General features: G+C 33.2%; 8 protein-coding genes, 1 long non-coding RNA gene and 1 pseudogene across 10 annotated transcripts; 5 read left to right on the top strand and 5 right to left on the bottom strand.

The window, feature by feature from the left end:
* The first annotated feature begins 8945 nt into the window (after positions 1 to 8945).
* Positions 8946 to 11502, top strand: LOC124915107 (glycine-rich RNA-binding protein 2, mitochondrial-like). Its single transcript, XM_047455768.1, has 5 exons — positions 8946 to 9096; positions 9502 to 9647; positions 9736 to 9804; positions 10187 to 10293; positions 10859 to 11502. The coding sequence occupies exons 2-5, from the start codon at positions 9509 to 9511 to the stop codon at positions 11291 to 11293; spliced, it is 750 nt and encodes a 249-aa protein (XP_047311724.1). The 5' UTR covers positions 8946 to 9096; positions 9502 to 9508; the 3' UTR covers positions 11294 to 11502.
* A 2262-nt stretch (positions 11503 to 13764) lies between these two features.
* LOC124921027 (probable GTP-binding protein OBGM, mitochondrial) lies at positions 13765 to 19012 on the top strand. The gene is made up of 6 exons (XM_047461626.1): positions 13765 to 13998; positions 15431 to 15578; positions 15682 to 15790; positions 17215 to 17297; positions 17402 to 17464; positions 17738 to 19012. The coding sequence occupies exons 2-6, from the start codon at positions 15444 to 15446 to the stop codon at positions 18860 to 18862; spliced, it is 1515 nt and encodes a 504-aa protein (XP_047317582.1). The 5' UTR covers positions 13765 to 13998; positions 15431 to 15443; the 3' UTR covers positions 18863 to 19012.
* An 18803-nt stretch (positions 19013 to 37815) lies between these two features.
* LOC124915092 (pre-mRNA-splicing factor ATP-dependent RNA helicase DEAH1-like) lies at positions 37816 to 53059 on the top strand. Of its 2 annotated transcripts, XM_047455748.1 has the most exons (28): positions 37816 to 37958; positions 38060 to 38161; positions 38267 to 38397; positions 38534 to 38728; positions 38842 to 38913; positions 39167 to 39253; positions 40051 to 40084; positions 40175 to 40229; positions 41320 to 41379; positions 41558 to 41629; positions 42063 to 42126; positions 43380 to 43459; positions 43581 to 43648; positions 43731 to 43788; positions 43892 to 43949; positions 44027 to 44095; positions 45025 to 45093; positions 45245 to 45334; positions 46841 to 46927; positions 47642 to 47757; positions 47840 to 47906; positions 48327 to 49373; positions 49665 to 49727; positions 50422 to 50545; positions 50647 to 50747; positions 51552 to 51614; positions 51816 to 51888; positions 52712 to 53059. In XM_047455748.1, exons 2-28 carry the CDS (start codon positions 38068 to 38070, stop codon positions 52759 to 52761), a joined length of 3147 nt encoding a protein of 1048 aa, XP_047311704.1. In that variant the 5' UTR covers positions 37816 to 37958; positions 38060 to 38067; the 3' UTR covers positions 52762 to 53059. The 2 variants fall into 2 exon arrangements, with proteins under 2 accessions (XP_047311704.1, XP_047311712.1); XM_047455756.1 differs by lacking the exons at positions 37816 to 37958; positions 38060 to 38161; positions 38267 to 38397 and having other exon boundaries at positions 38634 to 38775.
* Positions 53060 to 71323: 18264 nt separating this feature from the next.
* LOC124915072 lies at positions 71324 to 75632 on the top strand (annotated as a pseudogene).
* LOC124915062 (flavin-containing monooxygenase FMO GS-OX-like 9) lies at positions 75485 to 78970 on the bottom strand. The gene is made up of 7 exons (XM_047455714.1): positions 78137 to 78970; positions 77752 to 77822; positions 77511 to 77672; positions 77329 to 77411; positions 76640 to 76775; positions 76165 to 76338; positions 75485 to 76081 (listed from the first exon to the last, which is right to left on the bottom strand). Exons 1-7 carry the CDS (start codon positions 78711 to 78713, stop codon positions 75881 to 75883), a joined length of 1404 nt encoding a protein of 467 aa, XP_047311670.1. The 5' UTR covers positions 78714 to 78970; the 3' UTR covers positions 75485 to 75880.
* A 9545-nt stretch (positions 78971 to 88515) lies between these two features.
* Positions 88516 to 89336, top strand: LOC124929158 (non-specific lipid transfer protein GPI-anchored 5-like). The gene is made up of 3 exons (XM_047469452.1): positions 88516 to 88732; positions 88829 to 88918; positions 89224 to 89336. The coding sequence occupies exons 1-3, from the start codon at positions 88516 to 88518 to the stop codon at positions 89334 to 89336; spliced, it is 420 nt and encodes a 139-aa protein (XP_047325408.1).
* Positions 89337 to 90083: 747 nt separating this feature from the next.
* LOC124915045 (pentatricopeptide repeat-containing protein At1g74630-like) lies at positions 90084 to 92155 on the bottom strand. Its single transcript, XM_047455696.1, has one exon. It carries the CDS (start codon positions 92112 to 92114, stop codon positions 90138 to 90140), a length of 1977 nt encoding a protein of 658 aa, XP_047311652.1. The 5' UTR covers positions 92115 to 92155; the 3' UTR covers positions 90084 to 90137.
* A 20326-nt stretch (positions 92156 to 112481) lies between these two features.
* On the bottom strand, positions 112482 to 114527 carry LOC124915034 (pentatricopeptide repeat-containing protein At1g74630-like). The gene has a single exon (XM_047455685.1). It carries the CDS (start codon positions 114464 to 114466, stop codon positions 112484 to 112486), a length of 1983 nt encoding a protein of 660 aa, XP_047311641.1. The 5' UTR covers positions 114467 to 114527; the 3' UTR covers positions 112482 to 112483.
* Positions 114528 to 131109: 16582 nt separating this feature from the next.
* On the bottom strand, positions 131110 to 133137 carry LOC124922290. Its single transcript, XR_007097791.1, has 3 exons — positions 132958 to 133137; positions 131842 to 131976; positions 131110 to 131750 (listed from the first exon to the last, which is right to left on the bottom strand). It is a non-coding gene; the product is annotated as an uncharacterized LOC124922290 (long non-coding RNA).
* A 9285-nt stretch (positions 133138 to 142422) lies between these two features.
* Positions 142423 to 142982, bottom strand: LOC124929149 (chlorophyll a-b binding protein P4, chloroplastic-like). Its single transcript, XM_047469440.1, has 3 exons — positions 142790 to 142982; positions 142638 to 142732; positions 142423 to 142542 (listed from the first exon to the last, which is right to left on the bottom strand). The coding sequence occupies exons 1-3, from the start codon at positions 142980 to 142982 to the stop codon at positions 142423 to 142425; spliced, it is 408 nt and encodes a 135-aa protein (XP_047325396.1).
* Positions 142983 to 144179: the final 1197 nt, after the last annotated feature.

Genomic DNA, 144179 nt, shown 5'->3' with positions numbered 1-144179 from the left:
ATTGTGGACTTTTCACAATACACCCAGTTGCGTCACGCAACTGGAGGTTGCGTGACGTAATAGGGGCATTTTCGTCAGGAAAAAAAGGGTCAACAGCGCTATTTAAATTATGGGCTGACACTTTACTCATTTAAGGTCATTATTATGGTCATTTCGTCAAATTCCCCTGCTAAAGAACTCTATTTTTTTGTTCATTATCCCTTTTCAATTTTTATTGGATGCAAAGGAATGTAAGCCAAGAGTTCTTCATATATTGTCTTAATCCACGAAAAAATGTTTTCTTTTAAAAAACAGTGCACGGGTCGAACATACCATAAAAATTTATCGTCTCCTACCGCGAGAGCACGTGAGGAAGGTAAGACATTGAGTCAATAATTTCGAATCGCATGAACCGCCCTTAAAGACAGGATAATTTTTAAGGAAAACATAAAGAGACGAGAAAAAAAACGTGTACAAAGTCATTCAAAGTTGTATACATTGATATCATAAAAAAAATATTAAGTGCTAATTTGATACATTTAAAATTTGTGGTATCTTTATCATTTATACAATATGAAATTGAAAATATATATATATATATATATATATATATATATATATATATATATTAGAATATAAAAATTAATTTTAAATTAATAATATATATATATATATTTGTTTTTCATATGATATATTTATTGCATAAAATTATTTGTATGGTTTAGAAATACGATTTGTGTATAGTTTATTTTTTTTATAGGATTGCGTGTTATTTTGTATTTTATAATTTATTTTAATAATTAAATTATTACAATTAAAAATTGTAATATAAAGAAGAGATTGACCATAAAGTTTAAGGATGAAGATCTACCTTTTAAAAGTGGAGACCAATGAAGATGAGATCTTTGATTAATTTTGTGTTCATAATAATAGGTCCACAAATTTATCATATTATAAATGTTTTATTTTAAACTTTTGTATTTTTTATTTATTGTATTTATTCAATTATAAATAAAATAATTAAAACTCAAAGTTCCTACAGAAAATTAGAACATTGCATTTATGTGTCATAACCCATAAGTTTAACGAGTTTCGCAAAATTGAGGGTATCCTTACCCTAGGCTCATGAGATGAATCTATACGGTGATTCATAAATCTTAATACATTTGTACCCAACAAGAGACCAAAAGACAATGTTTTGAATATTGAGACATTAGACAACATACAACGAACTTTCTCCACCAATCTAAGAGAATATGTGGAAGTACACTATGATGATCTAGAGAAACGTGTAGTTTATGAACCCATTGAGATGACCCAAGAATTTCGCTCCATTCTGTTGTGGTGTTTTTTTTACTGTGAAGTGTCAAACTATGCCACATTCTTGGCATAACTTCTGGAATGGATCATTCTTGTATTCTCCACCGTTATTAGCTTAGAGAATTTTGATCTTTTTTCTTGTCTCGTTTTCAACTTGAGTTTTTCATTTAAGAAAAATCTCAAACACTTCATATTTGTTCTTCATAGTAAACATCCATACTATTATAGAAAAATTATCAACAAAAGTAACAAAATAATATTTAACTCCAAGAGATGGGGTCTTGATAGGTCCTTAGACATCTGAGTGCATATAATCCAAAATACCCTTGGTGTTATGGATAGTAGTGTCAAATTTTACTCGCCTTTATTTTTCTAAAACACAATGTTTAAAAAAATCTAATTTACAAACTTTTGTACATTTCAACAATCTTTACTTAACAAGAGTTTTCATAGATTTCTCGCTATCATGTCCCAATCGCATATGCCATAAATTTGTTGACTCTGATTCCTTACTACTGTCGAAAATTGATATAGTTGCTGCTATCTCATTAACTGTACTACCTTGATAGTAATACAAATGATTACTTTTCATGATATTTTTTAACATCACTAACGGTCCAGAGATTACCTTAAGAATTCCATTTTCCATTCTCACATATAGGCATTTTGACTCCAAAGCCCCTAAAGAAATAAGATTTTTTTTCATATTCGGTATGTACCGAACATCTCTGATAAATTTGGTGGATCCATCATCATTTCTCATTTTGAACATATCCATTTTATTTTACATGTATTAGAATCTCTCATGTAAACAATTCCACCATCTCTAGTTCTTTAAAGTCAAAGAACCACTCTCGAACTAGTACCATATGATAAGTACAGGTTGAGTCCAATATTCACGCGTCAGGATGTGATATTGTGTTTGGTACCATATGATAAGTGCAGGCTAGTACCATATGATAAGTGCAGACAAAGAAAATTCGGAATCTACATCACATTTGTTTTATGCAATATTTGCATTTTCAGAACCTTTCTCTTTCTTTTTCAACTTTGGGCAGTTATTCTTTCAATGTCATTTCTCATGACAAAAAACACATTCATCTTTGACAACTCTACTTTTGGATCTTCCTCTTCTCCCTTTTGATTTTCTTTGTTGACGACCGTTGACCACCAATGTTTCATTTGTTGTGGCTATTTTGTTTTTTCTTTTGTCCTGATTTCTCAATTCGTGACTATATAAAATAGAACTTATAGCATAAAGAGATACATTTTTCCCATAAAGTAACATTGTTTTTAAATGTTCAAATTCATCAGGAAGGGACGATAACAACATCAATGTCAAATCTTCATCTTCAAATTTCACATAAATATTTAAAAGATTTGTTACTATTTGATTAATCTTAGTGATGTGTTCATTCATGGTGGTACCTGACTGGTAATCAAATCAGAACAAACGTTTTTTTATTAGGAGCTTATTCTGACCACTCTTCTTCAAAAAATTGTCATTCAATGCTTGTCATAGTTTATGTGTAGAAGTTTCGTCCTTCACGACATATTTCTGCTCTTTAAAAAGACACTGTCGAATTATTCCACACGCCAATCGATTCATGATACTACATTCTTTTTTCTTGTATACCATTTAACTTTCTGACCTTAATAACAACATCTAGACTCTGCTGGAAAAGACAATATAGAACATCACATTGCCACATGCCGAAATGCACAGTTACATCAAATATTTGTACCGCAAACTTTAAATTTAACATTAGAGTCCTCGTCCAAGATGACAAAGTAGTTGATGTTCATTTTAAAGACTCGACTACCATGCCAAGGATGAACCTTCGGCTCTGATATCACTTGTAGTTCGGAGTTTGGCCAAATAAAAGAAGAGAAAAACAAAAGAACACACTAAGAATTTGATAGACTAAGAAATTTTCCAACTCCCATCACCTTCCGATGTGGGATTCTAATTGTGAGGAGAGTTTCTTTTATATATTAAGAGACTATTTAATCATACACATTCTAGCTCTAACGGATATAATTATTTAAATTAGATCCTAATTTAAATTATGAAAAATTAAATCTTAATGCGAAAATGTACCTTAATACATAATTCTTTTATTTCTTTATAATAGAAATGATATTTAATCTTTTATTTCTTTAAAACTTCTTTACATTGAATTGTTCTTTAATTTTCTTGTCCTTAAACTTTCCTTACATGGGTCTCTCTGATGATAGGAACACAAAGAGAAAATGATCGTACCTCAAATAGAGGTCATTAGGTCCATTACTATTACAAAATAACTAACATTATGTCAGTTATTATGATTTGGTCATTTCTAATTTAGTTTTTCATAAAATTAGAAATGTCATTTATATATCCTCACTTTATATTCATGATAAATACACTTATAAATCATAAACTTAATTTCAAATTAAGTCACATTAGTTTGTTTTATATAAAATATGACATTTACACGAGTATTTATTATACTTAGTGACCCATAAATTCTAACACTAGCTCCTTATAATAGAGATAGAAATCGGTTCAAGCATTCATAAGGAAGAAATATTTTTATTTTATTTTAAGAAATTTCATCAACTCTCATCCTTTTCTGATATGGGATTCTAATTGTGAGAATAGTTTCTTTCGATGTGAGTAATTGTGCCAAAAAAACATATCTCCCTTGGTGCAAAAAGGCACTGCCCTCTTTGTTTGTTTTTTATTATCTAAAATGTTAAATGGTGGTGATTTTGAGGATATGAGTATTTTTTAATAAAATAATTTAAAATGTATTAAAATGTGATAATAAAATAAATTTTATTTTTTAAAATATAAAATATTTTAATATTTTTTTTATTAATGAATTAAGTAATACAATTAATTAGAGATGAAATAAATTTTTAAAAATTTCAACCAAATTTACATCAATATATATATATATAGATATATTATTTAAGAGAAGTGAACTTGAGTTTTCTGACGTGTTTGTTCAACATGTAGTTTTTTTTAATAATTTATATTTAAAAAAAATGATTAGTAGTATTTTTTGGGAAAATATAGTTTTTTTATAAAAATATTTAAAGAATTAATATATAATGATAAAATATTTTATTTTAAAAATAAATAAATAATATTTTAATATCTTGATTAATGAATTGAGTGGTGTGATGGATAAAAATGAAAATTAAATAATATTTGATTAAATTAAAATTATTTAAAAAATTCAACCAAACAATGAAATATTTTATTTTATTTATAACATATAATATTTATTTATTTATTATTATTAATTAATTTATATATATTCAATAATATTTATTAATAAAGTAAAAATTTTACGATATAATCACTAGTAGAAAAAAAGCCTTCTGTAACGACTTTTAGTAACGGCTCTATAGTGCCCTTACTGACATTTTTTATTAGTAACGGTTATATAACACCATTACTAATGTCTAAGTATCAGTAACGGTCTTATAAAATCGTTACTGATATCTAATATTAGTAACGGCTAAATGGTAGAGTCGTTACTGATAACAGACTTTTCTAATTAAATTTTGAAATAAAAGTATTAGTAACGGTTATCCATAATGCCCTTACTGATACTCCATTAAAACTTATATTTTCTTACAAAGAGTATCAGTAATGGTTATCCCTAATACCCTTACTGATACTCGTATCAGTAACGGTTATCCTTAATGCCCTTACTTATACTCCATTAAAACTTATATTTTCTTACAAAAAGTATCAATAACGGTTATGCCTAATGCCCTTACTGATACTCCATTAAAACTTATATTTTCTTACAAAGAGTATATGTAACGGTTATCCCTAATACCCTTACTGATACTCGTATCAGTAACAGTTATCCATAATGCCCTTACTGATACTCCATTAAAACTTATATTTTCTTACATAGAGTATCAGTAACGGTTATCCCTAATGCCCTTACTGATACTCCATTAAAACTTTTATTTTCTTACAAAGAGTATCAGTAGCGGTTTTTAGTATAACCGTTACTGATACTCTACTAAAACCCAAAAATCTGCAGTCTTCTTTCTTTTTTTCTTCATCTTTCTTCTCTCTTCTCCATGCTCCGTCTTCTTTCTTTTTTTCATTTCTTTCTTTCACAGGGCTTTCTTCCTCGCCGTCTTTTCAAGAGCTTCCTCTTTCAGTTAGAGTTTCGTCTTTCACCGATTTATTCCGATCTGATCTTCATCACCGAGAGTATAAGCTTACAACTGCAGGCCAATGCTAGGAAATTACGGATTTCAAAGTTGCAAAGAGATTCTCGGGCAAAGAACAGAAATTACATTCATCTTTAGACGTCAAGTATTGATTTCTTCCATTCCAGTATTTTAGATATTGACTATGTTAGTCGTGTTCATTTTTGGTCCGCGAAAGATACAAAAAATCAACCTTTCAACCTTCTAATCATCATTAGTATCAGAATTGGCTTTGTACTTCCAGATCTGTAGCAGACATGGTCTTGAAGCCGGTCAACAGATGATATTCATTTTTTACCTATCACAAATCTTGTTACATTGCAGTTGAACGGAATTAAGCCTTAAGTTTTCCTACAAAGTCAATATATATAATCCTTGTTCATCCTCATTGGTAATCTCTCTTTCCATATCTCTCTTTGTAACTGTGTCTCTATTGCATTGAATATTACTTTTTATGATTTCTGATTTATCCATTCTAGCAGTATTAAGAACTTAAGCAACATAACTTTTATATATACTTACATCTTGAACAACCTTTACGCCTTCTGCTTGGGATTGATGTACGAATTGGGCTGTAGGAATTGATAATCTTCCACTTCCATTTTCTGCACATAAAGTGTTTGATGTATTGCCTTAAAGAAAATAAAAACAGACTTCCATATTCTTACTATTATTCGGGTACACTTGCACTATTTAACCTTTGAATAACAATAAATATTTTATTAAGATTTTGTACTGTGAGAATATCTAATAAAATCAAATCAAACATAATCTTAAAATATTTTATTCAGCCATCAGATTCAATTGCACTTGTTATTCATCATCAATCATCTATAGTAATATTCTTCTTTCATTCCCTTATGCAGAAATTTTATTAGATTATTAATTTGTAGGTTATGTTAGATTATTGAATTATTGAATACTACGTTAGATTATTTAAATTGTTAGATTAAGTTAGATTATTTGAATGTTAGATTATTAATGTAATTTGTGTTTGTAGACTGCCTTGCGAACTGATATAGAAGAAGACCCGACTAAGAATGACCTGCAGTTGGCTGAGTACGCGTTCGGGTCTTAGGGACACGGGCGAGTCGTGGGTATGGGCTCAGGTGTCACACCTACATCTTTTAGAGCAGATGCTCGTGGGGGTTCTAGCACACCGCGTAGTAACACATAATAGACCCGTGAGAAAAACCGAGTTTTACTTGAGAAAATGTAGAAAATGCGAGAGGAGCGTGAATTGTGGATTTATGATTGTAGTTGGTGGATGATTGTTGTTTTGGATTGATGATTGTGGTTTTAGTTATTAATGGTTTTGCAAAATGGATAATTATTATTATTGTTTATATATGTACAAATATGAAATATTAAAAAAAATAAAAAAAAAAAAAAACGATTATTTTTTAATAACGTTTTTATGTATAAGAAAATCGTTACTAATATAACTTTATCTGTAACGGTTTAACAAATAAGAAAATCGTTACTGAAACTTCTCAAACAATAATAACGGCTTCGAAAACCGTTACTGAAACTCTCCCAAAATAGTAACGATTTTATACATAAGAAAACAGTTACTAATGTAACTTTATCTGTAACGGTTTAACCTCGGCTAAAACCGTTACTGTTGTTGAGGGAGTTTCAGTAACGGTTTTCAAAAGCCGTTACTGATACCAGAGAAGTATCAGTAACGCTTGTTTTTGTAACGAATGGTAACGGTTTTATTCGCCGTTACAGAAAGTTATCAGTAACGACTTTTGAGGCTTTCAGTAACGGTTTTCGCCCTTACTGATACCCTTTTTTCTACTAGTGAATATTTTTATTTCATGTGATCAATTAGGCTTTCACAATTTTTAACCAGTCAATGATACATTTTAACAAAATCCTTTGTAACTATTTAAACATGTACACTAATATTTATTTATATTAGGAGTGATAGAACCACATACTTTGGAGGAAAGAAATCAAGAGTAAAAAAGAGATAAGAGGGAGAATTTGTAATGGCTAATCTCGTCAAATCATATATTCATCATTTACTTGAATATAATTATTGATTGTGACCTAAATAATTAACACAATCCAAACTTTTTTTTCCATTTTGAAATTTATTACTATCATAAATTTGATAGGAGATATTATTAGTGATTTAAATGATATAGTTATGATTTTTATTATATCGTTTTATAATTGGAGCATAGAATATAATAGACATAATCTTTGTAACTCAATATAATATTTAATACGATTTTATTTTATTATAATATAGAATCGGAGTCTTGTTTTTGTTTTTAAAATATAGTCAGAGGATGGCTTTAATTATTTATTATTAATATTTTTTTTTAAATGTTTTTGTTGATGTCTTATTTTCTTCAGTTATACATTGAGTTTATTTTCTCGGTTGTTGTTTTACCCCAACAGTGAATACACATATCTTCACTGATTTTCTTCTTAGGCAACACAATGTCATCCTTTTGTTATGATTTTTTTTTCAGGGTGTTGTTTAACCCTAACATTTTATGCACATGAGATTTTGTCTTCTTCGATAATTTTCTTATTTAGGAAACACACTGTCATTTGATAGATCTCGAGACTCATAAATAATTTCAGAGTTTTTTTTTATTTCACCCCAACATTCAATGCTCATTAAATTCTATATTATTCGCTAGTTTATCAGTCAACACTGTCATCACGTCATTTGATGGATTTCAACACTCACGATTTATCAAGCTTAAAAAACATAATATCAGTCAACATTCTCATACAATCTCAAACTGTTCGAATCATTATCATCTTAAGTTTGAAAAAAAATATTTTTATATATAATAATATATCTATTAATAATGTGATAATATCAGTATTATTATATTAGTTTTCTTATAAAAATATCGTAATGTTTATACAATATGATTTTCTTTTATTTTGATAATTTTTATATAATTTTTTCAGTAATATTGATAATTTTTATATAATTTTTTCATTAATGTTCATATTATTTTATCTTTAGACAGTTGATGTAGGTTCTCTAGATTTATAGTCATCTCGTTTGTTTGAGATTTAACAATATTATTTGTTTAGTATCATAGACATTTTATATACTTCTATGTGTGTGTTTTTTTCGATCCATGACTTAATAAAAAAAAACATTTGCCTTGTATTTTGAGGGTGTATTTATTTAAAAAAATCAATTTATAAAAAATATTATTTGAATTCAATTAAATTTATAATGATGGAATTAATTATTAGAATACTAGTTATTTAGAAAGATTGTTTTATTAAAAAATCACTCCTTCAAAACCCTAAACGAAACGAGGTCCCCAAAATATCCATTAAAAAAATATCTTCATTTCCTGCGGCGAAAACGCATCTTAATCCAACGGTCTGAACCATTCCTATTCAATCTAACGGCAAGGATTGACCAAGGATCTCATATATGTTTAATGAGTCGCCTGGCTTCCTCCCATAAACCCTTCTCTGATCGAAGGCTCTAGGGTTTTAAGTAATCGATAAACTGGTCAAAAACCAAAGCGAGAAGAGAAGGAAAGCGACGTAGTAGAATCCACAGTCGTCGAAAAGGTCAGTTGAATCGATCTTCACATCCCTTCTTGTTTCAGATTCACCGTCTACATCATTCATTTCATTTCACGAAGTATGCATATCTGTTCGTTCTTTTTCCTCCGTTGATTACATTAGGAGTCTATTTCGGTTGATCTAAATCTGTTAATTATATGCTATTTTTCCAGATACCCTCTTACCATCATTTTGATTCCTACGTGTTTTCTTAATAGTTTGGGATTCTGAGAAATGAACGAATATAGATCTAATTAGCTTCTTGACAATTATTAGTAACCTTCTGTTTTCAGAGAAAGTAGTTGAGTGCTACGATCTCATCATTTGTTATATAATTATTCATACGAAAATAGAAATTTGTTGGAACTCACAAGTATGGTTATTATTGTTGGCTTTCTGAGCTTTTTCCAGGTTCAAAATGGCTTTCCTAAGCAAGGTTGGAAGTATATTGAGGCAGTCCATTTCGAAGAATATCAATGCCCAGAACATTTCTGCGTCCAACCCATCTATCCTTCAAACGATAAGATGCATGTCATCATCCAAAGTGTTTGTTGGAGGTATGGTTTGTTTACTCCTCAGATTCTTGTTTTAATACCCTTTTGTTTTGTTAATTGATAATGATAATATCTTTTGTTCCATCTGCAGGTTTGTCTTTTTCCACCGATGAAACAAGCTTGAAGGAGGCATTCACCAGATACGGAGAAGTTGTTGAGGGTATATTTGTTAGTTTTAACCTATAATGATTTTAACATGTAGTAGCCTTGAATTTTAAATAGATACATCGAAGTTAATAAACCTATTTTTTTTTAACTTATTGTTTCAGCTAGAATTCTGTGATATGTATTTTTCTCTTTGTTTTCATGACCCTTGTTATATAGTATGTTTGAAATTGTGCTACCTAAATGACAACAAATATTTGAATATTTTTGCATTAAACCCTTCCATTACCTGTATGGGGTTTGCACAATTTTATCTTTGTAATGTTTCAAATGCTTATTGATATGGAAAATGATGTGAAATCTTTAATCATTGTTGTGTTGCTTAAATTATTAGTGTCAGATAATGATGATTCTAAAGCCTTTATGTTTTCTTGCAGCAAGGGTGATTAGTGACCGTGAAACTGGAAGATCCAGAGGCTTTGGCTTTGTTACGTTTTGCTCAGCTGAGGAAGCTTCTGCTTCTATCCAGGCCTTAGATGGGCAGGTGAACACAAACTCCATTTTCTGCTAATATAATTTTTCTTTCCCTGAGTTGAAAGTCCAACAGTTTATCAATCTACATTTGTTGTTGACATGATTTCAGTAATGTCACTCATTTTCATAAGTAATGCATTGTGGACAATATATTGAAATTTGTGAGGCATTAATGTTAACTTGTTTATGTTTCCTCTTGTTGATTATGAATGGAAGACTATAATTTCTACATTAAAGTTGTAATTATCTAAGAGTTAATGATAGAGTGGAAACAGTTACTGTATCTGTTTTTGTTTCCGTTCCTATATACAAAAAAATGTTGAAGGTGTCTGATTAATTTTAGTTACCAAACATTTATCTATCTGAAAATATATGTAGAGTCCAACTGGAAACACTTTACTGTTTCTGGATTTAAATTCTGATCCAGTTGTGATTTCAAATGAGGATAATTTCGATCTGTCCAAATTCAGCTTATATTAGATAGGCTCACTTTATCCCTATCCATGTAGTATTTGTCTATGCTCAAATGAGTACTGGAAGATTCATGTCTATGCTGATTTTTTATGTCTACACAGGAACTACATGGGAGAACAGTGAGGGTCAATTATGCAAATGACCGACCAAGGACCTTTGGAGGTGGTGGTGGATATGGAGGTGGTGGTGGTGGATATGGAGGAGGAGGGTATGGAGGTGGTGGTGGTGGATACGGAGGTGGTGGTGGTGGATATGGAGGCGGAGGGTATGGTGGTGGCGGATACGGAGGTGGGAATGATGGCGGTGGTGGCTATGGTGGAGGCAACAATCAAAACCAAGCTGGTGGTTACTATGGTGGTGGGAACCAAGGTGGTTTTGGAGGTGGTTCTGAGTTGGGACTGGGTGGTTTAGAACAACAATCGTCTGGTGGTTTTGAGAATGCTGCTGCATCTTCTGGTGGTTTTGGTCACCATGATACTCTGGACAAAGATGATGGTGATGATAAGCCTGATGACTATGCAAGCAGAAGGGCTTGAAGATTTCTACATGGTAATAACGTGTCTTTGGAACAAACTATGATAGATTTTCCTTGAAAGTATGTTATCGACTAGACTTGTTATGTCTTTTAAACACTCACTTGTATCTGGTGGTTGTGGTCTATCTGGTTTCTTTTTGAGAAAAGAGGTCAGATAAACAAACTTTGATTCCTGCTGGATTTTTCAATTGATGAAACTTTTTAAAATCACTTGTATTTGCTGCTGGTGATCTCTCACTTGATTTCTGATTTCCTGTACTTAAAAAAATATAGACAAATATAAGAAGTCAATATCATTGGTGCTGCCATGTTTTAAAAGGAAGGCAATGTTTCCATAAGAAATCAAGTATGCTCAAGGGTGGTCCGAATGTTTAGGCCTACTGAAGTTGCAAAAACATTTCCCCACATGCCACTTATAAGCATTGACTAAATCCCACATGTAAGGACCATATTTAAGATTTAAGACAAGAAATGATATTCTGAATGAAAAGTTCAGCGAAAGTAAGGTCACGAATCCTACGTGTGGTTAGGAGAGAGAAAAAAAAAATAATAATAAACGTTTCAGTTTTTCCCCCTCTTTCTTCTTTTCATTTCTCATTTTTGGTGCGGCAATCTTCTTTTGTTTCTTCTCTGGCGATTTGGCTCTTCAGCATCCTCGACTTATTTTCCTTTCTTCATTGTCTTCCGATTGAAAATGGTAAGTCTCCTTCGTGTATCTTTCACTTCATTTAAGTTTACGGTGGTTCAAGGTTCATACTACTCTTCTTTTCAGGCTGATGGTCTAGGTACATCGCCATGCAGGATTCCAAGGTAAATAAGACATCGTATCTTTTAAAAACGTAGATGATTTTGATATAGCGTAGAAACCCTAATCAGGGAAACCCTAATCGTTATATCAAAATCATCTACGTTTCTAAAAGATACGATGTCTTATTTACCTTGGAGATGTTGGAGTCTTGCATGACAATGTACCTGGACCACCAAACTGAAAAGAAGAGTAGTATGAACCCTGGACCACCATAAACCTAAATGAAGTGAAAGATACACGAAGGAGACCTACCATTTTTTATCGGAAAACGATGAAGAAAGGAGAAGTCGGGGATGCCGGAGAGCCAAATCGTCAGAGAAAAAAGAAAAGAAGATCGTCGCGCCGAAAATGAGAAATGAAAAGAAGAAAATTGAAACGTTTTTTTTTTTCTCTCTCTTAGTCACGTGGTCGTGGCAAGGCCACGTAGGATTTGTGGTCTTGCTTTCGCTGAACCTTCATCGAGAATATATTTCTCAAGTTGGACTTACAAATACCATTTTTATTGGCACTAGCTATGTGGTTTATGGTGATATGGAGAACAATTAGACGGCCACATGGATGAATATTGTTAATGAAGTTGTGAGTTTTCATGTCCTCAAGGGTGTGGAATACTGAATTAGATCATGAAATGTTGGTACATTCTTTAGAAGATGTTATAGTCGATGAATCATAAAAGAACGAAGATTACATATAAAGACGACATAAAAAATTGAGTTTATATTGTCGAGATGATGTACCTATTGCATGGAAAGCGGAAATCAAGGTACACGGGACACATCTAAATGAACAGAACAACTTTGATGGCCATGCTTCTACTTGTGATTCATACAAACTTATCTATTGACAAGAAAAAAAGAAGTTGAAGCACTTATAGCAAAATTGAAAGTTTTTGGAGCATTTCATTTTTTTTTACTAAAATTAATTTTGTATACTAAAATTAATTTTGTATTTTAACCATATATATATATATATATATTTGCTTTTTAAATTGAAAATATATTATTATGAAATAAAATAAAAAATTTAAATTTATTACTTTTGTTACCTAATCAGTTTTAAAAAAATAGAAGTACTTTTATTTTTGTTTAATACATAATTATTAAATTAAATGATTTTTTTAGATCAAAATTAAATATATATATATATATATATGTTTTATTAAATTGAATATATATTATTATGAAATAAAATAAAATAAAAAATTTAAATTTATTACTTTTGTTACCTAATCAGTTTAAAAAAAAATAGAAGTACTTTTATTTTTGTATAATAAATACATAACTATTAAATTAAATGATATTTTTAGATCAAAATTAAATAAAAAAAGTATGATTTTTAATCACTTATTAAATTAGTGGACCCATTATGAGATTATTCTCAAAATATGTGGACCCATTTTGAGATTATCCATAATTAATTAGTTACCTATATCATATCAATCAAATATTGAGTTAATTATTAAAAATAATATATTAAATAAATAAAATTAATAATTGACTCTAAAAATATAATTTTTAATGAAATAAATAAATTACACTCAAACAAACATTTGTGCTTGATTAAAATAAATAAAACCAATTTTTTAATTTTATTTTTTATTTTAAGAAAGTGTGGGGTTTAAATAAATATAATTATAAAAAGAAGAAGAATTTCTTAGGGCTCATTGGCTCTGTGGGGATGAAGAAGGGAGGCTTGTGCTATTCAAGAAAAAGAAACAAGGAAGAAGAACCGGTCGGTCGGCAATTTTATGATTTGAGGAAGACGGGATTTTCCCTGAATCTTGGATCCCATTGATACGATATAGATAGATAGAGAGTGAGAGAGCCGCCATTGATACATTGCTTGCTTCTTCTGCTTCCAACTCCAGCTCCAGCTCCATCTTTCTCAACTAATCCAAGGTCTATTTATAGCTTTAATTAACTAGAATATGATGAGCTTCATGATCAATGTAATGGGTAGTTTGCTCATATTTCTAATTTCATGATTTAGTTGTAATCGATGTTCATTTCCAGTGCACTGGGATGGGTTTTGATTAAAGAATGGATTTTGATAAAGTTCTCAGCTTCTTCTCTAGTGTCAGAACACATTTTAGAAAATGTTTTCTGAAGATTAGAACTTGTGATTGAATGTTCTGAAAATTTACTAAATCAGGTTTAGGAAGAAGAATGTCTTTTATTGTTTAAAATTGATTGAAGTTAATCTAGATGAATTGAGAATCGTTTTAAAATGGACTTAAGTGTGATATATGTCCACTTTTCTTCTAACAGTTGCCAAGTTATAGTTCAACATGATGGTTTGAATTTAATTGCACAAAACCTAGTCAAATTGAGCTTCAATTTTATTAAAGTGATAGTTCAGGATTTCAGATTCCTGAACTTACTGTAATTTGAGTTTTTCTCTCAAATAAGATAAAAAGATGAAGTTTCCTATAACTAGTTTTCAAGAAAAATCTGTTCTGAACATCTTATATGTTTTGAAGTTTTGCATTTGAGATCATCTAGAAGCTCAAATCACATGTTATCCGAAATGCTGCAAACTAAAAGTTGAATCTGGAATCAATTAGTCTTACTATTTTGATCTCTAAAATTGACATTGATGTTTAACTTGGTGGTAGACATTTTATTTATGATAAACTGAAGCCTAAATTCAAATGGTGAAGACCTTGTTTGCATTTGAAACGAAAATCATATTTTAGAGCATGAAAACAGTAGGCTGCCTTGTCCTCTGTTTTCTGGGCAGCATACTGCTTTATTTTGCAAAAATTGAAAACCAGTCTAGCCTTTGTCATTTGAAGCTAAAAAACTACCATATGATAGTTAAGGAATCAATGAAGGTTACGTAATTTTCTTAGGGTCACTTGTTAAGGCCAAATGAAATAAAATGAATTTCGAAATTGGACAAATAATCTGAAATTACAGAAATTTGCATCTTGTTTCTTTTTGAATTTAAATGAAGCCTTAACAAGATGATTGTCTAAAAATCAAAACAAGATGAATATGATTGAGTCATTTGACTAAGCTTGATTTCCTCAACTTTCATTCTCTTGAAATGAATCTGATTTGAGCTTTGAAATGTTTTTTTACAATAGCAATGATATGAATGAAGAGAATGTATGTTTCAAATGATGATTTGAATTGATATAGATAACTTGAATTGGTGATTTACTTTTAATGATGCTCATGCTTAAATTAACTCAAACGATGAAATGTTTTCATGCCTTGATTGATAGTTAAACATGATATCGTGAAAGCATGAACATGAGCATTTTCATATCTGTTTAGAGAAGGGATTTGGTTAGTCAATCGTCTGAAATGAAGTATTTTTGTTAAGGAAATAAGGGCTAATGTGGTCACGCTATGCAAAACATCAATTCCAATCCTTAAATGGTGCAAGCAAATTCTCCAGATTACAATGGTTCGCCCCATTTTGTTCTTTGTCAGACAGTCCACAAAAGAAGTCAAAGCTTGCTCCCTTACAGGTTTCCTTCACACTCCTATATATGTTGCATATACAAAAACTTAATACAGGTTGTTTAATTTGACTATTGAATTGATATATATATACATATATGTCTGGTTTAGGAACGGAGAATGATAGACCGATTTAGGCTATTGGCTAAAGGTGGTGATGGTGGCAATGGCTGTTGCAGCTCTCGCCGTGGTAGAAATGATCGTCATGGTAAACCTGATGGTGAGTACTCTTTTTCTCATCAAATACTCAAAATTCTCTTTCAGTTCTAAATGACTAAGTGTTTATATTGAATTAAGTTCATTTCATAACCGTTACTAAAGTTATTTAATTATTTAGATTCAACTAAATTAAGTTACAAATATTAAGCTGAAAGTTTAGTTTAATTTAGTAAGCTATGAATCACAGGGCAATGCAAAAAAACCTGGAAAATCGATAACTGAATTGAACCAATAGCTTACCGGTTTCATTTCACCGGTTTATCGGTTAAACGGTTAACCGACTTCTTACCGGTTACGGTTTGGTTTTCGGTTGGACTATTTTTCTACTGGCTTAACCGTAAACCGGTAATAATTTAATTATATATTTATATTTTATAATTTATATTAGTTGTTTTTGTAAATATTAGATATATTATAATATTTGATAATATATATTAGTTATTTTTAAATTTTAAATTACAATCGGTATAAAATTGTTTTTAAAAAATAAAAATAAAAAACAACTGATATAGTTTCATTGAAATATGTAAAAAAAAATTATAATATTATAATAATGTGAAATTATAAATTATAATTTAAAAAATTATAAATATGATAAAATTCCTTAAAAATTGAATTATCGGGTTTTGGTTAAACCGACCGGAACCGGTAGAACCAGAACTGGTAAAACCGATACCAATACCGGTCGTTTAACCGGTTTGTAAAATAAAGGGCAAAATCGAACATAACCGAACCCGGTAGAACACCCCCTAGCTATGAATGAGTAAACTTGGTAAACTAGTAAGAACATCAAAAAAACACCTTTGACCCTTCAAAATTAATGAAATTACATAATTATAAGGGTAAGCCGAAACCGGTTAACCGGTTGAACACCTCTAGCTATGAATGAGTAAACTTGGTAAACTAGTAAGAACATCCAAAGACACCTTTAACCCTTCAAAATTAATCAAATTACATAATTATAAGGGTAAAGTAGTATTTAAGTTAATACCAAGTACTTAAAATTTATATACTTTCATTTGGTTTATTCAACATTTATCTTTCATAGACTTAACTCATGAGTTAATACTAAGTACTTAAATTTATATACTTTCATTTGGTTTATTAAACATTTATCTTTCATAGATTTAACTCATGAATTATACATATAATTAAGTATTTAGCATTCAAGACCTATACAGTATTATCAAATGCACCCTTAGTGTTGCTTGTGCTAACTGTTATTTGTTTCATTCGTCAAGTCTCTTCGATGCTGGGTTTCTTAAGAACATAATTGACAATTATTAGAGAGAATGCTAGACTGATTTCTTATTTACAAGTTTGGAACCGTGATGTATCTTAGAACTCCATGCTGAAATCTTATATGATGCTTTGGTTGATAATGAGAAAGTAATTTCAGTTAATGTTGGTGGTATATTAATATAGGAGGCGATGGAGGAAAAGGTGGTGATGTAATACTAGAATGCTCTACTCGAGTTTGGGATTTCAGCGGCCTGACACATCATATTGTAAGTAAACTTCTTTTTTTCCTTTTGTCCCGTTTTGTTGCATTCTGTTTCTATGAATTTGATGACTGATGGAGATTGATTTCATTAATGGTCATGACATGTAGAATGCAAAAAGAGGAGGTCATGGAGCTTCAAAGAAAATGATAGGAAGCCGAGGGACAGATAAGGTTAGGATTCATTTTATCAATTTCCCTTTTAGAACCATACAAGGGTTATCTTGTTATGATATTTGCCAATATAAAAAATAAAATAAAAAAGTTCACATTTTTATCTCAATGAAGTTTCATCATATGCAGCCATACTTTTCAATTTCACACCAAATGCAAAAGAAATTACTTTACTTTGGCAATTTTTTAATGTGATTATGATATAGGTGTCTCCAAATAGGCTCAATATTAGAATATGAGAATTCTATTCATAGAGTGACTCTTTTGCATTAGGTGGTACAAGTTCCTATAGGCACTGCAATTCATCTTATTGAAGGCAAACTTCCTTCTGTAGCAAAACCGAGTTCGGTGACACCTATTGACCCCTGGGATATGCCTGGCTCACTAGACAATGTTTCCTCTGAACTAAACGCAGAATGTTTCACCTCTAGCAAAATGAGTCCAAGAAATGGAAACCTACAAACAACACAAAATTCATATGCTATTCCACTTACTCAGACATCTAGTTCTTACAAGAGTTCCAAAAGCCCCTCGTCAAATTTTGCCTCTTGTAATACACAAGACGGTAGTGATATCTCCCAAGAAGAATGGGATGAAGAGGAAGAAGAAGAAAAGGAATACATACAGTACAATGTTGCAGAATTAATAGAAGCTGGACAAAGGCTAATTATTGCTTGTGGGGGAGAAGGTGGATCTGGCAATGTTTCATCTTCAAAATTTAATAAGAATGAAACGGATCTTGAAGGATCTGAGGAAGATGAATCTCCATCTTCCATACACGCTGGGACCCCGGGATCTGAGGTTCTACTCTTGTTGGAGCTGAAGAGCATTGCCGATGTGGGTTTTGTAGGAATGCCAAATGCAGGTAAAAGTACTCTACTAGGAGCAATATCAAGGGCTAAACCGAAAGATGGGCACTATGCGTTCACAACCTTGAGGCCAAATCTCGGGAATCTAAACTACGATGATTTGAAAATCACAGTGGCTGACCTACCGGGTCTTATAAAGGGAGCTCATGAGAATCGTGGGTTGGGACATGCTTTTCTACGTCATATTGAGCGTACCAAGGTTCTTGCTTATGTTCTTGATTTGGCAGCATCGTTGGATGGACGTAAAGGAACTCCGCCATGGGAACAGTTAAGAGATCTGATTATGGAGCTTGAGCTTTATCAAGAAGGTTTGTCGGAAAGGCCTTGTTTGATAGTTGCAAATAAAATAGATGAAGAAGGGGCTGAGGAAATGTTTGAAGAACTCAAAAGAAGGGTGGTTGGTGTCCCTATTTTTCCAGTATGTGCTGTTCTGGAGGAAGGAGTGTCTGCGTTAAAAAATGGTCTTAGGATGCTTGTTAATGGTGAACAGTCGGAAAAATTATATTTAGATTCTATTGAGGTTGATTAGTTTGTTTGTTATCTTTATTGCCTGCTTGAAAATTTGAGAGCCGGTTAGCTCTTGTTTTATTAATTGGTTAAATTGTTTGTTCTTTTATAAGAAAATAAGTCTGAAATATGTTTTTGTTTTCTTTGGCCATTGATGTTTCTATTCCTACTATAGAATTGTGTACTCAGGATTTTCTATTGCTAAATATCTCCTGTTTCCTCTCACACGAGGAGGGGCAAAGCAGTCTTTTCAAAAAAAAAAAAAAATTCTAGTTTAAATTTGTGGTACTATTAAATTTTTATAGAATAATATATTTTTTTAAATATTTAAAATAGATTTTAAGATCAAAATCTTTACATTTATTAAACATATCGTCAAGAAAATAAATATAATAATCATCGTTACAACTCCATATAATGAATTCTTTTTTCAATTATTTTTTATTTTCCATAACTATTTAAAAAAAAAATCAATTTAGTTCAAATGTAGTGTTCATTTTAGTAATGCACGATTGTTTATCTATAAATTATTTTCTTGGTAACAACTAAAAGAGTGATTTTGGACCACTTTCAATTCCACTAATAACTCCAATTTCTACCACATACAAATGTATAAACCATTGAGTAGATCATTCTAGGAGTTATGCATAAGCCATTAAAATAATAATTTTCTTGTAAGATTTTCAGTAGAAAATAAATAATCCAGATACTTTCATGGGTTGAAAACAATATTATATTTGTTATTGAGTATTTAAAAAGTTGTTACATTAATAATTAGACAAATAATATAATTCTTAATATTTTTAAATTTTTTTAATATATTAAAACTTGATAGATAATAAATTAATTATTTTTAACTAGGTTTGGGTATAGCCTAGATGTAAATCGTGTGTAATTAAAATTCAAACTTAAATATTAATAAAAAATAAATTAAAAGTTTAAAACATACCAGCACATAATAAAGAGCCATATGAAATACAACATTTTAGTACAACTCAAAATGAATAACTTATTTAATGTTCATCTAATTTTAAACTAACTAATATATTTAATACAATTTTTGTTTTTGTATTATAAAAATGAATAACCGTTGATTTAGTTACTTGAAAAAGTTAGCACAATTTTTGTTCTTGTATTATAAAAATGAATGACAGTTGATTTAGTTACTTGAAAAAGTTAGCATTGAAAAATAAAAAAATAAAATGATTATTTATTAATATTTTAAAATTATTAATTTTTCATATATATTTTATATATTAGTATTTATTATATTTTATATATTTATTCATATATATATATATTTTATATATTAGTATTTATTATATTTTATATATTTATTCATATATATATATATATTAAATAAAAAATATCCCAAATAATTAATAAATATTTATTATATTGATTTATAATATTATTATAATTATACATCTTTCTAAATAAATTATTATGTTATGAGTGTTAATAAAATAATAATTAATATTATTGTTTATAAAAAATTATTATTAAATAAAAAAAATGAAATAAAAAAAATTCAATAAAAGTACTCTAATTAATTTTAAAAAGTTATAAAAAATAATACAAATTTTACCGTATATTTTCTTTATGATTAGAAGGTATGTTATAGTAATTAAAATTAATAATTGATTTAGTATAATATCTATTATTAAAAATAGAGAAATAATAGAGAACGGTAAAAAAGAATGTACATGAAATGACACATCATTGTGGATTAAAATTTTGAAAATTCTCTTTCCAATTCAATTTATAATACACGTGACATATCATTCTTTACATTTTTTTTTGTGAAAATATTAAAAATTTGAAAATTTTCTTTCCAATTAAATTTATAATACAAGTGATACATTATTTCTTACACTTTCTGTGAAACTATTATAGGTGTAGTAGTTTGAAAGTTAAAAATAAAAGTATTATTTAAAAATAATTTGTGTGAAACTAATCTTAATTTAATAATTATAAATAAAATATATATAAATTCAAATTATTAATTTTATTTAAAAATTTAAAAATATATTTATTTTATAATTAAGTTAAGTATTTATAAATACAATATATATATATAGAAATGAAAATTATGAATTTTATTCAAAAATTAAAAAATATATGTATTTTATAATAAAATAATTAAGTTAAATATTTATAAATAGAGTATATATATAGAAATGAAAATTATGAAATTTATTTAAAAATTAAAAAAATTAAAATTTGTATTTTATAATAAAATAATTAAGTTAAAAGTGTAAATATTTATTATTAAAAAATATATTCATTAAAAATTTATTTGATTTTGAAAGTTTAATGAGTTGTCATTAAAAAGTTGTCATTTGTTCACATTAGAATTTATTAAAAAATTAAAAATGATTATTATTTAAAAATAATGTATATGAAATTATCCTTAATTTTATCATTATAAATAATATACATATAGAATTTAAAATTATTAATTTTATTTAAAAAATGTAATTGATAAGTTAAAGTGTTTGAAGATTGAATTGATAAGTTAAAGTGTTTGAAGAATGAATTGATGATTCAGTTAGCGATTCATTTCCATCTACAAAAAATTTATTTAACATTTAAATATAAAATTATTATTTAAAAATAATTAGTCTAGTTGTTGGTTTGGAAAAATATCAGAATTTTATTAAAAATTTAATTTTAAAATTTATGTGAAACTATTTTCAATAATAATTAAATATAATATATATAAAAATGAAAATTATTACTTTTATTTAAAAAAATATTTATTTTATAATAAAATAATTAAGTTAAAATTATAACTATTTACTATTAAAAATATATCCATTAAAAATACAATTCACTGGCAACTCATTAATTATTTCCCGTGCTTGTAATTTTATTAAACATTAAAAAAATAAAATTATTATTTAAAAATAATTTATATGAAACTATCATGAATTTTAATAATTATAAATAGAATATATATATATATATATAAATTAAAATTATTGAAGAAATTGTTTTTTTAAGAAATCATATTCTTTTACATTGCACATATTATAATTTTATAAAAAAAAATTAAAATAAAACTTTTATTTAAAAATAGTTTATGTGAAACTATTCTTAATTTAATAATTATAAATATAATATATATAGATAAATGAAAATTATTATTTTTATTTAAAAGTAAAAAAATTTAAAAAAAATGAATTTTATAATAAAATAATTAAATTAAAAGTTTGATTTTTAAAAACCAAATGTAATTGGTCCAATGGTTTAACTATGTGGTATATATATATATATTTTTATATTTTTTTATAGTGACCCAATTTATTCTACTCACACAGTTGGGTACACGTTAGAGTTGACTCAAGCTAGTTTTTGAGTTACATTCGAAAATTTGTTATCAACAACATTTAGGCAAATTAACCTGACCCTTAATTGTATATAATTTCATATATTGAGGGCACAATACTCATGCATTGGACTGTTCTCTCTACAGTAGCATAAAACCTTGGCTGACCATGACGACGGCGTAGCCACAGAGAAGTCGCACATACACAGACAATATACGGCGAAGACACTCTGGTTTAAGTGTGAGTTATTGTTCTGTCATCAGTCTCTATAGACTTAAAAGTCCAGAAAAATAATTTATTTGCTTATTTGTTATATTCAGTTTTATAGAATTCTAAATATACTTTGGCCTTTTATGTTCCTATTTCTATTATAAAATTGTGATACTATTAGAGACATTTTTATAGAATAATACTTTTATTTAGATATTCAAAATAGATTTTAAGATCAAAATCTTACATTATCTAAACACAATGCAAGAAATTAAATACAATAATCATCATTACAACTCCATATAACCAAACTCATTTTTTTAGACAGTCGCCAAGGAATAACCGGAAGCCATCCGGTTAACACAAATAACCGACCAGCATAAGAAGATACTTCGGGTATCTGTTGAGAATGATACCAAAGGAACAGACTGAACATTGCCATATCCATACAAGTCTGAGGACAGTCTACAGGCTGCAGAAGACAGTCCTACAAGATCTTTCTACTTCGGGATAAATCAGAAAGACAATCTCCCAAGTACAGACAACTGTCTAACCGACGGTTACCACATTGAGTAAAAGATAAACCTAGCCGGTTTGACCTACATACTGGAAGAACAGACCGCCAGGTCTGAAAAGTTGACCGCCAGGTCTGAATCACTGAACCTCTGCTCAACCAATCAAATTCAAGGAAATGAAATGTGACCGTTGGCACATTTCACCTATAAAAGGAGGAGCTGAAGAGGAGTAAATGTGGGACACAGTGGACAATTAATTTACAAGTGATAAGATTGTGTTCTATCTCTAGAAAGCTTAAGTGCTAAGTTGAAGTGTGTATTTACAATTTCGGTTAAAATTGTACGGGTGTTATCGAGCAGGAAATAAGTCTCGATCGGATTGTGTTTGTATTCCTTAGTGAATATCCTTCTCGCGGTTTCGAGAGGAAGGGGTGACGTAGGAGTTTTATCTCCGAACATCCATAAAAACCTGTCTTGTTATTTACTTTCTGCCGGTTCTACATTCTAACCGATCTGTACTAACCTACTTACACCGCTTTGACCGACTCTACATTACCTAAACCGAATCACTAAGATCCAAAAACCGACCCAGCAACCCCCAAACCTGTCTTATCCAAAACCGGTTCTGCCTATCTTGTGAGTGTGCTGCTTCAACCTGAAACAAACCTCTTCCGCGCTTGAACCTGGTTCAAGGGTTTGTGACAGTTTGTGTAGTATTGAAACCCCGGTGTTAATCTCTAACCGGATTAATCACCACCTTTGAGTGAGACGCGCTAACCGGCCCAGACCCCGGTCCCTCAGCCGCGACCTAGATCATAATAATTGGTATCAGAGCAGTTAGTTTCAATACTCAAGCAAGCATGTCTTTCAATAGACCACCAATGCTAGATGGTGATGACTTCGCCAACTGGAAGGCACGCATGTACCTGCACTTAATCACCATGGATGATGAGATGCAGTTCATAATAGCCGAAGGACCGATAATCATTGACAAGGACAGGAAGGACTGGACAACTGAAGACAGGAGAAGAAACAATTTGGATAACCATGCCAGAAACCGGATCTCCAACAGTGTGGACAGAAATACGTACTGCAAGATCAGAGACTGCAAAACCGTAAAGGAAACATGAGAAACGGTTATACAGATTCATGAGGGAAATGAAAGAACCAAGGAAAACAAGGTAATGGTAGCTACTTAGAAGTTTGAAAGCATCAAGATGAAACCGGGAGAAACAATGAGAGAATACAGTGACCAGTTCACAGGTGTGTTAGACGAGCTAGCAACTCTTGGCAAGAGGTATGATAACAAGGAGGTCATCATGAAAGCGTTAAGATCTCTTCCAAGTGCATGAGACATAAAAACAATGGTAATGAGGGAATCAAACTGCCTAAGTAAGATGAAACTACACGATGTATTCGAAGACCTTAAGGCATATGAGTTCGAGATGAGATCTAGGACTGAAGAAGAAGTTTCAGCCTCAACCTCAACTAGAGCATTGATCACATCCACAGAACCGGTTGCACCTGCACCGATCAGAATCGCCGAACAGTTCACCGAGGATGCCACGGCAATGCTTGCACAAAAAATTGGGAGGTTCATGAAAAAGAGCCAACCGACAAACAACTACAACTATGGTGATAAATCTAATGTAAAATGCTATAATTGTAACTGTTTGGGACATTTCAAGTGGGAATGCAGAAAACCGAGGAGGGATGACCGGAAACTGGACAATCAAAATAACCGAAATAACTATCAACAAACCGGTGAAGGAAGTGAGGTTCAGAAAGCACTGATAGCCGATGATGGAGGAAGCCTATGGGCTCACAGTGACAATGATGATGAACTCACATGCCTTATGGCAAATGAGGAACATGTATTTGACTCTCCCTGTGAAGAATTTACTAAAGATGAGTTATGTAATGCATTGAATGATATGGTAGCAGAGTATAAGAACCTACTAACTCTATTACCTAAGCAACCCAATTTTAGAGCTAACCTCATAGCACCCATTCTGACCGAACCAAAGATCATACAACCTGATGAAACCCCTACCTTAGAAACCGAATTAGCACCTGAACTATCCTCTGAAACCGAACAGCTCAATGAGCCAGTTCAAGGATTGACCGAGGAAGAAAGTGCCCGACTCCAGTATAGAATGGCCGCATGGAAGAGATCTAGTGAAATGGTAAGAAAAATGTGTAGTTATAAAAGACACCCTACTTGCATGTTTGGTCTAGGTTACAAAAACAATAGATCCCAAAGCCAAAAACACTTAGACAAAGTAAGGCTCACAAAGGATGATCTTCCCTTTGTAAGTTTTATAAGAAGTTCCTTAACCGCTGAAGAGGAATTAACTGCCTATTATACGGAAGACAAATTAACCTATGTAGGTCCGACTGATTCTGAGAAATGGCTCCACCCTGAGAAAAGGAAAGCCAACATGTTCAATAATAGGAAAGCCAACCCACAACCGCATAGGACAAACCAAAGATTATCCCCACACAGGGCCTTCTTAGGAAAACAGAAAGATTCAAAACCTAGTGCAAGAAAAGTAGTTAAGACATTGACCAGGAAAGCTGTCCGGTTTGTCAAGGTCTGGATACCCAAGGGACTAATCGCATGTGGACCCAAGTAAATGTGGGTACCAAATAGTTGTAAATATGTACATTTTGCAGGATTTAAAGAAACGGCTAGGAAACTTTGAATGGTACTTGGATAGTGGTTGCTCCAGGCATATGACCGGGAACAACAATCTTCTAACCGACATCAGAATAGAAACCAGTGCATTAATCACCTTCGGTGACAACTCAAAAGGTAGAATTGTGGGCAAGGGTAAGATTGTCCATGGTAACTTAACAATTGATAATGTACTCTTAGTTGAAAACCTACGTTTTAACCTACTAAGCATTAGTCAAATGTGTGATGCTAGATACACTGTAGAATTTCTTAAACATGCATGCCTAGTTAAGAATTCTCAAGGTACCATACTACTAACCGGAAATAGGCTAGGAAATATCTACAAGGTAGACTGGAAAACTAAAGTAGAATATCCTGTTTGCATGATAGCCAAGACTGATCAAACCTGGATGTGGCATAAGAGACTAAACCATCTGAACATGAAAACCTTAAATTATATTCGCGGTAAAAAGTTAGTCGACGGAATTCCTGACATAGTATTTAATAAGGATAAGGTTTGTTCAGCATGTCAAATGGGTAAACAAACTAGGTCAACCTTTAAGAGTAAATGACACATTCAATCTAACCGATGATTAGATCTTCTTCACATGGATTTATTTGGACCGATTCAGGTCATCAGCATAGGAGGTATGCTTTACACTATGATAGTTGTTGATGATTACTCTAGATATACATGGGTAATATTTCTACCATCCAAACGTGAAACCGCATCAAATTTGATCACACTGCTTAAACGTTTGCAAAATGAAAAATCAACACGCATAAATAGCATTAGAAGTGATAGAGATACCGAATTTACAAACAGTACTTTAACCGCATTTCTTGATGAATCCGGTATTAGACACGAGTTGTCTAGTGCTAGGACTCCTCAACAGAACGGTCTGGCCGAGAGAAGAAACCGAACTCTCAAGGAAGCCGCACGGTCCATGATAGCCGATTCGGGTATTGCTCAAAAATTCTGGGCTGAGGCTATCAATACTGCATGTTACACACAAAACAGGTCTTTGATTAATAAGTTTCACAACAAAACACCTTATGAGGTATATTTTGATAGAGTTCCTAACCTCAAGTATCTTAAGATTTCGGTTGTAAATGTTACATTCACATAAATGGTAAAACCTATCTATCTGCTTTTAATGCAAAAACCGATACTAGGATCATGTTAGGTTACTCAGCAGTGAGTAAAGCATATAGAGTGTATAACAATAGAACCTTAACCGTGGATGAATCACTTCATATTGTTTTCGATGAATCGGTTGAAAGCAACACTACATCATGCTTTGATCTACACAACAGATTGGAAAATAACAATATCCATTCTAATATTGAAGATGAGATTTCGGTTTTCAGACGGTTTGTCCATGACCAAATGGGTAATGATGAAACCCAGCCGGATCAAGCTGTCCCACGACAGGAAGCTGACACTTCGGTCCAAACCGAGGAAATTGGTCGGTCTGACATCCCTGCTCAGCCTACCGATATGTCTAGCCTTGATCAAGTAAACGGTAATTCGGTAGACATCCCTGAACCGAACCTCAAAGGAACACTAAACATCCTCCTGAGCTAATCATAGGTGACCCTTCAAAACCTGTTCGAACTAGGCGACAAATCCTGGAGGAATACTTTAATTCCGCTTTTATATCCCAAATTAAGCCGAAACGAGTGGATGAAGCATTGTTAGATCCGGATTGGATCTTGGGAATGCAAGAAGAGTTAAACCAGTTCGAGAGTAATAAAGTCTGGTACCTAGTCCCTAGACCGAAAGATCAACCGGTCATAGGAACAAGATGGGTATTTAGAAATAAACTCAATGAAGACGGTTTGGTCACGAGGAACAAAGCCAGATTAGTGGCACAAGGATACAAACAGGAAGAAGGCATTGATTTTGAAGAATCATTTGCCCCTGTAGCTAGGATTGAGGCTATTAGGATTTTTCTAGCTTTTGCTGCCTTAAAAAATTTTAAGGTTTTCCAAATGGATGTTAAAAGTGCATTTTTGAATGGTGACCTACGTGAAGAGGTATATGTTGAACAACCACCCGGTTTCAAAAATGTCGAACTACCCAACCATGTATACCGGTTAAACAAAGCTTTATACGGTCTAAAGTAAGCTCCTAGAGCCTGGTATGACACACTAACCACATTCTTGTTAAAACATGACTTCACCATCGGTTCGGTGGATAAAACGTTATTTAAGTTTGAGAAAAAGGAACATATCCTACTTGTTCAAATCGATGTAGATGATATCATCTTCGGTTCAACCGATCCTAAGCTATGTGATAAATTCTCAACCCTGATGACTAACAAATTTGAAATGAGTATGATGGGTGAATTAAGTTTCTTCCTAGGTCTTCAGGTTAAGCAACTCAAAGAAGGAACTTTCATTAGCCAACCCAAGTACACTAAAGAACTGTTAAAGAAATTTGGGATGGATACATGCTCCTCAGCCGCTACTCCAATGAGTTCATCGGTCAAACTGGACAAAGATGATGAGGGTCAAGCAGTAGACCTGACCGCTTACCGAGGCATCATCGACTCTCTTCTATACCTGACAGCAAGTAGACCGGATATTCTATTTGCAGTTGGTATGTGTGGAAGATTCCAGGCCAACCCAAAACAGTCCCACTACACAGCCGCAAAACGAATCTTGAAATACCTAAAGGGGACTCCCGACGTCGATTTGTGGTATCCAAAGGATTCATCCTTTAACCTAACAAGTTATTCAGATGCAGACTATGCATGTTGCAAGGTTGATAGAAAAAGCACCAGCGGAACATGCCAATTTCTAGGTGATCGGCTTGTTTCATGGCATAGCAAGAAACAAACATCAATTGCCACATCAACCGCAGAAGCTGAATACCTGGCAGCCGGAAGCTGCTATTCACAACTTCTTTGGATCCAACAACAACTGAAGAATTTCGGTGTCATAGCCGAAGAATCTCCAATCTTCTGTGATAACACAAGTGCAATATCAATCACCTACAACCCGGTTCTACACTCTAGAACCAAGCACATTGACATAAGGCACCACTTCATTCAGGAACATGTCATGTTGAAGCATATCCGGCTGGAATACGTACCAACAGATCAATAAGTAGCCGATATCTTCACAAAGCCTCTGCAGGAAGCTAAGTTTTCTCAATTCAGACTCACACTCGGTTTAACCGACATTAGTCAGATCATCCATAAGGATGCTTAAAAAGGGAAATCGGTTCTGACAGACAAAACCGGTAGTTCCTCCTAAATTGTCGGATTTTAAATTTCCCAAGGTATCTATGGAAGAACCGCCTGGTTCATCAGTCAGAGTAAACTGACCTGTTATTTAGTGCATGCACCAAATAACCGCATCGGGACGAACAACTGATAACTGACCGGTTCGGAAATAGTTTATCTCAGATTATTTGGCCTTCGAACAAAAGTGGAATAATTACATGCGTTTAAACTTATTTGTCCTGAAAAATTACCTTTTCAAAGTAAAATGGTCACACCTCAAAAGACGTAAAGATTTGATATCTTTCATGATCCAGGTCTATGACCAACATGCTAGGCTGTAGATATGCTTATTTAATGCAAAATACTTTATCCTATGGTTAATAGACATTATCACCCGTGACACATTGGATAATAAGATCCTCTCTCCACTAGTATATAAGTTAAGCAAACCTTAAATAAAACAATCACAAGATATAACTTATTCTCTCACTAAGACAAAATGTCTCAGTTTCCAAACATCCTTCAAGTGGACTTCAAATCTGCTCTAAGTACTGAACACTACGATGTCTTCAAGATGATCAAGTCACTTGAAGACACTGGTCTTCAACACTTTCTAGATGACAAACATGTCATCTATTCTGAATCTGTCCTGGAGTTCTTCTACAATGCTAGGGTTTTTCGTGGAACTCCTCACTTTGACACACATATTTAGTCAAAAGTGGGAGGAATTGTATTTGACTTTACCGAAAATGACTTTGCAAGATGCTTTGACCTACCAAAGCAAGGGTTGACCGACCTTAATGTACTGGCTGAACTAAAAGCCGAGATCTCCTTAGCCTTTGCCCGGTCTAATCAACTAGTTGATGACCACGGTGCCAAGTCACTGTTGAAAGCTGAATACAAGCTCCTCAACGACGTGATCGGTCGAGGCATCTTGGGAAGGGATGTGACCAACACATATTGTACCGCTGCTTTCAACATCATGGCCGCGATAACCACTGGCACACCGGTCAACTAGTCAAGGGTACTGTTCGACGTCCTAATCTGGATGATTGACGTTCGAACAGTCGGTCTCGTTCCTCAACTAAGTTGTCTGCTTCTGGAGCTTGGGGTTCCAACATGTCCGGGCGAAGGGTTGAACCAAGCCCAGGTACTCATCAAGGAAGTCACCAACTCATTTTATGAGCGGTTTGAAAAGGCTTGGAAGAGGAGGAAGCGCCACATCAACTCCAACGGTCACGCCAACTCTAGCGGATATTAAGTCACTCTCTCTTACAACCGGTCATTTTGCTGTACGCACCGATTGTATCTTTGTTCGACTTCCTTTATGGTCATTTCAGCCCGGTTTATTTTATCTTCGGTTTCAATCGGTTACTTTTCTTATAACATCCGTCATTAATGAAAAGTAACGTTCAATTAATGAAGTAACTCCCAACTACATGAGTAATTACTATCCAACTAACTTGGTTACTTCTCAACTAGATTCTTACCTCGAGCTCCGTAGCCGGTCAAAAGTAACTTCTTCCCAATACGTTTTGAAAACATAAATATTCTCTTCACTAATAAGACAAAACTGATCTTTAACATTAAATGATGATATTTTCCCTCCAAAACCGGATCTATATAAGGAGCCACCCCTACTCAACTTAACACATCTCAAAACAAAGTTTCTTGAACTCTCTCTCTTAGCAAAGTTAGAATCATGCCGAGTCGAACTTTAGGAAACTTCTTGAGCATCGATTTCGAATCTTGTATGGAACATTGGGATCTGGAAACCAGGGAAATCATGCTTGACTCTCTCATCGACACCGGTCTTCGTACTTTTCTCGAAGAATTCGGTCCCATACTCCTTGAGGATGTCAAGACCTTCTTCAGAAGTGCTTGCATAAGAGGAAACTACATTGTTTCCACGGTGAGAGATCACACTTTCTGGCTGGATGAAGCCGAATTTGCTCAAACATTCAATTTGCCCACAGAAGGGTTTTCTAACTTTCCAACACGGATGGGAAGCGACGCAACCGACTACTCGGAAATGTTCTCTGGAACCAATGTACCGGTGGAGAACTACGGGTTAAAAACCCGCCTTGCTCACCACATCCAACTCCTCAATGAGATTGTTAACCGATCTATCATATGTCAATCTCCGAACCAGCGCTACTCTAAGAAAATATTTGACATGATGACCTACATCGTTAGCAATACGCCTATCAACTGGTCATCGGTCATTTTCCAGAACTTGAAAACCATGGTGTTGACCAAGAAAGGTCTCGGTTATGCTCCTCACATCAGTCAGCTCATTCTCAAGTACCGCTCAGAATTTGGACCGGGCACACCTGCATCTCCTTCAAACATCTTTGACGTGGATGGGGTGGAAGAAAAGCTTTCTAGGGTAGTTATTACATAAGTTGTATCTTTCTATCTTATGTATGTCTATTTTTACACCAATCTATTTTTCGGTTTCTATTTTGTACTGTTCCTTCAATAAAAATCTATTTCAGTTTAATAACCGGGTCAAAAGTTGCAAAATCTGAACACCCATCCACCAAAACGGTCAATATCAATAAATCACCTTGTCTTCATTGAAAAATCCAGTTAAAGTCATAAACCGCATCTTCGCGGTTAATAGATCACATCTCTTCATAAACGGCTTTGAAAAGGAACCGCTTCATTAAAACTGAAATCAAAAGTCCACTCGAAATTTTTGGAGGGAAATTTCCCGCCCAAAAACTCCCGCTCAAATATCCCGCCTTTGGTTTCCCGCTTTGATTTGCCGCCTTTTTGTTTGCCGCCCACGGTTTGCCGCCCTTGGTTTGCCGCCCAATTCACTTGGAGGGAAAATTCCCGCCTAAAGGTGATGAAACGGTTTGCGACGGTTGGGTTTCCAAACCGCAACTATAAAAAGGGTCCTTAGCCATTTTATTTCATTTTTACGCGAAACGACTTTCTCTCTCTAGCTCTCTCAAACTCTCTCCACACAGCTCTCTTGCTCTCTCAATTCAATCATCACCAATGGGTCGTGATTCCGCATTGTTCAAACATATCGTCCAGGTAGACTTTGAAGAAATCAGAGAAAACGGTTCGGCTCCGGCAAAGCGAGTTTTATCCCGGATTTCCGAGGCCGGCCTCGAACACTTCCTAGGTGGTCCGTTTGTTCTATACAAAGAAGCGGTTGAAGAATTCTTTAAAACCGCATCTCTCTCCGGCAGAACAATAACCGCAACAGTCGGCGGTCAGTAGTTCGACATAACCGAAGAGTCGGTTGCTGAAATCTTATACCTACCAACAGATGGACGCAACACTTCGACGGATCTAGATCGAGAAACCTTCGAGGCGGCTTGCCAGGTTCTCTCGGCAACCGCGGTTCCTGTAGAAGTCTCCGGAAAGAAATCATCACTTCGACCGGAATATATACCGCTATGTGACATCTTCACCAAGTCGGTCTAGGCGAGAGGGGGAAATTTCGACAACCTCTCCAAGGCAAAAATCGAGATGCTTGCCGATTTACTAAACGGCATAAACATTAACTGGGCGAAGGAAATTTTCAACAACCTAAAGGAAATGGTGAGACCGGATTCCACCCGATCATGGGGATACGCCATCCCACTCGGGAAGATCATGCTCCACCACAACATCAACACCGATCCTGGTGTTCTTCTTTCGTCAAGCAAAATAATAAGATCTCGCCAATTCTTAGAAAAGAAGAGGACGGCCTCCGGTTCTACAGGTGGCCGAAGGAAGAAGTCTGCCGCTAAGAAACCAGCTCCGGTAAAGGGCAGATCCGGAAGCAAGAAGGACAAACAACCGATAGAATTCGCGGATCCGCCCTCTGAAACGCAAAATGAGGACGATTCGGCCTCCAGCTCCGAACGAACAGCTTCACATAATACCAAAGAAAATCTGTCCGGTAAAGAAAAAGGACCGATAGAAGAGGAACAATCGGCCAGTCTTGAACATGAAAATGCCGGTGCAGACGGCCCTGGGGAGGAAGACGTTCACGATAACAACGACCAGGAGGTGGCCGAGAATATAGTGCGCAGAATTATGGAGGAAATCGATCTGCAGGCTCACGAAGCATCCGAAGTATACTGTGAGTGGTTCCGGTACCGGTGTGACAAATTCTACAAACAAATGCTACCGGGACTAACTGCTGGACAAAGATTCGAAAGGTTGATGGAGATAAAGGAGAACGTCATCAACCTAACAAAAGCCAAGGATCCCAGCGAAGCCTTGGACCGACACGCAATAGTGGAACCGCGTGCTCGGCTACAAAAGCTAGCCGAACATATTCGAAAACTTACAGAAAGATATATTCTGGGAACACCGAAGTCTCAACTACAACTCTTAGTGTTGGAGTTACTTGCGGTCAAGAAAGGGGAGTTCATCGACGAAGTGGCGCGGCTTGAAGCGGTGCCCGAATAACAAAATACAACGCACTCTCCGCGTCATGAGAATGTTGACGGTCAAAATCAGGGCGATATTGAGACAGCTTCTCCTCCAGCAGATCAGGCTATCAACGTAACCGACGAAAGGATAGAGACTCCTCTCACCGCCCTCGCGCATCTGTTCAAACCGGGGATTCAGAACCGGCCGTCACAGAAGAAAGAGTCAAGTCTCTCATTGAAGAGTTTGTCAACGACGCGGTTAAGCCCTGGAAGAAGAAAACTAAGAGAGTCGCGGTTCAAGCATTCAGGATGGCCGAGACAACAAGGGATGATCTTGGCAAGGCAAACGAGCGGATCACGTCGGTCGAAACCAACTACCGTGACGCCGATGTTCTGTACGGCGCTCATCTTAAGCGAACCATAGCCTTGGAGGAAACGACTTCGAAGTTGGTGGATGACTTCGAGTCGGTTAACTGAAGGATAGCAGAGATGGAACGGTCTCAAGAAAAGACCGAGCAACGACTGACAAAGGTCGATGAGGACCTGGGCGGTCAAGTACCCAAGCCGGTTCGACACTCGACAGGGTCACAAATCTTGAAGAGAAGAATGCAAGTCTTGAGGAAAGGAACAACAAGTTTGAAGCAGACCTCAAGGCGGTCACCGAACAGGTGACTGAGTTAATAAAGAACAAACTGGTTGCTGATAAAACGATTGAGGAGGCAAACGCTCAGGCGGCTAAGAAACTTCAGGATGCGCTGGATGAGCAGAACCGGACACAGAAGGGGGAAGCATGGTTTGAGGCGAACTTCGCCAAACATATACAACGTTTAACGGCCAAAAATCCGGAACTCGCAAAAACCATGGCGACCAAACAAGCCGAAGAGGCCAACCGGTTAAAGGCTCAGCAAGACACATACCACAATTTCGAAAAAGCTCACAAAAAGACCCAGGCGACTCCCTCCTCTTCGGTTCCGGCGACATGAAAAAGGAAAGTTCCCTCAAGGAAGGCTCAAGTCACCGAGATGCTTGGTAGAATCACCGAGACGGTTGTTGACCCTCCACTGAACCTGGCTTTGCAAACCGAGGATGACTTCGAAGAGGATCTCGAGCCGCGACCTACAAGACAACGAGTTTTCGAAGCAGTTCCAGTCAGAACGGTCGGTCAACAGTTCTCTCCTCACCCGGACACCACGGGAGCTAGAGGTTCCTCTTCAAGGCCGGCTCAACCAGCTAAAGGACAACCAACAGATGAACTGATGGAAGACTTCCTGCCATCCAAATTGAACAAATAGGGGCTCTCTTTTCCACCTTTACTTATGTTTACTTCGGTCTTTTACATATATAATATTTTGCTCTTTTGCGGTTATCTTTACTTATATATATAGTTATTTTTGGAAACCGGCCTACATTTATATTTCGACTTAATTTTGAATATTTTAATTAAAATAATCAAAAAGGGAGAAATTGATAAGATAAAAGATAGTTTCCAAGTCAGTTTCCAAAAATCCGGCCAAATAAAACTCACAAGACCGGCCTACATTTGCAATCTTACAGAATTTTGAATATTTTAAATAAAATAATCAAAAAGGGAGAAATTGTTAGATAAAATTAGACCGATTAATAGAACTTAACACAAACAAATCTCCTATGCAGGAACAAACAAAGAACCGGACCGGTCAAAATACTCAACCGGATTAAGAAGCTCAACCGGTCAAACACCTAAACTGACCAGAAACATGACCGCACAAAGAAGGCAAGATCGGTCAAAACAAGAAGGCCGGAAACACTAGACAGTCGCCAAGGAATAACCGGAAGCCATCCGGTTAACACAAATAACCGACCAGCATAAGAAGATACTTCGGGTATCTGTTGAGAATGATACCAAAGGAACAGACTGAACATTGCCATATCCATACAAGTCTGAAGACAGTCTGCAGGCTGCAGAAGACAGTCCTACAAGATCTTTCTACTTCAGGATAAATCAGAAAGACAATCTCCCAAGTACAGACAACTGTCTAACCGACAGTTACCACATTGAGTAAAAGACAAACCTAGCCGGTTTGACCTACATACTAGAAGAACAGACCGCCAGGTCTGAAAAGTTGACCGCCAGGTCTGAATCACTGAACCTCTGCTCAACCAATCAAATTCAAGGAAATGAAATGTGACCGTTGGCACATTTCACCTATAAAAGGAGGAGCTGAAGAGGAGTAAATGTGGGACACAGTGGACAATTAATTTACAAGTGATAAGATTGTGTTCTATCTCTAGAAAGCTTAAGTGCTAAGTTGAAGTGTGTATTTACAATTTCGGTTAAAATTGTACGGGTGTTATCGAGCAGGAAATAAGTCTCGATCGGATTGTGTTTGTATTCCTTAGTGAATATCCTTCTCGCGGTTTCGAGAGGAAGGGGTGACGTAGGAGTTTTATCTCCGAACATCCATAAAAACCTGTCTTGTTATTTACTTTCTGCCGGTTCTACATTCTAACTGATCTGTACTAACCTATTTACACCGCTTTGACCGACTCTACATTACCTAAACCGAATCACTAAGATCCAAAAACCGACCCAGCAACCCCCAAACCTGTCTTATCCAAAACCGGTTCTGCCTATCTCGTGAGTGTGCTGCTTCAACCTGAAACAAACCTCTTCCGCGCTTGAACCTGGTTCAAGGGTTTGTGACAGTTTGTGTAGTATTGAAACCCCGGTGTTAATCTCTAACCGGATTAATCACCACCTTTGAGTGAGACGCGCTAACCGGCCTAGACCCCGGTCCCTCAGCCGCGACCTAAATCCTAACCGTATATATTAATAAATTTAATAATATTTGTTCATTTAACTTGATGTCTGATAAAATTTTGAGTAGAAAAGAAGTAATTTAATATTTTTTCTTAGGTTAAAAACGATCCTATAGTTCAATGTATTGTTACATAGTATTTAAGAGTTAGTTAATGAGTATTTAAATTTTTTTTTTGTTAAAGTATTAATAGTTAAATAATTATTTTTTTAAACATTAGATACATTGAAACTTGATTGATAATAAATTAATTATATTTTAACTAGATCTCGATATAACCTATATGTAGATCCATGTAATTAAAACCAATCTTAAATATTAAAAATAATAATAATTAAAAGTTTAAAACACTAGCCCAACAAATAAAATCAAGAACAATATGAGGTACAAAATTTTAGAGTAACTTAAAATGGGTAATTTATTTAATGTTCATCTATTTTTAAACTAACTAATATATTTATTATATTTTTTTTCCTGTATTATAAATTAAATTACAGTTGATTTAGTTACATTAAAAAGTTAACATTATTAAATTAAAATTATTATTTATTATATTTATGTATAAATATTTTAATATTTTAAAATTTTCATATATATATATATAAATAAATCTTTAAAATATAATAAATACTAATATATATATATATATATATAAATAATAAATATATATATAAATAATAAATAAAAATAATTATTCCCAAATAATTAATAAATATTTATTATTTTAATTTATAAAATTATTTTAATTATACATGTTTCTATATAAATGATTGTGTTAAATAAAATAATAATTAATATTATTGTTTATAAAAAAATTATATTACTTTAAAAGAATTATTATTAAGTAAAAAAGTTAAATGAAATAAAAAAAATTAAAATTAATTTAAAAAGTTAGAAAACAAAATAATAATATTTTAAAAATAAAATATATATAGAAATTAAAAATATTAATTTTATTTAAAAATTAAAATAAATAAATTAGTTTATAATAAAATAATTAAGTTAAAGTATAAATATTTAATATTAAAAATATATTCAATAAAAATACAATTGTTTGTTACAGAAAGTTAAAAATACAATTGTTTGTTACAAAAAAGTCTAATGAATTGGTGATTTTATTAAAAATTTAAAAATAAAATTATTATTTAAAAATAATTTATATGAAATTATTCTTAATTTTGATAATTATAAATAATATATATAAAATTTAAAATTATTAATACTATTTAAAAAATTAATATTTATTTTATAATAAAATAATTAAGTTAAATGTTTAAATATTTATTATTAAAAATATTTTCCTTAAAGATATAATTAATCAAGTTAATGAGTTCGTTTACACATTAAAACTGTATTAAAAATTTAAAAATAAAAAATAATTTATGCAAAATTATTCTTAATTTTAATAATTATAAATAATATATATATAGAAATTAAAATTATTAATTTTATTCAAAAACTAAAAAATTAATTTTGAAATATTTATTTTATAATGAAATAATTAAGCTAAAAGTTTAAATATTTATTATTAAAATTTATTTATATAAAATGTAATTGGGCCAATGGTTTGAAAGTTTAATGAGGATGTGCACGTATTATTTTTATTGTGACCTAGTTTCTTTTACTCACACAATTGAGTTCATCAGAGTTGACTCGAGCGAGTTCACGAGTTTCCCTCGAAATTTTGTTTTCAACAACATTAGGCAAATCAGCTGAACCCTTAAATTGAATAAATTTCATATATTGAGGGCGCACAAACACGGTTGACGGTCGGACTGCGAATGCGCTCTCTGGCGAAGGTGAAAGCGAAGAGACAAGGTAAACCATCACTTCATCTACCTTTGCAGGCTGTTGTTGTAGCTTTGCAAGTCAATTGAAGGACAACTTTGTATTATTCCGCCATCATTATCCCATTCAGCAGTAGGTTCATTGCATAAGAGGGGAATCGTTATTGGGAAACAAAACGAACAGGTTTAGTTTAAATCCATACCTATGCAGTATCATATTATTATTCTTGCTCAGTTACTGCATTCCGTGTGTTCAATTTGTTTGATTCTTTGAATAATTTGCAGTTACTAAGATGGGGAGTGATTTGAAGGCATGGGTCTCTGACAAGTTAATGTCACTACTGGGATATTCACAGCCTACGCTTGTTCAATATGTTATTGGGCTATGTTAGTGAATTTTCTCTCTTCACTGAATATATATTATAGTTGGAAGTAATTCTGATTGGTTGGCTTGGCAGATGAGACTGACATTATCATTATTTTCTTGCACAGCCAAGTCGGCAGCTTCGCCTTCTGATTTTGTCAGTAAGCTTGTGGATATTGGATTGTCCTCAACAAGTCAAACCCATGCCTTTGCCAAAGAGATTTTTGCCAAAGTTCCAAGGAAGGCCTCTGGTTTAAGTGTGAGTTATTGTTCTATCATCAGTCTCTATATAGACTTAAAAGTCCAGAAAATGGTTTATTCGCTTATTTGTTATATTCAGTTTTATGGAATTCTAAAATAACTGTACACTTACTTGTGTTCGGTCATGGTGACAGTCTTACCAGAAGCAAGAACGCGAGTCTGCAATGTTGGCCAGGAAACAACAGACTTACACAATTCTTGAGGATGATGGGGACGAGGATGCCGTAAATGCTTCACTCACTCCTGCAGCTTCACAGTCAATAAAAGTGGACACACGGAAGAAACGGTTCAGGAAAAAAGCCGACAACATTGAGGATGAAGATGATGAGGCATAATGCTTACACTATTATATATAGGTCTTGGTTTTGTATTTGTGGTAAGCTTGTTATCAACTGTCCTCTAACCCGTTCATACTTTGTTTTGACTGCACAAAATGGTGCAGGTAGATGCGAAAGTTGAACATGAGAGACAAGTAAAAAGACGAACTTCCAAAGAAGAAAGTGATGATTCTGAGGTATTCTGCTAAAATATTTCTTTTCTTGAACATTATCCTTCAGTAGGAGTTAGAGGATGAAAAGCAACCAACTTCAATTAATTAAAAACTAGACTGGTAGAGTAACTTTTCTCTCTTTGCTAACATAAGTTGCTGTGATGAAAAGTGATCTATACGCTTCTTTTTACTGCTTTTATTATGGTATAATTCACAGACATGTCATACATGGCTAGTTAAAGGCCTTATGCTCGTACTGGATTTCCAATTGTTGTAGTCAGAGGATGAAAGGAAAAAGGACCAAAGAGAAAGAGAGGAGTTAGAGCGCCACCTTAAAGAACGAGATGCTGCATCAACAAAAAAGGCAAGCAAGTTCATTTAGATTGGATTTTGCTGCCATGGATTCTATATTATTCATTTTTAATGCTATTGATCTAATGGAGATAATTTTAACTTTATGGGCCTGACGATTGTTGATTTTGAAATATGTTATGCCAATATGCCTTCTGCTAAAAATCATCCTGAAGGTTTTTATGTTCTTCCATATTCTTAGTGAGTTATCAGGGTAGAACTTGGTTCAACATTACCTATTAATGAGCGATTTATGACACATCTTCTTACCAGAGTCTTCTTTTTCATCTTCAAATTGTACTTAGTAAGTTTGTATATATATCTGTCATAAGTCATAGGGGATCAATATTGATGGGTTGAATCTGCCACATTAGGATATAATTTTCTTGTGTCATGTTTTGACTCAAAAATAATTCTAGTCATGGAAATGCAATTATACAGTGATATATGTTCCTTTAATTAATTTATTTCTCTTAGATGTGATATTCATTGTAGAAACACTAACTCTGTTTCTGTACATACTCAAGAATCTAGATGCTGTAGTGTTCCCTTTGAGGATCATCTGTCAATGTTGTAACTTCACACAAAATGAATATGCAGTTACTTTTTGTTGCTTGGATTGTACCGAAAATTTGTTAACTTGCTTTATATTTCGTTGTTCTTATGACTTTATACTGTTTTAATGATCATGTTCTGTTTCCTTCGCATTTCAGGTAGTTTGAAATCAAATTCACATTTATACTCAACTTCTTATGTTTGTTTTCTGGTAGTATATTTTTCTTAATTTTTTTAATGTTTTCTGGTTGACAGCTAACTGAGTCAAAGTTATCACGGATGGAAGAAGGTATGCAACTCTCCCTGCTTTCCATTGCCTTCAGTTTTTCACTACAAAATCTTCATTTTTAATTCTGTTGTCTTGTGGATTTTAAAATAGCGGAAGCACTTCGTAGATCTAGTGCAAAGGAAGAAGATGGGATTGGTACTTTGAGGTTGGTTGGATGTATATCATATTCATGTCATTCACTTCTTTTGCATCTATTTTGGTACATATATGATTGATGTCAAAGTCTCCCAATATATAAATTTTTGAAAAATTTGTCCAAATTTTCCAATAATTGGTGAATTGGTGATTTTATATAGATAACCTTAAAATATCCTCAAGCAAGCGTGATATTGTTAAATTGGATGATCATGGAGACTAGAATGTTCAATTTTCCTAGGTATTTTCCTTTATTTTTTTAGAAAAATCCTAGGTATTTTCTTGAACTGTATATGGTGGTAAAAAGAGAAAGTTTCTTGTTTGTTAATTGTATTATCTAGTTAAAATCAAAACACACTATAGCATGTCCTAACAAAAGAAATTAAAGGCTATCATCAATATATTATAGAGTGTTTTAATAAGAACCTCAGCGTGGACTATTTTTATTTTATTGATAATGTTATTTGGAATAGGAAGTGACCCCCTTTTCTGTTTTGGTTGTATGACACAGACATCCTCTAATCTCTCCTCAATGCATCTTTACGATGTTTCTCCTATCAATCTTTATCCTTTTAAAAAAAATGATCTGGCATAGTAACAATACCTAGCATTAGTTATCCATTGGATGTTGATCAATAATGGCACCTTCACAGATTTCCTTTAGTTTCTCACCGAAGTCACCTTGATGATGTTTCTCCTTTTGAACAATCTTCTCAAAAAAAAAGAATCTGACATTGTAACAACAAGACCCTACCATTGGGTGTGTCATTGGTCAATTATGACACCACTAGGTAGCACATTTGGATAAAATTATGCATATTCTCAAATATCTTGTATACTAATTATGTAAATTAACAGTGACTAATCATATTGTATTGAGTATTGTCTCGAATACAAATCACACTTAACATATGTTAAAACGAGTCTTTTATTGGTGAATGAGTATGCGGGAGCATGTGGTTAATAATATTATTGAAGGTCTTAGAATGTCATCAATGTAATGAAGCCTAATATTTTGTCATTTCATCAGTATAATGACACTTATTGATTTCTCTCATATTATCTGTATAATGATGCTTGATAGTCTCACACCATTTCAGAAAAGTTTCAAGGCAGGAATACCTGAAAAAAAGGGAGCAGAAGAAACTGGAAGAGCTTCGGTATGTTGGAGTTGTCTTCCACCTCTTTTACTATTTTATAATTACATTTTGTTTCCTTTAACTATTTATTTTCCACTGGGCAAGTGATTGGTTTTGTACCTATAATCATAACTCAAGAGCTCCCAGAAAAATAGTTTACTTTTTGTTCATTCAACATTCTTACTTTTGGAAATTCCAGAGATGAAATAGAGGACGAGCAATATTTATTCGAGGGAGTTAAATTGACTGAAGCAGAAAATCGAGAGATGAGGTAATTATTAATCTTATAATTCTCTTCATTAGTTGTCTCTTTGGTAACTATTGTGTTCTTCGATGTTTTGGGTTCCTTAGGTGCCTTTTGATGTTTTGGGATTCCTTATGTGCTTTTTGATGTTATTGGTTCATTTTATATTTTCACCCCTGCAGACAAGATCCTAGCTTCTTATGCAAATAAGTATTGTTTGATGTTTAGAAAAGATAAAATAATGTTCAGTTTCAAACTCCCTTTTACATGAAACAAAATGGGTAACTCTGAGATTTCAAAACCCTTCTCAGTGCTCTAACAAATAAAAGAGAATGGAAAGTAGGCCTGGTAACATTGGATGGTGCCTTTGGCCCATGTGTGTTTATTCTCCAGTGCCAAGATTTATCTACTTGTTAAATTTTCTTATGTAACAACTTATTCTACCTATGTATTCTGACAGATACAAAAAGGAGATATATGAACTTGTCAAAAAGCAAACTGAGGAAGCTGATGAAATAAATGAGGTAGGTATCTTCAGCATCATTTTACATCAGATCATCTTGCATCTAATATATGGCATCAGATGCTTTTATGCAATGTTTTATGTGGCATCTATTTAACATAATGTACATCGTGGTATTTTTATGTCTTTCTCTATTCCCACCCTCCACCCCGGTGATTGTTTTCATCATTTCTTCACTTGATATGGACCTTGCTTTGTTTTTTTCTGTTCTTTTTTGCTTTTGGGGGAGGGATGCAAAACTTCTGCCTTGGGAAATACATGAGTTAAATGAAAGTGAGTAGAGAATACAAATAAGTGTAGGCAGTACTACAGGGACAACCTTTGCTTTGTTTTTATGGTCATTTTTGCTTTTTGGGGAGTGATGTGAGAACTTCTGCCTTGGGAAAATAGAATAGTTAAATGAAAGTCAGCAGAGAATAAAACATGTGTAGGCACTACATGAGCAAACGAACTAGGCGTGTCTAATCTTCACATGCAGTTGGTGCTTGACAATAATGAGTTAGAAACTACGAATTCCCAAACATGCTTAGAGAAAAAGGGCACCAAAAATAAAGATGCAATAAACTATCTTCATGATGATGGCAAAGTCAATATCTACTAGCCAAATGAACATCATTCCTTTTAAGCATCTCTTCCACATTAATTGCCTCAAACCATAATGAGCGCTTTGGTACAAAATATTTTGCATATCTAATGTATTTGTAGAGAGGTCCCTGGATTGTTAATAGTTATTATCAGAATGTTAGGATTATGAACACAGCAGTTACCATGCCACTTCAGATCCATTTGGGTTAATAATAATTTTTTGAAGAGGTTTCTATAAATGTTTTAAGAAATTTATTGACTAATGGGAGTGGGAGGTACTCTGGATATACAGAAGATACCATCGTTTTTGTTACACCAATATGGGTTTTCTAATGAGCTAAGTAATACTTATATTTGTTTCAATTTATGTAAATCATTTTCAATTTTCAAGAGTTCAATTTGATGCTAGCTCTATGAGTCAATCATCACCATGAAGAAACATTAGGCGTTACCTACATTATGCTTATTCATTTTTGTTAAACTCGAGTAAATGGAGTACATTATCTTACATTAGATTTGGTGAAATTTATATAATTAAACAGGAGAGTAGTAGAATAGATAATTTGTATGGATACTGGCTGCACATGAACTATTATCATTGAAGAGTTCAATTTTTATGATAATGTTTGTCTATGACATGCAAATTGAAGAAAACACTTATGCATGCAGTATAGGATGCCTGATGCTTATGATGAAGAAGGAGTTGTAGATCAAGAAAAGAGATTTGCTGTTGCCATTAAGCGTTACAGGTCAATTGACCCACCATATTGCCGGAATATATATTTTGGATCGAATGCCCTTTTTATGAAAAATCTATTGATTATATGCTCTATTTGAGGTTCTTAGTTGTGATTTTTTTTCGAATGTTAGAGATTCAAGTGCTGGAGAGAAGATGAATCCTTTTGCGGAACAGGAAGCATGGGAGGCGCATCAAATCGGTGGATACTTTTTTAATGACCTTGTTTTACTTTTGTACCTTAATAAATATGTTTTTTCTTATCTTCGTAACTGTATCTGCAGGAAAAGCAACTCTTAAGTTTGGCTCCAAAGATAGAAAGCAAACATCTGAAAACTTTCAGTAAGTTCTTGCTTTAAACTTGTAAGTTGTGTTTTTGTATGTTATGATCTAATGAATTCTACTTGAGGAGCATCATATTTGATACATGTTACTTCTGCAACAGGTTTGTTTTTGAGGATCAGATTGATTTTATAAAAGCATCAGTCATGGATGGTGAAAATGTATGTTGACTTGATCTTCTTTTACTCATATCTGCTCACACCTAGCTAATTTACCTCTTTCTATATGACAATTGTAGGTGGGAGATGAATTGTCGGCAGAACAACTAGAGGAATCAATAACAAAGTCAGCATTTGAGAAGCTTCAGGTGTGTATTTTTTTGTTGATATGCAGGTTTTAGGGAGTTTTTATTTGATTTTTGTCTTGAAAATTATTTACTGAAAAAGATGCTTGATGAATAGTTGAATACGGTTAGTTATACATTTAGCATATTTAGACTCACAACATCATATATATAATAAACTGGTTTTTTATAATAAAAAAACAACTCTTAACATATGTCAACATCAAAACTCAACAACTGCAACAAAAGCTGTTAAAACTGCTTCCAAATGAGCTAATGAATTATTGTGAACTATTTAAAATAACTACCACTTAACCATAGAAACGGGCTGTGTATGGGAACGGCGACACCATTCCCAACCCAATATGAGCTAATGAATTATTGTGAACTATTTAAAATAACTACCACTTAACCATAGAAATGGGCTGTGTATGGGAACGGAGAAACCATTCCCAACCCAATATGCCCCAAGGCCACTCATTTTCAAATGAGCATTATGAAGTAGAGATAGAAAGGAGGATAACCACACATGCTAACACCATATTGGTATGGCAAGAGAGCCTTTGTGACTCTAGACATGACATTCAATATTTTTCCGTTTCCAAGAGAGAAGAGAGGATGCTGTTCTCTCAATTATGGGTTTCTCAAAAAAAGAAGAATTTAGGGTTTCTCAAAAAAATAAGAATTTAGGATTGAAGAGAAGAGAATAATAATAGCCGAAGCTTGGGACATTAAGCTGGAGAAACCACTTGGAGAGGGAGACAAACTGTATTTCCCTTTCAACTAGCATTATAGTCACATTATTTACAGTTATGCAATTATTACTACTTACATGTATCATATACACATATTTTCCCAAGTAATTGTTTGTTTGTTTGTTTGTTTATGTCTTAGTATTTGGACGATGCAACAAATATGTAGCATTTCTAACCTGTTTCTACTCTTCTATGTAGGCAGATAGAAAAACCTTGCCCGTTTTTCCTTACAGGGAAGAGTTACTTAAAGCTGTTAATGAACATCAGGTTTTTGGCATTTTCCAAATTCACTTTTTAACATATTCTACCTTAAGTTATTAGGTGTTGACACTGTATTTCTCATATTTACTCTTATATAATTTTGCAAATTTAGGTTCAAGATAGCTTGCATTATGGTTTTTTACTTGTTGCTATGTAGGTACTTGTCATTGTAGGAGAGACAGGGTCAGGAAAAACTACTCAAATACCGCAATACCTTCATGAAGCTGGGTATACAAAGCGTGGAATGGTTAGTAATCTTTCTTTTCAATGCTGTTTTTAAAGACTCCACTCATCCACAAGGTGTTTGTTGACCGTAATGACATAATATTACTTACAAAATACTAGACTATTCACAAAATATAACTTTTGTCGATTTGTGAAAAAAAATATTATCCTTCAAATATATATATGCACATAAAATAATTGGAATATTAATCTCATATGTCCCATTTATTCTTTTTGGGATAGAGTGAGGAGGGAGGATTTTTATTTAAAAATGTCAACTTTTCAATGAAAGTAAAACGCAAGATGCGTTTAATGAATTACATATGGGAGGGAGAAGAGAAACAAAAACAAAAGAACAAAAAGAGAAGAAGAAGACTAAATGACAATAAGATCAAAAAATTCCCAACCTGTACAAAATCCCTTTTTTCGAATAGAAGCAAACGCGTGGAGCATAAAGCCTTTGATGATTTCAACTCCAAAACTTTTCTCTTGGAATGTTCTTTTATTCCTTTCTTTCCAAATTGTCCATCACATTATGAGGGGTATAGGGTTCCAATCACTGATGTTATTGTTTGCTCCCTCACTTATTCATTTTTCCCAGAAGTCGGCACCTCCCACTGAAAGTTGAGAATGTTTTGCACAAGGACCCACACGTCTCTTGCAAGGTCGCAAATGAGAAGAATGTGATCAATAGTTTCCTCTTTCTTTTTACAGAGACAACACCTACTGGCCAAATGTATTCCCTTTCTTTTAAGTTTGACGGTAGTTAAAACTCCCCCATGAATCGCTTCCCATGCAAAAAAATAAATCTTAGAAGGGATTTTGGATTTCCACACTTCTTTCCAAGGGAACCGAGTTGGTGCCCCTTTGATGGTCGCATGGTAGATAGCACTAGTCTTAAAATCTGGGGAGCCAAACAGAATAAAATTATCGTCAGACTCCGGTTGAATTGTAACTTGCATAAGGATTAAGGGTCTCCACTAAGTTGGCAAGTCTGTCCTCTTTAGCAAGCGAAAGGCGGCGATGCAATGTGATTCTCGATTCAGTGAAGCCAGAAGTTAGTCTATAGAGTCAGCCACTCTTGCTTTCTTTTTATTAGAGATCTCATATAAGTCCCGGGAGGATTCAACCAATTCCCCCTTAGGATGCCACGTGTCATTCCAGAAATCAATTTTCTTTCCGTGATGTGGATAAGGGATGGATGAAAAGAGAGAGACTGAAGTGACATGGATGGCAATGTGGGTTTAGAGTTAACGTTTGGTTTGACTATTTGTAGCTTATGTCAGTGAGGGTCACATTGAGTTGACTTTAAAAGTTCTAGGAAAATTAATTGAAGTTAATTCATATGAGGAGAATTAAAATTATGAAAATGTTCAATGGAAGAATACTGATTTCCTAACATTAATGCAAGAGCTTCAAAAGATCAAAAGAATGATATGTACTATTGTGAATAACTATAATTAGACATGGTGTTCTGGATATTCGCTTACCATTACGTGGCTTACATAATCTTGTTTTTTCTGCACAGATTGGTTGTACTCAGCCACGTCGTGTTGCTGCGATGAGTGTTGCTGCCAGAGTTGCTCAAGAAATGGGTGTTAAACTTGGGCATGAGGTCTGTAGTTTGAAGCTCATTAGCTAGCTTTTCTTCTTGCTAATTCATTGTGGCTTTATTGATTTTATGAGCACTACAAAGTTGTACAGATGCAGATACTAAAATGATTAAATAAATTGATGGGACATAGGTCAAGTCAATTGACTAAATATCTTACAAAACGAACATAGGTTTTTTACTTTGGTTTTAAATAGAGAGGTTCTTAAATTCATACATTGAAGTTTCTATTTGTATTGCATGATGGAGTTCTCTTGTGCTGTAGGATGGATGGAAAGAAAAGGAAGAAAATAATTGAAGGAAATGAAAATTCTAACTATTATTTTAATGATTACATCTGTTCACCTACATTTTCCTCCAAATTAGAGTTGTTGAGATCTAATGAAACCTCTAATTTGTCGCTAGTAAAATTAGGACGTTGATTCAAGAACTGATTACAATCACTTGATACCTGTATTTGGAGGGTATATTATGAAATTCACTTACTATGCATGGTTTTCCAGATTTCACCTGGCACGTGGATCTTTGGACAGAAAGATTATCCTTTGTAGGACTTTGATAACCTTGTGTTGAATGTCAGTTCTTAATTCTAACTTCCATGGTAGCTTGACTGGATATTTTTTTGTTTCTTTGAAAGACAATTTTGGTTTCTTTCTGTTACTTCAATTGTTACCTTGTGCTTAGACTTCCTTAATTGATTATTACCACCATTTTCAGGTTGGTTATTCTATTCGATTTGAAGATTGTACATCTGAAAAAACAATACTGAAATATATGACTGATGGGATGCTACTGCGGGAATTTCTTGGTGAACCTGATCTTGCAAGTTATAGGTGAGTCATGTTTTTGACATGTGATGGCTGACTTGTTATGTGAATATCTAATTATCTAATTATCTATTGTTTAATGTTTTAGTGTGGTGATGGTGGATGAGGCTCATGAGAGGACCCTCTCGACTGACATTTTGTTTGGTTTAGTAAAGGTAAGTTTACTAGCTACCAATGTGCTGAAATATCAAAAATGTTTTCGTAAACCTTTCTTGATTCTTTCTTTTGTTTACTTAGATATTATAAGTAGCTTTCCTATAGTCATTTATTGTATGGAAAAGCAGCAATTCCGTATGGCGTCTTCTAGAAAAACTGTCTTGGTGGTTCTTTTACTGGGTTCACTTTTTTTTGTGAGACCTCATGTTAATATTCTAACATCAGCAGCGAGCTATTGTTGCATGCATTCAAGACTTGTTTGTTACCTTTGTGGGATTTTCCTGTAGAATTTAAGCTGATAAGAGTCCTTGTTTTATTGCACACATTCAAATTGTTTAATGTGAGATCACTCTTGATCGATTTAAGTTATTAGGGTACTAATTTTGTTGATTGTATTAATATAAGTTGGTTATTGGCAGGATGTTACTCGATTCCGTCCTGATCTGAAGCTGCTTATATCAAGTGCAACTCTTGATGCTGAGAAGTTCAGTGATTACTTTGATTCTGCCCCTATTTTTAAAATTCCTGGGAGACGGTATCCCGTTGAGATACACTATACAAAAGCCCCTGAAGCTGACTACTTAGATGCAGCAATTGTCACAGCTCTCCAGATACATGTTACTCAGCCAGCTGGTGATGGTGATATATTGGTCTTTCTCACTGGTCAAGAGGAAATTGAAACAGCTGAGGAGATACTTAAATTTCGAACAAGGGGTTTGGGAACTAAGATACCCGAACTTATCATATGTCCCATATACGCAAATCTTCCGACAGAGTTGCAGGCTAAAATATTTGAACCGACTCCAGATGGTGCTCGTAAGGTTGTGCTGGCCACAAACATTGCTGAAACATCTCTAACTATTGATGGAATCAAGTATGTTATTGACCCAGGATTTGTGAAGATGAAGTCTTACAACCCTAGGACTGGAATGGAGTCATTGCTAGTGACTCCCATTTCAAAAGCCTCAGCAAATCAACGGGCTGGTCGATCTGGACGAACTGGTCCTGGAAAATGTTTCCGACTGTATACAGCTTACAACTATTATCATGATTTGGAAGATAATACAGTTCCAGAAATACAGCGAACAAATCTTGCAAATGTTGTGCTTAGTCTTAAAAGTTTAGGCATCCATGATCTTTTGAATTTTGATTTCATGGACCCACCACCATCTGAAGCATTACTGAAAGCCTTGGAGCTGCTCTTTGCCTTAGGTGCACTAAATAAGTTGGGTGAGCTAACTAAAGTGGGTAGGAGAATGGCTGAATTCCCCCTTGATCCAATGCTATCTAAGATGATTGTAGCATCAGAAAAACATAAATGCTCAGATGAGATTATTTCCATCGGTGCTATGCTTTCTGTTGGAAATTCAATCTTTTATCGGCCCAAGGACAAGCAGGTCCATGCTGACAATGCACGGATAAACTTCCACATTGGAAATGTTGGCGATCATATAGCATTGCTTAAGGTATGTTGTATAATCATATCAAGACTTGTGCAATATCTGGTATTATTTCTTTTGTTCAAATCCTATACTTGTATCTGGCTATGAATTTTCTTGTTGTCTTTCTGTTGGATTTTTTGTGAATGCCTCATTTTGATTGAGATTACAAGTTCATTGAAGGGTTCTTTGACATCTTGACCTGTTGAATGAAAATCAAAATCTAAAACCACCAGTAGCTATATTCTTGAATGCAACTCTGATCAACTGTTCATGGTTAAAGAACTCATTAAGCTTCTGATATTTCTAAATTTTCAGGTTTATAGTTCTTGGAAAGAAACCAATTATTCAACACAATGGTGCTATGAAAACTACATCCAGGTTTGTGTCTCCTGGTCTATGATTGCTTGTCCCGATTCTTAATTTTAATGGAGTTTCTTAGTTTTTTTCAAGTTCTCTTGTTCTATATACGATATATTTTCTAGATGCTAAGGACCATATGCAATATAAACTATAAACTATGTCCTACAACTCATGTTAGCCCAAGTGGTAAGAGTCTTGAACTAAGAGTTTGAGATTTCAGGTTCAATGAGGTTGAGGTCATGGTGGTGAGATGAGGTCCTAGCCTCTTCCAGGGAAAACAACTTGGTCTGAAAATAAATAAATAAAGTTTTGTTCTTAAAATGGCTTTCTAATTTTGCTGGTTGTTCCAGTCTTTAACCATGGGCAAATACAACTTATGGTCTATTATCTTCTGAGGAAAAAACTGTCTAAAAAATAAATAAAAACTATGTTCTTAAAATGCCTTTCTAAGTTTTCTGATTCTTCCAGTCTTTAACCACTGGCTAATACAACTTATGGTCTATTATCTTCTGAGGAAAAAACTTGTTCTAAAAAATAAATAAAAACAATTTTCTTAAAATGGCTTTCCAAGTTTTCTGATTATTCCAGTCTTTAACTGGTGCTAATGCAACTTATGGTCTATTTTCTTCATTCTTGTCCCTAGTATATTGTTGTCAATTTTGTTTATTGCAAGTTCTTTAGGTTCAAACCAGTGGGTATGACTTTTACACAGGTTAGAAGCATGAAGCGTGCAAGAGATATAAGAGACCAGTTGGAGGGACTTTTAGAGCGGGTTGAAATTGAACTAACATCTAATGATGGTGATTTTGAAGCAATAAAGAAGTGCATAACCGCAGGTAAATACATGGCCCTCCTGGATTCATTCTAATTGTCACCATAACTTCCCTAAATTTGTCTCTTAGCATTTATTCTTTTGGTATTGCTATTTTATTGGCAGGTTTCTTCCCCCATTCTGCAAGACTGCAAAAGAGTGGAGCTTACAAGACCGTCAAACATCCCCAGACAGTTTATATCCACCCAAGCTCTGGTATAGCCCAGGTACGAAGTGTTCTTTTGTTACTGCCCACTTGTCTCAATTATGAACTCTATGGCCAATGGTGCAATGATTAAACAAAAATTAGCATGATCTTGAATATCTTTTATATCCACCTTTTCTTTTTTCTGTAATGAAATACTTTACTTATTCTAGTGTGATCTGTATAAAAGGGAATTTTCTGTTGACATGATTGTGGTTATTTAGAACACTGTCCTTTCCGTTGATACAAAATGATTTAAGAATTATTTGCATGAGTAACCCAATACTGGTTGCAGATTCTTAGCATGAAACATTTACTGTTTGTAATAAGTAAGAATTTAGAGATGAAGATGAGCAGCTTAGGTTGAAGATGACACAGAAAACAAATGAGAGACTTAGATCGAATATGCGTAGAGAGGATATAGACTATACCATTTCCAATCATGCCTATTAAATGGGAATCCTATCCCCCCTCTTATATAAGACTTTACTTTTTTGAGTAGTCAATAGACCAAGTTTCTTGTTCAAGAGTTGGACGAGGATACTTAAAAAGAATTATTTTGTAGACTTACTTTTATAAATGATATTATCTTAACCTGTAATTTGTTTTTACAAGTGTAATTGGACTTACTATATACAAAAAAAATCAAATAAATTCAGTAATTTATAATAAAAATAACATCACAAAATCAAAACCAGAATCAAAATGAAGCAAGCCCCAATTCTTTGATTTATGTAATTCTGCTTCCTAATATGCTCATTTACTGTCTTGATGATTATTGTTGGCTTCATAAGAAAGTACCAATGACTTGCTCTATTATTTTCAGTTGCTTCCAAGATGGGTGGTCTACCATGAACTAGTGATGACAACAAAAGAGTACATGCGACAGGTAAAGTATAAATTTCTCTTCCACTTGAGGTCTCTTGAATTCAATTTTGTAACCTTCCTTAAAACTCTGCAGCGTATGCAACCTTCCCTATTAGGCTTCCTTTTTCTGCATTGCCACTCTATTTTGCGGATACTGCTGTCAAGTATGAGTAGAAATGTGCAATGATCATTACCTTAATCTCACAAGAAAATGGAATTGCAGGTTACAGAGCTTAAACCTGAATGGCTGGTTGAAATAGCGCCTCACTATTATCAGATGAAGGATGTGGAAGACAGTATGTCTCTTTCTCTCTCTCTCACTCATTGCTTTGCACACACAAAAATAATAAATAAATAAAACCTAGTATACTACTATTAGTACTTGTCATTACCTTCTCATTTTCTTGGGCTGAGTTAATATATATGTTTTTGCTTATGCACATATTCTTTAGTTGAAGACTAGCCAACATACAACAAGAGAAGTTGTAGATAGTCAGCATAAACCTTATTTTAAGATATCTGAGCTGGATAGTAGAAGTAAAACGTATCTTTGTGCCCTACTTTAGGATATAGAGATTCTGGAACCAATGCAAATTGAACCGGTTCATCATCTATTTATGAGGTTATTAATGTAAGAATAAATGAAGTTTAGGTGGGGAGATGCAAGAACATGAAAAGATGCATAAAATATTGGAGATTGAGAAGATTATTTAGAAATTCGCTCAAATAATTGCTCCATCACTGTTTCTTTATAAAGCTGCAGATAGGTGGTTTGAAGATATCATTTTTACTTCGTAAAATATTAAAGTTTGTATTAATAGAGTTGTAAATAGGATTTCTAATACAAAAAATGCATATACCAAGTTTGCACACCTGTGGTTGGAAGATTTGTTTTTAAATATTACGATTTCTATAATACAAACAATATTAGTGGTTTGAAGTTTTGTTATTTGAATATTTCACTGTGCCTGACATGTCACTCGATCCATGTATGAATTCTGTTATTCATGTGCATGTCAAGCTTTCAACAGTTTGAGCTTATACCAATAGTGGTTTCTCTACTCTTCCTTCTCCTTCTCCTTCTTCTGGTCTTAAATAATACGGTCTTATTATGTGCAGCTGCATTGAAGAAAATGCCCCGTGCAGAAGGACGTGCCTCTGAAAAATAGCTTCTTTCGGGAGGGAAAAAACTAATCAGGCCAACAGTAATGTATCCTACTAATACATTTCGAGCATGTTCCCAAATCAAAATGGACACCAGAAGCTGCCAGGAAAAGAAGAGTGTTAGAATGTAAAAATCTTTTTATAATCGCAAAATTTATTTAGTAAATGTTGGATTTTTTCATGTCCTAAAATTTAGTTTTATCCTCCTGAAAGATATTCAGCCTTCCTTATGTATCTATCAGATTGTCCTTGTCTGATTCTATTTGCATAACTAATTGAGGAAAGACTGCATATTGGTTGAGATTTTTTGGGATAATATTGTGCCAGATCAATTCACTGTTAATCTTTCAGGCCAGTCAATAATCTCTTGTTAAGTCTTCAGTTTTATTATTCACAGGGAACAATATTAATATTATCTTGCAAGCCTGTTTGGAAGTTATTAGGTTTGATTGTTCCTAGAATTTGGCCTATATTTGGGGATTTCACTTGACATCAAATTAGATAATTCAAAAAAAACAAAAACTTTAAAATCTTAATATAAAATTATTAAAACTTAAACATTATAAGTGAATAACTAACTAGCATAGATAAAATTTAATAAAAAGTAATTGTAATATTAGTAAATGGTAACATAATTTTTAGTAAAAATAATTTGTTAATATAAATGCATTTTATAGTGTGGCTTTGGGAGTTTCCTATATTCTCAATGTTTTTATTATAAAGAGTTAAATCTCATTCATTCAAAGAATAATACTTATATATAAAAATTAATTTGTAAATAATACAAATTAATATCTATAAAATCAAAATTACAAGATGAGAATCTAATATTAAATATTATAATAAATTTGTAAAAAAAAATTGATGGTGAAGATTCAACAATCTTGCAATTTGTTGAAAGTTGACTCTAAAAAAACAAAAAACGATCTCGTTTGAGTTTCATAAGGAAAAATGATGAATTAGTGCAAACCGAACAACTCAATCAAACGGTGTCGATTTTTTTATCAAATATTTTGTGCGGTAGTTAAAATTGTCTTTATTCGTGGGTCAGTAAACAACGCCAAAAAAATAAAAATTTTGCAAATTTGATAAGTAACCATTTACCTATCTGATCAAAATAATAAAAAATAATCATAAAAATCAAGTGACAAGTAGGAGGGCGCTCCAAATGAAAAATAGCTTAAATTATTAATTATTGAACAAATGAGAAATAATTTTAGAATAAATACATACTTGAAAAAAGATTAGGAGAGTAATCGGTAGATATGAGCAACAAACTAGCCAGGAAAGATTGAGAGTATTATTCGGATTATAAAAATCAAAGTCGATAAATTTAGTGCCAAATCGAAGAAAATACAATAGAAACTCAAACTGAGTGGTAGATAGTGAAATGAGACACCTTTCGAATGTTAAAAAAGTCAATAAAGGGGATAAACCGTCTTTCCATTTTTCTAAAGTTTTTGTTTTCTAGAGGGAAAGAAAATTTTCTTATTTTTTCACATTTAATTCAATTGTGAGTTACATTTAAAAATAATTAGAAAATAATACAAAATAAAATCGACAAAATTAATACAAATAATTGATAATTTAGATATCAAATTTTATGAATAATTTCTAATTGAGAATATCTAACAATCAAGCAATTTGTTAATGAATACTTCAATAACAAACTTATTTGAGTTTCTAAACGATGAGAAATTAAAATTGAGCAAACCGAACAAACTAATTAAAAGATGTCAGAAGAATCTCTGCCAAATATTATAAGTTAGATATAAAAAAATTAATTAGTAAACAAAATTAATCCAAACAATTGATAATCTAGATATTAAATTGTATGAATAATTTATAAAACTAAATATTCAATTAAGAATATCTAACAATCAAGTAATTTGTTGATGTACACTCCAATGACGAACTCATTTGAGTTTCTAAACAATGAATGTTGAAATAGAGTTAGTCGAACGAATCAATTAAACGATGTTAAAAGAATCTCTACCAAATATTATGAGCGGAAATTGAAATTATCCTTAGTCAATGGTTGATAAACAACGATAGAAATTGATTTTCTACATATAGGGTCGATCCCAACTTTTGGACCGCCCTAGTTCTAGTTATAAAATTGTAAAAAATTTGTTTTTTATAAAATTTTGAATCCATGACCAAATAAAAATTCTCAAGTGATGAACCACTATATTAAACATTTTTATGTTTAAAAAGCTAGTGAATTTAACTAAATATTTTATTTATTTTATTAAACGAGCTAGCATAGCACGTGGACTTATTGGGCGTATTATAGGGTCGTCTCTATAGGACTGAAATAGTGAGGAACCTATACAAATTATGGAAGAATACTCTCTATATGAAATATCAGATCAAATAACTTATTATTAAAAATATAAAAAAAAAACTCTAAATCTCATGATTTTGTCTCATTTACTACATAAGAATGACAAATAGAAACCGCCCTGCAGTAATCGAACCGAATTGTCCTGTTTAGAGTGGGGTTTGACCGGTTTGACCGGTAGTTAACCGAGGATGTAGCGGGGATGATATTTGTGTCTCCCGCCTCGATCCGCCTCGATCTCACCCCGATTTTGCCACAAACATTATAATAAACACAATTAAATATATAAAATCACAAATATATTTATTTATTTATTATATTTTATAAGAGTTTTAAATTTATTTCTTTATAATAATATAAAATTTCAATATATTAAAATATATATTATATTAAAAAAATTATATAATTTTTTCTAGAGAATATGGTATAAATGGTGCCCCGTAAGGACTCTCCGTAACCGAATAAGGCGGGGATGGTAATGTATTCCCCTTCTTGAGTCGCCCCATTATCATCCATACTAAGAAGGGGACGAACAAAGGCTCAAGAAAGGATCACCAACACAATCGGATGGTAAAATAATAAACGACCCAGCCAACGGTTGAGAGTATTATTCAGATTATAAAAATTCAAGATGAAAAATCCGATCCGACTAAATAAGAATTCACACCAAATAAAACATAACACAAACTCAAATTTAAGTGGTAGAAAGAAAAACGAGACACACTCGTCTCTTAAGGGGTAAAGAAAACTGTTTTCAAATACTTTAGATTTTTTTTTTTTCAGGAGAAAAAAGAAAAATACATACCTAATAAAAAAAATTCAAACCTTTGTTTCAAATCACTTCATGATTTTACCCTTTAACTACAATTAGTAACTTAAAAAATAAAAAATTATATTAATATTTTTTCTACTAATTTATTTTTTAATACATAATATTATAAAATATAATTTATATACAAATATTTATCACTCATTATAATAATTTATAGATTTCATCCTTCTTATTTATATATATATATATAATTATAAAGTTTTTATAAATTATTATAAATTTACTTAAATGATAGGAGGAGAGAATTTAGAGAATGAATGAGGAAGTGAATTACTATTCGTAATTTAATTCACTGAAAAATTAAAAAGATTTATCTCTTCTTTTTCACCTAATTTATTTTATTCAATTGATTATTTAGTTATATATATATATATTAATATATTTTTTTTTTAATTTATGGCACTCTTATTACAATTCACCAGTTATAAGATTTTCTTTTCATTTATTTATAAATATATAATATTTATATTATTAGATAGGAGAGAAATATTTTTAAATATATATAAATAATAATAATGAAAAAAGTTATTATTATATTTAAATAATATAATATAATATTTTTGATTTTTTTAGAAAAATTGAAAAATAATTTCTTTTTTATCTCTTATAATGACTTTCTAGTATTCGAGGATATCTTATTTCTTTTTCTAACACTAAGATTTTAATTGTAATTATGTTTTGTTCGATTCCAAATTCTATTTAGTCTGATCTAATTTTCCGTCTTGTATTTTTTAATTCGATTATTACATCCACCATTGTTAGATTGTTGTTACTCATATCTTCTAAATGTGTTGGTGATATTTTCTTGAATCCGTGTTTGTTTCATTTTTAACAATAAATAAAATAGTACAAAAGGAGTAGAAATATAGACCAGATTCAAAATACTTGAAATTGAAATTGAAATTAAAATTAAAATTAAAATTAAAATTAAAGCTATGTTTGAACAATAAATTGTTTAGAAATGAATGAATATAGGTGTATTTATGTTATCATTTAAAAAATTATATAATGTATATTTTAATAATGTAAAGTAAAATTTCGATACTAGTTAAACCATTATGATTTTTAAAATCATGATTTTAAATTTTACTAGTTTATATATTATTTTAATCTTACAATTTTATATAAATAAAATAAATTTATACTTGTATATTTTAAAAATAATATTACTTATACAAATAAACAATTAATATAATTATAATTTGTGTAATGTCATTTGTTTATTATTTTTTTAAAATTAATTTTATATTTAATTATATATATATATATAATACTAATATATAACTAATATTGTTGTAAATAAATTCTTAAGATTTTCATGTAACTTCTGCATCCAACTAATTTATAAATGTCAATTTATTGTAAACTTTTAATTTAATTAATAAGAGAAATTTTTTAGATTTTAAGCTAGAAAAAAAACACATTCACATTTTGCACCATATTTATATTTAAAATTTGGACTTTATTTTAATAAAATAAAAATATCATCATAAAAACGAATATTTTATCTTTTAATTTTTTTTATCAAGATTAAAAAAAATGGAGAAATTGTCTAAACCCCTTAACCAAATAGGCCCAAGCGCAACAAGACACTAGACCCCAACATCAGGAAATCAAATAGGCACATGCTGAGATGCCCATGCCCCCAAAAGAACTTAAACAAACATAAATTATCCAAATTCATCCAAATTTGTTCCACAGTCCACACAGACAATCTTAAAAGGAACTGCAGCCATGTCAGCAACGATTTTCTCATAAACCGTTACTGATACCTCTTGGGAAGTTAAAACAACTTAATTTATATCAGTAACGGTTTTCTCATAAACAGTTACTAATACTCTATCAGTAACGGTTTTGGTGGAAAACCGTTACTGATAGAGTATTAGTAACGGTTTATGAGAAAACCGTTACTGATACCCTTAATTCGAAAAAAAAATTAATATATCTGTTACTAAAGACGCTGGTATTTGTAACGGGTTTTCTTGTGTCTGTTACTAAAGATTTTTATCAGTAACGGCTATATATAGCCGTTACTGATATATTTATAACAGTAACGGTTTATCTTAACCGTTACTGATAAATAATCAGTAAGAGCGTTCGAGCACCGTTACTAATCTTCGTTACGGAAGCCTATTTTTCCACTAGTGTAAAGAAATAGAGAATCCATTTGTTGAGCCCGAGGACGACAAAACTATAGTTGTATACGACAAGTCTCGGCACGATGTTATTGGACTTGTTTGGGTATTTGAGGCAGTGAATCCTTTGACGACATATTTGGATGTATTTGGTGTTCCTCACACAAGCTTGCTTGAATCCATTGCCGCTTGTGATTTGCAGCCTTTGTTTACATAGACATGTGTTGGTTGAATTTGTTACTGAATATTTGAATATTTGGCATTCTTAATTTGTTAATGTTATTTTTGATTTCATATTTCGCTTTTTTGTTCTTAGAATTGTATTTTTTTTTAAAAAGCAACATTATCATAAACGAAATCTTTAAACATGAAATAATGTATAACTTAAAGTATAAATTTGTATTAATTTATTAATACATAACAATCTATGTAATAAGCGCCCCTAATGTGATAAATTTATATATGTTTTTCAATTGTCAAAATAATATTGTGATGCAATCTTCGCTTTCTGATGAAGCGCTTGATTGATTAATATTAATTCATAATAATGTTATTCATTTAATTATTAAAATCAAATTTTTTTTTTATCAAGTCACCTCACCGCCACCTAACACCACCTTTTCATTAAATGCTGTCATGCAGCCATGCTGCTAGATTTGTACTATTTTCTCTCTCACCTGTCTGAGAAGCAGTCGACCATTTCTTCGCCGGAATGATACTCCATTGTCTACCATCGGCATTTCCTTCGCCGGAGAGTTCATTATAATATCAATCCATTTTCCTAAATTAAAATGGTACGTTTTTGAATGTCATCTTCCTTCTCTACTTTTCTTCACAACGTTTTTTATGTTTTTCTAATACTCGACATGAAATGTTCTGTTCTTGTTGATTATCAGGAAGGAATACACATGAACGAGAATGATATGAACGAGAATGATATTAATGATTTAAGGTATTTTGTTTAACTTCTCTAATTGTTTTCGTTCATATTTAAGCGAAGAGCTCTTCACTTATAGGATTGTTGATAATAGCTTGTAAAGCGAAGCTCTCTTCGCTTATTGGATAAATGTGAATAATAGTGAAGTGAAGCGCTCTTCGCTTATATTTCCTTCATTTTACAATCATCTATAAGTCTTGGTGAGATGAAGATTTATTTTCTACGTGTTCTAAAATTTAACAGCGAATCTGCTAGTTGTCGTCGTCAATTGAATTTCGATGAAAACGGCCAACCTTTGGAGGACATCGAAGCCAACTTAATTCCACATTTAGGTACGGAATTTGAGAGTGAAGAAGAAGGCTACGAATTCTATTTAGCATACGCTAAACTAATAGGATTTGGTATTAGGCGCAGTTCAAAACATGTTGACAACGATGGTAAAATACTGGATAGAGTTTTTTGTTGTAGTGCACAGGGTGAATGGGTAAAAGACAAACGTGATGTCTATGTAAGACGTAGCCGTTCTTTGACGAGGTTCGGTTGTGAAGCGAAATTGAAGATAAAGAGGGCAAAGAATGGAAAGTTCCAAGTGGTAAATTTAATTAGTGAGCATTGTCATCCTCTTGCAAGTCCAAAGAAAACTATAGATGCCATAGGAAAATTTCTGCAGTTGCAGGCTTACATATCGAGATTGCCACTAACGTTGGAATTCCTCCTAAGGCATCCCATGCTCTAATGTCTAAACAAATCGGTGGAAGGGAGAATCTTGGTTTTCTTCCTGAGGATTACAAAAATTACTTGCGAACGAAAAGAACTAGAGACTGTAATTTTGGGGATACAGGGGGTATTAGAGTTTTTGCAGAAAAAACAATAAAATGATCCAGGTTTTTATAATGCTTTTCAACTTAATGCGGACGATTTGATAACGATTTCGAATGCAATATTAGGTTCATGATTGACAGGCAAAATCATGAGTGCAAGACTCCCACACCTAAGGATTGAAGCGAAGTCCTCAATCGTCAGGCATATGTGCATTTCCCTAATAACAAAAGAACGAGTCTGCGTATTCCATCTGCTTTGCATGTGGGCCATCATTCCGTCGTGAACTCTTATTCGTAAAAGAGGTAGAATCTCATCTACATGATAGACACTAAAAGGGATAAGGTCATCGTTGATCAGACTTAAGTATTGCTCCAGCTGTTGCTGCTATAAAACCAGCATGTCTGGGTCCATCTCTACCTCCATCTTATGAGTATTACACTAAATGAATGAAGAGAATGAATCAAGTGTAGACACCGGTAAAGAGAGATTTGGGAAGGAGAGAGTCAAAACAGAAAGAGAGGTGAGAGTGAGAGTGGAGGGTGAGAGTGAGAGTGAGGGTGTGAGAGTGATGATGTTTATCAGCAGTAGTTGAAGTAATAAATGATTTTTCATTCATGAATTCACATCCTTACATAACTCCGGTAGGGGCATTACATGTTGTGAAGATATCTTCGTTTAGAATTTGAAAACATATAGTTAAGAAGATATCTTCGTTTATAAATTTGATAACATATAGTTACGAAGATATCTTCGTTTCTGATTTTAAAAATATGGTTTGTACCCAAGAAGACATAAGAAGATATCTTTGTTTAGGAATTTGAAAATATATAGTTAAGAAGATATCTTCGTTTATGAATTTGAAAATATATAGTTACGAAGATATCTTCGTTTATGAATTTAAAAATATGGGTACAAGAAGACATAAGAAGATATCTTCGTTTATGAATTTAAAAATATGGGTACAAGAAGACATAAGAAGATATATTCGTTTATGAATTTGAAAACATGTAGTTAAGAAGATATATTCATTTATGAATTTGAAACCATATAGTTACGAAGATAACTTCGTTTCTGAATTTAAAAATATGGGTACAAGAAGACATAAGAAGATATCTTCGTTTTTGAATTTGAAAATATATAGTTAAGAACATATCTTCGTTTATGAATTTGAAAACATATAGTTACGAAGATAACTTCGTTTCTGATTTTAAAAATATGGGTACAAGAAGACATATCAAACATCAATAAATTATAAGTTATAATTCCATAAAGTACATTAGTACACTAATGTCAATTGACCAGTTACACATAAGAATTATTGTACAAGTATAATTCCTTATAACACAAACAAATCTCTAAAATCTTGATCTAATTGCCTTCTTTAACTTAAACCTATTGACATTGTGCTCAGACATAAGAATTCTGTATAAATATTTGATCCTCAATGTACTCAAAGCTTCTTCGACCTTCAAAAGAACAAGAGAAAGTATAAGAACATATATAATTTTTAAATGTCATAGACTAACATATGGTATAACACTTACATTTTCTTCGTTGATGTCAATATCCCAATCCTTCACCGCTCCTCTATATGTTTCCATATGTCTCATTAAATATACACCACAATCTTTCTTGTTTGTATTGTCTTGCCATTTCAGCTTTGGAGCCGTTATCCTGTATTTTTTAACCTTTTCAGCAATTTTTTCTAGGCCTTGCCTTTCCAAGAAAGTCCCAAAACTATCGATGTGTTTCTTCAAAGTGGTATACTTGTCCAGAATTTTCATTTTATGCGGACGACGGGAGTTGTCTAGTATATCGATTCGGGAGGCTTTAGTATTCACACACACAAGATAGAAATGATCGGAATGGACGACAGGTAGGAATATCTGTAAAAAGAACACAAACATTTATTATTTGATTGCATACTCGTTACTTGGAATTGAGGGATATGTACATACCAGGTCAGCGAAAATTAGGTCTTGTTTTGAGACTTTGAAGTTTATCATGTCTTCTTCAAGGGCTTGACAAAATTCGAAGCAAGTAAACTGCATATTAACCTGCAAAATAAGTCTAGAGTATCAAAGTCAAGTACATTGAAGGATACATAGCACAAAAACAAGAGAAGCACTTACATGTGATATTGTTGAAAAACAAATTATCCGTTGTTCATGCCTTGGAAATCTACTGTATTTGTAGTGCACAAGTATGGCCCAAGCGTCCACCACTTTGCTCGCAATTTCTTCCTGCAGTTTCATTGTTTGAAAAAGTTGACGGGTAATATTACCCGGTGCAACTTCGTACAGAACGTCACTGCAAAATAGATTCATTTAGAAGAACATAACTACTTTCATATTTCAAATTTCTAAAAGCATGCTAAGTAACTTACCTTTCAGCCAGGTCTTCAGAAAACACAAAATCGGCCAATCTCTGTTCCTTGTTGGTTATTTTGTGGTCCAACTTATCCACAACCTCTTTCATGTAAGGGGATCGAAGGTGTACATGAATTATTGTGATCTTCCTCTTAGGATAGTCTCTAATGTTGACGCGTCCCCCCCCATCATCTTCATCTTCATCTTCAGAAGATTCAACAGCTTTAGAAGCCTCACCCCGTTCCTTCCCTTCACCCTAATCATTTGGTTCAACAATGGGTGACTGAGCTTTGTTTTCCTCAACCTCTTCCTTCCGTTCACCCTTATCATTTGGTTCAACAAGGGGTGACTGAGCTTTGTTGGGCAGAACTGCATCCTCAAAATCTTCCTGTTGAACAGGGATTGATTGATCTTCATTGTGCAGAACTGCATCCTCAAGATCTTCCTGTCGAACAGGGAGTGATTGATCTTCATTGTGCAGAACTGCATCCTCAAGATCTTTCTGTTGAACAGGGAGTGATTGATCTTCATTGTGTAGAACTGCATCCTCAAGATCTTTCGGTTGAAGAGGGAGTGACTGATTATCTTGATTGTGCTCAACTGAATCCTCAAAATCATTCGGTGTTCCACAGGGTGATGGATTATCTTCATTGTGCTCAACTGAATCCTCAAACTCATTCAGTGTTGCACGGGGTGATAGATTATGTTGATTCTCCTCAGCTGCATTCTCACAGGTGTATTCAACCAGGGGACTACTGATTTTCAAGCCCGCACTCTCTAAAGTCTCCAAGTGCCTCACTTGGAGGATCTTCCCCACTTACACGAACCTCAACATCATTCACCACCTTCAAGTGTTTCATGAACCCTTCAGACTCTCTTAGGTTCAGGAAACCAGCCTCAAAAAAAGGCTTCGGGTCAATGTTGCGTTTCTCCAACTCCCCTGATAGGTAATTAAGCTGTTGGGCTGTATCTTTAAAAATTTGCAGGATTTTGGATGTCAACATCTGTAGATTATGAAAAACATATTTTATTAGTCTCGAAAACAATAAACTATAGACAAATGTGAGTCAATTTCTTGTTTCCACATACCTCATCATCGTCTTCATTTACTTCCACCAAATCAACTGGATTCTCAGGTTGTTTATCTACTAGGCGCGCCCTTGCCCTGCCCAGCCCAAAACCCCCGGCACGAGCTTCTAAGGTGGTAAACTCTAACAATGTGACGTCATCCCAACAAGAGATGAATGGAAATTTCCTTTCATAAGGCTGACGTACATCTTCCACAAAAACACCATATAAGTAGCAAATCTGGAGTAAGGGAATGGGAAACATGTTAGTAAATATTTGATACCTATAATTATAAATCGTATACAAGAGAGGAATTATTTACCAATAAAAGGGTTAGAGGTCCATCAAAATATGGATTTTTATCTTTACTTTCTTTTTCTTTCCAACTTCTTACACTTTTCAACCAATCGTTGTAGTGTGAAGTGGCACCAGTTCAGCTCCTTTATGTTATCAATATCCATTAAGGATTTGAGAATTTTGAACCTGAAATGAATAAAATACATGTGTGAGTAATCACAAATACAATTAGATATATAATAGGTTTGAATACATGTTTACCTGGCTCGTGAATTTTGAACTGGACATAAAAAACTTGGGACAACAAAGACAATAAAGTCGATTTTGAAATCGTTGTCTGCACTTGTGTTACTTAATATCTTGGGTATCATAAAAAGTGTTTCAGGAGCTTTTGAGTCTTCCCCGGTACATCTGGTCTTCCAATCCCTCAAGAAATTAAAAAAATCGGGGTCCTTAGTCTTGTCCCCCCCAGCGGACTCAACTACGTTCATTGGCCCTCTCGGAAGGTTCATCACGAGTTGGACGAGATCTTCATCGATAAGGATCTCCTCACCGTTGGCCAATACCAGAGAACTCTTATCCGGGTCAAAAGATTTGATTACGTGTCTCGAAAAATGCCCCGGGCAAGTGGAGACACCCAATGTAAGAAGAGAACCAAACCCGATTTGCTTCACAACTTCCCTCTGTTCTACGCTCAATTTAGGAATCATTTGATAAAGGCCATGAGGGGATGATCTTGTTAGAAATGACACTTTCCTTTTTTTGATGGTTTTGGTTTTTTGGGAGATGGTGGTAAATCTTCATCGACTGGTGTAGTACATGGAGCAATATTAGTGGTTTCTGGGGGTGGTGCTGGTAACTCTTCATCGAATAGTGGAGTGGATGTAGGAATAACATTGGTTTTTTTGGGGGGGAAAAGTGGTGGTAAAATCTCATCAACATGTGTAGTACCTGCATCAATATCAGTAGCTTTGACAACAACTGTGGAAACTGATTCAGCAGTCGATGACTTCGTATTTGTCTTCGTGTTCGTCTTCGTATTTCTCTTCCTCTTCCTTTCATATGTAACCAAGTTAAACCTCGAAGTCATTATTTTCGGTGAGATAACATAAATTAGTATTCAACTAAATAAATGAAATCAACGGGTGTAAAATTAGTAGAAAATATATAAACACAATAAGATTAACCTACCTCTCTGGTTTATTGCGGGGATTGACGTTGGATACACGATGGGGGCAGTTTCGTTTTCGTTGATGCTGTTACAAACTGACAAAACGACCTCTCAGGAGTCGAAGGTATCCACTTCCATGTTGTTGCCATGGTTTTCTGACATTTTCAGAAGAAATCCTTGTAGAATAGAAGAAATCTCTAGGGTTTCAACGTTGAATATTTGATGATCGTCGGGAGATAGAGAGAGAAGAATATGAACAATTGCTTATGAAAATGAAGAGTGGGATTGTAGCGGGAAATTAAAATTATAACAATAAGTAATTGAAGCGAAGAAATATTCGTCCTATATCGTATCCTCGTAAAAAAATTCATAAATTATTTTAAATATAAAAATAAGTAATTGAAGCGAAGATTTATTCGCTGCATGTAAATTCCCTCATTAAGTGTATTTACATGAGAGGTAATCGGTCTTCTCATGGGAGGGAATAGGGTTTTACATGAACGTCAGGTTAAAAATAATTGAAGCGAAGATTTATTCGTTTTAAACAGTCTCCTCGTAAATTTAAAATTGAATTTTTTTTAAATATTAAATTATGTAATTTAAGCGAATATTTCTTCGCTACAAATCATCTTCTCTTAAATAAAAATTACAAAAAAAAATTTAAAACTAAAATGAATTAATCGAAGCGAATATTTAATCGTTGCATATTATTTTTAATAAATTTAATTAATATTTAATAATGCAAATCGTATGCTCGTAACATTTCATAAAGAAATTAAAATATAAAAATAAGTAATTGAAGCGAAGATTTCTTCGCTGCATGTCATTTTTAATAAATTGAATTAATATTTAATAAACCGAAATATAAAATTCAATGTAATTTTGGTCTTTACATACATGAGTAAGTGTATTTCCATGACAAGCAAGCGGTCTTCTCATGGGTGAGTTGGGGGTTTCACATGCAGGTTAGGTTAAAAATAATTGAAGCGAAGATTTCTTCGCTCCTGAGCGTCTCCCGTAAATAAAAATTTAATAAAAAAAATAAAAATAAGATTGAAGTAATTGAAGCGAAGATTTCTTCGCTGAATGTCATTTTTAATAAATTGAATTAATATTTAATAAATTAAAATATTAAATTCATGTTAATTTTAGTCTTTACATACAAGGGTAAGTGTATTTCCTTGACAGACAAACGGTCTTCTCATGGGTGAGTTGGGGGGTTTACATGAAGGTCAAGGCTCCTGGGCGAGGAAATCTTCGCTCCCTTCGCTTCTCACCCTTCCCTCTCACATGGCGCCCAGAGAGAAGTGATCCTCGCTGGAGCATATGAATAATATATTAATTCCGTACGTTAACTGGCCCTTCCGTTAACGGCGTATAGGGTGAACCCGGAATGAAACCCGGATTCCGGATTCTCCCTCCTCCCTCACCTACCCAGATTGATTTATTAATATAATAATAATGCTGCAATTTGATTGGTCCGCAACAGGGGAACACGAGAATCGGTAGCAGAAGATCCGGTTTGATGAAATGTAGGCCAAATAGTAAGTGAATAATGAACAAATTTTGTATTTGTGTTTTTCATGATATTGTAGTTATGACAAGTTACGAATTTTATAAATAGTTATGTGCAATCATATTTCTTTACAACTGTGTAAGGTAGTTTTTTATATTATTTTTAAATAAGGGAGAAGATTTTTAAAATACAAAATGATTACAATATTTTATGTGTGTCATATTATTTCTTGACTCATTCAAAATATTATGATCTACGGGTTCTTTTGTGTCGTGTTATTTGTGTCCACGATTTTATTCGTTTTGTGCTAACTCATGTTTAAATTCGCGTTTCTTGTTATTTCGATTAGAGTTTTGTCTCAATCGTATCGTGCAAATTTCCATTTTCATGTGTGTCATTTCGTGTCTTGACACACTCATATTATATATATATATTTAATTATATTGTTAGTAAAAATTATAAAATATGATTATTAATTTTAATTTTGAAAACTTTAATTAATTTAATAAGTTTTCAGAGAGACAAGTCACCTTGAGATTGTCGAGGCCAATGTTAAGAAAAATGAGTGCAAATATCAAAAACAACTACTGCAATAATGTTGCGGCTATACAAGGTGTCTCCTGATCTCCTCCAGTGTATGGTGGAGAGTTAAGTCCATGAGGCTATGTTATTACAAGTAGTGATATCAATCCTGTAGTCAATTAATAAAAAAATATGTATTAATAAATAATTTTACTTTTCGAATGATGAAATGTAGGCTAAATAGTAAGTGAATATTGAACCAATTTTGTATTTGTGTTTTTCATGATATTATAGTTATGACAAGTTACGAAATTTATAAATAGATATGTGCAATCATATTTCTTTTCAACTGTGTAAGGTACTTTTTTATATTATTTTTAAATAAGGGAGAATATTTTTAAAATACAAAATGATTACAATATTTTATGTGTGTCATATTATTTCTTGACTCATTCAAAATATTGTGATCTACGGGTTCTTTCGTGTCGTGTTATTTGTGTCCACGATTTTATTCGTTTCGTGCTAACTAATGTTTAAATTTGTGTTTCTTGTTATTTCAACTAGAGTTTCGTCTCAATCGTATCGTGCAAATTTCCATTTTCATGTGTGTCATTTCATGTCTTGACACACTCATATTATATATATATATTTAATTATATTGTTAGTAAAAATTATAAAATATAATTATTAATTAATTTATTAATTTTAATTTTAAAAACTTTAATTAATTTAATAAGTTTTCAGAGAGACAAGTCACCTGAGATTGTCGAGAAATAACTACTACAATAATGTTGCGGCTATACAAGGTGTCTCATGATCTCCAGTGTACGGTGGAGAGTGAAGTCCATGAGGCATACAAGGTGTCTCATGATCTCCAGTGTACGGTGGAGAGTGAAGTCCATGAGGCGATATTATTACAAGTAGTGATATCAATCCCTGCAGTCAATTAATAAAAAAATATGTATTAATAAATAATTTTACTTTTCGAATGATGAAATACAAGCTAAATAGTGAGTGAATAATGGACCAATTTTGTATTTGTGTTTTACATAATATTGTAGTTAAGACAAGTTACGAATTTTATAAATAGTTATGTGCAATCATATTTCTTTTCAATCGTGTAAGGTAGTTTTTTTTTATATCTTTTTTAAATAAGGTAGAAGATTTTTAAAATTCAAACTGATTACAATATTTTATACGTGTCGTATCGTGTTTTGACTCACTAAAAAAATATTATGATCCACAGGCTCTTTCGTGTCTTGTTATTATTTTTGTCCACGAGTTTATTCGTTTTGTTCTAAATCATGTTAATGTGTAGATGTTCATTTTCATGTGTGTCATTTCGTGTCTTAACACATTCATATTAATTAATTATTTATATATATATATTTAATTATATTGATGGTAAAAATTATAAATATGATTATTAATTAATTTATTTTAATTTAGAAAACTTAAATTAATTTAATAAATTATTTTGACACTGTCGAAGCCAGTGTCAAGAAACATGAGTGCAGATATATGCAATAATATGGCAGTTATACAAGGAAGTGTGTCCTGATCTCTAGTGCATGAAGGAGGATGAAGTCCATGAGTCGATGTTATTACAAGTAGTGATATCAATTCATACAGTCAATTAATAAAAAATAAGTATTAATGAATAATTTTACTTTTCGAATGATGAAATACAGTCTAAATAATAAGTGAAATAACATACCAATTTTGTATTTGTGCTTTACATGATATTGTAGTTTAGTGAATTTTATAAATAATTATGTACAATCATATTTCTTTTCAATCGTGTAAGTTAGTTTTTTTTATATCTTCTTTAAATAAAGGAGAATATTTTTAAAATACAAACTGATTACAATATTTTATGCGTGTCATAGTGTCTTGACCACTCAAAATATTATGATCCACGAGCTCTTTTGTGTCGTGTTATTCGTGTCCACGAGTTTATTCGTTTCGTGCTAACTTATGTTTAAATTTGTGTTTCGTGTTATTCCTACTAGAGTTTCGTCTCAATCGTAATGTGCAGATGTCCATTTTCACATGTGTCATTTCGTATTTTGACACATTCTTATTAGTTATATATATATATTTAATTATATTATTAGTAAAAAAATTATAAAATATAATTATTAATTTTAATTTTGTAAATTTTAAATTAATTTAATAAGTTACCAGAGAGACAAGTCGTCATGTGACTATCGAGACCTATGTCAAGAAAAATGAGCGCAGATATAAAAAAACAACCGTTGTAATAATGCGGCGACTATACAAGGTGTGTCATGATCTCTAGTGCATGGAGGATGGTGAAGTCCATAAGTGGATGTTATTACAAATAGTAATATCAATCCACACAGTCAATTAAGAAATAATATGTATTAATAAATAATTTTACTTTATGAATGATGAATGTAGGCTAAATAGTAAATGAATAATGAACCAATTTTGTATTTGTATATTGTAGTTTAGACAAGTTATAAATTTTATAAATAGTTATGTGCAATCATATTTCTTTTCTATTGTGTAAGGTAGTTTTTTTTTATATTTTTGTGTAAGGTAGTTTTTTTTTTATATATATATTTTTTTTAAATAAGAGAGAAGATTTTTAAAATACAAACTAATTAAAATATTTGGTTTTATTAATTTTATAAATGTAGAGCTAATTCTAATTACATTTTATTTTAGTTTTGTTAAAAAAAATTTAATAGTTTAAGGCTAACAAAGAGCTGGGCAATGGGTTCTATCCACACATACAATATTATTTTATTCGGAATTAATCACGATGTAATTATTCAAAATTCCAATATAATCTTAATGTCTCATAACCATTTTTTTAAAATAGTAAATTTGGTTATAATTTGAATGTCATAGACTTGGAAGAAGAGCGGAATTTGATGGGATTCTCACTTTGGTTCTTTCTCTACTCCAGTCAAGGCTGATCACCATTCAAGATTCTCATGCGCTAGATGCTTCGTTTATACGTCGCGCTGTTGAGCTCGTCGACCGGTCTGCCGGATTCACTTCTCCTCATCCCTACTTCGGATGATGCGTCATTGCCACCGCCGCAGGAAAACTCGTCGCCGTGGGTACCTCTACGCCCAGGGTACCAAGCCTGCCGAGCTACATGCTGCTGCAGAAATTCCACTGCTTATCTCAACATGGAGTCCGGTGACTGCACTGCAATCTCTTCCCTCCTCCAGGTTGCTATCTCTTTTTTTATTTTATGAATTGCTTAGATTGTGAAATATATATACTTGTTTTCTTTCCTTTCCTTTCTAAAGATTGGGTTGGAATTGAAATTGGAATTGAGATTCTAATTATTATCAAACAAAACAAACATACTCTTTTTTAATGAAATATGAATCTCCTACATGGATGACAAGCTAAAAACGCCTAATACATTAACAGAATCTAAGGCCTTAATTTACTGATTGTATCCTCACTTAATATTCCATAAAGTTTTGACTGGGGATTCTGGTTAGTTCATTACCTTTGAGCTCCCACATCCTTATCTATCATAGAGTTCTTCAATTTTTCAGCATCTTCCCAGACAAACTCACTGGTCAACCTATATTATCCTCTAGCTTCCTTATGGCCCATTTGGAAACACTTTCTGGAGTTGGATCTGAGTTTGATTTGTCTCACTTTACAGGAGACTGTCCCTTAGGAATGTTTTATGTTCAATTTGTAAGTGTATACAATGTGAATCACATTTTGATAAATCAACAACCATGAAAAAAATAGTTATGTTGTATGAATTCACTAGATAAAATTAACCCTTTTCAGCCTCATCTCTAATTCTATTGAATTGTCAGGTCTGGTCCAAGTTCCTAATAATTGGGGTCAATTCAATAACTTTATAACCATACAGTCTCTAAATACCCTTATCTATTTTTTTTATTTATTTTTATCTTTTCCGAATAGACAAATATTTTCTTTCATCAACGTCAATGCCAATCAACACCATTAAGATATTTTTCTTTCTAAATTTTGTCCATACCTACTCTTCCTTTTGTCACACATTTAGTGCAAGCACTATCGAGAGAGTAATTTAACATGAAACCTTCAAACTGATCAATGCACTATTTAGTCCTTTGAGAAGAGATTCAGACCATATACTAAATATAATTCTGGAAGTTTTTAGTGAGCTTTTTCATAAATTATGCTCTGTTTACATTATCACTGCTTAACATAGATAATGGTATCTGATGTCAAACGTTAGGCAGGAATCACCAGAGTTGTTATTGGCATCAGACATCCTTTGCAACATCTACGAGGCAGTGCCATTCGTGCATTAAGAGCTGAAGGAGTCCAGGTTGATGTAATTGGTGAAGATCTAAAACGCAAAGCAAATGAGGCATGTAAGCAGCTTTATCAGTATCATTCAATATGTACAATTTTCTTTTTTGAAAATAACATGACTATTTCTATCTTGCATAAGTTTGTTTTTGTGCTCCCTCATTATTTTGTGTGTATAATATTTTGACCTCATACGTTGGCTGAAACTGGTTTCCCTGAATATTTGGTATGCTTTTTGTTGGATGCTCTGAAATCCTGTCTTGTAGTAAATGCTCCTCTTCTATATAGAGCTGCCTGTCGAGTTCCATTCTCTGTTCTCAAGTATGCAATGACCCTTGATGGTGAGCATTTTGCAATCTGGCACTGCTCATTACAGATATTGATGTTATACTTTAACAGTTAACACAGATGAATTGAAGTGAACTTAATAAACAAGGTCATGTTTGTCAAGGCCCCTTTTTTGGCGCCATCAAATGAAATCCCATATCAACCTTTCTATAGAAGAAATCTCGAAAATATTATATATATATATATATATATATATATATATATATATTTTTTTTTTTTCTTTAAAATTAATACATGCATATAAAAGAGTAATAAAATATTAATTGATAAAAAGAATGTTAGCCCAACGTGTGGCCTGGTGTTATGAGACTTATACGGGCTGTACCGACTTAAAATAATGGCCAAGAGTTGCTTTCTTTATCTCTGAAATTTTCTTATGATGTATAGTGTGAGCTTTGACAGGAAAAATTGCTGCAACTAGTGGTCATGCATCATGGATAAGCAGTAAAATGTCCAGAAGTAGAGTTTTTGAATTGCGTGGTAGAAGTGACGCTGTTATTGTTGGAGGGAACACTGTACGCAAAGATAGTAATATAGTATGTATCTTGTTCAATTATTTTAGTTCACAGGAATGTGGAAATCTTTTGTTAACATGCTGTTCTAAGATTCTGAAATAGAATCTTAAAGATCCACAATTAACTGAAAGACATGGAGGTGTTCATTTGTCAATAAGGATTGTAATGTCACAAACCCTAGACCTTCCTGAGGTGGCATATCTTTGGGATGTTAGTGATGTACCAACCATAGTTGCCACCCAATGAGGCGCTCGAAAGAGCTTCCAAAAATTCCTTGCCTCCAAAGGTGTGGAAGTGGTGGAATTTGACATCTTAAATGCTAAAGATCTCATGCAATACTTGTATGATCGAGGTTACCTTTCAGTACTATGGGAGTGTGGAGGTAAATTAGCTGCTTCTGCTATTTCAGATGGAGTTATACACAAGGTGTGTTGAGAGCTTTGATTCTAACTTCTGCATACTGTTAACTTATCAACTCACTCACTTAAGTTGTTAGGGAAAGGTGAACAAATTGTAGTCTCAAGCTAATACACTTCTTACACGCAACCCTCACAGGCATATTGATAGAATACTAGATAAATATTATGCTATGTTTGGACATGTTGAATTTGAATGCCAATTCTACAAGAATTGAAATTGAATCAGAATTTCAGTTCACATGGTTGGAAAAACCAGAAAATTATATTTTTTAAGAACTTGGTTTAATCTTCTTCTTTTATTTTATTGAATCCAATTCCATTTCCTTAGTTTAAATGTTCAAACAATCAACTAAATTGGTGTTAGACCCTCAATTTCAATCCTAATTGCAATCAACACCAACCAAGCATAACTTAAGAGAGACTGGGGTAAGGATCCATTCTCAGGACCCAAGCTATGATACCATGTAATCTACCAACTCGCTTAAGGGCTTAAGTTAATAGAGAAATGTATCAACAATAATATAATGTTTGCACATACCTTGGTTGAAAATAAAATTGGTTTTGTTTGTTCGAATTGACCTTATATTTTGGGGATTTGGGCTTAACGGGAAGATGGTAGGATTGTAAGGGTTATTTTCTTAATTTGTATATGCTTTTGTCGTAAGCAGGTTATGCCAGACTAATAATTCTGGAATAACTGTTTCTTTATAATATATTGACCTTATATTACTGTCAACATAATCATATTGAGCGTTCAAAGTCCTCTATTATTTGGTGAAACTACTCCCAGTGCTCACAATCCAATGCTCAGCTCTCAATCATTTATCACAAAATCTTGATAATTATTAATTTTTAATGGTCAGTATTTGGAAACATTCAATTTGAAAGGCTCTATGCTTCACTTGGATAAGGCTAAGTTATTCAATTTTTTATTTATATTTATAGGATCATTGGCTCAATGATGATTCAGTGGTATGTAATCTTATAGTTTGTGGTCTCTTTAGTTGTCAACACTTAATGAATTCTTTATCTAGCCAAGTCCATTACATAATTCATGAAACCCAATTTGGTTATAAAATGGTGTTATTCTTTTTAGGAAAGCTTGAAATTGTAGTAATATATTTATATAAAGATTTTAGCGTTCTATCTACATTTCAGAAAATCTAGTGCTAAGTATATTAAATAAATTTGGAAATTGGTCGTAAGTTCAGTCCACAAGGTCTAATGCATGTTCCAACAGATGATGATTTTGACGTAGTCAAGTAAAGTTTGTATATTTTAGCTATCGAACATTAATGTTATTTTCTTATGCAGGTGTGTGCATTTATTGCCCCTAAAATTAGTGGTGGAAAGAATGGCTCATCTCCTGTTGGTGAACTAGGGATGGTTGGGATGTCACAAGCTTTGGAATTAATTGATGTTTGTTATGAGCAGGTTAGTATAATACATCCACCTATCAATGTTTTTTTTCCTTATCTATATCTTTTTTTAAAAAAGGTAAACTTTTATTAAAAAGAGTGCAAAATTCGTTCAAACGTTTTTTCCTTGTCCATATCATTATAGTAACAACTCAATTAATGCAGAGGCCATTGTCAATGTGGTAGTTTAATGCATAGACCAGTTTAGACAATTCTTCTAGTGGTCTAACCATTTTTGGTTATATGCTTCTAAGTAAGCCCATTCTATGTATATAACTAGGGATGACAATGAGGCGGTTCGGGGCGGGGAATGCATTTACCATCCCCGCCCCATTCGGTTTTGTTCGATTTCGGGGAATCCCCGCGAGGCACTGTTAATAAAATATTTTTTAAAAATATAAAAAAATGATAAAATAATATTATATAAACGGATTTTTTAATATAATATATATTGTAATATATTGAAATTTTATATTATTATAAAGAAATAAATTTACAACTCTTATAAAATATAGTGAATAAATAAATATATTGGTGATTTAATATATATAATTATGTTTTATAGTGTTTGGGGTGAGATCGGGGCGGGAAACACAAATACCATCCCCGCCCCATCCTCGTTCGGTTTCGGGGAAAAACCGTCCCAAACGGGGCAATTCGGTTCGGTTTTCGCGGGACGGTTTCAAATTGTCATCCTTATATATAACAACATATCTTACCATCTATTAACACTAGTCACTAGATGATTGGTTACTTTTGGGAGACAAACTGTAGGTTGGCCCAGACATGCTTATAAGTGGATTTCTTCAACCAATCCCAGATTTGACAACTATTATTCCATCAGTGGAGGAGACATTTGTGATAGATCCAACAGTTACCCCTTATGAACCAAGCATGGGATCTCTTTGGAGCTTTTTCGAACTTCTCTCCTCATCCAATTCAAATGCTTGGTGAAATTGGAAATTATATCTCTCGGTCAAGTGTGGAACATTATTATCAGGTTCTTAGCTAATCCTAGGATTTCTATTGGCCTAATTCAAATAGTAGACATATTTCATAAAAGGTTTTTGTTTCGTTTTGGAGATGCAGGCTCACAAGTTTGTCGGTGTAAATAATCCCGTGGCAAGAAATTGTGTTGATGAGATAAAGTCTTCCACTAGTCCTGAGGAAGCAGCAAGGTTGGGAAGGAAAACCCAAAGGCTGCATCCGTCTTTGGTATGTTATAACAAAATTTCACTATTTTTTATTCTATATTTGTAGTCTTATTCTTACAAGTTGCTTCCTTCTCCTTAGTATATTTGGGAACAAATATTGTAGAAAATCCATAAATGGCTTTTGATCCGACTACATATTCAAATAAATAGAAAAGTGTTATATTTTTAGTAACCATTATGGAAAAAGTGTATTTATTCATCTTTTTCATTTATTTAGTAGGCTGATGTTAGGAATTAATTGCTTTCATGTTTAAAATGCAGTTAAGACCAGACTGGGAGTCTATTAAGGTTGAATTCATGTACAAAGCGTTGAGATGTAAGTTCTCCATATACCCCACATTTAAATTCTATGTTGCTATCCACAGAAGGGTCGATTCTTGTGGAAGCATCGCCCCATGATGCCTTCTGGGGCGGTGGTCGCGATGGCGAAGGATTAAACTATCTGGGCATGTTGTTGATGCAATTGAGGTCAGAATTCATTGGTGGTAATTGCTCAATACCAACAGAGAAAATTATATAACATAATAAGAAAGTAAAGATTGACACATACTTTGAACATGTAATACAAATAAACAATCCAATAATAATTCAAGTTATAAATTTTGAATACAAAATGAGATACATGGAGGAGATAAACACCACCCATCTGCTCTAAAATAAATAAACGGATCTAAAAGAATCCCTTGCAAATTCTGATCGACCTGTCAATTTACTTTAAGACAGAGGATCGAGCAAGTACTTTATTTCCATATTAATATATATATTATTTCCATTTACATGGACAATTTGACCATCAAATCTGAGTTTTTGTTTTTGACAGCAAATTGTTCATATAATTGGAATATATGGAGTAGAGTAGAATTAAAACAACTTAAAATTCCCAAAAAGATTATGCAAAATGATCTTCATCCTCAAGTTGAGTAAAGTGAAGGCTTTGATGAGCAACTTGAAGCAAGTCATGATCATGCTCATATGAATCTCTATACGTCTCCAAGTTGACTTCTGAGTTCTTCAAGACAGATAGGCACAGATCTTTCCTCCATTCTTCAAGATGTGGGAACCCAACATTGTCTCCATATTTATCACAATACTTCAAATGACAAAAAACTACAATTATTGCTTGAAATGGTTATATTCACAAGAATCACAAGTTCAAAATTTATTGAGTTATACCTCAAAATCAGCAATGTCATGGGTATTATGCTTGGGAATGCCTGAGATATCTTTTGAGTGATAGAAGTCCTTGATTGATTTCATCATGTCCTCTTGTGAAGGGAGAGTTCTCTTCCCCGACAACAATTGTGCTATCCATTTTGCTTGAGACTCGAAGAAAGGGAACCCAATGATCTACACAACAGATTGTCGGAGTTCATTTTAGATTTTATTAGTTAATTTAGAATAATAATTTATTTATTTTAAAATGATACAAATAATTTCGTTTATCCGTTTTGTACAAATAGCAAAAAAAAGATGGCGAAAATTTGTCAAAAAACAATTTAGTTTAAAGTTATGACAAAATTTGTCATAAGTTATCGATTTACCATCAAACATACAAATTATAAGAATTTTAACAATTCCCAAACTAATATTTTCACCGCAGAACATAAAAAATAGTGATGCCAACAAATTATTAAGCAAAGAATAGTACCTTTCTAGGGATGCCAACAAAGGAGAGGGATGGAGCAAGTGATGGGGGGAAGGTGTGCTCATATAATGGTCCCACTCTATCATCATCTACCATTACTATTCCTTTGGTGTCAAGAAATGGGAATGAATAAGAATACCTGAAAAAGGACTTACTTAAATGACTTGCATATATATATATATATATATATATATATATATATATATATATATATATATATATATATATATATATATATATTAGATTCATTTCAAAACAGTTGATGTATACTTAAAGAATAAGGGTAATTGATAGAGACAGACAACATGAATCATGGTGGCCCATCCCATAGGATCAAAAATCAACTTTGTCAGCTGCAATCCAATGATCATCCAATTGTTTTAATACTTTTACTAGATAGATGTGTTGTAGTAAGTGCCTTTTGATGACTTGTTTGTTGTTGGTGGCTTATAAAGACACTCATATTGTCTATATATTTCTTGTTAGTGTTTCTAAGTAGACATAATACAAGTTTTTTTGGACTTTAAGTTTCTTTTCTAGTGCTCGTAAATGCGTAAAAATACAAAAAAAAAATATCCTTCTGATTATAAGATGTCTTAGTTTTATTTGCGGTTTTCGCAAGAACCAGGAGTTATAGACATTTTACTATAAGAATCATATGTTAGATTTAGAATAATTTGAAAACATGTTACCCTGTGCAATATATGATGGTATCTGCAATAACCCATGATCCATCCATGAAGAATACTCTTCCATCTTCTTCAAGGGCTTCTATCTGCAATATTTATGATCATAATATCATATAAAGACTGATTATAATAAATTATTAGTCTTCCCATCCTATTTGTTATATTTGAAATTCTTTTATACTAACCTGAGGATACAGATGCAAGTTAGGATGCTTGGATATGACTTTAGACAAGCCCTGGGAAATTTGATGAAGAGACTTAACACTTAGATAAACCTCCTTTGCCACATCTACAAGCTCCATTGATATGTCTTGCCCACTTAGTGAGTTCCCAACCACCACCACCACCTTCAAAACCAAAAAAAAAAAACACTTTAAATTACAATAAACACAAAGTTAGAGTATATTTTATTAATGTAATAATCACCTCATTCTGGAATGGTTTAGGAACTCTGTAAACATGACTGTGTATTTGCCTTCTTTTCCATACATCCATACCTTAAACATCCATAGTTAGTAAATCAAAAAGTCAAAAGGCCAAGAAGTCTTTAAGATTCATTGTGGAGTCAACTATATATGATAAGAAGAGAAAAGCCAAATAAAAATTCACATTACCTCGATTCATGATTTTATAATTTCAAGTTTTTCACGTGTTCTTGTTTATGTTTAGGTCTTTTTTGAGTTGATTATAAATTATAACTACTGATATCATAACATGATCTGAACTGTTATTTTGCAGTTTTTATAAATATGGACTAATGATGTTATTTTATCCTTTCAAATAATATCATAATAGATAGATGGAGAGAAACCTTTGATGAGAGGCAACCTAGGTTGAGAATAATGGCCTGTGGCCACCACAACAGCATCAAAAACTTCTTCCACCTTGTGATCATGAGACATGTTTTGATCCTTAGTCCTCACAATCCATCTCAAATCCTTCCCAAACTTTCCATAATCCAACATACCCACATACTCAACTCTAGTGTTAAACCTAATCAACTCTCTAATCTCAAACCGCTCACTGAAATCCTTTAGATACAACAAAAGCTCCCTATGCCCAGGAAACCTCCTCACATCTCTTCCTTTCTTAATCAAAAATGGGAAATCACTATAACCCATTATTTCTCTTGGGGAGGTGAGTCTCAATGACGAGTAAATGCTGCTATGCACTTTTACACCGTCATTTCCCACTCCCAATTGATCTTGATCATGGTCATGATCATGATCATCGTCATTATAAAGCCATTGTCCTCCCACCTCGTTGTTTTGCTCAATAACAACCACATCATGGGTCTCCTTCCTTAGCTCTCTGGCTGCCACTAAGCCTGATGGGCCAGCACCAATAATGCAAACGCGTTTTGAGACTCGGATGTTCTCGGAGACCATGGTTTTGGTGGGTGACCGGTTATATGGTTTTTGTGTTGTGTTGTGTTGTGTTGAGAATGTGAGGGGTTATATATTGTAAGGGGGTTGGTTGGGTTTGAGGGTTATATATATATAGTTTTGAGTTTGATCAATTTGAAGCAAAACAAGGGAAAAAATGAAAGGAGAAAGAGGACGCAATGATTTTGTTGTGTGATGATGACATGTTTGCTAGGAGAGACACACATGATATATTTAAATAATGATTTTTAATGATCTTCACAGGAGCCTCATGCGTTACGTTTAGGTTTAAAAAAGATGTCATATTGTCCTTAATATAAATATATTCAAAGTTTTGTTTTTTTTTTTTATTATTTAAAATTTACTAATATATTAACTAGAAGGGAATGCAAGGTCCTAAGAGTTTGCAAGAATTTGAAAAATATTCTTACACTAAACAATGAATGGTTAAAATAGTTACTTATGGTTTGAATTTGAACTATTTCAATGAATTGATAAAATAGCTATTTTTTAAACTTGAAATTTGAGCTATTTGTGTGATTTGGAGTTCCAATTTTCATAATATATACAAATAAATAAATAATGCAATGTCATTTACATTATTCTTTATGATTCACATGGGCAATTTTGAAGAGACTTTCAGAAAAACGCTATCATCTTGAAGTTACCCAAGTCGGAATTTATCATGGTTAGGTCAATTAGAAGGTATCTTTCTTACATAATAATTAAAATTTCAAGACATTTGGACATGTTGATCATGGTAGATTTAACTTTTAGTTTCCAGCCAAATTCTTGTTCAAAATATTGATGCCCGCGGTTTTTCTGTTGTTGTGGCACTGTCTTGTGTTGGAGTAGATCGGGTGAGGTTCTTTTAGTCAGCCTAGTTTTGGTTAAAGCTCTAGTCGTTTTTGTGCAAATTTGAAATGAAAACCCCTAGAGTTTCAAATGTAGACCGACTTTCCGAATTTGGATTCTGCCTACCATAATTTTTAAAATGCAAGTTTCTCATTCAGGAAATATTTTTAATAACAAGAGTACACATTTTTGTTTTATAAGTTCACACAAGTTAATTAAAATAAAGAAAACACAATCAAAGCTCCAAATCAAGGTTCTAAAGAAAAATGTGATTAACTAGAAGCTCAACTTTATTAGCTGAATATATTAAAATAATACATTGTTCATCTACCATCATAGTTGATAGTCTTTCTTTATTATTGTCAAAGTTTTTATTTAACAATCTTAAATTTGACCAAAGGTAATTTTAATTTCATCGAGCTCATAAACTAATGATGGTATACGCCTAATTATGATAGTTTGAATAATAAGAACTTTTTCAATTCTTTTTTTAAGTTGTATAACCATTTTTTTTTGAAGGTTGTGTTTTAAGAATAATTATATTTTATTCGAATTCACTATTCAATGTAAATTTAGTGTGATTTTATATTTTCGATAAATGCAATTTACTAGGGGAGATTTATATATGCTTATTTGTAAATATAAAATCTAAATTTAGTCAAATAGTGTTTGGCATTATTGGTTTTTCCGGTTCCTTTAATTGGCGTCACAAAAAAGAATTAAAAAAAATTCATGGATCCAGTTGGCATGATCATTAATTGCCTTAGAATATTTCTCTAATCTTTTCGTATCCAGGGAATACATATATAAATTATTTGGAATTTCTTGCAAACAAAGTACTAATTATTATTATACTAATATTTTTTTAAATTATGAAAGTAACACGATAACTTCGATATAATATGTTTTTAATAAGAATCGAATTTGAAACTTTTGATCTTTTAAGTACGACTCTTATCATTCGAACTATTATTGAAAACCATTTTTTTTTTAAATTTTAACAACTTTAAATTAAATCTTTGAATTTTTTATTTTGCTACGTCTTTTATCATTTTAATGAATAAATCTGTATATTTAATTCTTTTATATTAACAGTCAAAATTTAGTCACTAACATAATTTAAATGACAAGTTAAATCTAAGAAAATAAATGTCACGAGTTTAATTATGCTAAAAGAAACTAAATTATAACTGTATAACTAATTTATTTATAATTATTGTCACTTAAATCAAGACTTTATGAGTAAGAAACAAACCCTAATTCTTTTGTAAGATTAATAATAACTTAAATAACATTAATTATAATGACACAAATCAAGTTGAAAATTTAATATTTTACACTTCCATGTCTACGAGATCTTACTTTCGTTGGAAACATTAAATTACATAAAAATAAATAAAGGATGGATACAAATTAAGAGATATTTGACTTCCATCTTCTTATTATCTCTATTATTTATTGTTTAGAAAATTATTTAAAATAATTGTTAAACCAAAATATATATAAAAAATCAATATTTGAGATAACCAACTCAATTTAGTTTAAGTTTTTTTGATGATTAATAAAAAAAAAAAATCACCATTAGTAATAAGTAATAACTATCTACATCCATTGTCTTAATTACTAATTTACTATGCATTAAATGTTTCATTTGCTTTTTCTTTACAACTTCTTTTAATTGCATTATTTAATATTGTAAAAAATAAAAATAAAAAGATCATGATATGTATCACTAAGATAGTTAAAGTGACAATTATAATTTTTAAGTAAGTGCGGAGCTATAATTTAAAATTTACCCGAGTTAAAATATTTTATCTCTATATCAGATTCGATAAACAAACAATTCAAGGAAAAAATTGAATTTGTCACATTGAGATACTGAATCACAAACCCTCACATGTAAATAAATCAAAAATCAACTATCCAGGCATCAGATTTCCTAAATATTCATCAAACTCTTCCAATAAACACATAAACAACATATGCCATCCTTATTCTCTTATAAATCGTAAAATCCTATCCCCTCTTCTAGCCTAGTGGCAACAAGAGGTGGATATCCCCAGGCCTTCATGAGTTTCTGGGTTCGAGCCCGTCAGGCGGCAAGTTTTGCGTCTGGTTAATTGGTTAAGTATGTTTGCGGGCTATATACTTAACCCGCGGGGATTAGTCGCACTCCATAGGAGCAGCGGAACCCAGCGTTCTCAAAAAAAAATCGCAAAATCCCTGAAACTAATAAACGATATGACATAAGGCCACTAAATATATACAATATACAGTTCTATAATAGAAACAAAACCTATAATAAGAGAAATATTGTTGTTTATTCACATATCCGAACAAGTTTTATGAAACATGAAAATTCACCTAGAATCGATTTCCAAATACGCTTAAACGAGAAAGAGAACTTGACGAGAGAATCAAAAGCTTTAGATGATTTGAGTGATGTTGAAGATGACGAGGGGTGCTGGGTACTTCACCAGATCTACAATTCGACGGGGACGAGGAAGAGATCCTAGGAGGCTAGGACTGTTACTGTTAGAGGTTTATCACATTTTAGGCCAGTGGGCTATCCGGGCTACAATCCAAGTGGTCTAATACTTACATCTGTCCTTATTCTTAATATTAAGAGATCAAAAGTCACAAATTTAATTCACTTTAAAACACATTTTAATTAAAAGAGGCTAACATTTATAATAAGAATAAAAATACCAACTCATCTAATACATTTTATATTATTTTTTTCTTTTAAACAAATTATCTAAATTTTATACCCAAGCTGTCTATATAAAATAAAACAATCATACTTTTTTTTTGGAAAATAAAAAACAATATTCACCAAAAAAAAAGTTTGGTGAGTATATATATACATATAGTCATTATAGCATACACCTTTTTAAAGATTCTTTAGATGTATACATTGCCTCTTCTTCAAGCCAAGAGAACATAAAAAGATAACCATCATAATTCACTATGTTTTCATAATCTATTTACACTCTCAATTTTTTGTATTTTTTTATTAGATTTTTTTTTTTATTAATGTACAATCAAAGTGAAAATCACATTCACACTGAAAAAATAAAATCAAAACCATATAAGTTGAACATGAGTCAATGCACCTCAATTTCTTAATATTTAATATTTTTAAATATTATAATAAATAATAAATTTTTAATTAATGATTTGAATAATTTAATAAAAAAATTTTATTATGTGATGTTAGTTGATCTAATAAAATCCAAATTAAGCAATATTTTAATTACATAAGAGAATTTATCAATGATAACCTAAATAATATAAATGATTTTAATTGTCCCATATTTATTTTAAAATCTTGTAACTAAGTTACTTCTAATAATTATTCAATACAGTGTCGGCGCAGAGTTGAAGGTGCATAAGCGAAATGTTATTTATTTTACTAGGTTATATTTATATTATGTTGATTATATTAATAGAATTATCTTTGTATCTTCCTTGAAGCGAAATATAAAAAGTCAAACAATTCCGACAATGAAATGTTATCCGTAGCAAATTTATGGGATTAATTGATTTGTTAATTGATTGAAGATTTGTTACTGGTTGTCAAATCAATTATAATTCATATGATTTTATTTAATCTATTGTTTAAATTATTTTCTTTCCTGCAAATGTAATTTTTATTATTTAACACAAGACCTCTTATGTAAATAATGCAAGTAATAAATTTCTTTATATTTTCTCTCACTCAAATTTTTACATGGTATCAGAGCGAATTTTTTCATTTTGAAGAAACTGATTCACAATTTTCACTGCCTTCTCCAATGGTGTAAATAGTCATGGGAGGAGAACTCAAATGATTCTATAATCTCATATTTTTTTCTAAAATTATTTATCACAAATTCCAGTGCATTTTTTCTTCTTCTATTTTTTGCAGTTTCGTCGTTTCGAAACTGCACTTTAGTCAAATCTGTATCGAGCATCGTCTTCGTGTCTCGACAGAAACAATTTTCACTTTAAGAACAAAGTGTCAAAAGCCAAGAGCCAAGAGTCAAGAGTCAAGAGCCAAGAGCCAAGAGTCAAGAGTCAAGAATCAAGTGCCAAGTGCCAAGTGCCAAGTGCCAAGTGCCAAGTGCCAAGTGCCAAGTGCCAAGTGCCAAGTGCCAAGTGCCAAGTGCCAAGTGCCAAGTGCCAAGTGCCAAGTGCCAAGTGCCAAGTGCCAAGTGCCAAGTGCCAAGTGCCAAGTGCCAAGTGCCAAGTGCCAAGTGCCAAGATGGCACCAAGTGCCATGTGCCATTTGCCATGTGCCATGTGCCAAGTGCCAAGTGCCATGTGCCATGTGCCAAGTGCCGAGTGCCGAGAGACGAGAGCCGAGTGCCGAGAGACGAGAGCCGAGAGCCGAGAGTCGAGAGTCGAGAGCCGAGAGCCGAGAGCCGAGAGTCGAGAGTCGAGAGCCGAGAGCCGAGAGCCGAGAGTCGAGAGCCGAGAGCCGAGAGCCGAGAGCCGAGAGTCGAGAGCCGAGAGCCGAGAGTTGAGAGCCGAGAGTTGAGAGCCGAGAGTTGAGAGCCGAGAGCCGAGAGTTGAGAGCCGAGAGTTGAGAGCCGAGAGCCGAGTGCCGAGTGCCGAGTGCCGAGTGCCGAGTGCCGAGTGCCGAGTGTCGAGAGCTGAGAGCCGAGAGCCGAGAGCCGAGAGCCGAGAGCTGAGAGCCGAGAGCCGAGAGCCGAGAGCCGAGAGCCGAGAGCCGAGAGCCGAGAGCCGAGAGCCGAGAGCCGAGAGCCGAGAGCCGAGAGCCGAGAGCCGAGAGCCGAGAGCCGAGAGCCGAGAGCCGAGAGTCGAGAGCCGAGAGATGAGAGCCGAGAGTCGAGAGCCAAGAGACGAGAACCGATAGTTGAGAGCCGAGAGCCGAGAGCCGAGAGCCGAGAGTTGAGAGCTGAGAGTTGAGAGCCGAGAGTTGAGAGCCGAGAGCCGAGAGCCGAGAGTTGAGAGCCGAGAGCCAAGAGCTGAGAGCCGAGAGCCGAGAGCCGAGAGTTGAGAGCCGAGAGTTGAGAGCCGAGAGCCGAGAGCCGAGAGCCACTCCTCTAACTAAGTGAATCATGGATTAGAATCAGTCAAATTGAAATAATGTCATCAACATTTCCATCTCCTCGACAACATCCACTCCACTCTCACAGCTGCCCAAGGCCTTTCCTATTAGGTGGTTAACATTCTCATCAAAGCCCTTCCCAAGTCGATTTTAAAAAGTATGTGACAAGTTGGACAATCTCAATATCTACTACCCAACTTGAGGGGAAGTGTATAATTATTTCTCTATCTTCCTCGGAAAGAAATATGGAAATTCAAACAATTCCAAGAATGAAATGTTATCAGTAGCAAATCTATGGGACTAACAAATCATTTATAATTCATATGATTTTATTTAATTCACTATTTAAATCAATTCTTTTTCTATAAATTTAATTTTTATTATTTAACACTAGACTTTCTTAGGTAAAGAATACAAATCTCTACATTTTTTTCTCTATCAAATTTCTACAATATATAATAATTTTGTATTATTAATAAAAAATAACATAGTCTAGTCGGTAAAATCTTATATTACAAAAACAAATTCTATTTTTCAAAAAAAAATAAGAAAAATAACCGATGTAAGTCTTTATATATACTCTAGGTTACCACCATCTGCATTCTTTAAAAAAAAGTGTAACAACTTTACTACACAATTACATTTGCATTTCTTAGGAAAAAATTTAGGTACATTTGCATTCTTTTTTTCTTTTAACGTTAATGTTTAATCTTTACTTAGAAAGCAGACAATGAACTCCACTTTATTTATTTGGCTAATGGAGCCACACGTCTTTTATTTAAGTACAAGAGATAAAAAATTATTATTAAAAGTAAAAGGTGGAACAAAGGAAAGACGCTTGAAGGCGGAAGCCATCATTGGTAAAAAAAAAAATAAAAAAAAAAATCATCTACAAAAGTTATTATCATGTCTGTAAAATTCAATGCCATGGTATGGTAGAGAGCCCTTTAATTGGCATAGGTAAAAGAGAGCAAGGTCACCGTCAGATCATCACGAGTAGGGACTTAAATGAACTAGTGACTAGCTATTTAAATTTCGGTTAGATAAAAAGTTCATTCAAACGAGTTCGTTAATCCCAACGAACCAAACTCGGACTCGTTTAAAAACTTAAAAGTTTAAACGAGTTAAGCTCGTATTTTAGATATTCATCTCGTTAGCTTACGAACATGTTTGTTTAGAGCCTTGTTTATGTGTTCATAAACATGTTCGTTTAGAGGCTCGTTTAATGTAAATGAACTGCTTGTGAGTCGCTCGATCAAATCTCGATTTGAGTTTAATTTTGACCAAATTCGAGCATACAATACTTGTCCGATGACTTGTCAAGTTTTTTCGAGCTCAATAATATATAATATATTTTCATTTATTTTAATATTAAAACATAAAATTTAAATCAATTATGTTTTATTCGCTCTCACTTTTCAAAGTCCATATAACATGCCCACATTATTATATCATATTATTCTAAAAATCAAAAATAAAAACCTTAATTTTCTAATCCATTATCATGATTATAACATAATATATTTCGCAAATACATAATATAGAAGCACTTTTTCATCTTTACAATTATAACGCTTCATTTCATCATATTTTTTTAGAATAAGTAAACTTAAGTTTCTCAATCATCTTTTTTTGTCGAAAATAGAGTTTATCTTTGATAATTGTTGTTATGAAACTTATTTAAACTCGAGTTCAAGTTTGAAAATTTAATTTTAGTTCAAACTTTTCGAGTTGGTATATTAATTTAGATGAAATAATGATTTAAATACACTCTATCTAATTATGTATATATTATCAAATTTAACAATATTTATCCGTTTAAGTTGATCAGTTTCACACACAAAGTCTAGATATTTCTAAATAGGCTCATTATGTATTAATTGTTTATTAGTGATGCCAAATTGAACGGTTCGGGACGGAAATGTATTTACCATCCATCTCATTTTTACTTATGGATTTTTTTTACTACCATTCCTGTCCCGATCGATTTTGGAGAATCCCGCGAACTAAGCACCGTTTATACCATATTCTTTAAAAAAAAAATATATATATAATAAAATTTTATAAATAGATTTTTTAATATAATATATATTGTAATATAAATTTTTATAAAATATAATAAATAAATATATTTATAATTTTATATATTTAATTGTGTTTATAGTGGTCGGGAAGAATTAGGACAGGACAGAGGACACAAATACCATCTCCGGTCAATTACTGGTCAAACCGAAGAAAAATCGTCTCATATAGAATAATTTGGTTCGATTACTACAAGTCGGTTTCAAATTATCATCCTTAATTAATATCAAATCTAAATTTTCTCCTTAATAAAAACTATTTTTAAGAAAAAATAAGTTAAATTAAATTACCTAAAACTTCTGGAAACAAATCATAGTAAAAACAATATATCGATTCGTAGTTAGGTGATCTACCAATTGTTCATAGATTAATATCAATTAATATAGAGTACTCCCGGTCCCACCGTCAAAACCAATATTATACTTTTATTTTACTGTTTTCTTTTAATAAAATCTTTCTGTCTAAAAATATTATGTTATAAAATATAAACATCCTAAGAAGGTTAGAAAAATAAGAGAAAATTTATAAAACAAAACTCGAACCGAACTGGTAAAAGAATGTGTGAAAAAAATGATAACAATGCCTTCCCTTCCCTATTATTACTTGAATATTAAAAAAAATAAACATCACTCAAAAAAAAAAAAATCTCTTATAAAAGAACTTTATAAACATTTAATTTTAGAAAACTATCACAATTATCACTTCAACTAAATATGTTCTTAATAAAGTTTGAATTTAAAACATTTGATTTTAGACATTATTTTGCAATTAAGCTACTCTAATTTGTTAACTTATTAAGCATGTTAGAATTTAAATTCAGCCATATAACATCAAGTCATCACTAATAAGTAAACTCGATAAAATTCATCATATAATCAACTTGCTAAAAACATTCTTAGAATAGTTTTTTAATTATATAATGGATTAATTGAAAACAATTATGAATGTCATAATCTAAATAAAAAAAAGTTATTAAAAATGACAAAATAAAAAGCCTTCCTTATCTATAATTCCATGAAGTCTAAACAAAATATTATTCCTAAAAATAACCAAAATCACTTCAACAAGTTAGAATCTCAATTCAACCATGTAAAGTAAAGTCAATTGATCTAATTAATTATCAACAAATAAGTTAAGATTCTTGAATCCATACATGAGTTGGTATAACAAAAAACTTATAAATTAGAACTATTTTATTTATGCATGATGATAATAAATGTTTTTCCTAATAGATAAAAAAACTTATTTAAAATGACCTGAGTCTACAAGGATTTTTTTCATTGTGTAATTAGGATTAATTATGAAAGAAAGTAAAAGAGAAAAAGCCTTAGGAATATTGAACAAATATGGTGTTACATTTTTGTTTTTTTTTTTCATGAATGTAAATATAAAACTAATGACTAATCCTAACAGATGAACCTTGTTGGTGAATGTTATCATGTTTAATTCAAATTAGCACACAAAAAAACATCATCATAAGATTAATATATGAAATCAATGTTGAACCTAAAACATTACTATATATTATCACATATTAATTAATTGAAATTTATTATAGTCCTATGATCTGTAGCATGCATGCTGTGTAGTTAACCAATATTACCTCACAAAGTCAGGCTGAGGCTTATCCTTTTTTTTTTTTTATAAATTGCCATCTAATCCAAGTAAATTTCAAATTGGATCATCAAAATGGGTACATTTCTTAATCCAATGACACCTCTTTTCCTCATTTCCTTCATAACTATAATAATGTTTATATCCATCGGCCACACCAATGCTCAATCGAGCTCATGCACTAGCGTACTCATAAGCATGTCTCCGTGTCTAAATTACATAACCGGTAAATCCTCGACTCCTTCTACTTCGTGTTGCTCTTCACTCGACAATGTGCTCAAAACGAAGCCCGTTTGCCTCTGTGAGGTTATTAATGGGGGCGACTCTGGACTCGGAATCAGTATCAACCAGACTCTTGCCCTCGCACTTCCAGACGCGTGCAAGATTCAGACTCCACCTCTTAGCAAATGTCATGGTATAATTTTATTTTGTTTTACTTAATAGATTTAATTATTACTAGTAATTCATCCAATCTAGATGACAATTTATTTATTTTATTTTTGTGCAACAGACCATAGCCCAGCCGCATCGCCAGGAATTTCTCCAGCAGGTATGCCACCAGAGTCTTCACTTGGTTCTCCAGTTAGTTCATCTGTTCAAGGTATAACAACAGACTTCGTTATAAAATGCGAGTAAACTCAATCATCTAAAATAACATCGATCAATCTACAAACAAAATTTGTACCAAATTAAATGATTACAAAAGAATAGAACATTAGAATCATATGATTTTCATAGAATGATTTGGATCATTATATAGAACAAACTTATCAAAAAAAAATAAATCACTTTCTAATAGAGCCGGTTATGACCATGTACAAAATTATGATAAAAAATATTAATTTAAATAGCCAATTTGTTTCATTTTTTTGTAACATATTTTGTAATTAATATTAAGTTTTATAGATGGAACAAGATCTAAGAGTGCGACGTCTACAAATGGTTGCTCGATGAAGATGTCACTTACAGGTCATCTTGCGGTGATTGTCGGTCTTATCATTGCTGCTTGTTTTGCCTGAACTCCAAGCAACCGGTTTGAACTTATTGAAAACTTTATTGTTCGTGTTATCGTGTGTTTTACATGTTTATGTCTCTTGTTAAATTAAAAGTTGAGTTTTATTATATAAGTGAAATGTGATTTGTATTGTTTATCTTGTGTAATGTATTTTGTTTATGGAATAATTTGAATCTCAAGTACAATCTATATGGCTAGTATGTACTTTTGTTTAAATCAAAAGTTTATATGTCCATCCATAGATACACAAAAGTCTGAAGCCCTAGTTGGTTATGCCGGTTGTATTTCGAATTTTAATGTAACTATTTAAAAACATATATATTTGATATGAATTTGAATAATTTAAAATGAAATGTAAATCAATAGATAAAAACAATAGTAAAGTCAAGTATGGTTGAATACAAGACTATTTTAACTTGAATAGGAGGAGCTCATAAATTTGAGAACATGATTCAATTAGTTTCAAACTCATAAATTTGAGAACACAGAGTTTTTGCGATCGGAGTGATTCTTAAAATCAAAAGTCACGGATTCAATTCTCACCTACAAAAACTTTAAGTTTAAGTACATGTCATTAATTTTCCTAATGTCTCCTTAAAAATATTGAGCCATTTGAAGTCTCCCAAATACTTTCAAAAAGAAAAATTAATGCGTAGAAGATGACAAATAGTTTGACTTGATTTCAAAAAGAAAGTGTAATAAATAGGAATAAATCTCAAGATAAAGAGAAACAAACAAAATGTGCCGACAATAAACATTCCACTATATTGGTTATTCTCAAAGAACTATCTTATATTCGAATCAATCACCAATAATCTCGACACGAGCAAGATCCGTTTTTAAAACAATGAAATCTACTCCTATCTCTCAACACTATCTCCAATCCATAAACCTTAGATATAAGCTTCATCATAGTATGACAATCAATACAAACTCTCAAATTCTTTATTATCCTAATAATCATACTCTCCCCAGCATCTCCTTCTTTACAACATAATAATTTTGTCATTCCAAAAGCTACAGCAAGCTTTTCACTGTGCATTGACAAAACATCCTCTTTCTCTTCGTCTTCTATATCATATAATACTTTACCAACTTCAGGAACATAACCTGCTTCCACTCTCAGTCTCATCATAACCTCCCCAAGCTTCTCATATGCTTCTTTTCTTATATCAGCATCGTCGTCATCCTTCCCACCACCTGCAACAAATTTATAAACAATCTTCCCAACTTCAATCATACTCCAACCGGGATTCTTTTTCAGTCTTTGGGTTATCATAGATCTTCTCACTTCCGCAACATCATTCCATTTACCTGCAACTGCGTAAACATTCGACAGCGATACATGGTCATCTGGATTATTTGGATCGAGCTCCGAAAGCTTTTCCTTAACTTGTTCGGCTAATTCAAGATTGTTGTGAATGCTGCAGGCACCTAGAAGAGTCCTCCAAATGATGGCATTTGGTGGGATTGGCATTTTGATGATAAATTCGTAAGCTTTCTGTAATTGACCAGCTCTACCGTAAAGATCAACTATACAACCGTAATGTTCAACACTCGGGTCTATGTCGTATTCTCGCATCTTATAGAAATACCCATTTGCTTCTTTTATTAATCCAGAATGACTACAAGCATACAAGAGTGATATAAAGGTTATTCCGTCTGGTTTGATTCCAGATAGCAACATCTCATTGAAGAGTTTCATTGCTTCTTCGCCATAGCCATGCATCGCAAGTCCTGCCATCATGCAAGTCCAAGAAACAAGGCTCTTTTCGCCAATCGGCATTAATTCAAAGACCAAACGAGCAGATTGTAAATTACCACATTTTGAGTATGTATCCAAAAGTGCATTATTCACAGAACAAATCCAAAGTAAACCAGCTTTCTCAATATAACCATGAAGAACTTTAGCAACCTCAATAGCCCCAGCTTGTGCACATGAAGAAAGAACTCCTGTCAAACTAACCTGATTAGGTCTTATCATCCCTTGTTCTCGATGTAACTCTCTAAAAAACAAAATAGACTCATGAAAATGATAATTATGAGCTAGCCCTAGAATGATGGTGCTCCATGATACGTCATCTTTCATAGGCATCTCCATGAACAGTTTCTTTGCAAGCTCAAGCTCACCAGCCTTTGTGTATCCTGATAGCATGACATTCCGTGAGGTCAAGTCTTTAAGAGGCATTGTTTCGAACACTTGAACTGCACCATTTAAATCATTACATCTAACATAAGCAGTCAACATTGCATTCCATGCCACAACATTCAGTTCAGGCATTTGGTCGAACACCTTCCTTGCAGAGGTAACGAATCCACATTCAGCGTACATACTAACCAGAGTAGTCCCCACAAAGATATGGGTATCGAGCCCTTGGCGGAGAGCATGAGTATGGAGTTGAGTACCCCAGATCAAAGACCTCGAGTTCGCAGCAGCCTTGAGAGAAAAGGCGAAGGAGAAGCTATCCGGAGGCGGAATCGTCGAGTTGCGATGCAAGTCAGAGAAAGTGATGAAAGACATGTGAGGGTAGGCGGATTCAGAAAAGGCACGGATGAGGGTATTGTACATGAAGACATCTGGGTTGAGGAAGAAGAGGAAGAAGCGGCGGGCATAAGGAAGGGCGTCGGAGATGAGGATGGCGCTATGGTATAGGAACTTTCCGGCGATGAAAGGGTCGGCGGTGAGGCCGGTTTTACATGCGTGAGCATGAATTTGCTTGACATTGTAGAGAGTGCGGCACTCCCTCAACAGAGAAAGACAAACCTGCTCCGCTCTGTTCATTCACATCATCATTGTTTTCTTTTCTTCTTTTATGTTGTACTAATAATAATTTATGTCTACATAGGGATGTCAATGGTAATGGTATACTTATTATTCGTGGTTATTCGATTCTCAATTTCGGGTATTTTAAATCGAGATTGGGCATGGAAAGGGGAAGTAGGTACCCGATAGGATACGATGTCGGGAATGGGGAGTGTGCGAAACTCAAACCGATACCCGACTATATTAATATTAAAAATAATTTTTTTATTAGTTTAATGTCTGACTTTTTAAATTCATCATCATTACAAATATAATTTAATTTACATCCATTAATTTGGTATTATTCAAACTTTATTCCAAACATCATCATAAATACACTATACTTCAACTTTAAATTTTTTATATTTTTCAAATATATATTTTTGTATATAAATCTTAAACTTCAACTTTTATTTTAATAACAAAATATTAGTTATTTCTCACCATTCTTCATATTCATTCTCTAATTTTATTTTTCATTTTTATTCTATTTTTTCTCTAATCTAATATTTTTTTTCAAGACTTACAAAATAAGTATGTAGTTAAGTAATAGTTTTATTTATATTTTTAACATTTATATATTAATGATTTTAAAATTATTAATATTATGTTTTTTTCTTCAATTTTCATAATTTTATAAGTATTTTAATCGGGTAATGGGTACTCGTCGGAGATCGGGTACCTAATGAATCGGGGATGGGGATAGAAGTATGATACCCATTGGGTTTGGGGTCGGGTAATATAATGAAAATCGGGTTCGGAAATAGATACTTCACTACTCGGCGGGTAGGATACTCATTACCATCCCTATCTACAAATATGTCTAAATTCACTTTCTACGCTCATTGACCATTGTCCTAAAATCGTTTGTCTTTCTCTCAATTCTTTCTGCATAAGTTTCTTAAAATCCTAGAATTATTCATTTAATTTATACAAAATAAAAAAAATACGTAAAATTTTTTTGACGAAATGGTATTTTTTTATCTTTAGTTATACAAAACATTTTATTTTATTTTTATTTTATATAGATAACCAAGCTCTTCAGTTCAAGTTTAACGAACCCTAAACCATTTTTGTGTTTAGAAACCTAGTAAAGACAAAATCGCAGAAAGAACTTAGAAGATGAAACAATGAACAAATCGTCTGTTGAACCCTAAATATATTATTACTTATGTTGTTCTGCATTCCACATGAAGAATTCTATATACATAACCATGTTCGGGACATTTTGGTAGTTCAATTAATACATTTATAATGTCTGCATTTAAAAATAACTTTTATAATGACATTTTCAAACTAATTTTCGCAGACAAATTCTTAATGTTGTAATGACATTTTCTTCTGAAGAAGAAGTTCGTGAATTTATAAATCACATGCTTAATCAACTTGATTTAACATTTGTAAAGTAGGGACAAAAAATAGTGTAGATAGTAAGCATAAATACTTCACCATTGCTTGTTCCAAAAGTGTTTTGAACGCATCGAGGTTCAAAATTCCTTTTAAACATAGACCTACAACTAAGACAAACTATAAAGCTAAGATTAACATAGTTATTCGAAATAAAGGGGCATTTGTGATAACAAGTATATGTCTTGAGCACAACCATACATTAAACCTGTGAAGATACGGCATATTATGTCCTATAAAGTAATATACAGAAATGCAAAAAGTAGATTGGAATTAAACAGTGAAGTCAGAATAACTTTTGCCAAAAAATTTCAATCATTTACCGTGAAAGTTGGAGAGTATAATAATATGTCTTTTGATGTGAGATCATGTAGAAATTACATTACAAAAGCTTGAAGGTTGAGGTTAGGGAGTGGGAATGCTGAAACACTTACTAATTATTTATTAAGAATACAAAGCATGAACTCTAACTGATGCGGTGCGAGTCGAAGAGGCGTTTATGCGAAAGTTGCAGCATCCGAAAATATCTCGCAAGTGTCAGATTTCGACGATTGCCTAGTGTTTTTCGGGCGGAAACGTTTAGGGGCTCAAAATCGCATTTTTATTAGTTTCGGGTGTTTTTTTGCAATTTATTAAAAGTTGTTTACTTCTTTTGCAAGCTAGGGTTTGAGTATTTAAAAGAATCTTAAAACACTTTGTGAGGAGAAGATTATTAATTAGAAAACGAGGTTTCCTCAATATCTATCAACTTTCGGTATTCGTAAGAACCAACGAATCTTGATAAAGGTTCATCCTAGCCACGCACGCTGCATCAGTTGGTATCAGTTTCCAGTCGACCCTGAGGTATGCCGCCCCGAAGACAGCCGCGCAACCCTACCCCTGGTGCTGATGATGGTGACCTTGCTGAGTTGCGACGTGAAAACGCTGAGTTTCGCCGTGATAACGACGATTTGAGGCGGCAGGTTGAATGGTTGACGCAACGGATGGATGCATCTATGCACATGCACCACCCTGAAGATGATGTTACGATGACAGATGAAAACCCTCTCGGTGGTCTTCGGAATCGATCCCCTGAACGCCCCAATCATCGCTGGGAGCAGGCTTTCAGGGTGGACATCCCTAAGTTCGATGGTAGTCTACCACCGGAAGAGTTTATTGATTGGCTTTCTCAGGTTGAAGAGATTCTGGATTTCAAGGAAGTTCCTGCAGATCGTCGTGTACCCCTTGTTACGATCCGCTTACATGGTCGTGCACAAGCATGGTGGCAGCAGTTGAAACAGACACGTGTTCGTCATGGTAAGGCAAAGCTCACGAATTGGGACAAATTCAGGAAGCATATTAGGGCTGCGTTTCTACCATATAATTACGAACGTAACCTGTACCAGCGGTTCCAGAATCTTCGTCAGGGTTCTCGTTCCGTGGATGACTATTCCACTGAGTTTTACACCTTTGTGGCTCGTGTTGACCTGTCTGAGTCCCCTCTCCAGTTGGTTTCTCGCTATATTGGTGGCCTTCGCCTCCAGTTGCAGGATATTTTGAATATGTTTGATCCCTTGACTGTTTCTGAGGCACATTAGCGTGCTTCACAGGCTGAGAAACAGCTAGCCAGGCGCGGTTCGGGTAGCTTTGGAAAACAGGTTGTCCCCACTAGTGGCATTGGTTCTTCTTCCCAGCCGGCCCATCCCATCCCAGCCCCCCCTCGCAGCACTACAGCCCCCCCGCAGGGACGTCCCGGTGGCTTGCGTTGTTTCAAGTGCACATTTCTTACTAATTCTACCCAGTTCCTCGGTTATGTGGTGTCTCGGGAGGGCCTGAAAGTGGACCCGAGTAAGGTACTGGCTGTCAATCAGTGGCCCCGCCCCTCTTCGATCACTGAAGTTCGCAGTTTTCATGGTTTGGCTTCCTTCTATCGGCGTTTTATTCCTCACTTCAGTAGTGTTACGGCTCCTATCACTGATTGTATGAAGGGGGTTAAGTTCTTCTAGACGGATGATGCCGAGGCTGCCTTTGTTGAGATCAAGCACCGACTCACTTCAGCCCCTATTTTGGTTCTTCCTGATTTTTCCCAGCCATTTGAACTACATTGTGATGCTTCGAAAATGGGTATTGGGGCTGTACTTAGCCAATCTGGGCGTCCTGTTGCTTATTTTAGTGAGAAACTGTCTAGCGCTAAACTTCGTTTCAGTACCTATGATATTGAGTTCTATGCTATTGTCCAGGCAGTCAAACACTGGCGTCATTATTTATTTCAGCGGGAGTTTGTCTTATATACGGATCATGATTCCCTCAAGCATCTTGGTGGTCAGGACAAGATTTCTCATCGTCATGCTTCGTGGGTCTCTTATTTACAGCTAAAACTTTTGTGATTAAACACAAGGCTGGTGTGTCTAATCGCGTGGCTGATGCTTTGAGTCGTCGTCATGAGCTGTTGGCGGAGATGCGTGTCCATGTACCCGGCTTTGATTCGTTTGTGGACCTCTATCGTGATGATCCTTTCTTTTCTCAGGTCCTCATTCGCATCCAACAGGGGGATTCGAGGGACTTTGTCTTGGAGGATGGGTTCCTTTTCCGCGGTGTGCAGCTGTGCATTCCAGATTGCAGCCTGCGTTTGAGGATGATTCAGGAACTCCACAAAGAAGGGCATGTTGGGCGTGATCGTACCTTCCAGCTTCTTGCAGCTTCTTATTTCTGGCCTTCGATGCGCAAAGAGGTGGGGCGTTTTGTTGCTCGCTGTCGTGTTTGTCAGTTGGCTAAGGGCGCTTCGACTAATGCCGGGTTATACTTGCCTCTGCCTATTCCCACTCAACCATGGTCTGATGTCAGTATGGATTTTGTCCTTGGGCTGCCACGTACCCAGCGTGGTTCTGATTCGATTTTTGTGGTGGTTGACCGATTCTCGAAGATGGTTCATTTCATTCCCTGCAAGAAAACCTCTGATGTTGTGGCTGTTGCACAGCTTTATTTCAGGGATGTGTATCGCCTTCATGGACTTCCTGCCTCCATAGTTTCTGATCGGGACACTCGCTTTGTGAGTCACTTTTGGAGGAGTCTTTGGCGTTTGGTTAATACTCAGTTGAATTTTAGCAGTGCCTATCACCCGCAAACTGATGGCCAAACTGAAGTTGTTAATAGGTCTTTGGGGAACCTTCTGCGCAGTTTAATTGGGGATCATCCTAAGGCTTGGGATCTGAAGCTGCCTCAGGCCGAGTTTGCTCACAATCATGCTGTTAATCGCTCCACTGGTTTCAGTCCTTTCCATGTGATTTACGGGCTGTCTCCGCGTGCTCCTCTTGATTTGTTAGCGCTGCCCAGCAAGGTGCGTCCTCATTCCACTGCTGCGGATTTTGTTGGTCAGTTGGCTCAGGTTCATCAGACCACTCATGACCGCTTGGTTGCTGCTACTGCCAAGTACAAGGAGAAGGCTGATTCGAGAAGGCGTGCTGTTGATTTTGAAGTTTGTGACTTTGTGTGGGCTATTCTGACTAAGGATCGTTTTCCAGCTCATGAATATAGCAAGCTTGCTGCTAAGAAGATTGGTCCTGTTGAGATTGTGGAGAAGATCAACCCCAATGCTTATCGTTTACGCCTTCCCAGCCATGTGCGTACCTCTGATGTGTTCAATGTGAAGCATCTTGTTCCTTTTGTGGGTGAGTCTTCTTCTGATGAGGATGATGCGGTTCCAGATTCGAGGACGAATCTTTTCTACCCTGGGGGGAATGATGCGGTGCGAGTCGAAGAGGCGTTTATGCGAAAGTTGCAGCATCCGAAAATATCTCGCAAGTGTCAGATTTCGACGATTGCCTAGTGTTTTTCGGGCGGAAACGTTTAGGGGTTCAAAATCGCATTTTTATTAGTTTCGGGTGTTTTTTTGCAATTTATTAAAAGTTGTTTACTTCTTTTGCAAGCTAGGGTTTGAGTATTTAAAAGAATCTTAAAACACTTTGTGAGGGGAAGATTATTAATTAGAAAACGAGGTTTCCTCAATATCTATCAACTTTCGGTATTCGTAAGAATCAACGAATCTTGATAAAGGTTCATCCTAGCCACGCACGCTGCATCACTAACTTTTTTTTTACTTTGTTGATTTGGATGAGAAATTCCGAATTAGAAATTTGTTTTGGGCAGATAGAATGTGCATGACTGCATGTGAGTATTTATATGATGTTATCACTTTTGATACAATTTATTTGACTAATAGTTATGGCATGCCCCTTTGCTCTATTTTTTGGGGTCAATCATCATGATCAATCCATTTATTTGGATGTGGCTTATTTGTTGATAAAAGAACTTAATGACTTTTAGTTTTAGTGCCATGTTTATAAGCTATCAAATTTCATTCAATCAAGCAGACAATGAAAAGAAAGAGACACGAGTTTTAACGTGGAAAACTCTTTAACAAGAATAAAAACGCACGGGACCCTTAGGCCGCTTAAACCATCCACTATAATATCGTTTATAATGGGTAATACAAAGTTCTTACAAAATAAGGCTTACAATCTGAAAGATTACATAAACCTTTAAGAACTATCTAAAAAGAGAAGTTAAAGTAGTTGAAGAAAAACTCATTTTTCTTCTTAACGTCTGTCTTCGTATTGCTCTCTCTGTCTTGTTTCCCTCGAACTTGTGTGTTGTGACTAGAAACCCTTGAGGTCTATTATATAGTATAGAATACTATAGAATATAATAATGTAGAATATATTATTATAATATAATACAATATAGTATAATATATAATATATAATATATCGTTATAATATATAATGATATAATATATATTATTAGTCCAAGCCCAATGGGCCAGACACCCCAACAAATTCCCCCTCCAGCTCATATGGTGGGCTACAACATGCCCTCTCTTCGCCGACAAGCTTCAAACTTTTCACCCGACAAAGTCTTCATTAGCATGTCCGATCCATTCTTACTGGTGTGCACTTTTACCAAGTGCAATTGCTTTATTTCAAGTATGTCTCGAATTCAATGGTATCTCACATCAATATGATTTGATCTGAAATGAAACGACGAGTTCTTGGAGATGTGTATAGCTCTTTGGCTATCGCTAAACACAACAAATTTCTCTTGGTTACAACCCAACTCTTCAAGAAATTTCTTCATCCACAAAGCTTCTTTTCAACTCTTAATGATTAAAATGTACTCAACTTCTATGTGGACAACGCGACACATTTTTTCATATTTGATTTCCATGAAACAACTCCCCCTACAAAAATCATTAGAAATCCTGAAATAGACTTACTGAAATCAACATCACCTGCCATATCTGAATCTGTATACCCAACTAGCATATGATCTATGATGCACTAGTTGGGTATGATGCACTACATATCTGAATATGTAACATCATTTGACACATCTCCCCCATGATTATGATGCACTACATGTGTAGGAACTGGATCTATGTCAATAGAATCATCGATATTCTTCTCAACTGTTTCTATTTTATCAATATTTATTATGTTTTGGTTTTCGATAAACATAACATCTCAACAAAACTTTTGAGTTACCACAGGTTGGATCTTCCAATCCAATTCTATAGACCGTCTCTCTTGTTTCTCTTTAACGATGGAGGTTATGAGAAATGAAACTGACGTCTATGAATCGGGAACCACAACCCTATTTATATTGTCATTTATTTATTATTTAATCCATCAAAACTAATAAATAAATATTCGATTTCTACACATAATTAACTATACCATACTAATAACCAAACATGACTTAACCCAATAACTAAAATACTTTAGTAAATCACTTTATTAATTGGGTTCTGAATAAACAATAGCTCAAACATATTATTTATATATATTAGTTCAATAAAACTAACATATAGTACTTAAGTCTCTATTGGGTACTCTCGGTTGTGGTATTTATTGTTTCAGCGAGATGAAGATGCAATGTATGGATCAATAGGTTGTTAGGGATATTTGCAATTGACGGATTTGTGGTTAAAAAGCTCTTGATTCTGTGAGAGCCTCAGGTAGAATTTTAGTGGCATGGAATAATAACATGTTCGAAAAAATGGATGTTAGTATTGGAAGATTTTATGTGAGCATTCAGTTGAAAAATCATGGGGATAGTTTTATGTGGGTTATCTCGGTTGTTTATGGGTTTGTCCTTCCATAACTAAAGACAGTTTTTTCTGAGTTGGCTAGTGTTGTTAGTCTATGGGAACTTCTTATTGTGTTCGCGAGCGACATGAATGATGTTAGATCCCCTTCTAAAAGAAAATGTGCGAGAAGACTCACAAGCGGTATACGTGAGTTTTCTAAAACCATTGAGAATCTCGAACTTGTTGATTTACCATTAGAAGGATGTCAATATACTCTTAGGAGAGGTAATAGTCACGGTGGGCTCGTTTAGTCTCGTTTAGACAGGTTTTTAGTATATGATTCAATTTTTCGTGGGGTAGCTAATGTCTTCCAGAAAGTTTTTCCATAGAGCTGCTCCGATCATCGACCAATCTTGATTGAGCGTAAGTTGGTTTTGAGGGTTTTTCGTCCATTTAGGTTTAAGAAAAATGGTTGATCAGACCAAATTTCCTTCTGATGGTGCAAACTTGGTGGGAGAACCAAGTGATATGTGGGTCACATTCTTCCAATATTTTTTGTTAAATTCATAGATCTTTATAATCTACTTAAAAGTTGGTTTATAAGGGACCGTGATTACTTTCGATCTAAGGTCGATACTTTATATTATAAGATCAAAGTTATTGATGGGTTGATGGGTGATTTAATTTTTCGTGGGGTAGTTAATGTCTTCCATAAAGTTCTTCCATGGAGATGCTCCGATCATCGACCAATCTTGATTGGGTGTAAGTTGGTTTTGAGGGTTTTTCGTCCATTTAGGTTCGGAAAAAAATGGTTGATCAGACCAGATTTTCTTCCGAGGGTGCAAACTTTGTGGGAGAATCAAGTGATATGTGGGTCACATTCTTCCAAAAAATTTTGTTAAAAATTCATAGATTTTCAAAAGCTACTTAAAAGTTGGTTTGTAAGGGACCGTGATTACTTTAGATCTAAGGTCGATACTTTATATTATAAGATCAAAGTTATTGATGGGCTGATGGGTGATTCAATTTTTTGTGGGGTAGCTAATGTCTTCCAGAAAGTTCTTCCATAGAGCTACTCCGATCATCGACCAATCTTGATTGAGCGTAAGTTGGTTTTGAGGGTTTGTCGTCCATTTAGGTTCTAGAAAAAATGGTTGATCAGACCAGATTTCCTTCTGAGGATGCAAACTTTGTGGGAGAACCAAGTGATATGTGGGTCACATTCATCCAAGATTTTTTGTTAAATTTATAGATCTTCAGAAGCTATATAAAAGTTGGTTTGTAAGGGACCGTGATTACTTTCGATCTAAGGTTGATACTTTATATTATAAGATCAAAGTTATTGATGGGCTGAAGAGGTGCATGAGCTATTGAATTCAGAGATTACCTCTCGTATTCATTTGATTAGTGAGTTTCTATCTTATGCAAGGAAGAGGAAATCGGGGCACGTCAGCATAGTAGGCTACCTAGTTAAGATATGGTGATAAGAACTCAAAGATTTTTCATAGTGTTTCGAATGTTTGGACTATAAATAATGCGATTAATTTTATCTCGATTCTCAGGGTTACTCATGAGAGTGAGCCAACTATTTCTGTAAACATTATCCAGTTTTATAAGAATTTATTTCTCAAATTGTTTATCGATAGACCAAAGTTATAAGGTAGAAACTTTGTGGCTATTAGTTCTGAGAAGAAGTATATTCTTGAGTGACGATTTATAGTGCAAGAGGTGGAATATGCTATTAATGTGTGCGGTAGTGACAAGGCTTCGGGTAGCGATAGTTTCACTTTTGCTTTCTTCAAAAAGGCATGGACCTCCTTAAGGGGATGTTATGACAACAATTTAACACTTTTATCGTTTCTCCTCTTTCGAAAAATGTTGGAATTCTACCTTGATTGTTCTCATCCATAAGGCTTCAGGAACTATAGACCTAAAAACTTTAGGCCTATAAGTTTAGTCACGACTTTTTACAATATTATTTCAAAACGTTTGGCAAACTGTGCGTGTGGTGTTAGAATCAATTATATTTGTTAACCAAATGGTGTTTATTAAAGGGCGTCAAACTTTAATTTGGCGTTGATTGCCAATGAGTGCATTGATTTAGCTAACTCTAATGGTGCTCAATGCGCCTTCGTCAAACTTGATATTGAAAAGTGTATGATCATGTTATCTTAGAATTTCTCTTCGATGTCGTGGCTAGGATGAGAATGGGCGAAAAGTGGATCCGATGAATAAAATTTTGCATTTCCACGGCTAAATTTTCTATTATAGTGAATGGTAGTTCTCAAGGCTTTTTGAGAGTTCGAAGGGGATTAGGCAGGGCGCCCCATTGTCCCCTTTTTGTTTATTATTGTAATGGAAGCTTTTTCTAGAGTGATGATCTTCACTAAAAATAACGAACGTATCCATGGGGTTGGGTGCGGATCGAAGAGAGCTCCATTTTCCATTTCTCACTTGTTGTTAGTTGATGATACACTTTGTATAATTCAAGCTTCCTATAGAAATTTTAAGCACCTTCGTGATATTTTGTGATTATTTGGCGTTTTCTCTAGATTTTGTGTTAATCTTGTTAAATCTAAAATGTTCTTCTCTAATTCTATCTCGGTTAGGAGAAGATCTTGTCTAGCGGGTATTTTGGATTTGGCATTGAATGCTTTCTGGCCACGTATCTTGGTCGTCCACTAGGTGCAAAGAATTGATCTAAAGTTTCTTGGGAGACGATTATCTGTAAGATGAAAAAAATACTTCATATTTGGAAAACCAGTTGATCTCTAAGGGAGGTCGTATGGTTCTCATCAAGAGTGTGTTGAAACTTATGTGTACTTACATGATGTCATTATTTATGATTCTTAAAACCGTGACAGTAAAATGGAGAGGTTGATGTGTAAGTTTTTATTGGATCTTCTGAGTCTTCGTTTTCACATCTTGTTAGTTGGGACAAAGTAAAAATTCCCAAAGGTGAAAGTTGTTTGGGTTTTTGTGACCTATGTGTTTTTAATAAGGCTTTATTGTTAAAGTGGTGTGCATGTTTTAGTTTGGAATAAGGAAGTCTCTAAGTAAATATGATCAGATACAAAATGGGTTAGATTGGTCTAGTTAGTTTACAAAAATATTCAGTCGCCCCGTAAGAGGTAGCATATGGAGTGACATATAAATCATGTGGAAAAGTTTTCGTGAACATTCTTTATTTACCGTGGGTGACGGTTCATCTATCCATTTTTGGGATGATGCATGGTGTGGAGTAAGAGTTTTTTTGTTCTCTTTCCCGTACTGGTCTCTATTACTATTTATAGAGATGGCACATTCAAAAGATATGTATGATCATCGCTCTCAAGGGTTTGTGCATCGTATCAGATATAGAAGGATGTTATCATTTGATAGATTATTATCATTGGTGGCCAACAAAAGGGTGTCTCCATTGAACCAGGATACGATGCAATGTAGAAATTTGTATAAGTTAGATGTGAAACATTGTTATTATTTATTTGATAGAGTCGTGTTAGGATTTGTATCTCCCAAATCCGATCTACTTGAAACAATCTGTAAGAACGCAAGAAAGAAGAACACAAGAAGACGTGGATTTATAGTGGTTCACTCAAATTGAGCTACGTCCACTTCAGACGCCACCAGATTTCACTATGAAGAAGAAGAAATACTAGTTTTTGTCTCACACTTTATCTCTCTAGAATTATCTCTAACTTGTGTAAACCCTTAATAATTACATATTTATAGGGTAAACATTCATGTAATAAACTTAAATAACTGTTGGTCAGGCCCAAGCCCAAAACCAAATACAAACCCAATAAACTCTAATTAACAATGTAGAGTTTATTATAAGTGTAGGCTCCATAACTCAACAATCTCCCACTTGGAGACTAACTTCATCATCTCTCGATCGTTAGCGACTTTCCATCCAGTGTCTTAACGAAGAAGACCAACTGAAGTTGCGCACAACTTCAGTTTCTCATTTGTCACAGCTTTCGTCAACATATCAGCTAGATTCTCACTCCCGGGAATTTTCTCAAGAGCTAATACTCCATCTTCTAAAGTTGACCGGATGAAATGATAACGAACTTGTATATGCTTTGTCCTGCCATGATAAACATGATTTTTTGCCAAATGAATGGCATTCTAACTGTCGCATCGCAACACACTTCCCTCGTAGTCTTGACCTAATTCTCGAAAAAAAAGGTTGTAACCACATACATCATCTCCTTAGCAGCCTCTGTCATAGAAACATACTCTGTCTCACAACTAGAAATAACAACAATCTTCTGCAATTTTGAAACTCAACTGATTGCAGTACCTCCTAGAGTATAAATGTACCTTGTTGTGCTCTTCCTACTATCAACATCACCACCATTGTCAGCATCAACATATCCTTCCAAACTCATATTAGACTTTCAAAAACACAAAGAGAGACTCGTACTTCCTCTTAAGTATCATAGTATCCACTTTATTGCTTCCCAATGTTGTTTACCCGGGTTGCTCATGAACCTACTAATAACTCCCACTGCATGTGTTATGTCTGGTCTTGTGCAAACCATCGCATACATAATACAATCAATGGTAGAGACATACAGAACAGTGGTCATGTAATTTTTCTCCTCCTCTATTAAAGGCGACTGATCTTTAGATAGTCTGAAGTGACTAACTAAGGGGGGTAGTAACTGTTTTTGCATAATACAAGTTGAACCTGCTAAGAACTTTCTTCACATGTGAAAGCTTGAGAACTTCTTCATCCCTGAAAATTTTCATCTCAAGGATTTGTTTTGCAGCACCCAAATCCTTCATTGCAAACTTTTCAGACAAATCTTTTTTGAGCTTGTTAATCTCATACAAGTTTGCTCCAACAATCAACATGTCATCAACGTAGAAGAGTAGAATAATGTACGATTTATCAAAGTTCTTGATATAGAAGCAATGATTAGCTTCACACCTCAGAAAATTGTTACTTTTCATAAAGCTATCAAACTTCTTGTACCATTGCCTTGGATCCTGTTTCAAACCATACAGACTTTTCTAAAGCTTACACACAAGCTCATATTTTCCTTTGATTTCAAATCCTTCTGGTTGTCGCAATTAAATCTCTTCATCTAAATCACCATGAAGAAAATCAGTTTTGACATCCATTTGTTGAAGATGAAGGTCTTCTTTCACAACCAAACTCAAAATAGTTCTGATTGTCATCAATTTAACTACTAGAGAGAAGATCTCATTGTAGTCAATACCTTCTTTCTGTTGAAATCCTTTCACAACCAATCTTGCCTTGTACCTCATGGTTTTATCATGTTCTTCTTTAATCCCGAAGATCCATTTTTTGTGAAGTGTTTTCTTTCCCTTGGTAGCTCAGTGAGCTCCCAAGTCTAATTCAACATCAAAAAGTTCATCTCATCTTTCATCGCAGACTCCCACTTAACTGATTCATCAGATTGTATTGCTTCTTCGTAGCATTCAAGTTCACCTCTATCTGTCAATAATATATAGTTAAGAGATGGAGACAACCTCTCGACTGACTTTCGATTCTTTGATGATCTTCTCAACTGTATAACCGGTGTTTACTGATTTGTCTATGGGGCCACATTCTTAACAATTTCATCTTCAACAACACACTAGTCTTCTTCGAAAGTCGGTATATATATTCAGCTGAAAATTCTATCAAATAAACCATACCAGTCTTTTTCAACTTGGAATCATCATCGGATGTCTTCCCAACACAATCTTTGTAGAGAACTTGTTCATTGAAGATAACATTTTTACTACGAATGATCTTCCGATTTTGTTTATCCCATAAACGATAACCAAACTCGATATCACCATAACCAATGAAAAAACATTTATTAGACTTTGGATCAAGCTTGTTCCTATCACATTCATTAATATGAGCATATGATAAACAACCAAACACTTTTAAATAAGAAATGTTTACCTTTTTATTGCTTCAGACTTCTTCAGGTATTTTGAATTCAAGAGGAATAGAAGGTCCCCTGTTTATCAAGTAGGCAGCAGTATTGATAGCTTCTGCCCATAAGGTTTTAGGAAGCCCTGCATGCAATCTCATGCTTCTAGCACGCTCGTTTAATGTTCGATTCATTCGTTCAGCTACTCCATTCTCTTGAGACATTCGGGGAACAATCTTCACCATACTGATCCCATTCACAACATAATACTCTTTGAAATCTAAATTGATATATTCACCTCCGTTGTCGGATCTCAAACACTTAACTTTCTTATTTGTTTCATTTTCAACCAAAACCTTCCATTTTTTGAAAATAACAAATACTTCATACTTGTGCTTCATAAAATATACCCATACCTTTCTTGTCGAATCATCTATTAACGTCACGTAGTATTGTGATCCAACGTCACATCAGTGTGTACCAACTCTAGTCTTTCTTTCTTGAGCTCCTTCCCAATCTTTAATAAACTCACTCGTTTCTGTTTTCTAAGAATGCAATTTTCACATAACTGATGTTCAACAAACTTCAGTTTTGGAATCTGTCCATTCTTCAAAACAATTTTCATCCTTTTTCGCTCATATGGCCCAACCTACAATGCCACAGCTCACGGTTCTTCGAGTCACCAACTACATTAGCAATTGTTTCTCTGCAAGTTGAAGTCGTGTATAACGTTCTAGTTTTGTGACCTCGAGCAACAACTATTGCTCCTTTAGTCACCTTCCACGCACCATTTCCACAACTAAAATTGTGACCTTTTTCATCAAGTTGTGTAACAGAAATCAGATTGCACATTAAAGCTGGAATGTGTCTCACCTTATTAATCATCCAAATATAAAAATTTTTCATCTTCAATTTGATATCCCCCATGCCAACAATATCCAGTGGCTCACCATCTGCGAGATAAACTTTCCCACAATTTCCAGCCACATAATTCTCCATTAATTCTTTGTGGGCAGTGGTGTGGAAAGACGCTCCCTAGTCCAAAACTCATGAATCTATCGGACTATCAATAGACAGAAGTAACGCATCAGTGACAGATTCTATAACAATGTTGGATGCATCATTTTTATCATCACCGTTTGTTTTCGGTGCTTTCCAGTTCCTCTTTAAATGACCCTATTTACCACAATTCCAGCACTCAAATATCCGCCTAGACTTGGATTGACTCCTCCTGCTCCTCGACATAGATCTGCTCTTACCTCGGTTGAAATTTCTATCATTACATCTGCCCCTCCTATATTACGAACCTCTTCAGCAAGAATACGATCTCTAACTTCAACAAATTTCAGTTTTACATTTCCAACTGAATTACTAATTGTTGCCCTCCTAGGTTCCCAGTTATTTGGTAGAGATGCAAACAAAATCAGGGAACTAACTTTATCCCCAAAATCAATCTCAATAGATAGCAGTTGATTCACAATTGTATTGAATTCGTTCAAATGAGTAGTGATAGAAGTATCATCAACCATTTTAAGTAAAAGAGTTTTTTCATTAGATGTACATTGTTGTTAGCAGATGATTTCTCATACATATTAGAAAGAGTTTTCATTAGACCCATGGTGGTCTATTCCTTTGCAACATTGTGAGCAACTGTCTTGGCTAGCATCAATCGGACAACTCCCAAAACCTGTCTATCAAGGAGTTTCCATTCAGCTTCATCCATCTTCTCTAGTTTTCATTTAAAGGAACATGAAGCTTCTTTTCATAGAGATAATCTTCAATCTGCATTCTCTAGAAGGCATAATATGTCCCATCAAATCTTCCAATCCCATGTCCTATATTGTTCTCATTTGTCATTGTTTTCAATGCTTAGATCTAGCCTAGCTGCTTTGATACCAGTTGTTAGGATTTGTATCTTCCAAATCCGAACTGCTTGAAACAATCTGTAAAACGTAAGAAAGAAGAACACAAGAAGACACAAATTTATAGTGATTCACTCAAATTGAGCTACGTCCACTTCAGCCGCCACCAGTTTTCACTATAAAGAAGAAGAAGGAATACAGAGTTTTTGTCTCACACTTTATCTCTCTAGAATTATCTCTAACTTGTGTAAACCCTTAATAATCACATATTTATAGGCTAAACATTCATGTAATAAACCTAAATAACTGTTGTTCAGGTCAATTCCAAAACCAAATAAAATCCAATAAACTTTAATTAACAATGTAGAGTTTATTATAAGTGTAGGCTCCATAACTCAACAAGTCGTTCCAACTGAGTTGCGCTGGGAGAACTTATGGAAGTTTAAGATTCCCACTAAGATCTATTTTTCGGATGGAGTGCGATCAATAGTGGTATTATAACTTATGATAGATGTATGCACAAATATCTTATCTTAGGTTTTTTTGGGGGGAAAAACGACTTAGCGTCATTTCATTAAAAATTCCCAAAAACGGGAAAAAAAACACGAGTTTAAGAGATCATTCTAGACAGGCCTAGAATGATTTTGAAGTCGTAACATTCTGAATAAAAGCTAAAAACGTAAATGAATTATCTGTTTACAATGCTTTCAATTCTAGTGAGTTTAAAAAATAGTAAATTCCAGTTTCTTTAGATATTCCAGTTCTGCTCCGTGCTTGAAATTCTTCTCCACGTTCCCGCGAGGGCGCTGCAATCCGATACAATATCTTTCCATAACTCGTCAATGCTCCTGTGGGTTCTGTCATATACCCTTGCATTCCGTTCCTGCCAAATGTTATACACCACTGCTCCAAAGCCGCACTTGAACACGCTTGTTACAAATCTATTTCCCTTGGCTTTGAGTAGTGCTGCTTCTTTGATTTCATTCCATTCGCTCGGGAAACTGATCAGCTCCAAGCTTTTATAGAATCTGTCCCAAAGCTCCGAAGCTATACAACAGCTCCTGAATAGGTGATCTTCAGTTTCTTCATTTCCTATACATAGAAGACAGCTCGCGTCCGGGATGCTCATATACTTACTGATACGATCACGAGTGCTGAGTCTTTCCTAGAAGGCGAGCCATAGGATGAACTGGTGTCGAGGGATAATCTTCGTTGACCATACAAGAGGAGCCCATTCTCCTTTTTGTGCTTTTTCCTGGATTACTTCCCATATTTTCTTCAATACCAGCTTCCCATTGTCCTCAGCTTTCCATTCATGAATATCCGGTCTTTCGTGTAGTTGTATGTTACTTATATGATCAAGTATCCTCTTTCCTTTTGGAATTCTTCTCAAGAGCAAGTTCTAATTCCCGTCTTTGATGTCTCTGATTTTCTCTTTTGTGCAGTCCCTTCTGATACGAGTATTTTGAAACTCCTCATTGTCGATGATAGGCTGGTTTTCAAACCAAAGGTCGTGCCAGAATAGAGTGCCTTTCCCGTCCCCTAGTCGGATGTCATAAAGATCTGCAATATCGCTTCTTAGTTTAAGAATCTTTTTCAGAGACCAACTCATACCTTCGTGAATTTTGCAGGTCCAGATGCTGGTTTCGTGTTTCATAAACCTCGTATGCACCCATTTGATCCATAGTGACTCCTGATTGCGCTCCAAAGCCCACAGATGCTTAAAGGTTAGAGCCTTGTTCCACTCGATACAGTTCTTCAAGTCGATGCCTCCCTCGTCCTTCGGTTTGTAGAGAGCGGTCCATTTGACTTTCTTTTCTCCTCTTCCACTACTACCCTAGATAAATTTTCTCATTAGCGTGTCGAGTTCCTTCATTACCTTCTTCAGAATGACCATTTGCTGCGTTCAATTGCCAACTATGCCCATAACCACGGTTTTGATAAGTTCGATCCTCCCTGCATAAGAAAGTTTTTTCGCTGCCCAGTCAGATATCGTGTTTTTTACCTTTTCAATTAGCGGCTTGCAGTGTGAGATCTCGATCTGCTTCGCAGTTAACGGAATTCCTAAGTACCTTATGGGAAAACTTCCTTCCTTGATGCCCATGATGTTGAAGATGTCCTGTTTTGTTTCGTCCTTCATGCCTCCATAAAATGTCACACTTTTGCTTTCATTAATAGTTAAACTTGTTACCTCAGAAAAGAACGTTAGTGCAGCCCTAATAGTTTTAATGGAATTAACGTCTGCGTGCGCTAGAATGAACAAATCGTCAGCAAAGCATAAATGTGTTACGTCCTCTACCTCACAGAATGAGTGAAAGATGTATGGACGATTCTTTCGGAACATCGCGAAGATGCTCTCAAAGATCGCCATGATAGCTACGAAAAGGTAAGAAGAGAGGGGGTCCCCTTGCCTTACCCCGTTTTCACCCTTGAAATAGCCTCTGTGGACTTCATTGACGCTAACAACAAAGCAGGATGATGAAACGCATTGCATAATCCAATCGATAAAAATCATAGGAAAAGCAGAAACAACCAGAAAGTCTCGAATGGCTTCCCATCTAACAAAGTCGAAAGCTTTCTTGATATCTATTTTGAAAGGCACTCTCGGGGATATTTTCTTTTTCCCATAGCCTTTTAATAGGCTTTGCATGAGAAGAATATTATGAGAGTTTGTCCTACCGGGGATGAATGCAGATTGATTAAGATTTATTATTTTTCCTATTACATTTTTAAAACGTTTAGAAATGATTTTTGAAATTATTTTATAAATCACATTGCAGCAGGAAATTGGTCTGAAATCTTGTACTTTCTCAGGTACCGCAGTTTTGGGGATCAAGGTTAGGATCGCTGTATTCCATTGCTTTAACATCTTCCTATTTTTGAAAAACTCCAGAACCCCATCAATAACATCTTTACCCACAACCGACCAATTATCTTTAAAGAACTGTGCATTAAACCCATCAGGACTCGGGCTTTTATTCCCATCAATACTAAACAGAGCTTCTTTAACATCAACCTTCGTGACCACCCTTATCAACTCGCGACTATCTTCTTCAGAGATTTTCCTATCAATAATTTGATACAAGGTATTTAGGTGACTTTGATGCTGCTTTCTTGTACCCATAAGCTGCTTATAGAAATCGATAGCCAGATCTTGGACACCCTTTTGACCCTGAACATATTCACCATCATCATTCTTCAGCCTGTACACATTGTTTTCATGTTTCTAGCCTTGCATTTTCTGTAAAAAAAAAAGCTGTGTTTTTGTCACCCAACGAAAGCCAGCTCTGTCTTGATTTCTGTCTAACAAAATTCTCTTCAAGCAGACTCAGCTTCCTGAAGTTTTCAAGCGCATATCTTTCTGTTTCATTGAGTTGTTCATCACTATCATCCCTTAATAACTTTTTCTGAACATCTTCCCGTTCTTCTCTAGCAGCCAGAACTCTATTGGAGATATTGCTGAACTTCTTCTTGTCAAAGCTTTGAAGATGATTCTTCAGGAGCTTAAGCTTCTCAGAAACCCTGTACATGTTGGAACCTCTGACATCTGTTGAACATACGCTTTCGAGAATACCCTTTAATTTATCATTATCCATCCAGAAATTGAAAATTTTAAAGGGCCTTTTGAACCTTTCTTCCTTTTCCCAGAACAATTTAATCGGGCAGTGATCAGATATACCCGGATTCAAAACATGAAGTTGACTTCTCGGAAATTGGTTAATCCAGTTCTCATTTACCAGACATTTGTCAATTCTACTTTTTCTAATTTGCTCATTCCCTTGCGTAGAAGACCAAGTGAAGAAGTTCCCAGAATTGGTAGGCTCGATACAACCCATATCTCTGATGCAGTCATTAAAGTCAATCATATCCCGAGTAATTTCAGATTCTGGACTACGATCAGATTCGTTTCTAGTTACGTTGTAATCACCGAGGACAGCCCAAGATTTATCAATACCGATCCAGTTTCTAAGACAATTCCAGAGGAGTCTTCTGTCAGTGCTTGAGTTGCTACCATAGACAATAGCAAGATTAAACACGATTCTTGTGATTCTGTCTTTGACCTCCACCAGGATTGCTTGATCATTCGAAAAGAGAGTCATCACCTCAACAACTTTGTTATGCCAAATAACCCAGATTCTGCCCGTTTTATCATTTGAGTTGTGAATGATTTTCCAGCTACTATCAATACGCAGTTTGCTAACCTTCTCAAGGTTCCAACTTTTGACTTTTGTCTCAAGAATACCCATAATAGTGATCTCCTAATTCTCGATGATCCTCCTGATTTCTTTACATTTTAGAGGGTCATTGAGTCCCCTTATGTTCCATGTCACTATATTCATGAATGAATATAATTGTTGGGTTCCTGACTTTCCAGACTGTCCTGGACCTTTTCATCAGAGAAATCATAAGCATCATTTGCCTCACTATCCTCAATGGCTACAGTTTGATTACATGGAATACTATTGTCATTGAGTGAGGGTTGCCTCATGTAGATCTCATCTTCTCCCGTGATAGATTTAGTGATTCTCGGATCCAGGATCTTTCTGTTTTGTCTTCGATTTTCATCTAATCCCCGCGGGTTAAGTACATAGCCCGCAAACATACTTAACCAATTAACCAGGCGCAGAACTTTCCGCCTGACGGGCTCGAACCCAGGACCTCATGGAGGCCTGAGGGATATCCACCTCTTGTTTCCACTAGGCTAGAAGAAGGGATATTATTAGTATTCATTGGTTATGCCAAAAACTATTGTTGCATATTGGAAAACATGGATTAAAGCAGCTAGATTTGCGGGCCTAAAATAATGGGGTTATATTCCCATTATTTTCTTATGGGTTATTTGGTTGGAGAGAAATCGTAGAACCTTCAATAATCTCGAACGACCGTTGTGAATCATTCACAATGCTATCATCCTAACATTATATGAAGTTTGATGTGAGAAACCAACAAATTCAATTGGAGAACTCGTTGCCCTTTTGGAAGATCTCCGCACAAGATAATTTTATATTATTTGTGTGATTTTTTTCAATTATGTAATGTTTTTGTCGTTGTGCTTAAACGACTATTCATAATTGCATTGATCATTTAAAAAAAACTACCATATATTCGAATCAATCACCAATAATCTCGACACGAGCAAGATCCGTTCTTAAAACAATGAAATCGTCTCCTATCTCTCAACACAATCTCCAATCCATAAACTTTAGATATAAGCTTCATCATAGTATGACAATCAATACAAACCCTCAAATTCTTTATTATCCTAATAATCATACTCTCCACAGCATCTCCTCTTTCTTTACAACATAATAATTTTGTCATTCCAAAAGCTACAGCAAGCTTTTCGCTGTGCATTGACAAAACATCCTCTTTTTCCTCGTCTTCTATATCATATAATACTTTACCAACTTCAGGAACATAACCTGCTTCCACTCTTAATCTCATCATAACCTCCACAAGCTTCTCATATGCTTCTTTCCTAATGTCATCATCGTGATCATCCTTCCCACCACCTGCAACAAATTTATAAACAATCTTCCCAACTTCAATCATACTCCAACCGGGATTCTTTTTCAGTCTTTGGGTTATCATAGATCTTCTCACTTCCGCAACATCATTCCATTTACCTGCAACTGCGTAAACATTCGACAGCAATACATGGTCATCTGGATTATTTGGATCGAGCTCCGAAAGCTTTTCCTTAACTTGTTCGGCTAATTCAAGATTGTTGTGAATGCTGCAAGCACTGAAAAGAGTCCTCCAAATGATGGCATCTGGTGGGATTGGCATTTTGATGATAAATTCGTAAGCTTTCTGTAATTGACCAGCTCTACCGTAAAGATCAACTATACAACCGTAATGTTCAACACTCGGGTCTATGTCGTATTCTCGCATCTTATAGAAATACCCATTTGCTTCTTTTATTAATCCAGAATGACTACAAGCATACAAGAGTGATATAAAGGTTATTCCATCTGGTTTGATTCCAGATAGCAACATCTCATTGAAGAGTTTCATTGCTTCTTCTCCATAGCCATGCATCGCGAGTCCTGCCATCATGCAAGTCCAAGAAACAAGGCTCTTTTCTCCAATCGGCATTAATTCAAAGAACAAACGAGCAGATTGTAAATTACCACATTTGGAGTATGTATCCAAAAGTGCAGTATTCACATAACAAATCCGTAAACCAGCTTTTTCAATATAACCATGCAGAACTTTAGCAACCTCAATAGCCCCAGCTTGTGCACATGAAGAAAGAACTCCTGTCAAACTACCCTGATTAGGTCTTATCATCCCTTGTTCTCGACGTAACTCTCTGAAAAACAAAATAGACTCATCAAAATTATAATTATGAGCTAGCCCTTGAATGATGGTGCTCCATGATACGTCATCTTTCATAGGCATCTCCATGAACAGTTTCTTTGCAAGCTCAAGCTCACCAGCCTTTGTGTATACTGATAGCATGACATTCCATGAGGTCAAGTCTTTAAGAGGCATTGTTTCGAACACTTGAACTGCACCATTTAAATCATTACATCTAACATAAGCAGTCAACATTGCATTCCATGCCACAACATTCAGTTCGGGCATTTCGTCGAACACCTTCCTTGCAGAGGCAACGAATCCACATTCAGCGTACATACTAACCAGAGTAGTCCCCACAATTACAAAGATATGGGTATCGAGCCCTTGGCGGAGAGCCTGAGTATGGAGTTGAGTACCCGAGATCAAAGACCTCGAGTTCGCAGCAGCCTTGAGAGAAAAGGCGAAGGAGAAGCTATCCGGAGGCGGAATCGTCGAGTTGCGATGCAAGTCAGAGAAAGTGATGAAAGACATGTGAGGGTAGGCGGATTCAGAAAAGCCGCGGATGAGGGTATTGTACATGAAGACATCTGGGTTGAGGAAGAAGAGGAAGAAGCGGCGGGCATAAGGAAGGGCGTCGGAGATGAGGATGGCGCTATGGTATAGGAACTTTCCGGCGATGAAAGGGTCGGCGGTGAGACCGGTTTTACACGCGTGAGCATGAATTTGCTTGACATTGTAGAGAGTGCGGCACTCCCTCAACAGAGAAAGGCAAACCTGCTCCGCTTTGTTCATTCACATCATCCTTGTTGTTTTCTTTCCTTCTTATGATTTACTTCTTCACATATTTAGTATGCAACTCTTGCACGACTATATTTCTACAAAACAATTGAACAATACACTAGTCAAGAATTAAGATATAAGCCAACTAGTTTAGATTAAAAACAATTAATTGTAAGAAGACTATATGTAAATTGTATAATTAAATGAAAATTTTGATCAACACTTAAATTTTGTTTAATATATAGAGGTATAAATAATCCTAACACATGTATAAATCACCCAAATTATAAAATAATCCTAAACATGTATAAATCACCCAAAGTATGTTTACTGATTGACCGTCAATGTTCGGCAGTTGAATGACATAAATAAAAGTAAAACAGTGTTGTTGACGACCATATATATGATGGTGGAGAGTTGTTTGTGATGGTGCTGAGTGTTTTCGATGAGAGAGATACTTCAAGACTCAAAAGTGGACGGTTGTAGTGAAGGATTAGAGTCTTAGAGATTATCGAGAACTAGCGGCTAACCTAAATTAATAAATAATAAAATATATAATTATTTAATTATATAATATATAGTAAAATAAATAATAATAAATGAATTCGGTTTTCGGGTTGAACCCTAACTCGAAAACCAAATAAAAAACCTAATTTGAATTCGAATTAGTTTAAAATTCGATTTAAAAAATAAAAATAAAATTCGAATTCGATCGGATATTCGGTTTAGACCAAATATTGAACACTCCTAATCAATATTTCATATTTTTGGTTGGAGTGTTATTAATAGAGGTTTCTTACCCGAAAACGAATTTATGTGTAAGAGCTTTATCATGAAGATTCAATGTCATATATGTTATAAGGATGAGGAGGCTGCTTCACATCTGCTCTACATCTTCTCTTGCAATGTCAGCTTGTGTTGAGATTTTGAACATTCTTTGGACCTTGACCGAGTTGCCAAAGTTCATTGGCACTTGTTGAGAGGTTTGGTGGAGACTATCAAATTGACTAGTTTCAGCGATGATCCTTTATCTCTGTTATTTTTTGGTGAATTATTTTGCTGAAACAGAATTGGAAAATTTTTGACAACTATTAACGACTGATGAGGTCCATTCACAACGTTATATATATATATATATATATATATATATAATAATGCTTAATTTTGAAAAAAGTTGGGATTGCTAGGTCGAGAGCTGTGGTTAATTTGGATATATGTGTGAGAGTAAATGGATACTTGGGTTGGATTGTGGGTTGACCCGCCCATAAATTTAAAACGGTTAAAAATAAAATTAAAAATGTTATAGGTATGTTTCGAATTTACAACATAAAAAAATAAATACAACACTTTAACTAACTAGGCTAATAAGACTTTATATTTTAAATTCAACACCAAATTTGATGAACGCGGGACGTTGTAACAATATAAGTTCAACTTTTTAACTAACTAATCCATCTATCTATATATATAATGATGTTTAATTTTGAAAGTGTCCGGATTTTTGGGTCGAGAGCTATGATTAATTTGGATATATATATGTGAGAGTAAATGGATTATTGGGTCGGATTGTGGATTTACCCGCCCATAAACTTAAAACGGTTAAAAATAAAATTAAAAATGTTATAGGTATGTTTCGAACTTTCAAGCTAACAAAACAAGTACAACCTTTTAACGAACTAGGATAATAAGACTTTTTAACACCAAATTTGATGAATGCGGAACGTTGTAACAATATAAGTTCAACTTTTTAACTAACTAATCTATATAATGATGCTTAATTTTGAAAGTGTCCGGATTACTGGGTCAAGAGCTGTGGTTATTATTTTGTTCGAACACTGTTAAATTATTTTAAATTTTATATGTGAGAGTAAATGGATATTTGGGTCGGATTGTGGGTTGACCCGCCCATAAACTTAAAACGGTTAAAAATAAAAATAAAATATATATATAATTAGGGCTGCAAATGAGCCGAGTCGAGCTCGAGCTCGACTCGATTTAGTTTTTATTAGCTCGACTCGAACTCGAGCTCGAACGAGTTTATAAATTTGAGCTCGAACTCGACTCGACTATTTATCTATAAGCTCGACTCGACTCGAAAAGTTTGAACTAAAATTAAATTTTCAAACTCGAGCTCAAACTCGAGCTCGAATTCGTGCTCGAGCTCAAACTCAAACGAAAAACTATTTTCAAAATGAAAATATCAATATTTCATACATATTCAACATTTAAAACATGATGTTTCAAAATAAAATATTAAACAATAATAACTATTCAAAATTTTAAAAATGATAGTCTGAAAATATCAAACCGCCATTACTAATCAAAATTCTAAAACATAAAATTCCAAAATCAAAGTACAAAGCTACATAATTTTTTTGAACATTCAATATATTAATCTTTTTAAGTCATGTTCTTCAACCATAGCACACACGTACACCTACCTACTTCAATAATATAAAATATTTAAGTTTAAAAATAATCAATATAAAAATACATGTTAAAACAAATAACTAAAATTTAACTTATTTACATCAAGAATTAACTAAATTTTTTATATATTATAATATATTATTAATCTTGTAAATTCATTTTTTCTCTCAACATATTATATAATATATATATATACTAACATTTTTTTATCTTTTATTATATATAATATATTAATTTTTTTTATCTATTTCAATATTATATATAATATATTTTTATTATAGATAATATATTAACATTTTTTATCTCTTTTAATATTATATATAATATACTAATTATTATATCTCTAATATTGTCTAAGCCTTTTTTCTATTATCAATCCAACCCTAATATAAATTAAAAATCATTATATATAATAGTGTTTTTATATATTTATCTTGACGCCTTAAAGCCTTAAACTTATTTTGTTCTTGACGGATGAATATATATAATAGTTTTTTCTATATTTGTAAATGAGCTATCTATATAAGCCTAAGTTTCTCATAATACAAAAAAAAATTATCTAAAAGAAGTAGCAATAGTTATAGTAGAAGTGAAAATAGTAGATTTTAATTTACCTGTAAGCCTCTTGTGAATGAATGAGATAAATAGTCACTAGTAGAAAATAGGTTATTATGGAGGGTAGAATCTCTCGAAGAAAGGCTGAAAGCCTTCGGTGAAGTAGCTCATTGAGAGCGATAAACGCCATCGGCGCGTCTCGGTGAAACATATGTCGGAGAAAGAAAAAAGCGCATTTGTGAGGACAGAGGAAGTCTTCAGAGATAAAAGTGCATTTACTAGTGTATATGAGAGATAACATAAAAAATGAATCAATATATTATGAATGAGTGAAAGAAATGGTGTTATGAATGAAGGAAAGAAATGGTGAAGAATGGTGAAGACGGAAGAAGAAGATGAAAAGAAGAAATGGTGAAGAAGAAGAACATGAAAAGAAGATATGGTGAAGAAGGAAGAAGAAGAAATGAACGGAAGAAAGAAGAAAAGGAGATGAAGAGTCACATAGGATTGATGCAATAGAAATTAGGGTTTGATTTAGGATAATAGAATATAAAATATAGATTGTGGGCTTTCTATATGGGCTTTAAAAAGAGATTAAAAAAAATATTGTTTTAATTTTAAGTTTTAATATTAAATAAATAAATAAAATATTATATATTATTAGGCTCGAAAAAGCTCGACAAGCCTTCGAGCAAACATTATATGAGCTCGAGTTCGACTCGAATATTAAACGAGCCGACTCGAGCTCGACTCGAACTCGATTAAAGTCAAGCTCAAGTCGAGCTTTGACTGAGCGGCTCGCGAGCAGCTCACGAACGGCTTGACTCATTTGCAGCCCTATATATAATGATGCTTAATTTTGAAAGTGTTCGAATTGTCGGGTTGAGAGCTGTGGTTAATTTGGATATATATGTTAGAGTAAATGGATACTTTGGTCGGATTGCGGATTAACCCGCCCATAAACTTAAAACGGTTAAAAATAAAATTAAAAATGTTTTAGGTATGTTTCGAACTTGCAACCTAACAAAAATAAGTACAACTCTTTAACCAACTAGGCTAATAAGACTTTATATTTTAAATTCAATACGCGAAATGTTATAACAATATAAGTTAAACTTTTTAACTGCCTAATATATATATATATATATATATATATATATAATGATGCTTAATTTTGAAAGTGTCTGGATTGTCGGGTTGAGAGTTGTGGTTAATTTGAATATATATATATGTGAAAGTAATTAATACTTAGGTCAGATTGTGGGTTGACCCACCCATAAACTTAAAACGGTTAAAAAACAATATAAGTTCAACATTTTAACTAACTAATCTATATATATAATGATGCTTAATTTTCAAAATGTTCAAATTATCGGGTCGAGAGTTATGGTTAATTTAGATATATATGTAGAGTAAATTAAAAATGCTATCACATTTTAACCATAATTTTTTTTCTCGGTTTTTATATCATTATTCGTGCAAATGCACAGACTACATACTAGTTATCATAATGTTGTCTATGTGAGATCCAATAAGAATGTGGACTCGTTGTATAATCTCATTGTTCTCTTAAAAGATTTTCGAGATCGGAAATTTTTTAAAATTGGTTTAGTTAATAAAAATTAAAATAATTTTTGGTTCTTTTGTTTTTCTTCATCATCTTTCTCGTCATTTAATAAAGTAATTAATATGTTAAGTATAGTGTATAATATATATAATAAAATATTTAACCTTTATAATATATTCATCCTAATTAAAATTTAATACAAAAATTATTATTAATATTTATATATATATATATATATATATATATATATATATATATATATATATATATATATTGAGATTTAATTTCAGTTTTAACCAAAAATGATTTATAAAATAAACCCAATTTTAATTATACATATTATAGTCTAATTATATAAACAAATTCTAATTTTAAAAAGTGTAAACACTCATTTATTACACTTTAATTATAATTTTTAAAATAACTTCGAGCCAATAAATTATTTTAGAAAATAGTCGGGCTAATTACACAAAATTAAAATAATTAATTAATTTAAAAATAATGTTATATCAATGAAATTCCAAAATAATTAAATTTTTGTATATTTTAAATAAATATAAAAAAATACAATTATTTGAATAATTTAAAATAGGATAAATAAAATTATATATTATATATTATATATATATATATATATTCACAATATTCTCATAGTTTTCTATTTTTATCATTTATATAGTTAATTTTACTTAATTTAAATTTAATTGATTTAAATTCTCACTTCCTTAACATAATTTCTCTTCAACTATCATATGTTTCACTTTTTGGATTCGGACCTCTCGGTTTGGTTAGCTCTTAACCTCTCAGCTAATTTTTTATAATATAAGATCGTATAAATTATATATATTTTCATCCTAATTTATATCTCTATATATAAGAATATATATTATGTATACAACATTATTATTATTTTTCAAACATAAAGTAAGTCAACTTTATCCACGATTAATGAGGTAAATCTTCAATTTAATATTAGTATTAAAAAAATATATTTAATAAGAGTAATATGTTTTAAAATTTACAATAGTTAAAATTGAACTTTAACACTTTTGAATGAGATTCCGCAATTCAGATTTTTATATGGCAACATCTCGTTAATCAACAAGATGAAATTAGGCGAACTTATATTAAAATATTAAGTATCAACTTAAGTTGAATGAGTATCCAATAACTAAGTATGAATCAAAAATATAATATTATAAATTTGTTTGAAAGGTTTCCTAGTCAGAGTACTCTTCATCAAGAGATTTAAAATTTTTATTTTTTTTGTTTCTTATCCAAAAGAAATCACCTCTTAATCTTTTATTCACTATGGATGGATTTAATAATTGAAAAATGGTTAACAATGAAATTAAATATCCACTTTTAACACATGTGGGAGGTCTTACCTTTATCACATAGTAATGTAGTGAAATGTGCTAAGATTTGTTGAAAGTAAAAAAAAAAAAAAAAAAAAAAAGACTATTTTTAATGAAAACTTTGGGCATTAAACATTCATTTTGTCAATATTAACTTACATTTATCGAATCTTCAACACATTTACTGTATTACTATGTGATGAAGTAGGATCTCTTACATCTTACATGCATTAAAAATTGACATTTAACTTAATTGTTAACTCTTTTTCAATTATTAAATTCATCAATAATGAATAAAGGATTAAGAGGTCCGAAAACTTTTCTTAATCAGTAATATTATTAGATATATTTTCTTCAATATTAATATTAGATTGAAGATTTATCTCATTAATTGTGGATGAAGATGAACTTCTTTTATGTTTGAAAATGACAATAATATTTTTTTTTCTTATTGTAATCTATTAAAAAAATATAAAATTATACAATTTTATACTATAAAGAAAATTAATCGAGTGTGGCTGAAGGTAAATAAAACTATTTGAGCTGTCTGAGATAAATGCAGAGAATAGTTGAAAAAATTAAGTTAAAACACGTGATCATTTAAATTAATTAAATTTTAAATGAGTACCATTATAACTATATAAATAAATAATGAAAGAATGGAATATGAGAAATATAATATATATATATATATATATATATATAATTAGTTTTTTAAATTGACCCTAGTAGCTCTGCCACTGGAAGTTTAGAAAATCACAAATTTCTAAAAAATAATTGGGTTGTTTCTTTAAGATTTCTTTGACTAGTTGGGTTTTTCATAAGAATGAAAGTGAGATATTTTATAATTCTAGGAGTTGGACTATTTTCATAAAAAAAATGCTTAGAAAAAGATGTATATCCTAAGAAGGGACGATCAAGGAATTAACATTTGATTGGCTTAAATTTAGTCAAAAGTGTACGTTATATTATAATATTTAAATAAGTTGAGTTATACCCGATTTTAAAAACATAAAATTCATTTATAACAAAATATATATTATAATATTAGTTAAATTTAGTTCAATATATAGTGTCAAATAATCGACTAAAATATCACCATTCATGTTATTGCGAAATTTTGTTTTCGTCTCCTTCATTGCTGAAAATGTTTGTTTTATGGTAGCGGTAAAAATGCATCGTTAAAATTAAGTAAACATTTTATCGAACAATTATAGTTCAATTATAAAAAAAAAAATAGAAGAAAAAAATTAAGCGTGTCTAACATGATAAATATTCAAGTTTATAATATTCAATCAAACATAATAAAATCAATTATAAACATTATATACATAATAAAGTTAACAAATATATCATTTAAGAGATAAAATTATGGAAGAAAATTAGAAAAAATAATTTAAAAAAAGAGATTCTATCAAAATTTAAATAAAAATAATGAGATAATAAAAAAGTATAAAATATAAATTAGTGAAATAAAATTTAAGACATTTAAAAAATACTTGTACAAGAAATTGAAAAGAAGGAAATCATTTTTAGTATATATAAAATTGCATTCAGAAGGAAAAAAATTTGGAAAGAAAAGTGAAGTTAATGTCTAGGAATGATTTTTAATTATATATATATATATATATATATATATATATATATATATATATATATATATATATGAAATTAAGGGGTTGGCTTAATGTCACGGCCCATTGGTATGGGTGCACATGTCAAGCCCAGAAGGTGCAGTTTTTAGAATATTCAAGATTTTTGTGGTCATTTATGGAACTCTCTAGAATCCTCTAGGAGTTCCTGGATTTTGGTCGGTCATGGAATTCTCTAGATTTCTCTAGGAGTTTCCTTTTTGTGAATGAGGTCATGGAACTCTCTAGAATTCTCTAGGAAGTTCCTTTTGCATGTAAGGTGGGAGAACTCTCTAGAATTCTCTAGGAGTTCTCATGTATAGGTGCTAGTAGAATTCTCTAGAAATCTCTAGGAATTCTTAGGATTTGATTAATATTAGAAGAGTCTAGAAATGTCTAGGACAAGAAAGATCTAGAATGATCTTCCCACTTGTATATAAACAAGTCTAGGTCACTCAACTCAAAATCAACCAATGTTCAAAGCACTCAACACTTGTAATACCTCACTCTTGTAAGCAATAAACAAGATATTCTCCAAGATCTTTCTCTCTCAAATTGTTCCATCTTCTTGCATCTTTTAAGAGGCTGGCTAGCTAGGATTATGGCAATCTAGCCTAGTACCGCGCGGGACGAGAGAATATTCGGTGATCGAGTTTCTGCTCGTGACAAGTGGTATCAGAGCGAAAGTGGTATCGCATCCACGTTTGTGCTTCCGCATTGAAAGAAGAGATGGATTCAAGTTCCAAAGTCACAAAGGTTTCGACCGGCGAACAGAAGGACAAGAGGGACAAGTCCGTCGAGAGGAGTGTTGACATGGAAGCGCGAGTGACCCGGCTTGAGGAAGGCATGTCCGAGCACCAGGAGGCTCTCGAAGTGTTTAGCGCGGTGGCCGAGAGGGTGATGGCGTTGGATGAGGCTGGTGAAAAGTTGGAGAACGAGGTGACGGGGTCATTAACAATATGAACCGGAGCATTCGTGACGAAGTGCTGGGATCGGTTCGAGTGGAGGTTAATGATATCCGCCATGAAGTGCTCGAGACAATCCGGGGAGAAATCCATGCGATGGTCGAGGCCCTCCGGAGGGATATCTTGGGGAGGCTATAATTGATGGAAAGGCGGATTGGGAGTAATGGAGGGGAACATAGATGTGTGACACCTCAACGGATGGATGTTCCTAAGCCAACTCCATTCAAAGGCTCGAGGAGTGCAAGGGAAGTGGAGGACTTCCTTTGGAACATGGAGAGGTACTTTCGGGCATCAGACATACTAGATGATCGTGGCAAGTTTGAGACGGCACCTTTCTTCTTGGAAGATATGGCATTACTGTGGTGGAGGAGGCGAGAGGTAGACATTGAACGAGGTACATTGCGAATGGAGACGTGGGAGGACTTCAAGACCGAGTTCAAGCGTCAATTCTTCCCAGAGAATGCCGAGTTCGAGGCTAGGAAAAGGTTGAATCAACTTGTGCACAATAGGAGCATCAAGGAGTATGTGAAGGAGTTCCAGGAGTTGATGCTCGAGTTACCTAGTCTAACGGAACAAGAGGCCCTGTTCGCGTTTGTGAATGGCCTTAAGACTTGGGCGCAGTTTGAGCTGCAAAGGGCCAAGGTGCGGGACGTCTCCGAGGCAATCGCGGTTGCAGAAAGACTGTTAGAGCTCAAAGTGTCTGTGGATAGGCCGAAGATCCTCGGGGACGAGGAGGAAAATCGTGGGGGAGACCGCCCACCTAGGAAGGGGCATGCACATAACAACTCTGTGGGGAAAACTGACGACTCGGGTAAGCCAAGAGTGTGTCAGATTTGTGGTGCTCATAATCACATAAAGTTTATGTGCTCATTCAAGGGGGAAAAGGTTGCAGCAGTGAAAGGACATGAGTCTTCTGGGGAAGAAGAAGGGACTCGGGTGGGTTCCTTGAGACTGCTCAACGCTGCGAAGACTAGTGTTGCGAAGCCGATCAAGGAAACAAGGAGTGGCTCTTTGTTCGTGGAAGCTTGGATCGGGGGAAGACGCATTAAGGCACTAGTGGATACAGGGGCTACACACAACTTCATGCGAGAAGGAGTAGCCAAGGCGTTGGGTATGCGGATCAGCCCAACAAGAGGGACGGTGAAGTCCTTCGATGTAGCCAAACCGGTGACTGGGGAGGCTAGGAAAGTGCACACCAGGATCGGAGACTGGTATGGGACAGTCTCGTTTACCTTGGTCCCAATGGAAGACTACGACGTAGTGTTGGGACTACAATGGTGCGATCAGGTACGCGCTTGCATAATGCCTTATTCCGATTCCTTAATCATTTTGGATCACGGGAAGTCTAGCGTGATTCCAACAAGGAGAGAATCAGAGGGAATAGGCATGTTCTCGGCAATGTGATTCAGCCGAGGTCGCAAATGTGGTAAAGGGGCTTTTACCACTTTTTCTAGGGTGGATGATGGGGACGGTTCCAAGGGGAAAGGACAAGTACCCAAAAAAGTCCAAAGGAGGTGCGAGGTCTTCGAGTGGCTCAAGACTAAAGGCACGAAACCATCAGATCCACAAGGTTTGGCCACAGGTAACGTGGGCCAAAGTCAGTCTGCCTTCACTCGCGCCAAGTCCGTGGGAAAGGAAGTAGGTCATGCTCGGGCATCTTTGGAGGGAGACACCAAGAAGATGAAGAGAGGGGAAGATCTGAGAAGGCGTGCAGTAAAGGAAGGAGACGGTGGAAGGGGGAAGTTGCCCCCGCAACAGTTGAAGTCTCTGCGGTCTGTGCTCAAGGGGCTTGTGCGCAGATTCGAGGGACCATTTTCAATCGAGAGACGTGTGGGAAATGTCTCATATCGGTTGGAGTTGGCGGCCATAGGTGCACTCGATGCCGTGACGTGCAAGGGGGAGGAAGAGCACTTAGGGGACGCTAGGAAGAAGATCAACATGCATCGTTCTAAGGTCGTGCCGAGGTCGGCCACGACTTAGGTGGGGGAGAATGTCACGGCCCATTGGTATGGGGTGCACATGTCAAGCCCAGAAGGTGTAGTTTCTAGAATATTCCGGATTTTTGTGGTAATTTATGGAACTCTCTAGAATCCTCTAAGAGTTCCTAGATTTTGGTTGGTCATTGAATTCTCTAGATTTCTCTAGGAGTTCCCTTTTTGTGAATGAGGTCATGGAACTCTCTAGAATTCTTTAGAAAGTTCCTTTTGCATGTAAGGTGGGAGAACTCTCTAGAATTCTCTAGGAGTTCTCATGTATAGGTGCTAGTAGAATTCTCTAGAAATCTCTAGGAATTCTTAGGATTAGATTAATATTAGAAGAGTCTAGAAATGTCTAGGACAAGGAAGATCTAGAATGATCTTCCCACTTGTATATAAACAAGTCTAGGTCACTCAACTCAAAATTAACCAATGTTCAAAGCACTCAACACTTGTAATACCTCACTCTTGTAAATAATAAACAAGATATTCTCCAAGCTCTTTCTCTCTCAAATTGTTCAATCTTCTTGCATCTTTAAGAGGCTGACTAGCTAGGATTGTGGCAATCTAGCCTAGTGCCGCGCAGGACGAGAGAATATTCGGTGACCGAGTTTCTGCCCGTGACATTAAGCCCACTTCAACTCTTGGGTAAGACGAATTCAGAAAATGGATTTAGGGTGGGCTTAAATTTAATTTTTTTTTAATTGAAATCAAAAAATGGAGGAAAAAACAATACATAAGAGATGTGATTTAAAAAAAAATTATCATACTAATCAGTAAAAAAATATTATTATTATTAGTTTTTAAAATATTGGAACGGTGATATCATGATATTAATTATTTTAAATAAATAATTATTTATTTTAAAATAATATTTGAAGATAAAATAAATAAACATAATATGAGAGATAAAAATACTTATAAATTATAAAAATACTCAAATAATCATATCAAACAAATCCTAAAAAATAACAAACATTTAAATAATAGTAATCAAACAAACTTTAACAAAAGAAATATCAATAAGAAGAAGAATCTAATATCCTAGAGCTTGTTTGATAAGCTCAAGTGAGATCTTGGTTAGAATGGCTTAAGCCCACTCAGCCCATTAGTCCATCCGCCACTGCATAGAGTCAATGCTCGTGACGAAGGGGTGAAAACTCTATATTACAGAAAATAACAAAAAAAAAAGTCGTCGACAGGAAAGTCATCGAAAACAAATAAGTTTATCCTAAGTTTATCGAAAATACAACTCTTAAAATAAAAAATAGTTCGATATGGGTATCCAATTAATTGGATGTAATTTTGACCTCCTTTTGTCAAGCATGTTATCAATTATTTCAATATAAATTTTAATTTTGTTTTATTCATAAATGTTTTTTCATTTTCTTTAGTTGGGATAATTTTATTATTAAAAAAACTATACCAGACTATTTTCATTTTAGAATTACAAAAATTTCTTATTTAATTACAAAAGTGCATTTTAAATCATTAAAAATTCAAATTTATAGAGAATTAATAAAGTCATTCTTAAATACCGGACTTGAGTAGATAATTAAAGTCATCCAATATCAACATTCATAAATTTGAATTCATCAATCAAGTTTAGTGTGCCTACCGGACCTAGTTTGAGTTTTTCCATTTGTCTGTTAGAATTGTTTTGTGAAATTTCAATTTGAAGCATTTAAAAAAAGGATTAATTATTAGATGTGTTGATACAATTGGAGGAGGCAATGTGACCATGTGAGAACTGTTTTTCTATTATTAAAAGAAAAGAGGTGAATTATTAATTTCTAATATAAAATTAGAAAAAGATAAAAAGAGGTGATACGTGTCTCTCTTTTCATATTTTTTCTATTTTTTAATTCAATGACTAATGTCACATTTTAACTCTCATTTCCTCCACCAATATCACTCCATTGTCACTGCTCAAATCTAAATATCATTTGGATTGACATTTTTACACTCAATTTTATTTAGGTCTTATGTTAGTTATGATTTAAATTGATTTTGACAAATTATTTCAAATATCATATAAGAGTAACACATTCATGCTAAATACAAATATATTTAATTCTTAAAGTGATTATCACAATTGAACTTATAAAATCTATTTCATTCAACCATCTTATGATTGATCCTCTTGACAAACCAAGATTTTGTCTTAAATAATATGTCACGTGGCACTAATCATTTCGAAGACATAATTATATATTATTTGAAAAAAATATTGAATTATTTTTAATATAAATATATATGTTGTACGGATATATTGATTTAACAATGTGTTGTGTAAATACTAAATAGTATAATTTTTTATTTGATTTGAAATATAAAAAAGTTAATTTTTTAATTTAAATTAAAGTGATATTATGAAATATGAAATTGAATATAAATATATATATAAACATGAGAGTAACGTCGAATACATATCGAAAGTGAGGATAAAAGTTCGGTAACAATGATTTAATATTTAATTAGTGCGTAAGAAGATATTTATATATATTTTTTAAAGAGTATATCAATGTATATATTATATTGACATATTTAATCTTTAATTATTTTTGTTATCAATAATTTTATATGAAAAATGATATGAGAGACTAATAGTTATATATTAGAGAGGTTAATATCAAATTTGATTGGTGTAAAATGTACTAAAGCGGAGTAAAATGTTAGTAATAACGATGAATTAATATTTAATTGAATTATGAAAATTTATTTATATTAAGTATATTATTCATTCTATGAATAATATATATATATATATATATTTTTAAAAAAGAGTATAGGTTAATGATTTTACTTTATTAAAATGATATTTGTTTGAATAACATATTGACAACTATTTGTTTAATTATTTTGTTATGAGAAATTATAAAAGTATATATAAGAAAGTAACTATTATACATGTGAGAGGGTCACCAGTTTTTGGTGCATATTATTTAGATGAGGGTAGTAGGTCAATAAATTAATACTTGGTTGGTGTATAAGAAGATATTTAAACAACAAATCTTATATTTTTCTAAAAAGTATGTCAACTTTTTAATTTATTTAAATGATATTGGTTGAATGATAATTATATTAACATATTTTATGCTTAATTATTTTTTATTATTTATTAGTAATTATATATAAAAAATTATATGAGTGAGTAATGTTTATAGATATGTGAGAGGTTAATGACAAGTTGGTTAGTGAAAATGCACAAGTGAAAATATGACTGTGTGGTTGTGGAGAGTTTATATGTTAGCTTTCTACTTTAAATAAAAAAAAATATCAGAAAATATTTATATTGAATACTTGTAATTTTATGTTTTTTTTAATTTTTATTTTATTTAACGACTTTTGTTGAATAAATAAATATTGACATATTTTATTTTTAATTATTTTTGTTAAGAATAGTTATAAAAAATTATATGATGACAATTGTTATATATGTGAAAGGATAATAAAGAGTTGATTTGTGCAAAATATCTGAGGTGAGAAAATGAGTCGGTGTTGTCGATAAATTAATACTCTATTAGTGTGTGAGAAAATATTTATTTAAATGATAATTATATAACATTTTTTTATGTTTAATTATTTATGTTAGAGGCAATTATAAATTTACATGATGATGTAATAATGATATATATAGGGGAGATTAATAAAAAGTTAGTTGGTGTAAAATTTTTAAAGTTTAAATCGGTAATTTACTATAAATTAATATTACAATGGCTTGAAGAATTTAAATGGAATAAATGTACTTCTACGGTCAAATTTTATGTTTTGAAACAAAATATATGTTAATGTTTTTTATTTTATTTAAACAACATTTGTTGCAATAATCGTAATTATATATTTTGTTTAATTACATATATTGAGTGCATGTACGCTGTATCACTATCATTTAATTATGAGTTTTCATATTATTTATTATTGTTTATATGATTTTCTGACTAACCTAGTTAGTTTGATATTTCTTTTTAATTTTACAATATATTATCAATATTTATTTGTTATTAAAATCTTATTATTTGTTCGAGCACTAATTTTAAATTATTTCATTCCTAATAATTTGTAAACTAACCATGTCTTATTAATATTTATGTAAAATCTTATTATTCGTTCGTCAATTAGTAATAATTTAAAGTTTAACTATATATTATTAAAAATAAAATTTGACACCTAAATTTGATAAAGAAATGTTATTTTACTTATTTCTGTAAATAATATGGTAACATGTTGGTTAATCCTATTTCCAAAGTTAATAATAAAAACTATTGTTGTTGCAGTATATGGTTAAACATGGAATATTGGTTTCTTAAATAATATTCTTACACTTAGAATGTGTTTGGTACGAAATATAAAAGGTATAACACTATTGATATAGTATAAACTATACAAATAGTGTTTTAATTTGGTGTTTTGTTAAGATTTTACTATTAGTATAAATTATCCTTCTATATAACTTATACCTCATATTTGGTATAAAATTGTAACTAGTTCCCTCTAGGTATAATATTTTTCTTATATCACTTAATTTTTAATTTCTTAATATAATATTTATTAATATTATATATAATTTATTATTATATAATATATTAAATATATTTTATTTAGTTTTAATATTATTATTATATTTAATTATTTTTAATATATATTTTTAAATAGTTTAATATTTTAATTAAAAAATAAATATTTATTTTTATAATGATAATTTTATTAATTATTAATTTATATATTTACTTAATTTATAAATAATAATTTTATTTTATTATAATTATTAATAATATTTAAATTAAATAAACATAATTTATGTTTATATTATAATTAATTTTTTTATATGTTAATTAAATTTACATTAATTATTAAATAATAGTACAATAAATTATAATAATAAAAATATTATTTATAATATAAATAAATATAAAATAATAATAATAATAATTAAAATTTAAATTTTAAATTAATATTTATACAACTTATACTACATTCTTATATTATATACCAAACACAAAATTATAAACCATATACAACTTATACTATTTTTATAATTCATACCAAACATCAATAACATGTACAATTTATAGTATCCTATATTATTTATACTTCGTTACAATTTATACCTCTATACAACTTATACCTTATATAATTTATACCACGTACCAAACGCTACCTTAAGTTACTAATGGATAGAGCGGTCAGATGGGCCAACCCATGGAGGGGAGAGCTTACCCTCCAAAACTCATTGTTTGACGGGTCGATGACGGGTCGGCCCTCCATCCCGGTGGGATGAAAATCCTCAACCCAACCCAACCCAAGGTGAGTTGCGGGTTAGGCGGGTCAGTTTGCGGGTTGTCTCACTATAAATAAAAAATTATTAATAGTTCTAGAAAATAAGAGTTTAATAATATGATCAAATAGTCATAATACACACCAAACAAGAGTATTGTCTATCATTATACATTAATTGACCAAATAGTTCAACAAAGTAACTAAAATTTGAAAATTTTATCAAATAGAACTGGAACCAAGTTGGAGTATTGACTACTGCAGTGCTGCCTAGGAGAGAAAAAAAACTAGGGTTATGCGGCATATGCCTATAAGACTATAAATTAGATTAGATTTTTTTGTCAACCCGTAGTCCAACCCAAGCCCGAGCAGGCTGACCCGTGTAGGCCCGTGACCCGAGCGGACTAGACCGTGTAGGCCCACTTCTAAATGAGTTACTAATAATTTAACATAAGCTGTCTAAATTATTTGGCAGGGCGGACCAACCCAACGGACCTAACCCAAATTGACGGCTCTACCAGTGGATTATAGTTATTTTAAAATTTTGATTTTATGATATACATTTTTAACTGATATTTAAATTAATACACTAGTAAAAAACAGTGCAATAGCCACAGGAATTACTGTCGTTGTTGCTCAATATACTGTCGCTAAAGGTTAATAGCCACAGTAAAGTCACCCGTCGCTAACCGTCGCTATTGGTCCCGTAGCTAAAATATAGCTGCAGGATCGAGTACTGTCGCTATTGATGGCTACAGGATTTAAGTACTGTGGCTAAAAAAGTGACTACAGGATTTAAGTACCGTCGCTAAAGAATACCTACATTAATTAAAAATTATTTATAATAAATTTATATATTTTACCAAATTTAATATGAACAAAATGTTTTCAAATATCTCAAAATAATTTTTTTTATTAGTGAAACTAAATCATTCATATTTACTAAAACAAACTTACATAATATTTCTCTTAAATACATATTGTTTCTCATTCTTATAAAATAAAAATAAACATAAATCAAATATAAGTTTGAACCCTTATAATATCTTGCTCTCCATTTGTTTTTCAATAATCTCAGTCCATAATTATCATATTACTTGGTCTACCAAAGACCTGCCATTATTATATTTGCAATTTAATCCTAAAGCTCCTTAGACCTTCTCCTGCATACCTAGTCATTCAGAATTAATCAGAAAGTTAGGTAAATAGTTTAAGTTACCTTCTTTCCAACCCATCTTGGATACGAGTTTATGGCCAATATTATCTAACTGAATATTTGTCTTCTCTACAACATCCCTGTTTGCTTTCTATACACAACTACATCATCCTCTGGATATTTGTCTTTTCCTCCTGCCAAACACACCCAAACAAAGAAAACAACTCTCCTTCTTAGAGAAGACACTAACTAACCTTGAACAAGTATAATGAGGCATTTCATCATTTAATTATTTCAGCGGTCATCTCTTCTCCTCTCGTGCAGCTTTCTTCATGTAGAATTCCCTTATTGCCAATGAATCTGTGTTTTCCGATGATTCACCTATATTATGAAATAACACACACAATTCAAATATCAATCAATGATTAAAGAAATGCAAACACATAAAAAAGATGAAAGGAAGTTCAGTTACCAGATTGTCCTGCTGAGGCCATACAACCTCGTTTTTCCTCGGACTCGTGCAATGCCGATATAAGAATCTGATAATTTAGCTGATGGCGATGTGAATGCTGAGAAATACTCTTTGAAGTAATAGTACTTGAACCACCTGCAAGGGTATTAAAGGCACTGAAAAATATGTTCAAGAATCCAAAGAAATAAGCACGAACATATAAGACTTATTAAGATATAAACTAATTGATAGAAAATTTTCATAAAGGGTCAGCAATAATCAAGAACATCATAATATTCCTTTAGAGGTCATATCTACCTTAACTGTTAGGACTAAAAGATAGAAGTAGAAGAAATTAGAACAGGTTTTGCACAAACCACTTTGTTGTTTAAAATTAGACTTGTAGTATCTCTCATTGTTGTTTCTTTCTTTTCAAGTGAAGAAAAGTTTTCTTATTTAAAATGAAAGACCCTGAAACAAATAATAAAGATACATCAATATATATATGATTGTTAATGAATTGCTAAGAAAAAAAAATAAAAAAATCTAGAGTTCTAATGATGCTCTAATTAACTAGAATTTATATGCAGAAAATAAAAAAAAAATCTAGAGTTCTGTTTTACTTTTTGGAGGGCCAGCCAATGGGAAATAGTAACACTAAAAGTAAAAATAAAAAAGCAAGTCACTTAGCGTGCTAAGATTTTCTCAAATGGGTAACTTAACTTTTCCTCCTATAAATTCTCATTAAATAAGATAAAGGCAGTATGTAATCCATATTCTCTTATAACCATATTTATGTGATTGATAGTTGTAGAAAGTTCAAACTTATATTTTTCTTTTCGCAAACTTTGGGATCTAACTTGTTCAGAACTTGTTCACAATCTCTAATGATGTCCTGGCTCACTGGATGCCAAAATAAAATAAAATGCTTCTACATTTGGCCTTATTTGATGAAGGGTTATTTTTATACATGCCTATGCCTCTAACTGCACAATAAAGAAGGTTTAAGGTTTTTTTGAGACATAGGGATCTCGAAGCTCATCAATATGCACAAGCCTATATTTTGTCCAAATTCTGTTAATTATATACTAATCTTGTGTTAATTTATTGCAAACAATTGAAGAAGATGTTGCTCACCTGGAAGATTGGATGCAAATCCACAATTGGTTAAACGTTTGGCAAGAGTTTCTCCTAAATGGTTTGGCACTCCGGTGGCTTCAGATACACAGGCGGTTTAACTGCAATTTCTGCAGCAAGATCAACAGCAGCAGAAGACACTTTTGATTGTAGAAACAAGAAGAATTAGGTTCCTAATTAAGACAATCCAAAAAAAATTATAAAAAGAAACCTCACTTAGATTTCTAGTATTCTCTTTATGTTGGAAGCGCATCGATCCCTCACACATCATTCCCTGAAGAAAACGAACAAATTGAAGTAAATGAACTAACTGATCAGAAGACAAGGATTGCTTACTCGGATATTTAGAACAATCTCATCAGAAGGACGAACGCCACTGGAAACAGAAGTTGCCACAACTTAAACGATGTCTATTGAATCCCTCACACATCATTCTCTGTAGGAAATGAAAAGATTGAAGTAAATTCCTAGAGATGTAGTCGATGAAGGAGGTGAAGAAAAATTTGGCTTGACAATAAAAACAGATACAGAAAAGACATACACAAACCAGATCTAAGATCTTGACCTAACTAATCAACCGTGAACAAATGTTGGATTAAATTGTTTGGAATTGACATTTAGGAATGCTAAGGCATTGCAAGAAAATGCAAGGTTGCAGGTGGAAGCGGTGGCGATATAGGAGGTAAAATTGAAACAGATCTGGATCCATTCGATCTAAAGATTCCTGTATTATTATATATCCAAAACAAAATTTGAAGCGACAAACCTGAAATGATCAGGAGGATATGAACTTTTGGATCTCAATGATACATAGAGAGGAGAAGAAGCAGATAGCAGATATCGCCTCCAAGACCGCAACTTCCAAAACTTCCAACTTGTGTGCGACTTAGTTTTGAGTCTGGTTAAGTTTTTAAGTTTAGTCGTTAGGGTTTAGTTTGATTTAATTTTGAATTATTAATATGTCAGTTCAAATATGCATATTGGCAACAGGATAAAATACACGTGCCTATTGATAAATATTAATTATAGTATATTATATGAATCAATAGCGACGGGTTATGCAAATCGTCGCTGAATTCTGTTGCTATTGATCATTTCTTTGACAGTGATAATTGTTATATATGCACACCTAACAAGATGGCCATACGGGAATGCTGAACTTTGTAATATATTATTAAAATGGGTACTCACTTTGATCGTTCATTTTTAGCCCTCAAATTAATTTTTAAAATAAATTGCTTTTTCAACTCTTAAAATGGTCACTAATGGTCTATTTGTTAACTTTTTGGTTAAACATAACAGGTTAAGCTTAAAATATTATTTTTTATATATATTATTTTTAATCATTATTTTTTATATTTATATATATAATTATTAAATCGCTTATATATATAATATTATATATATTTTTATCATTAATTTTTTTATTTATATAATTATTAAATCTCTTTTATATATATATATATATATATATATAATATTATATATATTATTTATTTTTTATCTATGCATATTTATCCCTATTATAGAAGAGGAAGAAGGAAACGGAGATTTCAGTCATGGTTACGAAGTGAGTTATAATTGAGAGGAGATTTCATTGTAACGCGTTGTCGAACGTAGAATTGGGGATTAAGAGATGACTTGTTGAAGAGGAAGGAAAGAGAAGGAAGAAGAGAACGATAAGAGGTGAGATTAATGGAGAAAGTAAAGCCACCAATGGACGTGAATCCATTTTCTTGTCGGCGTTTTGGTTTCTGTGGAGAATCGGCGATTTCAGAGCAAGAGAAAGAGATATCCAATTTCAGACCTACCTGAATTCCGTCAAATATATTTTTTTACCTTATTTGATTTTCTTTGGACTAAATATAATAAAGAATAAAGTAATGATAAAATTATTTTAATATTTTAATTATGGACCTTAATTTATTTTAGAGAAATGATAGCGGGAAATTTGGTATAGAGAATGAGAAAAGAAATGACGATCGCGAAAAAATTAAATAATTTAGGAATAGATATGTATAGATAAAAATAAATAATATATATAAAAGAGATTTAATATATATAAAAAAATATTTTAAGTTTATCATTAATCAAAAAAGTTAACGGAATGGACATCTGTGACATTTCTAAAAGTTGAATGGGACGATTTGTTTTAAAAATTAATTTGAGAGCTAAAAGTTATTGAAGTAATTAGAGGTTGCCAATATAATTTGTCCATTATTAAATATTATAGGACACATTTTAAAATGATTGATTATTAAGGGTTAAATTTAACAATTATTTTCTTTTTATTAATGATAAAAATAAATCTACACCGATTGAGTTTTCATGAACAAATTTTATGATATATAAGATAATTGAAATTCAATTAAAATTTTTAATTCTAATTCCATAATAATATATATATATATATATATATATATATATATATATATATATATATATATATATATATATATATATATATATATATATATATATATATATATATATATATATATATATATATATATATGAGAATTTTTGTTTTCCATCTTGTCATTCATTCCCTTAGATGGTAAATGGAAATGAGAAAAATATTTATTTTTTAAATGGTAATAAAGTAGTAACTAGTAAACAATATTTTAAATAGGTTGTGTACAAAATATGAATAAATAAAGTGGCATCTCAATAATTAGGTAAATTATTATTATCTGCATCGTGTGGAATATTTTATTTATTTGTTGTTCCTGATGATAGAGAAATGTTTGTTGGGGCCTTTATTTTTAATTATTGATGTACATTTATTATTCATCTCACATGCATAATGCCAACTCTCACTCCCCATATCCTAAATTCTCAAATCTTGCCATGATATTTTCCCTATTCTTTCTTCTTCTTCAATGACTTTTATTATATATTTTATATTTTTTTAATAAGTCATTATTAAATTGAGATTTTTTTATTGGGTCAATTGTAATTTTTATATTTTATTTTAAACCTTACCGCCTTTATTGTTAAAATTATATCAAATAAGATTTTGTTTTAACGATTTTAAACACCGTTAATTTGTTATTTTTATTATTTTTTAATATATATTATAAATTATAATATTTTTATTCTCATGATTTGTCGCAAATTGTATACCAATAAAATATTGTTTAGGATCACTTCCATCAACATCAACAGTCAAGTTGCCTTAAAATATGGGCCAATAAAAGATTGAATTATCATATTTGAGTTGTTGATTGGAAATTGATATTTCATACTTTTTTTTAATTTAAATGATTTTTTCTAGCCCTACAATTAAATACGTTTAAATGATTTTTTTTTTCTTATTCTATTATCTGCAAATCTATTTTTTTTTGCTGCTATTGGTTAAGAGAGGATCATCTGGGCCTACTTTGAAGAAATTTTAAAATGGCTATAAATTCACTCTACCCACTTTCACTAAACCAAACATCTAAGATCTTTTCCTCTAGGTTTATCAAATCTTTTGTGGTGGAAATACCATGGGCAAAGCTGTCTGTATTCTGCTCCTAGCACTCATTGCCATTTCCATGCTGGCCACCACTGTAAGCAAGCTGTCGATTTCAACGTCTTTATTTAGCGGCTATATATTAAGTTAATTAAATACTTGATTTCCTGTTGTTTAGGTTATGGCTGCACATGACCAGTACAAAACTGAGATAAGTGGATATAAGGATATTTTCGAGAAGGGCTTAAAGGCGGTAAGAAAACCTATGACATTATTCTTGAATAATTTTTTTTTTTTTTTATTTATATATATCAATACCTTTAAATATTTTTATCTCATTTTTTCAAAATCATTAAATAATTTAAATTACTTAATATTTTTTTACATGCAATATTATTAGTTATTTAATTAAATATATTTTTTTACCGAATTATATTAGTTTTTTTATATATATTATAATTTTTTTAAATAGGAAATATTATGATTATATATTTAATTTATTTGTATATTTTAATTTTATTAAAATATAATTATTATCATTTTTTATTGCATGGACTCCTAAATCTCAGTACGGGGCGGCATATGAAAATTGCGTGAACAAGTGCCGACAGGATAATAAAGAAGGCCTATACTGCGTCAAATGCTGCCCAAAGCTGATCTGTTTTTCAACATAATTGTATGGGCAGTTTTGTGTTGTGTTTATGATATGCTTATGTAATGTTGTAAGGAAGTTAATAACGGTTGGAGTAGTGAATAATTATGGAAGTTATGTAATCGTTAGGATTTGGGTAAAATAAAATTCTCAAACCTCTTTATCAATGGATATGGAAAAACTTAAGGTTGATATGAACATTTACTCTCTTTTTCCTGGAATTCTTGGCTATTAATCAATTGGCAGATCTCTTCTTCTTCTCTTCTTCCTTGAATTCTTGGCGGTTAATTAATTGACAAATATCATATTCCTCTTGGAAACCCTACTTCCGTTGCCCTAAATCCATAAAATCATATAAATTAGTTCTCTATCAAACCCTAACTTGTAACATCATGGTATTAGAGACAGACATTCCTACCATGGTAGAAACCCGACAACAGTCAGAGATAGATGCCCTTCGTGCTTCTATCGAAACCTTAACTGCCTCCTTTCATAATGTGAACACTAGAATGGATCATAGGTTCGACACTATTGAAACTCGTATGATGGCCACTGAAAACAAGTTCGTATTCTTGACCAAGAAAACCGCCCTAGGGGGCATGATGCTAATGGTCGTCAAAACCCTCCACGAGAACGAAACATTCGGAAAATTCCTCAAACCCGACTCACCAAGGTCGACTTCCCTCGATTTGATGGAACCAAAGTGAAGGGCTGGCTCATTTTTGCAGAACAAATTTTCCGGGTTGATAAGACGGAGGATGAAGCCAAGACAGAAATTACTCCCATCCACTTTACGGGCAAGACTAGAATGTGGTATGGTTCCTACTTGCAGTAACGCAATCATCAAGAAATCTTGACGTGGGGAGTGTTCATGAGGGATCTCCTAGCGCATTTCGGTCCCTCTATGTATGACACCCCCATGAGACAACTTATGCACATGCGTCAAGATGAGAAATCAGTTCTGCATTACCATCAACAATACATAAATATTTCCCAAAATTTGCTTAACCTTCCCGGGGAGTATGTGATAAAATGTTACATGGCGGGTCTAAACGAGGAGATTGCATATGCTGTTAAATTCAGAAATCCCAAAGCTTTGAACGAGTCCATGTCGATGGCCAAAGCCCAAGAATCAATATACAAATCCATGTGGAGCATATGACACTTGTATAGTAAAGCCCCTTTACTGCCCAAGCCAGTCGGGCCAAGTACCAACTAGACTTCCTTTTCGGACATTCCTCATGCATCTTTTTCTAGCGTGAATCAGGGTTCGATGAAACAATTAGATCCTACTATATTTGATGAGAAAAGGAGGAAATTCCTTTGTTACAAATGTGATCAGAAATTTGAACCAAACCACAAGCGCAAAACAGAATTGTTCATGATCTCGGTTAATGACCAAGAAATCTTACCAGATGTCCAGGAATTGGTTCAAGAAGCGGTTGTTGACGATCCTTCATTGTTGCAACCCAGTCTAGTGGAGGAACCTACTATTTCTCTGCATGCCTTAACATGTTCGAAGAATTTTCTAACTCTCCAAATCTAGAGCAAGATTGGGAGTCTACTAGTGGTGATCCTTAACGACACAAGAAATACTCACAACTTCATTAACAGCAGGATTCTAAGGAATATAAGTCTCGGGGCCATGAAAACCCAAGTATTATCGGTAAAAGTGGTAGATGGTTCAACCCTGTTTTGTTCCAGCATTTGCAAAAACCTGAAATGATCCATGGAAGGTAAGAATTACCAAGCGAATATGAAAGTTCTTAACATGACAAGTTATGATATGGTGTTGGGCATAGAATGACTAATCACTTGAGGCACTTCAACCTGGAATTTCAAAAACCTCACATTTTCCTTTGAAAGGCAGGGTACGACTATTATCTTGCAAGGGATAGCTCAAAGACAAATTAACCTTATACAAGGTCACTAGTTGGAGATATTGTTAAGGAATAAGAAAAAATAGAGCATGAAGTCCAGTTCTTTGCACTTATCACAAAGGCCTAAAAAGAAATTTATGAAAATCTTCGGGGGTTACTCGATGATTTTAGCACCCTATTCCAGCAACTACAGAGTTTACCACCAACAAGAGAGCACGATCATCGGATCTCACTAAAGGAAGGCACCGAAGATATATGTTTACACCCCTACCGCTACCAGTCCTATAAAAGTCAGAAATTGAGCATTTAATCAACTATATGCTGGATAGAGGAATAATTAGAAAGAGTCATAGCTCGTTCACTACTCTCGTGGAGTTGATCAGAAAAAAAGACTTATCTTGGAGGATGTGTATCGATTATAGGAGGTTGAGTTTAGCCACCATTAAAGACAAATTTTCGATTTTGGTGATAGAAGAACTGATGGAGAAGCTGCATAGATCCAATGTTTTTCCAAATTGGATTTGAAATCTAGTTTTCACAAAATACGAATGTACTTGTGAAACTGCCATAAGACTGCGTTTCAAACTCATGAGGGCTTATATGAGTTTATGGTAAAGTCATTTGGAAGCAATGAGAGCATGGACCATTCCATGATCAATAAAGCATCTGAAAGGGGTTCTTAGACTTACCAAATATTACCGTAGATTGATCAAGCAATATGGTTGCATTGCTCGACCCCTCACTTCCCTGCTGAAAAAGGGACACTTTGGTTGGAACAAATATGCAAATGGCGCATTTCAATTATTAAAGTAGATGATGATATCCCCTCCAGTTTTGGCGCTGCCTAATTTTTAGATTCCATTTGTTGTAGAGATGGACGCAAGAGGAGCAGGCATTGGTGCGGTGTTGATGCAGGAAGGTCGCCCAATAACATTTATTAGCAAATATATTGAATTTGGAAAGCTGCATTTATCGACTTATGAAAAAGAACTGATGTCCTTGATGTTTGCTGAACAAAAGGGGAGTACATACGTCATATATAAATCATTTATGGTGAAAACAGACCATAAAACTCTTAAACACCTGTTAGAACAATGAGTGCAGACTCCTGCACAAGAAAAGTGGCTATACAAATTTGTAGGTTATGATTTTACGGTGTAGTATTAAAAAGGAGAAGAGAACCTAGTAGCAGATGCGTTGTCCAGGCGAGATACAAGGGTCCAATGCGCAGAAATTTCGGTATATCATACAATTGTGCAAAAACAAATACAAGAAACTAATGTAACATATCTAAATCTGGTTAGGCTTTTTCAAGATATAAGTTAAGAACCTAATTCTCACCAAGATTTCACTTATATCGATGACACGTTGAGAAGAAGAGGGAAATTAGTAGTTGGACAAAATGCTAAACTAAGGAGCACACTGATAGATGCAATACATTCTGGAGCAGAAGTGGGGCATTCAGGCCCACTGGTCACATAAACAAAATTGAAGCTAGTATACTTTTGGTCAGGAATGATTAAGGATGTGCGGGAGTTTGTTCGAACCTGCGAGACATGTCAAAAGAACAAGTCAAACAATATGACGTATAAATGCAGGTTACAACCATTAACAATTCTAAATCGATATTGGGAATCCATTTCTATGGATTTTTTAGAAAATCTCCCGAAAACACAAGGCAAATCTGTCATTTTTGTGGTGGTGGACAGACTGTCAGAGATGGCACATTTCATTAGCTTACGACACCCATTTTCAACCAAAATAGTCGCGGCAACTTTTGTCAGCAATGTCTCCAAACTTCATGAGATGCCCCTGTATACAGTCAAAGATCGAGATAAAGTTTTCCTCAACACCTTTTGGCGAGAATTCTGAAAATACAACGGGTGTAACAATCTCTATCCACAACATATCATCATCAATCAATCAACTAAACAGAAATCGTAAAAAAATGTTTAGGTACTTAACTATGTTGTATGGCTGGACAGATCCCAAGGAATAAGTTCACTAGTTGCCATTGACTAAGTGGTGATATAACACTAACTTCCATTCAGTCATCCAAACGTCACCCTTTGAAGCTGTCTATAAGTATCCTCCACCAATTCACACCCCATATGTCGCTAGAGATTCAAAAGTTGAAGAAGTGGACATAACTCTCTCTACACGAGAATTATCTCTCCAATTACTGAAGTTTCACCTACAAAGAGCACAAAATCAAATGAAACAAGTGAAAGATAAAAAATAGATGTGATATTAGATGTAGGAGCTTGGAACCTGGTAAAACTACAGCCCTATAGACAGTTATCTATTCAAAAATCATTCCACAAGTTGTCTCTTAATTTTTTGGACCATTCAAAGTGTTAGAAAGGTTCAGGGATGTAGCCTACAAATTGGAGCTAGGAGTTGGTAAAAGAATACACAATGTCTTCCACGTATCCTAGTTAAAGAATTTCCAAGGCACTTCTACTGCCATTGTGGAAATCCCCCAAGCCAAGAAAGCTGACAGGAAAGACAACATAATAGAGAGAACGAGAGGTCATATTTCAGAACAAAAAAAAAAAAGTTTTGGTTGGATGGGAAAGATCAGTTCTGAAGACAAAACATGGAAAGACTTTGAAACAATGAATATTCAGTTCCCTAAAATGTTCCCAACATGGAAACAACCCAAAGCAAGAAGACGACAAACATTTTAAGGGGGATAATGTTACTGTAGCTAAAATTATAACTAGTAATTTCAGCAATCTCAATATAATTGTATGGGCAGTTATGTGTGTTGTGTGTTATGTTTATGATAGGCTTAGTAATGTTGTATGGAAGTTAATAACAATTGGGGTAGTGGATAGTTATGAAAGTAAATAACAGTTGGGGTATGTAACCGTTAAGATTTGGGTAAGATAAAATCTCAAACCTCATATGGAAAAACTTAAGGTTAATATGTACCTTTATTCTCCTTTTTCTGGAATTCTTTGATTTTAATCAATTGATAGATCTCTTATTCTTCTCTTCTTTCTTGAATTCTTCACTGTTAATCAATTGGCAAATATCATCTTCCTCTTGAAAACCTTATTTTCGCTGCCCAAAATCCATAAAATCATATAAATCAGTAATTTATCAAACCCTAACTTGTAACACATGTCTTTGTTACAGGAATACACAGTAAGGCGGCAGGAACTCCCAACAATGTGGACCCAAGTACCCTTAGATTTAAGTAATTAAGTTCCTTTTCGTCTACTTTGTGTGTGTGTGTGTGTTTGCATCTCAACAAGAATACAAAAAGCCAATTTACTTTCTTGTTTCTACTTCTCATTTAAGTTTTAATTTGTTTTTGTATCTCATTCATCATCAGATTTGTTGTTGTGTTAGATCACATCTTCTTTGACAAATCAATAAAAATTTACTTCCTATTTCGTCATAATTGAATCTTTTTGTTACAATTTCAATATCAAATTTAAGCTAGTTTAGTTGTTTCCAGACGGAGTTTAAACAATGGTGTTGTGCCATGGGTCAGAAAGGTGCTGCAACAGATTGTCGAATGGCCCTTTCTCGGTCACAATATACAGAATCATAAATCCTAAGAACGTTAAAATCGTCAAATCTCCCTGCATTTAGTAAAACTGATATTCATTATATCCTGTTGACAAAATAGAAAAAACCCATATATGTTTTCATATTTGTATTCTCATTTGTGATTTACCATTTGCAATTTCCTATTCTTTGCCGTCCAAAGCTGGAGTGAGGTTGAGAGGGTTAAAGATCCCATCCGGGTATCCCACTTCATTGGGAGATAAGCTATAGTTCTTTAATATAGCGTCTTGATTAACGCTTCTCGGGTTGTTTATGTCTTGCCAACGTCGGATCTCCACGTAGTGAAAAGGATGAACTCGATCACGAAAATGGTTGATGATGATGCACAGTATTCTTCCTTACCATTTTGGAACGTTAATGATACATATGCTTGTAAACAACTCGGAAGTAGCATCCCTGCACTCCTTACATATGCCCCCATTGACCTTTCACTAGCTCCACCTGAACGAACCATTTTAGGTACATTGGATCCTCTACTAGAGCTAACGGATCAAAATCATTGTGGGTTAGATTTTTTTTAGCCCAAATACATAATTTTTTAGTTATTTAGACTGGTATAACATCCCACCCAACATAATTATGGTTGTTAAATTTGTACTAGTTTTAGTTTTACAGGGATTAAACATTAACTTAAAAAAAAAAAAAAAGTTATTTTTTGTTTGAATTTAGAAAGTTAACATGATTATGACGGTTATGATTCTCACATCAACTTAAGTTGTTTAATTAAAAATTTATACCATTGCATTGACGATTATTTTAAATTATAAAAGATTTTTTCAAATAACAAATACAATCATCTATGAACAAATAACCAGTTTTCAATCCTCTCTAAGAGAAAACCCTAAAGGAGCGGCAAAATTTGCGATCGGCACGATCGACACAATCAGCACGATCAGCACAATTGTCACACGATCGACACAACAACGTTCGGCACGATCGACATGTTAGTCGTGCGAAATTTGGTCGGTTGATTTGGTAGTCGGTTACGGGAAACGTGGTCGAAGTCAAGATCATCAGCACGTCTGGCAGTTCGGCACATCGGGGAAAATCGTGTAGGGTTATGAGTTGTGAAATCAAGAAACATCGGTTAGGGTTTGAACAAGGTCGGGAAAAGGGTCGCGAAGTTTATGTCTGTGATTGTTTGAGGTTAGTCGCGGTTCGGTTCTTAGTCTACTGTACAGGGTATTCATGTATTATGTACTATAATGTTCTGTATCAGCTCTATTTACTACATAGTCCTGTTCTTCTGTAATAATGGGAAGAAAGAAAAGTAACAAGGCAAAGGAAGTTTAAGAATTTGATCTAGAATGTACAAAGGATGCCGTTGAATCTGAAATCAGTAGGAAATCAAAAGAAAATGTACAAGAATTATACCGGAAAACAATAAAGGTAAAGAACCAGTTAATGTTCAAAGTAATGGTGAAGCTAAAGTAGGAAAACATGGGAAATGTGAGAATATGGAGGATTGGGTATAACGAAATAGCAAATCTCTTCGGGCTTAAAATTTAAATCACAAAGTTACTGATGCATGTAGAGAATTAAGAGATTGTGATCAATAAAGATAAAATACAGCAAACAAATATCCAATTAAATGTACACTACCTTCAGGATTGAAATTTACTGAAAAAGGAAAAATATGAAAAGATAGTTA

Source organism: Impatiens glandulifera, chromosome 1 (genome assembly GCF_907164915.1).
Source record: "Impatiens glandulifera chromosome 1, dImpGla2.1, whole genome shotgun sequence".
NCBI lineage: Eukaryota > Viridiplantae > Streptophyta > Magnoliopsida > Ericales > Balsaminaceae > Impatiens > Impatiens glandulifera.
Note: the sequence above shows the minus strand (reverse complement) of the source record. Positions and strands in the feature narration are given on the sequence as shown.

What these genes read in the sequence shown, in the direction of transcription:
- LOC124915107 (XM_047455768.1), top strand. Translation starts at nt 9,509, where the DNA reads ATGGCTTTCCTAAGCAAGGTTGGAAGTATATTGAGGCAGTCCATTTCG. An exon ending in ATCCAAAGTGTTTGTTGGAG is followed by an intron (nt 9,648 to 9,735) that starts GTATGGTTTGTT and finishes TTCCATCTGCAG; the next exon opens with GTTTGTCTTTTTCCACCGAT. An exon ending in TCCAGGCCTTAGATGGGCAG is followed by an intron (nt 10,294 to 10,858) that starts GTGAACACAAAC and finishes ATGTCTACACAG; the next exon opens with GAACTACATGGGAGAACAGT.
- LOC124921027 (XM_047461626.1), top strand. Translation starts at nt 15,444, where the DNA reads ATGTGGTCACGCTATGCAAAACATCAATTCCAATCCTTAAATGGTGCA. An exon ending in CAAAGCTTGCTCCCTTACAG is followed by an intron (nt 15,579 to 15,681) that starts GTTTCCTTCACA and finishes TGTCTGGTTTAG; the next exon opens with GAACGGAGAATGATAGACCG. An exon ending in TCGTCATGGTAAACCTGATG is followed by an intron (nt 15,791 to 17,214) that starts GTGAGTACTCTT and finishes ATATTAATATAG; the next exon opens with GAGGCGATGGAGGAAAAGGT.
- LOC124915092 (XM_047455748.1), top strand. Translation starts at nt 38,068, where the DNA reads ATGGGGAGTGATTTGAAGGCATGGGTCTCTGACAAGTTAATGTCACTA. An exon ending in AAGAAACTGGAAGAGCTTCG is followed by an intron (nt 41,380 to 41,557) that starts GTATGTTGGAGT and finishes TGGAAATTCCAG; the next exon opens with AGATGAAATAGAGGACGAGC. An exon ending in GTGTTAAACTTGGGCATGAG is followed by an intron (nt 46,928 to 47,641) that starts GTCTGTAGTTTG and finishes CACCATTTTCAG; the next exon opens with GTTGGTTATTCTATTCGATT.
- LOC124915062 (XM_047455714.1), bottom strand. Translation starts at nt 78,713, where the DNA reads ATGGTCTCCGAGAACATCCGAGTCTCAAAACGCGTTTGCATTATTGGT. An exon ending in ACCATCATATATTGCACAGG is followed by an intron (nt 76,776 to 77,328) that starts GTAACATGTTTT and finishes GTCCTTTTTCAG; the next exon opens with GTATTCTTATTCATTCCCAT. An exon ending in TTGTTGGCATCCCTAGAAAG is followed by an intron (nt 76,339 to 76,639) that starts GTACTATTCTTT and finishes TCTGTTGTGTAG; the next exon opens with ATCATTGGGTTCCCTTTCTT.
- LOC124929158 (XM_047469452.1), top strand. Translation starts at nt 88,516, where the DNA reads ATGTCTCCGTGTCTAAATTACATAACCGGTAAATCCTCGACTCCTTCT. An exon ending in ACCTCTTAGCAAATGTCATG is followed by an intron (nt 88,733 to 88,828) that starts GTATAATTTTAT and finishes TTTGTGCAACAG; the next exon opens with ACCATAGCCCAGCCGCATCG. An exon ending in AGTTAGTTCATCTGTTCAAG is followed by an intron (nt 88,919 to 89,223) that starts GTATAACAACAG and finishes TAAGTTTTATAG; the next exon opens with ATGGAACAAGATCTAAGAGT.
- LOC124915045 (XM_047455696.1), bottom strand. Translation starts at nt 92,114, where the DNA reads ATGAACAGAGCGGAGCAGGTTTGTCTTTCTCTGTTGAGGGAGTGCCGC.
- LOC124915034 (XM_047455685.1), bottom strand. Translation starts at nt 114,466, where the DNA reads ATGAACAAAGCGGAGCAGGTTTGCCTTTCTCTGTTGAGGGAGTGCCGC.
- LOC124929149 (XM_047469440.1), bottom strand. Translation starts at nt 142,982, where the DNA reads ATGGTTCGTTCAGGTGGAGCTAGTGAAAGGTCAATGGGGGCATATGTA. An exon ending in TACGTGGAGATCCGACGTTG is followed by an intron (nt 142,733 to 142,789) that starts GCAAGACATAAA and finishes AAAGAACTATAG; the next exon opens with CTTATCTCCCAATGAAGTGG. An exon ending in AGAATAGGAAATTGCAAATG is followed by an intron (nt 142,543 to 142,637) that starts GTAAATCACAAA and finishes TACTAAATGCAG; the next exon opens with GGAGATTTGACGATTTTAAC.